The 142,867-nt window shown below is 47.6% G+C and overlaps 3 protein-coding genes and 1 long non-coding RNA gene across 6 annotated transcripts; 2 read left to right on the forward strand and 2 right to left on the reverse strand.

Moving 5' to 3' along the window:
* Positions 1-6,071: 6,071 nt before the first annotated feature.
* On the reverse strand, positions 6,072-22,333 carry Eif3d1 (eukaryotic translation initiation factor 3 subunit d1). The gene is made up of 13 exons (XM_077671260.1): positions 22,126-22,333; positions 21,953-21,998; positions 21,077-21,213; positions 19,237-19,325; positions 17,623-17,947; positions 16,323-16,430; positions 15,309-15,357; positions 14,585-14,715; positions 12,570-12,652; positions 10,829-11,101; positions 10,322-10,514; positions 7,288-7,442; positions 6,072-6,203 (listed from the first exon to the last, which is right to left on the reverse strand). Exons 1-12 carry the CDS (start codon positions 22,291-22,293, stop codon positions 7,296-7,298), a joined length of 1,749 nt encoding a protein of 582 aa, XP_077527386.1. The 5' UTR covers positions 22,294-22,333; the 3' UTR covers positions 6,072-6,203; positions 7,288-7,295.
* Positions 22,334-22,934: 601 nt separating this feature from the next.
* LOC144138789 (putative helicase with zinc finger domain) lies at positions 22,935-97,386 on the forward strand. Of its 3 annotated transcripts, none has more exons than XM_077671258.1 (20): positions 22,935-23,061; positions 24,642-24,715; positions 26,860-27,052; positions 33,472-33,607; positions 35,149-35,331; positions 40,088-40,249; positions 41,025-41,236; positions 44,323-44,490; positions 46,980-47,187; positions 49,584-49,694; positions 51,110-51,225; positions 52,602-52,814; positions 59,555-59,690; positions 62,219-62,351; positions 66,931-67,049; positions 70,422-70,784; positions 74,968-75,075; positions 75,905-75,980; positions 82,524-82,749; positions 92,577-97,386. In XM_077671258.1, exons 2-20 carry the CDS (start codon positions 24,676-24,678, stop codon positions 93,520-93,522), a joined length of 3,849 nt encoding a protein of 1,282 aa, XP_077527384.1. In that variant the 5' UTR covers positions 22,935-23,061; positions 24,642-24,675; the 3' UTR covers positions 93,523-97,386. The 3 variants fall into 3 exon arrangements, with proteins under 3 accessions (XP_077527384.1, XP_077527383.1, XP_077527385.1); XM_077671257.1 differs by having other exon boundaries at positions 22,960-23,188; XM_077671259.1 differs by lacking the exon at positions 22,935-23,061 and adding an exon at positions 23,254-23,299.
* A 6,600-nt stretch (positions 97,387-103,986) lies between these two features.
* Positions 103,987-105,321, forward strand: LOC144139481 (uncharacterized). The gene is made up of 2 exons (XR_013316223.1): positions 103,987-104,069; positions 105,169-105,321. It is a non-coding gene; the product is annotated as an uncharacterized LOC144139481 (long non-coding RNA).
* Positions 105,322-118,793: 13,472 nt separating this feature from the next.
* On the reverse strand, positions 118,794-134,567 carry LOC144139971 (uncharacterized). The gene is made up of 5 exons (XM_077672187.1): positions 133,977-134,567; positions 128,155-128,307; positions 122,936-122,988; positions 121,505-122,098; positions 118,794-119,416 (listed from the first exon to the last, which is right to left on the reverse strand). Exons 1-5 carry the CDS (start codon positions 134,565-134,567, stop codon positions 119,119-119,121), a joined length of 1,689 nt encoding a protein of 562 aa, XP_077528313.1. The 3' UTR covers positions 118,794-119,118.
* Positions 134,568-142,867: the final 8,300 nt, after the last annotated feature.

The raw sequence follows: 142,867 nt of genomic DNA on the forward strand, positions 1-142,867 counted from the left end.
TAGTGGGTATCGTGCCGGGAGCAGTTAGATATCCGCTCTGCTATAACTCAATCCCCTTTGTCTTTTTGCCCCGCTACCCCGCTACTACTGCGCCGCCCTAACAACAGCTGCAACCCATTTGGACCTTCTTACCCCACTTTCTTCTTATCCCATGTCGGCCACCCTCTGTTTAGTAAAGTTAAGTTCAACCTATACGCCTCGAGCGCGGCCTGTAGGGGCGCCACTGAAATCCCCCTAGCGGCCCGTTTCGAAAGCAGGCGCGGGAGTCGGCGTCCCGCTCCCCAGTGCCGCAGCTGCTTTTGCGGCACCTCCACGACTGAGATTTACCGTGTGCGGGCGTTTGAAATCCATGTTTATGTGGAGCAGTCACTCTGTTCGCAAATGAGGTGTGTTTTCGAGAGTGTAAATGTTTCTGACGCGATCTTGGTGTGGCATATTAGGTCTGTATAAGAGCCAGGTTTGTCACAGGCCAGCGTCGCGGAACCGGCGTGTGATGGAGCCGATTGTAGTTACACTGACCTGAATTTACTAGCAGTGTACTCTGTAACCACCGGTTCCTCAGATGTTCATGCTACGGCTATACGGTATATGATTTAAATTGGTTTTGTGAGCTTACATATAATCAGCGGGGCACTCATACCTGACACCACGCCAGTTACGTTTGCCAATATTATATTTCAGATATTGATCACCACCATTTAAAAGCCAGTCTGTGTTAATTTCTGGAATATTCAACAAAAGTACGATGGACAATGCATAATTATACTCGGGAATCAGCACACGGCAAAGTCTTGTTGTCGTGAGGTGAGCGCCCGCAAGCATTCATCTGCTCCTCTGCGAGCAGCGCGGAGACGGGCTTAGAATAGAATCCGCGTCCGCGACTAATGCTTCTTCGAAATATCGTCATATGGCACAGGGAGCCTGCAGAATAAAGCAGAAACTGAAATCAGAGGACCTTATCACATACCACTCTCTTCCAACGACACCTTTCATCACTTGTTGAACAGCCTACCCTGTATACTTCCAAAAATGCGGCCGCCGTATGATCAGCTGTTCGTTGAAGTAGAAAAACAAAAGAAGAGTAAACGCGAGATTTTTGTGTGCGTGTGTGTGTGTGCACATGTGCGTGTGCGTGTTCGTGATTACTAAAACGTTCATTGCTTGATTCCGCTCCGTATTTGTAGACGGCGTCCCCCTCCTCCTCCTCCCCCCCCCCCCCCCCCAACGATGTCTCGCGAAATAGCAGTGCATTTCGCGAATAGTTGGTCTATCGAACCCTACCTGACTTAATTTTCGATCAACGTCTTTAGCATGTCAGAAGCTGCACTGTTTTTTTTTTCTGTTAGAGAATTATGTTTCTTAATTCCGCACTTGCACAGCATTTATTTTTTTGTGGTTTCATTAACTTGCCTTGGTGTGTGGGCACATATTTAACGACGCACAGCTAGGCTTGGAATATACTTAAAATTTTCGCATGGTTTGTATGCTTATAAAACGCATAAGTTATTGTCCGGGATTGGGTAATCACATCCCCGAAACATATTTTTCTGCGACGTATATATTCGAAACGAAGCCGCATTCGTTGTCGACGCTGCAAAATGAAGCCAACCTTTCATTGTGCCAGTATCAGGTCTAAACGAGGCGACAGTAGAATTCATTTGTGCCTGATGTTTTGGGGGTGACAGGGGTGATATGTTGTCGCCGACGCCCGGAAGAGCGCCGACGAAGCGCGCAGCACCGCGTCCACCGCGTCTCCGGGTAGCTCTTGCAGGCGATCGCGTATTCTACGAAGACACAGCTGCTTTTTAAGTGACCTAAACGTACTCTTTGACTATAGACGTCACATAACAAGTTTTTTTCAGGGCGCGGAAAGGCGAAAAGCAGCGAAACAGAACCTAAACACTGCACGCGGCCCTATCAGCCACGCAGCGCAAATCCCGTCAACGCCGCGGAGAAGCGGCGGCAGGCGGCGCAGCGATCGCGAAGCTCGAGGCGTATACATGTAAACTCGCCAATACTACTTGCATTAGCAGGGACGTATACTTTGCTGTAAATAGCATGCTGGAATTACTCATCCAGTTCTCGGGACAAGTCTGCAACACAGGTTTCAAAGACGCATGCGTGCGTGCTGCAATTTATGAAATAAGCTGCAGACTGCAACACATTTTTCACACGGTTCATGTACTCGCTAGATCTGGCTGTGCATGCTAGGAATACTTGTTCGTCTCGCTTTAAGAATTCCTACCGAGACACGTGTACGGAATTTCCTTTGCAATTCAGTTTTGTCCTGTCGGACATTTAACATAACATTTCTTGTTTCCGCAGGACGCAGATCTTTGTCCTACTGCGTAAACTGATATTTTTTCATCAACAGCTAATTTGTTTGTAGTTTTGCGCATTCAGCTGCTGGTGCAGCACATCAGTCAAACATGCACAGAACACTTGATTTTGCCTGCACACCATTCTCAAGGAAAAAAAAAAAACAGCCTTTGTGATTAGCTTTCGCCTTTGAGGGCCACCAATCATCAAAACCGGCTTTCAAGGTGATACTGCGACACCTACGTGTAAACATGGCTGCTTTGTATCCAGCAAATCAAGGTGGAATTGAGCGCAGTGCAGCCATGCAACTCTGGTGTCACAATGGTGCAAAATAAGGTTGGGCCATACCTGTACTTTTAAATGCAGAGCATTTCTTTAACTCACATGTAGCGTCCGCCGTCCGTCCGCAACAGCTCAGCGCGCAGGTGCGCCCTCTCCCCCACGCCTCCTCTCCCGCATCACGCTACCCTCCTCGCTCTCAACAACAGGTCCGCACCCCTCCCCCTACACTATATAAAAAAATAATATTTACCAGCGCCTTCGATCCCACGACCCTGCGGGCGGAACGCAAGGTACACGGTGCTCTATCCACTGCGCCACAAAGCCGACACAGAATGGAAGGCTACGAACGCGCCTTATATCCTTGACTCATTCAAACTACGTCAAGAAGCCGCTGATACAACGCATTCACTACCTGTGGGCGGAACGCGAGGTACATGGTGCTCTTCCCACTGCGCCACAAAACCGACACGGAATGAAAGGCTACGAACGCGCCTTATATCCTTGACTCATTCAAACTACGTCAAGAAGCTGCTGATACAACGCATTCACTACCACCAACTCCCCAAACACTAAATGTTAACGCAATACACCCACCCCCTATGCGACGCATTTACTGGAGTCCCCCTCGCGGGGAGATGGGCCCAATTTTTCGTCTGCTTCTGTATTGGCAAATTCAAAACAACTGTGCGGGAGCACTCGCAGATTGGGGGCAAGTGCTGCACTGCCCGAATCGTTCTGAGCGTAGCAAAACCAGACACCTTCCACATGTATTCCATTTGGTTGTGGGCACGACCTCCTTGCACTCCAGCGCATAGTTTTTTACATATATATATACTAGAGAATAAGTTGGTGATAGCCTCAACATGGCTTGCTCAAGGCCCTCCACTTCAGAGGGAATCATTGGAATAAGTACACTGAGGGAATAGTAATATAGATTTGAACTAGCTTCATAATTGGCTTGAACATATTAGTGAGTTAGACAACATGTAGTAAGCGCATCAAAGAAGAAGGCAAGAAAAGGTGTTTATTTACATAGAGGAAATAAGGCACATTTTTTTGCCTCGCTATAACAGTACTCAGGAGGTATACACACCCTACAGCTATAAATGCAACACTCCTCTTTGAGTACAGGTGGCCCATACAAGCATGAAGGCAAGGTCTAAACAAGCTGTCATGTAAACTTTCGTTATTAGCGAGAGGGGAAGCAGTTCAGTCAGCCATCAGTGATGTCTAGTTGTCGTTTCTGCAGCACACGCCACAAAGCACCAGAGGTGGCATCCAGTTCAGAAGTACTGGGCACGAACGAATTTTCAATTTTCAGTTCAAATTAGTCTTGCATGAACCTTTCCGTGCGCTGTTTCTTTGCACTGTTCCATTGCCAGTCTTGCTGATTGTCCATTCAGGCTCAGATAACAGACGAAAATGTGAGAGAGTACTTTCCAATCGCAAGTGTTGTTCGTGCAAAGATGTACGTTCATCTGTTACCGTAAAAAGAGAAACAAGGGGCTCACGCATCGGGCCACTCATGGGTCACTGGGGGAAATGGAGACCAACCTACAACAAGCAGCCGACATTGTCTGCGAATACGCACGACAATGTGGCCTAGCGTGTGCGCCGCAAAAATCTGAGCTGCGTATCGTGTCGCCACGTAAAAAACTCCCTCCCGGGTCGCCAACCATCTCCCCAGAAGTGGATGGCCACCCTATGTTCCAACTCAGCAGGTGAGAATCTTAGGCATGCTTCTACAAGCGGATCGCTCCAATACCAAACTGCCGGACCGACTTAAGCACACCACGGAGCAAGTCTCCCACATGATCCGCAAGGTCAGCACAAAAACTAGAGGTATGCGAGAGGCGGATGTGGTAAGGCTAGCCGAAGCCTTTGTCATCTCTAGGATTACTTACGCCATCCCCTACACTGTGCTCTTGAAGGCTGAAAAGAACAAGGTAGAGACTATCATACGCAAGGCATACAAGCTGGCGTTGGGACTACCTGTCAGCACCTGTCAGCAAACTACTACACTTGGGAGTTTGTAATACCTTGGATGAACTCCTCGAAGCTCATCACATGAACCAATTATTACGTCTAAGTTCCACCTCCACCGGCAGAACAATTATGAACCAGCTATGCCTGCGCTCACCGATTCAACACCCACAGGCCGATGCGACTCAGCTTCTGCACGAGATTCGCCAATTCATTGATGTGGCCCCACTGCCCCGGAACATGCATCCAACACACCACCAGGATCGCAGAGATGCCAGAGCGAAAGCAATCTTCAAACGGTACGGCCAAAACTCCACCACAGTATACACGGACGCAGCATCCTATCCCGGGAGGAGAGCTATGACCGCTGTTGTGACTACAGCTCAAGCCCTCCTCACAAGTGCATCAATTCCTACCACCCATGCACTACAGGCAGAAGAAGTGGCCATAGCCCTAGCAATTGCCCAAATCCCTGCAGAGATCATCATTACAGACTGCCAACACGCTGCGCCACACAAATTCTACTGCAGCATCCTCCACAACACCGTGTAAGGATTATTTGGGCTCCCGCCCATGCCGACGCCCCCGGCAACGAAGCTGCCCACCAGCATGCCAGAGATTTGACGCACCGGGCTAGTCGGGAGTTCGGCGAGCAGTGGCGTGTCTGTCCCCTTTTGTCATACACAGAAATCACGCAGCACTACCGCCTGCAGCAAACAATGTACCCTCCTCCACACAAAAGAGCAAGAACACCACCTTCGATGCATCCAAACAAACACCTTTCCCCACCCAACTCGAGCACACATTCTGGCCCCCACCCTCTACTCCTCGGAATGCCGCTTCTGTGAGGCTCCGGGCACGCCTTACCACATTGTGTGGGGCTGGGAGAAGAACCCCAACCTACCCCCTCCCCCTGTCCTTCCCCTCCCCTGAGCACTGGGAGAGAGCACTGTCCAGCTCGGACCCTGATGACCAGCTTTGGCTGCTGAAGACGGCTCAAGAAGCCGGACGGACTCAAGGGGTCCTGGAATGAGGACTCTTCCCCAAGGCGAACTGCTTTACAGGGACGTTTATTCCTCCTCCTTCCGTCCCTCTTGTTTATGATTTTTTCCACACTGTGGATAAGACGGACAAAAACCAGCTAGCTGAGCTGCTTACAATGACAGCGTGAGGCCTCAATTTCAATCCGAGCAGAGGTTAACCGGACATGTCCCATCAGGCACGTTGGCTAGCATAACTTCATACTATGAGGTTTAACTAACACGAAAAAGCCACACCTCAGCTATGACGTGCGCTGCAGTGGAGGGCTCCGGATTAATTTTGACCACCTGGGGACCTTTAACTTGCACAAAAATCTCGGCACAGCGGTTTTTTCACTTTTCACCTCCATCTGAAACTGGCTAGCATCAAACTGTGTTTATCAGTCTGTCATTCCAACGAAGCAGTGTTTTCTTTCAAAGCAAAGGACCACACGCGCACACAACAGCAAACGTTCCCTGGCTGAAATTTTTTGACAGCCGTTTATTACCAAATCTTATCGCAGAAAAATTAATAACTCCATCCGGTGGTGGCCAGGCATTATGGGCTGCTGCTCTTCACAAAAGGAGTTTCCTCGTCACCTGTAGGTGGGAAAAGAAAAAGCAATGCAAAACAGAGGGTTACTACAGAGGCTGCTGCAACGTTAGCGACTATGGCTGGCTTATTTACTCCTAACGTTCCAAAGGGACACCTTGCACCAGACAATTCCAAATGACATTTTTAATCCTGCCAGACTTCCGTTCCCACAACAGTAGTGAGGGAATTATCGTCCGTTTACCAGAGTAAATAGGAGTTTTTAGATTTGCTTTATTTTGCTGCTCTCAACCATTAAAGGAAATCGCACACATTGTGCTCGATACCGCACAATGGCACCACCATTCCGAGGTGGTCATCTTGCCCAAAATGGTCGCTGGCTTTCCCACAGGCAAAGATAGTTTGTACTCAATTCCTAAATAAGCAGGCAAGCGCCGTCGCCATCTTTGACGTCAAACAAAATAAATGGCCGGATGTGACCTTGATATAACGTTTGAGCACATTTGGTGACGCGGTTTAATGGTGACATGGTTTAATTGTGGCCGCCCCCTAGTTACACCTACAACAAAATGCCCATTCACGTTACCGGATCTACGTACGGGACAATCGTCGAGTTTGAAACTCGGTTATAGTGAAGGGAGTTCTAGCGCCAGTGTTTAGGCAAGTTGCGCTTCAACACGCGTGCTGCCATGTACCCGGAAAAGTGTTCCACCATTACTTGGCTTAGTTCATGAACAGGCTCAAAACTTGCCTCTGGCTGCGAAAGGAACAGTAGTTTTGTAAGTGATCAATTCAAGTTGCTTAAATGTTTCTAACAAACGGAGCTCCAAGAGTTATTGTCAGGGATCACTTAAAAGCCTGAGACAGGAAAGAAGAAGAAGAAGAGAAGAAGAGAGAGAGAGAGAGAGAGAGAAAATTGCCATTTTTTGTTGATTTTTGGGTTCAGGAGGGAAAAGCCATGTGGTAAAAGCCAAGCGAAGTTGGACAGGAGTGCTTCTAAGCTGCTGAGCAGAGCCAACTATGGTTAAGACAAAACAATGACTGTTACAAACGATTCATGCCCCTTTGTCCAACCCTGCTCCAGCAATGCATTTCTTATTTAAGCAGCACTAGAAGGGGAGGCAGACTCACCGCACAGGTCACGTGGTGGACTTCTTGGTGTCCCCTTCGCCGTGGCCTCCAGCGGTGCCCTCCTCGTCATCCTCGTCGTCGTCCTCGTCGTCGTCCTCGGCCTCGTTCTCCGTCTCAAACGTGTTGTCCGGGATGTCGTACAGCCGGATCACGGGCTGCGTGCAACCACACGCGCCAGGCACAGGGGTGATCAGGGTGAACAGCGAGACAGTGGGGCTCTCCGATTGTCACTTTCAGACTCACCGAGGACTCTTAAAAGGCAATCCGGCATTCGCTTTTCATACATGTACAGTGAACGCTTGTTAACTGGAACCCCAAACAAAATTTCTGGATAATTCTGTATGATTTTGCCCGACTGGGCTCCATAGCAGTCTACGCATGACGCAACAAAACTTTATGACAGAAGGCGGACACATAGGTTGGCATGAGGAATAAACGAAGGTGCGGGGGAGTTGAAAGGTTGCATCCGGCGGTCGACGCCTGAGGAGAGCGCGAACTCCCATTGAGAGAGGAGTGTCTGCCGTGTAGTGGCAGGTTGCAGCAGCGTTGTCCAGTCCAGAAGCCCCTGGACTCCGGGGGGAGGGGGAGGGAGGAGACACTCTGAGTCACTTCACCAACACATCATTGGTTAGCGCGGCACCAGCCCGTGCCTTGTGCAGACGCACTTGTGCTCCTAGGGGCAGTCCAACGGGTAGGGGAATGGGGTCTGGTGGAACCAAATCCCGCAACGACTGCTTGGACGCATGCCTGGCTGCAGCCTCTCTGCTTCTGAGGGGTCGGGGTTGTATAGTGCGAATGGGAGAGGTAACGCCGGGTTGGAGCGGAGTTCAAAGTGCTCGCTTGCGCACGCATAAGCGGTCTCGCTGCCGATCCCACCTGCATGTCCCAGGACCCAGAGTCTACGCATAAAAAATCCTGTTACTTCAAACGTCACTAGGTTCCCCTACAGATAATTTGAACCACATGCAAGAGCGCACCAGCAGCTTGGCGCCTGACAAACGGCCAGAGAAACGAACCCGTTGTCTACACGAGGCAGCGTCACCCCTCGAACAGAGAGGAAAGGTAAAATAGGGTAAGACCAATCTGAAACCACCATGGAGGGCGTTTCGGAAGGTGTATTCTCTCCGGACAGCACCAATGTGGACGTGAGTGCAGTGGGTGGGGTGCCAGAACTTGTTGCTGCCCGTTACAGTGGAACCCCGCTACAACGAACTCCGCTTCAACGAAAGTTCCGCTTCAACGAAAATTTTAAATTTCCCGTCAGCTAGCCATAGAAGTCAATGCAACAAAGCCCTCGCCACAACGAACCATTTGTCAGGCTTGCTTTAGCCTCAACGAAATTTTCGATGATTTGGGCTGGGTTCGAACAATTATTTTACAATAAAATAAGCATAGCGCCAGCTATCTGTAACTTTTTATACATTCAGGACATTTAGTTTCAAGGAAAACATGCGCGGCGCGCCCACACCGCCACCCAAAACAAAACGAAACAAAACAAAAACACATAGGCGGACGCCATTGTTTGATGGTGATAACGATGTGCCTGGCCGTCTTTACATGAGGCGCAGGCCCGGTTCGCCAAGCCGGAGCTACAACCAATCCGTATCCAGTTGAAATCGCACAAATTTGCTCCGCTGCTGGCGCGGCGCCGTCATGTATGCGTTCCGAGCAGCTGTCCCTGCCGTTTTCGTTCTACCATTCTTCATAGCCAAGAGCAAAAATCATGTATGCGTGTTTGGTCTTGAACCAAGTCATCCTATCTTAGTCGCCAGCGCGCGTTCTTGTAAAATGCAAGCGCGCGCGTCTTGCCTGCCAAGGTCAGTAGCTGCCGTGCCGTCAGAGAATAAGATAACGGCACTGCTCCTGCCACAAGCGAGAGGGGGGCTTCTGACGGCCCAGCAGCTATCTGCAAGTAATCAGCTCGGTGGACATGCCTTGTTGTACAGCAATACGTTTTGCGCCTGCATTTCTTCACCTCCCTCCCTAACGCGATCTTTGCGTGCAGTGAAAAGACAGATAACCATTTGTATGTTTGTTATCAAAATAAACACGAGGTTACTGAGTGTCACTCCTTTTTCTAAACATTGTATTATGCTGCCAATGATGCTGAAACATACGGGGCTATTTTTCTGGCCTTTCCGTGGTGTGTTGGGGCAGATTTCACCTCAACGAATTTGCGCTTCAACGAAATTTTTCGCGCATCCGGTCAATTTCGTTGTAGCAGGATTCAACTGTACGACGAAGAAAGTGAAGGTCGAACCCCCCAGTGCGATTATCCACTCTGAAGCGATGGTCGGATGGATTGCTGCCTGTATCCTTGAGGTTTGAAGAAGGCAGCCTTCGGTTGCATTCCCTCGCTGCAGAAAAGAGTGCTGGCTCAGCTTTAAGGACAGAGGGCAGGCTGCATACAAGGTGTTTTCCAAGCAGCACAGTGCTTACACGCCCTACGGCTTCCCCTTGCAGTTTGAATTACGAAGCGTTTACTGTACTTCTATGGCATGCGGAATTCTCGGACTAAAGCATTTACTGTATTTCTATGGTGTGGGGAATTCTCGGGCTAACTGCAAATTATCTGCGATGGGTTGGTTTCGAGACCAAATCGAAGAGCTGCTGAGATCAGCTTGGCGAAAACATCTGGTAAAAGAAGCTTTTGAGGGAACATATTTTCAAATGACTCCCTTCCCAATTTCGTTGCAATCAGACAGGATCCTGAGGAAGTTGGAAACGACAGATTGGACAATTTTCTCTCGCAATCTCGATCAATAAGCGTTCCCTGGCCATTACAGCGGCATTTGTTACGAACACCCCTGAAGACGACGTGCAACTTTGCTTTACTAGAAAGAGTGAGCACTTCGTAACTCAACAGAACTCTCCACTCACTCTCCGGAGATTCCAAAAGAACTATGCGGAATGCAATTGGTGCTGTGCAGCCGGAAGCGGAAACCGGGCTTCTGTGACAAACTCCAAGCTCAGCTTTCCACTGGGACAGAAGTGAATGCGGCAAGACTCGCCGCTCCCCCTTTCTGGTGCCCACCTTGTTGGGGTCCTTGAGGATGAGGTACTTCCCCTCGGGCAGGCGCATGCAGCAGTCGATGATGCAGCGCAGGATGCCCCAGGCGTTGTCCATGTTCAGGTTGATCTGGTCGGCAAACTCCTTGGGCTTGAACTGCTGCGTGCCCAGGATGGCGTGCTTCGAAGAGTCCCGCACGTGCACCCGCGACACGTACCTGCCATCATCGTGGACGAGGAGGAGCTCTCACTTCCGCTCCCCGCACTCACTCACTTGCTCGGAAAGCTTCTTCCTCCCTCCTCTCATTTTGTACAAGTGCTTCCTTCCTATCCTACCAGTAAGCTGCTTCACCTGACACAGAACTGCGTAATGTAGAAACTCAAACACTATTTCTTACTAGAAAAGGATCCTCAACACAGGGAGAGGTTCTTTCAGATCCTGAAAGGAGTGCCTTCCAGTTGAAGTGCCATCACCCAATCACCCCACGCTTCCTCCCCCACTGCGCCCCAAGAGGAGGAGGCCCCTCCTTACCCGAACTTGATCTGGTCGGAGCCCGCGAGCAGGGCCTGCACGGTCCACTTGGCCAGCTTGCAGGAGTTGTTCTTGAGCTCGTTGGCCAGGACGGCCCCCCGCTGGGTGTCCAGCTTCTGGCGCCAGTCGATGCCGCCCGAGTAGCGCGGGTCCCACTCGTTCAGCGCCTTCACGCTCACAAACTGCAGCTCCCCGTTGGGGCCCACCATGGCGCCGTCGTGCTCGCACCGCACCACCAGGCCCACCCCGTCGCCCAGGTCGAACTTGCGGTACCTGCACATCACCGGTCACGAAATGATTCCATTTCCCCAAAAGGCACAGCAAGTGAGGAGAACTCTACTCTCTTCTGAACTGCTAAAGTGTTCAACCGTTCTTCCTCAGTAGCTTAGGGGCAGAGGCCCGGGTTTTGTGCTCATGTCTTTTCCACCTAAGACGCATGATTTTTTTGTTTACTGCAAAATGGTCGCTTAGCTAGAGGGCATTCTTTCCTTCATTAACTGTGGTTTGATACCTTTTGGAGCATTTTACAGGTGGGGCACAGCAACTCAACATGTTCGATTGATGTTGTGCAGCACAGCAGAAATGCGTAACTTAGGATACCTATCGTGGAAAAGAATAGCACCCCCACGTCACCCACAGTGCACCCGGGAGGATGTCATACGACGGTAATGGCGGGAGACCTCAAGCTATCTGTCGGCCTTGGAAAAGTGGTTACAACACACCTGCTATTTAGGTAGCAACGTTTATCAAAAAACAACACAGTACCCAGTCTTACTACAACTTGTCTGTCATGAAGCTGCAGTTTCGAAACCAACTTATGTTTCACTGTGTTTATTTCACACCATGAGTACCCCAGTGAACTGGTTTCATTTATATGCCCATCTATTTGCTGTCAGTCGTGCGTTGTATCGCCGCTCACTCCTGCCAAGGATCTACTCGCAAGGGTTGGCAGTATTACACAAATAAATAAATAAGTGTCTTCGATCAACTTGCATTTTCAAATTGCTGAATTCTGTGCACTTGAAATTTTGCACAAAAATCGCTCTCTGCACACACGCTCCTGGTGGACCTCAGCCTATCTTGGAGAAGAAGCAGGCTAACCGTTTTCTTATTGGTGAAGTGGCAGCATCCCTGCTGGAAAAGCAGCACTCCACTACACATCACTGTAGCCAAGGCACTCTTGGCATGCCCAGTTTGGCCCCATTTTCACTGCATTTCCTCTATATCTCTGTTCAAAAGGACGCAGAATGGGGCTAGTTGGTGATGTTTAATATCGAGTTGTGGTACGCATACAAAGACAAACGGGACACTAACAGGACTGGGATCAGGCCCAAACTTGCAATCGTTTATTACAAAAGGTGACAAAAACGGGGGATAATGTTTTTTATCGGCTTTTGCCGCAAAGCGCAAAGTCTCGCTCTTGTATATATACTTAGGCGTCCCCCGTTTTTGTTGTCTTTTGTAACAAACAGTTGCACGTTTGCGCCTCATCCCAGTCCCGTTAGCATCCCATTTGTCTTTGTACACGTAGCGCAACTCGACATGGAAGATATTTCTTTTCCATTCTTTTCTAAAGGCTGTCCAAGAAGATAGCACTCGGACAGTCTCAAAAGTTTGAACCCCAAAAATTTAGGCAGGAAAAAGAAAAATGGTGAGGCAGGATTGAGAATGGCGCCCAAGAAGTGAGAAAGGCTGCAGGGCATACGGGGGGCCAGAGAGTTTGCGAGAGCGCTGGACGCACCTGTAGGCCACCGAGGCCACTTCGCCCTCCTCGTCGTCTTGGATGAACGGGTTCACGTTCTCGAAGCTGTGCTTCTCTTCACCCTGACGAGAGAGGGGGAGGAGAGAGAAACAAAGAAAGGAAGATTTAGAAAGGACAGGCGGTGTCTACAGGAAAGGTAAACCCATACGCACACCCATTGAGGCACTTCACAGCAGAACAGGCGGCTCCACAAACAAAATTTGACACAAACATTCGCACGAACTGACCTAAAAGGTTAAAAGATACCGCATTTACTCGAATCTAACACGCACCTTTTTTTCCGGGAAAAATAGGTCCCACAATCACGTGCGCGTTACAATCGAGTACGACTCAAAACTGCGGCGCCGCATCGCCATCGACGTTTCAAGATGGCTGCTTGACTACTCAATGCGTAGCTTCGTAGTTGGCCTTTGTTTTCCGCGTAGTCTTTTTTTTCTGCCGTTCTTCTGTTCTTTCCACCATGGAATTTCCCACTGCGAAGACACGGCGGGCCCACCACGATGGTGCGTTTAAGAAGAAAGTAATCTTTTGCGTGGAAAGCGATAGAGATTGGGCCGCGTCAGGTGCATTCAGTGTTCCGGACACTTGCGTGCAGGACTGGTGGCGCAAGCCGAAAGAGAAAATTTTCGCCAGCAAGGCGACACGGAAAGGGTTCAGCGGACCAAAGAGGGGGCGATATCCCCAAATAGAAGATCCGCTGGTGAAGTACATGCAGCAGCAGCGAGCAGCTCAGAGACCCGAACGACAGAGCTGCCGGGGCAGCGATGGCACTGCCCCGGACCATTGTGTGACTGTCTTCTGGCAATAACAGGCACATTTCATTTCATGCCACCTTTGGAATAAACCTTGCTTGCTCCAAGAGAGAAAAAGTTCCATTTCTGTATTAAATAATGAAAGGCTAGTGCGCGTTACAATCGAGGACATAGCATTTTCTTCTTCTTCGGACCACGAAAAAAGGGTGCGCGTTGCAATCGAGGGCACGTTAGATTCGAGTAAATACTGTACTTCTTGGTGGCAGGAAGCCCTCCAACCTTGCAGTGCAAAGCTCAGCTGTGGCACAAAATTTAAGCTCTGACAAAAAAGCACGCACATGAAAGCAGCCATGTGCGAACAGTGCTTGTTTCGCAAATGCAACCAGTTCTGAGACCTGCAAGCTGACTTTCCTTTCCCCACAACATGTAACCGTCTCGACGTAATGACAGAATTCCCACCAGCTGTCAATACCTGTGGAGGCAGTATGATTGCATTAAGTGGCTGGAACTCCTGCTTTATTGAAACCACCATGAAATTAACTGCACGACAATGCATTTTAAAATAATTCTACGGGAGTTATGTGTAAGCGTCCTTGTTCAATCAATACAATAAGTCACCACCCATAACCCATAACACCAAACAGCGTTACTAGTCTCCCACCTTCGCACCAGTGCAAGGGTTTGAGTTTATTTATTTTTTTGTTGCACTCTGGAAGTTCTCAGTCTCTCAACCATGCACGTTTCAAGCGCACAAACTACAGAACAGGAGCTGCGGACCCTTCTCAGTCGCACCGGGCAGCCAGGTTGCGTGCACCTTTTTTATTTCTTCGTACTGCGCTATACTGCTCAGCGCTGAACTTTACACCACCGTCACGGTGAATGTAAACTGCTGCACTTCCACACATCTCAGCTGTCTCTCTGAACACTCCCAACGGTCACTGTAGGAGCCACCTCTCAGAAACAGCAACGTGCACAAAGTGAAACCTTGTCACACTGCACCTAAAACTAACCCCCAGGAGTTTCATTTCAACAAGAAAGGACCATTAACAAAAATAAAATTCCTGCCCAACACATCGCAGCAACAAAAGAGAGAGAGAGAAAGAGAAAAAAAAAAGTGTGCATGTGGCCTACAATTGGCCACTGAAGCGAACTGAGGTGCTGCAAGTGTGGACGGAAGCAGTCGCCCCACATACAATAGAGAGAGGGGTAGTGGTAGTACCCCCACCAGCAAGCACTACTCACCATGCGGAGCACCTGCTGCGAGAAGTTGTGGTTGATGAAGGTGGCCTCCAGGGCCAGGTTGCGGGGCGCATTGATGCTGTTGCCTTCCTCGTGCGGGGGCTCCGATGCAGTCTCGTTCACCGTCAGAAGGTCTGCACATCACAGGGAAGTCCCTAGGTTGTTGTCACCACAGACCTCCTTATGAATGCCAATCCCCCTTGCATCCCCCCATCTTTTAGTGGCACGCCCCAACGCTACCACTCGTGCATGCATCACGTAGCGTCACATAGATGGCCAATGTAACGTACGCTGCACAGGCTGCCGGCAAAGCATGTTGAAGAGCTTTTCTTCTACATACTTGCCAGATGTTGAATATTCCACATTACCCCAAATGACACGGCTGGCTTTCTCCACAATAGAATGGAACAGATTTCCTCGCTCCCAAAAAGCGCCCATAAATGGTGCTTTCGAGGTGGAGTGGCAACATTTCTGTCACTCACAACGGTCTCACATTAATCCCCTTCAAAGTGTGCTAGTAAGAGGTAGGGTTTGGCTCTCGCTCCCGTTTTTGCTCATCAGCGCCATCCACCAGCCAGCCCTGCTCACAAGCACTCCAAATAGAATTTGAGGCAAGTTGTTTTTGTTTCCACTACAAAAGTAGCTTTCAGCGAGAGGTAACTCTGCAAGCACGTAAGTGATGAGCTCGGAGAAGCTTTGACGCTACTAACGCAAGCAGGCCGCTTACCAAACTCGGAGTCATCCCGTTTGTCAAAGAACAGCTTGTCGTTGACGCGCTGCAAAAAAGGACGACAACATCTTTGAGAACGGGTGGAGGCAAAGCACTTAAAAAGCAGCTTTATGTCAGCACGCATTTCATTACCCACACTCGCTTCCCAACAATCACGAGACACACAGCCTCCGAGTACCCCTACTAACTTCCTGTAGACGGCTGCAAGACACTGCCCTGAAGGCTAGTACAAGCATCTTTTTCGTGGGATGGGCTCTGTCTGAACTAATGACTCCGGCCCCAGCAGCCAACAACAGCGTAGGCAAGAAAGGCAGATTGCATTGGTGAACAAAGATGTGCCAAATGTATCTTCGAAAGACTGTTTGGGAGGTTCAACATGCACCTTCTTCCCTCGCCCATATAACTTATTTTTGCGCGTGTAACCAGCCCCTGCATATAAACCGCACCCCCACTTTCCATTGGCGAATAAAAAAAAAAAAAATCCCTGCGTATTGCCTGCATATTTTATACACAAAAGGATGAACCAAAGCTGCTACTCAAGCAACATTACACATTTGTTTATGCAAAAGAGCTAACCTAGCTGACTACGCAACTAGATGAATTGTCGCATACGTTTTTTCAGGTTGGTATACTGTTGAGATGTGTGTGAAAAATAAGCACAGTCAATGGGATAACAGTGGCTTGGTCGTTATCACTGCTGTAGAAGGGCATCATGGCCCAATGCGCATTGCGGTGAAGCTGCACCAGAGGAAATACCTCGCTTATAATCCGCACCTCTACTTCTTCACCCCTGAAATTTTCGCATTTTTGGTGCGGGTTATAGACACGAAAATACGGTAGCCGGTGTGTACAAGAAACCACGAGTCACACTTACAATCAAAATTAGCTGGTTATGCACCTCAATCTTTGCGCATGCTAAGAATATGTCCCTAAATGGTAAGCTTTGTAACAGTGCAGTGAACAGCACCGTCGATTGCAACCCCCCCAGAGTGATGGAAGAAAGGAGCCCACCTGCACCACAATGTCCCAGGAGTAGACGGATCGGCCGGCGCACATGAGGCAGGCGATGATGGCGTCCGTGGCAAACACCTTGTTCGTCTGCCCCTCCGTCTTGGCCAGCTGCCAGGCGGGAAGGGAGGAGGAGGAGATGAGACGTGGGACGCTTCAATTTTTGTAGATGCAATGTAGACGTAGTGTAGACGTAAATTTCGTAGACACGCACATGGTCAGCTGTTACGGGCTGCCCGATTCCCGACCCACACCGTACCAGACGCACTTTGATTAAGTGAATGTCAGCACAATCATTTCAGTTCACAAATAAGTGCCCTGTGTTGATTTTTTCACTGGGACCTATCTGACAAGATGTCGGATTTCATGCACCACTGAGACTTCAAGGGTGCACGGGAAACATTTGGGAAACCGGTGCCATTCCGCCTCTCTCCTGCCTGCCGAGCGAACATGTAGTGGTCATTCCTGCCCTGAAAGTGATTTCAAAAAACAACCCCTCCCCCTCCCACTACCAAAGAAAAAGAAAGTTAGCAGAGAACAAGTTTTAACTGGTTGCAAAATACCAGAGGTGCCCAAAAAGCAGCCATTACGAACGACCCACTTCAGCAAAATAGAACTGCACAATACCAAAGAGTACCCTTTCGCAACAAGAAACCATTCGCCACAGAAATAAGTCGACGGCAGTGTTCAAATAGCTATCACTTCCTCTCTTACTGGATTTCAATCCTGTCAAATCCAGCGAAAAAGCTGCTCTCGTTTCATGGGTTGTCCGTGGCTACGCCACCAAGGCCATGCATATCCACGTAGCCCACGTCTCCGAGTTCCCCTTCAAGCAGTGGAGACCTGGGACATCACCTTCTGCGGGAACTTTCTGGCTACTCGATGGAGAAAAGTGGGCTAGCTGGTGACTGAACTTTGACCGGGCAAAAAGCGCACAAAAAAAGAACACTTACACAGAATGGTTGCTGGAAGACTTAAAAGTCATCATCTAGCATGAGACACACCCATCCTGTGTAAGTGTCCGCTCTTCTGTATTCTGTATGAAAACATTCTAGACGCTCTCGAAACATAATTTTGCAGTTCTTCGAGCTTGCTAATTGTCATTGCTATCACCGCTATCACTCTCAAATGACATTTGTTTCGCCGCGTAGACCCACACGGCCAAACCGGATGTCATTAACAGCTAATGTCATTCACTTTGAGTGGCCTTAGATTTGCCGTGTGACAGGGGTATGAGAAAGCTTCTGCTTTAAAACCTTCCCCCAAAGCGGAGCCTCCGACCCTGACCCTGAGCAACCCTTACCTGTCGGATGATGGGGTCGTCGGTGGTGGTGACCTTGTGGAAGATGCGGTTGATGCGCTGCAGGGGCCGCTCGTTCTTGCAGGTGACCAGGTTGTAGGCCTTGTCGTAGAACTCCACGGCCCCGCACTGGTACACGTCCCGGCCCTCGCCCACCGAGGGCAGCGAGAGCTTGAAGAGGCGCGGGAAGTCCATCTCCTCCAGCACCTTCCAGCTGGGCCGCACGGCCACCGAGGCCTCGCGGTGCTTCACGGGCACCTGGTTGCCCTTGTTGTCGAACTTCTGCCGCATCTGCTTCTGCCACTTGCGCACCTGCTGCATCCGTTCCCTGAAGGGGGGAGGGGGGACGATCGTTGACGCATCATCATTTCCACCCTGCTGCGGGCTTCGAGAGTCTACAGGTGACCGGTGAAAAGCACAAAGACTCATGGGCAGACTGTCTGCTCCCGCCATTTCCAGTTCGAGAGCTCTCCTGGCCTCGTGTGTGCGTAGTGTTTATCTTTTTCCACTGGGGATAAAAAACGTTCACGCATTGGGAATTCCATACGTAACGGTGAAACCTACTGGCGCTTCTCTGAAAGGTAAGCACCCTGTGACAAATAAAACAACACGCACACGTGCACCTGAAAGCCGCCGGCATACGGGGGGGCAAGAGAGGTCTCGAATTGGAAGTGGCGGGAGCAGACAATGTACCCGTGAACCTTTGCACTTTTTACCGGTCACCTAGTCCATGCCCCCTTATTTCAACAGCAGAGCTGCTGTTAAAATTGCCGTTAAAAAAGGCGAGCAATATCCGCCCGTCGCACCTGAAAACCTCGCGGAGCAACGCTGTCCCCCCGCGTTGCCTAGCAACCCCTGGCGCAGCTGTGCATAGCTTCCCGCTCTCTGCACCATGGCTCCACTCAGTTCAATGGATGCCTCATTGGTTGTTGGTCACTCACACCATAGCATGCAGCAAGAGGATGTTTCTTAACGAGCGTCTGTCTGTCAATCTGCCTGTCTCTGTGTGTGTGTGCGTGCGAACAGGGAAAAGGGATTTTAGTTTGTTCCCTTCTTCATGGTCAGACAACTTCCTGGTTGTACAATCTACTGGCTGGCTTTGACAAACTCACGCGACTCTTGTTTGAACAGAGCTCTACATCGTTGGTGCACCGGTTTTTACGCCGTTTAGTGTGCCAATGCAGATTGTGCTGCAATATCCCTTCCATTTTTTCCCCTCCTACTTTCATGCAATGCCTCTGCACGAAATAAGCTCGCACCAGTTGGCCATCGCCCCGGTAGGGTCGGGGAGTTCTCGTGGCCTCCGCTTCTCCAATCAATCAGTTCCTGCGGCTGCTTTATCCCAACTCAGTGTTCGCTCAACTCCGGTGGTCAAGAGTGTGACGACCAAAGTATGCACCAACTAGTTCGGCTTTGCACCCCAGAACACATCACAGGGGCATTCCTGCACTGATCGTATTACAGCAGGGGAGGGTTGGCGTACCGCCCCTAACCCTCCACATTATTACACCAATGTACATGCGTGCAAAGACTGACACATCAATAACCGTAACCACGCTTATTCATTTGCTCTCTACGCTATGTTCAAGAAAGGAAAAGAAAAAAATCCAGACTCACCGCTCGCGGCCCTTGGCGGACTTGGACAGCACCTGGAGCTGCTGCTGCTGGACCAACTTCTGGCGCTCACGGCTACGCAAGTTCCGTTGCTGTGGACAGGCACACACGCATCACAATAAACAACCAGGGACAGCTTCAAACAGGGGGCGGTAACATGTGGAATGGGAACGGACACTCCAGCATCGCTTGGACTACTGATCCAGGACTAGTGCGTGGAAGAAAAAAAGGAACGATTCTGAACCATGCAAAGTGTGTCTGCAGTCTTCTACAGCACGCCTACAATCACAAAGAGATCTGCTGGACGCATGGGAAAGCACCGTCACAGAGCTTACATTAATCCAAAAACTACAACCCTTCCAATTCATGTATGGGGGGAGGAAATACATCTCTGAATGCTCATGCGTACAAAGGACTTTTTCGAAGTTACAACTACCAGTGGCTGTGCAAATGTAGTATACACAGCAGCATTGCAATCTTCGAGGGCGCAAAGCCAAAATTGATGTTCATAATGTTTACAATGCACTACCACGGTTCTATCTGGAATCTTGTGCATTGATAGCCACAGTTCTCATAGGTAGTTTACAACATAGGACATACATGTAGGTGGTACACCCAAGGCAGCCTGACTGATGCACAGAGAATTAAAAATGCAGCCCTTGGAGTTGGCACCATTGCAGAGGTATTACAATGCTACGATAAGCTCTTAAAACAACGCCTTACCTCTGGCAATTCTCACTTGTGATATTCTTAGGGAATGAGAAAGGTCAACCCACTCAGTCACTTACGACCAAGCCGCATTCAATATTACCAAGTACCATATCAACATTCCACGGGTCCCTCGTAATGCTCTCAGACTCAAACCCACCACCCTGTGTGGTAGGGAATCCCGAACCCAGCCTGGAACTGGGTTGCAGACACCCCTAAAAAGAGAACTGCAATTTGAGCAGCCCATCTTTCAAAGTGGATCTTTTAAAAAAATTAAACTGCATGACATCTGACAGAAGATATAGCTCAATGACGGAACGGCACATTGAAAAATATAGTGGAGCCTTTGAATGGCAATCATCAGTGTAGTGAAGGTACCGACCCACTTTCAGTTGGCACACTTGTCCATCACTGAACTAAAAAATTTATTTCTTCCCTATACTGATTTTTTTCACTGATCTTTGGCATTTTTTGTGCCTGTCACCACTTTACGGCTTTAGAGTATCTCGCAACTTTGCACACCAGCTCACATAAGTGATGAACTGCTGACACGCACACACACACACACACAAAAGCTTGAATTGCAAAACTGCACTAAACATCAAACAGAGTGGAAGGTCAGGCCGTTGGTTGCTCAAGAGCGTCGAGGTCTGGGCGACAACGCCCGAGCCAAATAATGCCCAAACACCAATTGTTACAATGTCAACTTACAAGCAGCCCCCCACACAGTGCTGATGGTTTTTGTGTTTGTACTGGCCTGGCACAGCCACAGTCGGCTATGGCCACGAAAAATAAAAATATTTCGTTGTGGGCAAAGCGAATGGCTCAGACAGTACGGCTTTTGGCTTTGTTTCTTTCTGCTTTGCGGGCCTAATGGCCATCTACAGTCCATGGGAATCAATTGCCCGGTCATCCTGACTTTACCACCCGGCCATCTGGACTTATGTCGCCAATTTGGCATCTTCAACCATTCACACTGCACAACGCCAGACTCCGAAAACAGAACTTCGACCTACAACCAGCACGTTAAGAAATAGACACACAAGCCCCATCGGTAAGGTACCGCACTCAAGACGCGGGGGGGGGGGGGGGGGGGGGGGGGGGGGGGCGGCTACTGGTACCGGTGCCGACGTACCTGGTTCATGCGGAAGCGTCCGCGCTGGTGCATGGGCTTATGCATGCGGGTGGTGTCCACCAGCTGGAAGCTGCTCTCGTCCTCTTCATGGTAGTAGGCGTACTGGGTGCCCGACCCAAACTGGGAGCTGTACTTGTCTGCACAGAGATTAAGAGAGGAGGGGAGGGTCAACAAAGTAACCAAGATGATCTCAAAAACACGCCACTTTGTCTGAAACGTTGCCAAGTCGCTGGTTTCCACACTCAAAACTTTCTGAGGTGTCGGGTTTCAAAGCTCTCATGGGGTTTCTAAAAGCCAAGACTTTGAGGATGTTTTCTTTAACAAACGCACCTTTAGAAAGCAATCTTTGTGCAGGCGAACACTGCCGTGAGTTGTTGACCTTGTGGCATTTAGAGCTCCATCAGAATACGTCTACAATACAGAGGCTAGTAAAAGGTGCTTTTCTGTTTTGTGCCCTACATAAGCAGAGTGGTAATATTACGATCCTATAACAAAACATCTGGCCCATAACATTCAAATCCTAGAACGCAGGTGGGAAAAAAAGAAGTAGCTCCTCATCAACTACATATTCCTGTACACCGATTTAGTGCCCCATAAAGCAATGCTGTCGGGTTGCATACCAGTCTGTTTTGAAGCAATAACGATAGCACAAGCAGCGCTGGGCCAAATTGGAACATCACTACCACGTAGACAACAACACAGTCAAGTACACAACCGCATTCCGTCCTATCCGTGTACGCCATCACTTCCTACGACTTAAACTGCGCTATTGAGAATAAGCCCCGAACCATTACTTGTGCACACAGCCCGAAGTTTCTTGCGTGAGGGTGATCGAGTAACAAGCTGCTCATTCATAACAAAACCTGTCGCACTCACTTGCAGCCCTCCGGTCTTGGTACGTCGTGCCCGTCCAGTCGGCCACCTGCGCGAGAGGGGGAAACGCTTTTTGGTCGCAACAAATACGTGGCGGTACATCGCGATCAACGCACCGCCGTCAATCGCGGCAAGTGACGTGCGGTGGAAGTAAGCATGCCGGCGACTAGGCCTACCTTCCCGAGGCGATCGCTCTTGGCGAAGGGTTGGTAAGGCATGTCCTTGTATTGCTGCGGGATGGCGCAGGGCCCCCAACCCGAGGGGTTATCCTGGATCGCCGGCAGCACGAAGCGAGCCGTCATTGTGGGCGATGAGTTTCTGTTGGGCCCGGTGTCCACTACCATATGCCTCCGACGGACAATCCACCGAAAAAGCGGACCGGAAGCGGCTCCGCGCAGAACCGGAACTGTACGGCTGTCTACAGAATCTAGATAAATGGTTGTGACGTTAAGTGCATGGAAGCTTCAGCAGCCTGAAGGCATTTTCGTTCTGTTCTGTATTTTCATTTGCCCATTTAACTCCACTGCGAAAAACTGTCCATAAACCTATGCCATAAACTGGTCCTCGGCATGAAGTATTACATGCTATGCTCCTCGGAACGATTCCGGCACTGCAAAGAAAAGATTCAAGAGTACATGGCTAAAAACCTCTGCCTAAAAACTGCATTTAATAAACTAGTGTCCTAGGTTGGCAATCAATCATGTTTATCTCACACATTATCCCCAAAAAAACTCGGTTTTCCGGGATAGTTTTGTTCGAATTGTGCAACCGCATGAAAACGTACAAACAACAACCTTGCACCACAACGTAGAGATACTGTTCGCTATAAATTTTTTAAATGATTTATCGAGTAATTTCTGACCTCTCTCTCTCTCTCTCTCTCTCTTTTCATTACTCCGAATGAATGCCCACCTCCCAGATGGCGACACAGTCAAAACGAAACCATGCTTCGTGGAAAAAATACAAAATACAAACCAAGTGCAAAGTCGCCCCGTGTTTCAATCCTGTTCTGTGTTTCAATCTGCCAGTGATGCAAAATCCTCCCTGTTCTGTGGTGATGCTGTAGCTGTCAGGCCACTCCGTCGTCTGCGTCAGGGGTGCGTCAGGGCCAGGTACTGCTCATAGCAACTGGGCGGTGTCGGGTTAAAGACGTCGCAAACTAAAATTGCTGCAGCCGGCAGCTGTCAGCAGACGGTCAGCATGAGGCGACTGTAACCCCTGTAACCTCGACACCCCAAGGTACCCCTGCATGGAGTGCATTGTTGTGTGCACTTGGTTCCTTGCGTTCTTGCAGTTGCAACCGTTCCCGTATTTCTTCAGGTCGGCGCATTGTAGACTATATTCGCAATGGTTTGTTTCCAGAATGGCGATACGTTGTTTAGGTGCTTGCCGGCTAAAACCGGGTGCACGGCTTTTGTTGCCAAACCCGCGAGTGCTCCGTGGGGCAGCGCTGAAATTATAGCAAAAGCATGCTTTTAACACGCCCCCCTCGCGTTTTATTAATGAATGGTAACCTTTATTACCCAGCTGTCTGCTTCTACAAGTCCGAGTGGTCCAATTCTGTAGCACAGAGGCCGGCCGGTCGTACAGCGTGCGAGTAACCTTTTGACGGGCATTCGCACGTCTTCAAACATGCGTTTGCTTTGATATGTAGCCGCTTTGACGACACCAGAACGTTATAAATGGGTAGACATGAATTGGCACAGAGAAAGTGCAGTGGTGACGCGAAGCTGCTTCGTCGCGCTAGCTTGCAGCCAGACGTGGTAGTTGCAGTTGTTCAACACTTCGAATTCCCAAATATTTGACAACAAGAAAGGCTGGGGACTTTGTCGCCGTGAACAAGTTTTATACCTTGTGGCTGCTTATTTTCGAGGTGTGAGCTTTAGTTTGTCGCCGAAATTTTGTGAAATAAGCGGTCTCAAGAGTGTGCGTGGCTGACGCAAGTCCGACCATGGTCGGACTTGTTTTTTTATTATTATTATTGTTATTCCTTTACGAAAGGGTGGTGGGGGTGGAGCAGTTCATGACCTTTTGAAGGTGAAAAACCAGCGAAATAGACGGAAGACGTAGAAGAGACCAGACAACACACTCTTCTACGTCTTCCGTCTATTTCGCTGGTTTTTCACCTTCAAAATGTACCAACTGGCCCAGCAAGCTGCACTTCTTCAGTTCATGACCATTCCGAATTCCAAATCCACTATCTGCACACGGACCCAAAAGAACTCGTGGAGCAGCGATTAAAGTATTCTCATGTTGAAAGGCGACGTACTGAAAAATGGGAAACCTCGAAGTTGCACAGGTTTGGGTGGCAACTATTGAGTGTAGCTTCTCACAATGCAACCTTCTTTCCTTTGGAATACACAGCTAGGGGCATGCACAATGAAGATTTTTTTTGTAGTGCTTATTGTCACGTTCGTAATGCTCTCTGTAAACTGAACAAAATGGCTGAGACTGAAGTGCTGCAGTTATGCCGTCTGAGCCGCACTGTGAAGTGGAATGGAGAGAAAAAATTTGTCCCTTTTGGCTAAGGCCTCCTCATTCTAGGTGGCCACTTTTAAATTGCATTGTCAATAAGTTTTGAACGATTGATTTCATCGTGATTTTCATAGTTAACTGCTTTCTTGTGCGTTGTCCAGATTCTTTTATCATTCTTGTTATATTCAGGCATATCTTCCATGTGTTACTTTTTCAGCGTCATTGGAGGGGTCACCACATGACAGTTCGACATGACTGGTGGAAAAGAAGACAAAGCTGCTATGTCAGGAGGTGAGTGTTTGAGCAGCCGCAAAAGGATTTGAACAGAAACAGCGATTTCGAGTTCAGGTGGCAGGATCGTCTTGAAATTTTTGTAAATATCTTTTTTGCTGCCGCAAAAGCTGTTTTTATTCTTAAGCAGTGAACAAACACTGTTAACCCTTTCGCTGTCGCTGACGTACCGGTACATTTTTGCATTTCCCCCCCACAATGCCACTGACGTACCGGTACGTTCTCTGTTGTGTGTTCTAAAATTCGCACCATCTGTCGAATCTTTGTAAATCCTTGTAGTTGCTTGTATTTTCGCTCGCTAGCTCTCTTGACAGTATATTTAAGAGTACGGAGTGACTGCGCCCACCTTTTGTTGCTGTAGTGACTGCGCCCACCTTTTGTTGCTGTGGGGCTTGGTTGCACTCTGTGCTGTTCTTTCTCTGGATGAGTGACCATGTGGCACGCGTGCCATTAGGAGTGCAAGGGTTGTTGTGCCATCCGCAATGGGTTTGTAGGTTTTATTTTTTATTATTATTTTGTTCCAGCGTCTGATACGGCACCAGGTTAGCCCATTGCGCTGTTGCCTCAGTAGACCAAAACATGACTCAATCGCAGCTTTCGCTCGCTCGTTTCTGTGCGTCGTGTGGGCTGCTGAAAGTGATCCCTCCATGCGCGCGGTTACTCTCGGATGGTCGACCGTGTGGGCAGGGCCATAGCCAGAAATGTTTTTCGGAAGGGGGGGTAGTTTTGCTGAAAGCAACAGTAAGTATTGCTTACGTGCTGCCTGGAAAAAATTTCGGGAGGGGTTCAAGCCCCCCAAACCCCCCCTCTGGGTACGGCCCTGCGTGTTGGGGCCTTCAACTGCGGGCAGGGGCGATGGTTATTCAATTCCAATCTGAATGCGAGCCGAGCTCGGATTTGCATTCTGAGAGTTTCTCATCCAAGGAACGGGTGCAAGTTCCACAGAGTCAGATTCCGATTCTGAAACGGTGGGGTCGTTGTCCCGGAATAGTGCACGGCAAACTGGAAATACCTTGAAAAAAAAAGGCGATTCCTCACCCACACTCTTTCCTTTCGACACATTACGTCCCACGCGCCATCATAGTCAAATAAATCGCTATGTTCCCTTCCTCATATTTTGGAAACCAAGCCGACACTGGGGGTGCGTCATGGCCAGAAGCACCTGACAGGAAAAGGGTTAATCGTGGTGGGGATGCCCAGACCTGTCTTCTGCCATTCAGTCACTTTGGTATGTGCAACGGATTTGCAAGTGGGTATGCTGAATGGTGCTGAATTTGGAATTTATTTCTTTGTGCCTTTTGTATGGTGGGATGTTTGAATTAATTGAAAGACATAAAACTGAAATTGATGTTGTACGCTCCCGAGCTACGTTGCTATGAAGACGTGGGTTCGATTCTGGCTGCAGTGGCTGCTTTTAAAATGGGGGTGAAAAGCGAAAAATGTCTCGGTGCTGAGATTTCGGCATACCTTAAAGATTACCAGGTGGTCGAGATTAATCTGGAAAAGCCCTCCACTATGGTGTGCCTTATTGTCCAGGTGTATTTGCAGAACATGAAACCCCTCAAATATTTTTTTTCCTATGTGTGCAATGACCTGGCCAGTCTGCCAAAAATAGGGAGCAGTTTTGTAGCTGTTTATCATTGGCAGGCTGCCTGTGCCTGTGTTTATCTCGCAGGAAATCTGCCGGTTCCTACAGTGTGTGCCTTCATCTATACATTTAACGAGCGCGAACGGGGCAGGAAGTGGCGCCATCCGCCCGTATCTTTGATAACGTCCCACTGTAGTCATTTGTGTGCAAGCCAATGTTAGCATACAAGGCTTGCACAGTAGAGCATAATTGGTCACACGCACATTTCCTGGAATTGAATTTGCAACCTGCTATTCTGGCAGTTTCTTTTTAAAACTTATCAAGTAAAAGTGCACAGATTAAAAGAAAAGTTACAAATTGTACTGTCGAATGCGCTTTCTTTGGGAGAAAGAAGCCCTGTAACATCTCCAGATGCTCTAAAAACTACAGCGGTAAAGGAGTTGTGCTTTGCAGTTGTTGTACTTCAACATTGACCACTTGCACGTCGATGTGGCAAAGCCTTGTTGTCATTGAATGATTGCCCGAAATGCACTCTCGGCCTTCTTCTTCTGTACAGACCACAGTGAGCTGTCGGACATCTCTTGCGGGCTGTGCGGGGAGATCTTCGGCAGCTGTGAGGACCTGCGCCGCCACTGTGTCACGCCCCAGCACCATTTCGTGCTCCTGTCGGATGAAGAGCACCCGTGGAAGCGTCGTCCTCCGCCACCTCTTCACTGCACACCCAAGAAAGAGCTCTCAATCTGTCTGAGGTGAGTGGGTGGCTGGGGGAAGTCGGACCAAGAGCAATTCAAGATTTTACGACGGCAGCTGTTAGTGTTCTTGCCCGTCACAAGGGCTGGCTGACACTCAGGACGTAGATTTCTTGTGCTAGTTTGCCGCTGTGAGGCTGATTGACGGGTGTGCAAATATTCAAAACTTTGAATACTTGGCCAATAGTGTTTGCTTTTTGATTTCATTTGCTGCGCAGTTTCATTGTTTTCGAAATTGTCAGTATTGGAAATGTACGAGCAAAGCAGCTATAAAAGCTGGCGCTACCGCACGACAGGCAATCTTTCGAGCTTCACTGCTTGGCATGCCCCTTTGGGTGGGCTTTCTTGCACGATGCCGAAGCTGTGCGGAAATGTCTTGTACGCGAGCGTAGGCTAACCTTGGTGAACGTTAGCAGAGTCCTTCAATGTTTTACTGGTCACGAAACTTCGGCGCTCGCTTCATATAGGGACCGCGCGCGCCACTACAGGCACCACCGCCGCACGAAGGTCATCCAACCGCCGCGCGTGCCGCGTATTGGCCAGCTCTTGGCGTGCAATTGGTGTCTGCGCGCTGATTAAGTGTGTTTTTTAAATGCAGAGCATTTCAGTAACTCACGATGTCACCTGCGTTGACGTCCGTAGTCGTAGTCCGCACCCCTCCCCCTACACTATATTAAAAAAAATACTATCCGCGGTTAGTGTGACAAGCAGTAAAGGAGATGAGTTGTGCTCAGCAACGGTCAATACAGATGACACCGACTCTGCGGAGGAGACAGCTGTCGTGCTTGCCACCACCACAGTACCAGATACCCAAGGCCGGGTGACCGTCATCACCGACTCGCAAGCGGCCTGCTGTAATTTTCAAAAGGGCCGTATCTCAGCGATGGCAGTTGATCTACTACATAAGGCTTCAAAAGCACGGAAAACTCCACTGGACATTTATATCATTTGGACACCAGGTCACGAGTCCTTAGAGGGTAATGAAGCGGCAGATACCGCAGCCCGAGGCCACTCACACCGGGCTTCAACTCTCATAGGCACTCACCACTCTGCCGACATCCACCCGTCCATCCCCAAGCGCAGCAGAGACATATTAGAGCACTACCGGTTATCAAGAAGACGATACCCGCCACCCCACCCGAAGCTAACCAAAGAAGAAGCCACACAATTCCGGAGACTGCAGACAAATTCATTTCCGCACGCCACACAACTGTCCAAAATACACCCCACGCTCTTCAGCTACGACTGCAACTTCTGCTCTGGGACGCCCAACACCCTGTACCACATGGTGTGGGAGTGTAAAGGCATCACCGAACTACCTGAAGTCATCGCACCGACACAGGAGCAGTGGGAGGTCCTGCTCAGTAGCGATGTCCTGGAAAACCAGCGTGGCCTGGTGACCAGGGCCATTTGAGCTGCAGCTGGCCATGGCATCCCGGACTGGGGACGCCACGCACCATGTATGACCGACAACCATCCCGCGCTCCTTTCTTCCCGTTCAATGGAAGCAATAAACGTTTTTTCCTCCTCCTATCCGGCGCCTGGTTTCGATCCCTCGACCCTGCGGGCGGAACGCAATGTACATGGTGCTCTACCCACTGCGCCACAAAGCCGACACAGAATGGAAGGCTACGAACGCGCCTCATATCCTTGACTCATTCAAACTACGTCAAGAAGCTGCTGATACAACGCATTCACTACCACCAACTCCCCAAACACTAAACGTTAACGCAATACACCCACCCCCTATGCGACACATTTACTTGAGTCCCCCTCGCGGGGAGATGGGCCCAATTTTCCGAAACAGCTTCGCATGCACTTCCCAACTACAGACGCAACTATTTTCGTAGTAAGCGATGAATAGTCGAGTTGTTGTGTTTATTACCTGCCTTCAATGGGGTTTTATTTTTCGAAGTAAGTTACCGTAGACTTCGGCCACGAACGGCAATGGCTTCTGTGTGCTCTGGCACAAGCGCTGCGCCGTCGTATTTACGGATTTTTAAATCTATATTGCTTCTTTTCTTAAAGCAAAGTTCTAAATACCACACATACGGTATCTGTGTAGTCACGGACTGTTGCGGGCCTATCGATAATACAATAAAAAAACTGAAAGAAACCAAGTACGCGTCGTTCAGACTACGCTTAATGAATCCGTTGATTGCTCTGGAATGCACAGAACGCTAAAAGAGATAGCCCAATAGTATTGTCGTTTCGATGAGTGGGTACATACTTGAGAACATCTAAAAACGCCGCAGAAACGCGAAGGATCAAAACACGTAGAGATATATGTTGCACCATGTGTCTTTCTGCTTCCATGCTTTGCAATCCTTGCAAAAACAGGAAGCGAAAAAAAAGAACAATGAAACTGATTTTATCACACGCAACAAAAAATAATGTTACGAAGGGAGACGAAACAGCGTGGTCCAGCATACAAAAATTTATTTTTTCGCGCTGCGATGTGCAGCACACGGAGGAAACAGAATATTGCCACGTAGCCAAGAACGGCGCAAAGCTTTTCTGAACGCAGCGAGCTAGCGATCTCCTGCACTACAAAAGACTACAATGAAACACAAACGTCGAAGAAGCAGTCCGCAGTGTGATGTGCACAGATGAACGTCGATAAAGTGAGTTGCGCGGCGTTAGCTATGCATGAATTACTCTTGCAACGTTATTAATTTCAGATTCATGGAAATAGGATCGAGAACATTGTCGAAGAAACAAACAATCAAGTTAGCGACAAGGTGGCATCCTTTCCATATCAAACAATATTGCCCGACGGGACTGTACGACAAAAAGAGCAAACAGGCGCTCCGGTTGAAACGCCAGATAAGAAACCGGAATCGGCCACGCGCGGTTACAAAACAAACAAAACGAACCCTAAGGGATAATTCGCGGAAATATGAAAAGTAAAAGCACAAGGACGTCCCAAAGCTGTTTTACACCCGAGCCTGAGCGCAAGGTAATACAAGTTTGCAAACAGGTAATGAAGCACCGCTACAACCTGACTGATATGACAAAAATCCGGCTTTAAGTTAGCCTTGTACAATTCTAGGTCCACGATGCTTTCAAAAGGGTGCATTGCTTTTTCCATTCTCACACACAGTGCATTTCCACACACTGACGCACACTTGTAATCGAAGCTGCAATCTCCCGTTGCTTGCCTTGGAATGACGCCCCTCCTTTTCTCACAGCTGCCCGTCACTCGGTCAACAGAACAAGGAAACATTTTCTGTGGTATCGTTGTACAAGGAACGACATCCCGGGATGCAACACATGTTAGGCATCGTCGTTGCACTACTTAAGTCGCATCACAGGAGCGCCAGATGCACGTTACATTTTTTTCCCGCACAAAACAAACACAACTCGCCGCGGCTCCGCCGTTCGAGCCAGCGCAACGCCGCCCGAGGAGTGACCTCAGTGAGAGGGTGGCGCCGCCGCGCGGCGGCCAAACGCAGCATATGAAGCTCTCCCATTGAGTTACGGAGCAGTTTCGTGACCAGTAAAGCATTGAAGGACTCTGACGTTAGCCAAAGCATAATGCTGCTTGTTGTAAAAATAGTTTCCTAAAAATATAGTTGCATGAGTAAGGAATCAAGAGTTATTATTTGTTGGCGTGCACTCTTATCCCCCACTGGCATGCCTACCTCTTTTCAGTGACTAGAAGGGCCAGTGTCAGACTTATTTCTTGCATTCACAGCATGCTGAGGAACCCATTCACGACAATGTATTCCAAATCTCTCTTCACAGTGCTTTTGCCATCTTGTCTTCATCTTTCATTTTTGTTTCTGCCAGTTTTTATCCTGCTGTAGTACATGAACTGTTGGAAGTTAATGTCTGACTGCCTAACTTACTCTTTTTTTTTGTAGGTATGTTTTTAGCTCTATATACACTAAGGCAAATATACTTGTATTTGAAAATATATTAGATGGATAGTCAGTTTTTATGATTTGTATTTTTTGAAATAGTTTGATTTATGACCAGTGCTAAGAATGCTTGTGACCTGAAGCAAGCGTTGGTTGTTTGTGATTGTTTGGATTAGATAGCATGATTTCGAATTGAAAAGCTAGCTTGGGACGGAAAATTCCAATTTTTACCCCAATTTGGTTTTCATTTGCAGACCTCCGGGTCTGCGAATAAAATTGATTTTTTTTACTGAATAGGTTTTTGAGTGTGGACATACATACTTTTAATTTGCACAGGGTTTTTAAAACACACTACTAAAAACAAGGGCCCGAAAAATTGTGAAACTTTGGCTAAGAATGTTGCCGAATATTGTTTTAATTTAAATTGTGTGTTGCCTGCTATGCTCTTGCACCAATCCAATTTTGAAAAATCGCCAAGATGTGGCCAGGCACAATGGCGGCTAGTACCTTGAAACGAATGCTTGGACCGTGCTCTGACTGGCTTATGTGGCTTACAGAGTTTGTAAACGCTGCAAATTTGTTGATACCGAGTAATACGTGCTGAATAGGCAATAAGGGAATAAGGGAGAGACTCCACTTGTTATCCCCACTTTTCTTAGTGTGTGCCATCTTGGTGTTCTAGCCAGGGTGTCGGAACGAAACGAGAACCGGAAACGAAAAACAAAAAAAAAAACGATATCTTTGGCCGGAACGAAAACGAAACGTTTGTAATTTCGTTCCGGAGCGAAAACGAAGAAAAAAAAAAGTTTCGGTTTTTGGTGTGAGTAGATAGAAAGTGCGTTCGAGTACGTGCGCTCTTGTGCAGAGATGCTTTGAGGTTGATTGAATGGACCTTTTGCCAGTAGCGATCTGCGCATTCTTGGGCTGCCGGCCGCCATTCTTGGAAGTAGCTCCGGGCGAAACAAATAAAACGGCGCCCCCTCAGCTTGCTGTTTGGGGAGCGGCTATGCTTCCTAGGGCTGCACGTTTTTATTTCCTCTTTTCGCACAGTTCTCAGTGAGTTCGGTTCTGCACACAAAGGAAAGGGGCAAAAATGTTTGAGGCTGACCATGCCGCAAGCACTTATTGGGCCACCGGTGAGGGAGCAATGAAAATAAAAAAAAAAAAAGAAAAAAGGGTGATTCGGCCACTGTAGATTAGTAACGCGAGCGTGCGCCTTATACCGTGACATTCACGTGAAAGGAAGGGGTGACGGGAGGTAGGGGGTGCGTGTGGTACTGCAGGACCAGGATATTTCGTGAGCGGGTTTCCCGAAAGCCACGCATTTCTGGGGACATGCCTTAGGTTCGCTGTGGCGACCGCTAGGAGCACCGGTACTTCCATTGAACACACGCACTCGCGGTTCGGTGCAACAGCTTGATTTCCAGCACAACAGTAGTCGCACCTCATTACAATGGGGCGCGACAGAACAAATCACGCTCGAAGATTTTTCGTTTATGACAGCATCTTGAACAAATGTGCGAGCCAGATTAATGACTGCCAACATGTAGTTTCCGGCGATCACGGTGGAAACTTGGAGCGGCATTTGCAGCGGCGCCATCCAGAGGTCTACGACACGTTGCGTGCCGAGGAAGCCGTGTCCACAAAGCGTGTTGCATCCGGCGGGTATGAAGGCTGTTTTGCTGAAAAGCTCACGCAAGTGGACATATCAAGCATGCTTTAGCCGACTTCGTCAAGCAGTGTTTCACTTGAAATGACAGAGGATGGCCTGATGAAAAGCTGCGTCGAGCTTGTCACAAACAATGGACGGCCGTTTCGAGCGCAGGTAGCCCTTGGTGTTTCAGCCACCCAAGTCAGCGTGGAGCGGGCATTCTCGTTGCGAAAGTTTATTTTATCTGACCAGGGGTCTCACCTTTCCCCTAGCGCACTTGAGGACGTGCTCCTTATGAGGTCGTATTTAGTGCCACAAGATGTGTCTGGAGAAGTGCTTGAATTTTGGTGTGCAGTTGTGACACTTGAGGACGTTCAGCTTCTGAGGTAATGTTCAGGGCCGCAAGATGTGTCCGAAGAAGTGTTCAGTTTTTGTTCAGTTCAGTTCAGTTTCAGTTTTTGTTCAGTTTTTGTGTGCATTTATTTGTGAGTGCTCTTCATCCACTTCAATTTCTAGCAAAAATCAATGAACATCGCCTTTTGTTTTTATTTTTAATTTTTGCTCTCTCCCTCTCTCTCTCTCTCTCTCTCTCTCTCTCTCTCTCTCTCTCTCTCTCGCTCGCTCGCTCGCTCGCTCTCTCTCTCTCTCTCTCTCTCTCTCTCTCGCTCTCTCTCGCTGTCTTGTTGCGCAAACGCGAACCATTACGAACCGTTATATTTTTCGTTCCGGAACGAGAACGAAACGGAACTTTTTTCTATGGAACGAAACAAAATACGAAACGAAAAACATTTCGTTCCGACACCCTGGTTCTAGCACCCACGGCTTATCTTGGCTCGTGTTGTAAGGAAGCCAAGTCTAGCCGCATTCTAAGTCGTCGTCTTCTTTTTTTCTATGCTCCAATGCAGTCACCGTGAGCGAGGCAGGTGTGAGCTAGGAGAGCTCTGCTGCGAAGCCCACGGTGACGATGAACTCAGTGAATGGAGGGAACGGCTGGACTTCCGCAGGGCAAAGGTCAAGGAGGCACACAGCATGCCCCCGGAGGTTCGCAGTCAATTCTTCTCTGCCCTCTTGTCTTTTCTGCGTGGCACCTTCTGTAGCTTGTTGTTTTTGCAGAGTTTGGGCACTTTCTGTGGTTCGCATACTAAAATACTGCAGTCACTAGACCTGGAGAACTGTGTGTGGCAGTGGTGCAGTCTATGGCAAGCTTCAACGCAAGATTTCAGCTTAACTGCCAACCACAATCTTAGAAAAAATGAGAACAAAGGCACCTCTGTCCTGGCTCTTATTTTTCCTCAAGTGTTGGTTGGCGCCTAAATATAAATGTTGCAATGATACCATATCTACTCGCGTAATTTGCACACTTCTCCCGAATTTATAAGGCTTCAAAAAAGGGGTTGCGCAAATTGTGGGAATTTCTCGAAAAGTCCGAAATAACGAGTGAACGGTCTTGACGCAGAATATACATTAAAGGGAAAATTGGGTATGATAGCACAAGCGAACGATACTCGTTTATTTACGCAGCACTCGCATTTGACCGGTCTAATCCGGTTGTGGTCCAATCCGAACCGCTAGTCGACAAGTCAGATTCTGAGTTGTCATCACAGCTACAGTCACTGCCCTCCCAAAGTGCGTCGTTGTCCTCGGTTCTGTCGGATGCGTTTGACACAGCCCCTGTTTGAGTAGTGGCACTGTCCTTTTTTTTTTTTTTTTTCCCAATTGATGTGAGCACTCAGGGAGGATTCTGTCGCAGTGTGTGCTCAGGAAAGGAGAGGCGAGGTTGATGCAGCACTATCAACATCACGGCAGGGCAGATGCAACCCATAGTTTCATACTAATATATAGGGAGCGTGCAATGCCTAGAGAGGGCGCACTACTCTGCAGTGGGAGAGCGCAGCCGTCTTCTAGACCGCCGTTTGGCATGGCGAACAGTGTAATCTAACCGACTGTATTTTGTCGTATCGACCGTTCCGGATTTTTCAAGTGGCTCCACAGAAGAAAAGGACGCCAAACTTTACAACAGCAAACACGTTTTCGACATGTCCGAGGAACGTGACGGCGCACACTGCACCGTTGTCAAGGGTCCCTGCATAAGACAAACACGCGTAAACAAGCAGGCTTACGCCGTCCCAAGTCGTGTGTGCAACCATTATTATTTTGCTGTAGCGTTGTCTCCTCGTAAACTAGCAAAGGTGAATGCAACCGATCGATGCAAGCAGCCCATCCATCTTCGTCTAGAGAATACAAACAGTTCCAATCTGCACCTTTGTATGTGGGAAGGAGCACGGCTTTTTTTTTCATAAAGAGCGTTCTTTTGTTCTATTGAAGGTGGGTTAATAGACTGAGCATTCAGCTGAACGATATCACCTTCAGCGGTGGTGTGAACTTTTGGGAAATAATGCTCACTAAATCGTAGCGCATATGAATGTTTCGTGTGCTTGTGGGAGCTGTTTTCCTAACGTAGTAACTTTAAACCTTTGCAAGGAACCTATTTTGTCGCCATTTTTTTTTTTTTTTTTTTGAAAGAAACAAATCCTAGCGGATGGTGACATTGACACTGGGGTACGCTGGGTTTTGAACTGCAGGGCTACCAGGAGTATGCCTTGGACCTTCTGTGGCGCTACTCCAGTGCCACGGATGCGTCGGCCATGCAGCGCATAATGACAGAGGAGTTGCAAGGCCTGAGGCTGGTCTGCAGGCAGCCACTGCACTGCACTGTGAACTCCGAGGAGACCGAGCTGCTCTGGGACTTCGAGCTGTGCACCATCGTGAGTGGGTTGCCTTGTCCTCCACATTTTAGGGTCGCTAAAATGTTGTGACCAGCTTGCCTCCTGTCGTGTCGCTGGATCGACGACTCGTAGGTTTAACAGGCTATGCCACAGCACGCTCCATGACAGTAACAATTTCAACAATGTATTCAAGAGCGGAGTGGGCGAAATCCATTGAGTGTGCCGCAACTCACAGGCCAGGCCATTAGGTGTAAAGGCATTACACCAATACCTCCGTTAGTAGAAAGTGCCGCGAATGCGAATGTACCACTCGCGACTGCAGCTGTTGCTTATCAACGCAGCAAATGCCAGTAGTAGCGTGAAAACGTGGGTAGGGGGCAGCTTGGCCAAGTGTTTTTCTGGAACAAACACTTAGGCTGAGGCTGAATTTAAGTTTTGTTTGTTTCAGTTTCATTTCAACTGTTTGTTCCAGAAAAACGGTTAGCCCGCCGCACCGATCCTGCGTTGGAACATTTAAGGTTTAATGGCATCGCAAATCGTGGTGGGGGGGCAGTCAATGCCTGGGGGCGATACTTGTTTGGCCGCTTCTGGCATTTGCTGCTGCGTTGATAAGCAGCAGTTGTGGCCGAGAGTGGTACGTTTGCGTTCACCGCACTGTTTTCTACCATTGGAGAGGCAAAACAGCCGCTACACTTTAGCGTCTTTTTTTTTTAGGGAATGAGCCGAATGTGGGGCAGTTCCCTGTCATCATTGGCGGAAGGAGCGGTGGTTTCGCATCGGTGCTTAATTAACTTGTGCGTGCTGCTCTTCGAGCCTCTCTGTGGGTTTGAAATTGTGGCTTTGTCTAGGTTGAACCCTTTTGGAACTTTTCTTTATTGCCTTTGTATGGTCTTGTGCTACGTGAGCTGTTGGCACGCTAGTGCAGCTGTATTAAGGTGGCTAGAATGAGAAGGTGTGAAATGCGCGGAGCAGCGCCCTTGCCCGGCTGGGGCCCCATTTCGCGGGCCTGCCGCTAGGGGAGCATTGGGCGCCTCGGTGACAGGCGCGGTAAGACGAGGTGGCCGGCGGCCCAGTCGACGGGCTCGCGATTCATTTCGCACGTGATCATTGATAATTGGTGATCTTGGTTCTGGTGGACATTATTTGTGATACTTGTGAGCTACACGTGTGGAATGATGGCAGCCATGCCATCAACTGCGAAGAAAAAGACACAAAGGTGGTGTTTCGTACCGGGATGCGACGTGGGCGTCACGAAGTGTGTTGAGAAAGTATCACTTTTCCGCGCACCGGCTTTCTCAGAACAGTTCTCAAAGTGGGCTCGTGCCATTCCCAGGGCTGACAAGCCTCTGCAGGAAAATTGTGTAGGCATTTGTATGAAAATCCTGTCTGTATAGGCATTTGTATTTTGTTACTAGGGGAAAAAATGCATTGCGCGAGTTATTGAAGTGCGATGCAGATCTCAGGAATGTTTTTTTTCTTCTATTTAAAGCATTGGCTTGTACCTCCTGCAGGTTTATCATCCGGGATTTCACGCACACTGTGAACGGCACGCGCATGTTCACATACCCTGCAGTGTTCCTCGACAGAAAGACGAGGCGCTACCTACGATATTTCCGAACCTTCCGAAATACATTTCGAATTGACCCTGCCTAAAGAAAGGAAAAGGCGGCCGGATTTTTCACATGACTCTCCTAGCACCAAGAAGAGCCGCAAGAGTACGTGACATATCTGAAGCATGCCAGTCGGCAGAAATGGAAACCCAAATTCATGAACAAGGGACGGCAGTTAATGCTCCCACCAGGCATTTTATCTACGATCTTAGGTGCAACATGCATGATGTGTCTCATATCGGCTGCCCAGAGCACGCAATATCATTGACAAAATCAGTCACGGCTCACGCGATTTTTTGCATTACAAGAATTCATTTCTTACTAAAGGGCCTGAACCAAGAAGAAAATGCAAAGAAAGGCAACAGGCTAAAGCCCTGTGTCTTGTAAAGTAGCTTTGTTTTGTAAAAGTAGCTTTGTTTTGTTTTGTAAAAAAAAATATCTTGAGAGTTAAAAGAGTGCAAGTAAATATAATTCCTTCAGTTGTATGAGTAAATATTTTGCAAACGTGTAAATATTTGTAAACTTTGCAAATAAAATGGTTAACACGAACTTGTTTTACTTTCTTATTAGTGGTTGCAGCATATTGCTTGTAAAATACACGGATCGATAGGTAGAATTCGCATTATGCGCCCTGTATGCTAAACCGAGGATTACAGTAGTTCACACCTCGAAGCCTCCCTACCCAGACCGGTACCCACTACTTTCTCTAACGGGACCCTGTAATATCGCGTGGAATACAGGTGCACCTTACCAAACCTCGAAAATTTTTCTGTTTAAAGTGAAGGCCTCAACCTCCAGAAGCGTTATACTCCGCTTGGTTCGCAAAGATTGATGCAAAAATACGCAGTTCCTCCTCGTATAGTGCTGAGAAGCAAGCTCACTATAATGGCCGGTGACCATAACTGTGAAAGAGCACTTAGGTTACACATTAGGCGGCTTTAAGCGCATGGGAAAAGATTGCGGGCTCCGAAACACGGCAGCGGCGCGGCCAGGATCGCATGCGCACGGCGGCGCAGCAGACGCCGTTCTTACCGCGCCGATACCTACAGCGCCGCCACGCGGGAGGCACGCGCAAGTGAGCGAGCTTCGGGCGGCCGGTTTTCACACCTTCTCATTCTAGCCACCTTAGCTGTATCTAGAAGCCGGTTTGACTATTGCTCAGGGGGTGTTGTGGATCTGTCACACATCACTGCAACTAACACGCGGGTAATTTCGCGCTACATCCTTCATCAATTTGGTCGTGCAGTTCTCATTACATGGTTATGACGGTGCTTGGCTCTGTGTATCATTCGTACTGTTCTTCGGTTTATGCTGATGTTGGAAGCCTTGAAGATGGCAGTACATGACTAGTTTTTATCAGGGCTTCACTATACGGGTGCAAAGGGAAGTTGCACAACTTGAAGTCTACCTTGGTAACTTCTTGTAGGTGCTTAGCTTACACATGTCCATCCATCTTCTTTTATGCATTTGGCTGTTTAATCAAAAGAGGCGGCAACTGGCAAGTTTGCTTAGAATGGAAGTCCGGAAGGTGGAAGTCCGGAAAGGAAGGTGGCGTGGCTGCCGCACTTGACAGAAAAGGATGCAGATCGTGGTTAGGCTGCATTACTATATTTTTTTTTGTCATAAGGCTCCCAGCAAGTCAAGTACGAAATAATGTTGTCAGCTTTGTAATCCGACAGCGTTGAGAGGTGACAATTACTCGAAAATGACACCAGCTTTCAGTAGTGATCTTTGGATTGGAAAAAGGGCAGCTTTATTCTGATGTTCCCCCACATGTCTAGCAAGTGTGTGCCTGGCATTTTCAGCCAGTTTCCAGCAGTTTCGGTTTCATTTTTGTGTTGAGAAGTGCATATTTGGCGCTACTACGCAGTTACCCAACTACGAGCTTTGCCATGGCGCCTCCGTTGCCCGCTACTGCTCCTGGAAACAAGAATGCTGCTTGTGCTTCCACTTTATCCTTGCCTTGCTTCCGCGATAAGAGCTTCCGCTGAAAGTCAAACGATAACACCAAGTCGTCGGGTATCAGTTCAGATGAAAACGCTTCCAATTGGCCTTGAACACCGGCAGCTGTTCACCAATCAGTTTCAGTTTCATACGAGGGTATTTCTGGAAGTCTAGTGTTGCTGCATAGAACTGTGTATTCTGACAAATTCTCCAATAGCCTTGTATTTGTTTCTTTTCAAAATTGTTAGGTGGCGCTGCAATGTAGTAGGCTTGTAGTGCTGAACTCGCCCCATAGCACGACGGCGGCTTGGTGAAAACTTGCTGGGAACGATGCTAGCGCATCGTACCTTTTTCCTGCAAGCCCGGCTACCATAGCTAGTCAGAACATGATAATAAACCGCAAATGAAAGTTCAGACTCGTAAGTGATCATCAGAACGGCAACAAGCATCCACCACAGAGTTCGGTTTTCAACTCCAAGCAGATTTTTTCACATCGCTTGCTTGCCTTCAACATTGTGCTGTCATAATCACTGACAAGGTGTTTTTACATCACGTGGGGACTAATTGGGGCCTTTAATAATGTCAAACCACCGGATTTCTCTTAGGGAACCATCCAAAGTAGCAAAATTTGAAATAGAGGTTGGGCTTCACCACAAGGCACGGGCACCACGCGGGCTAGCATTTTCTTTTACATCTGACAAATTGTACCGCGCAATCAATTGTTTTTTTTTTTCTAGGACGGGCTTTTGGAATGTTTACCTACAAAATGTAAATCCTAAATTTTTTTTTCTACTACTGGTGGTTTATGATACACAACTTAATTTTTTTTTATTTTCTTCGACGCCCGGACAAATATTTCGAATTCGGTAATTTTTTTTGCAATCATTATTTATGAAAGCATTGTTAAAACTGGTGTTGTTGGAAAGCGCGTGGAATCATCCGCATTTTATGTCAGTGCAATATGTGCCGCCTAATCAATATGTATAGCACAGAAAAAAATGTTTTGTTAGACCCCTCAAAATTGGTCAATTTCCCCGCAATAACGAAAGAGTTAATTGCTGTGGAGTTGCAAATTGAGCGGCACGCTTTTCTAGCTTTTGCTGGTTCTCCTCAGGTGGAACAGCATTAGTCTGGCGAAGAATGGTGTAGGCCACACTCTAATTATATGGCAAGTGTGCGTGGTGCCCTCTTGTTGCGTGCCCTGTTGTCACGTGGTGTGGTCTGGTTGCGCAATCGTGCAGACTCGGCTCCAGAGGCTGGTGCTGCTGCGAGGCGCCCACCGAGGCCACTTTGAGCTGAGGCATCTGCGGGTGGGTGCTTTCAGCTACAACCTCCCGGAAGGGTGCCAGGAGTGGGTCAGCAGCCTGAACCCCTCTGGCGACAAGGTCGTCTACCGCATGCAGGTGAGGGGGCGCTGTTTGCGGACATCTGTGCTTGAAGACTAGGGGAAGGGCAAGGGGGGGGTGAGGATTAGGAAAGGTGGGGAGGGGTTTTTTAAAAGCATTCGCTTTTTTCTCCCAGCGAGAGAAAAGTTTGACTGCACCTGGTATACTTTTGTCGCAGAGTTGGATCGTGTTCTGTGATAAAACAAAAAAAAATGGACATATGATGGGCACTTGTGGTGGCACAGATATATTTCAGCTTCTGTCGGTTTTGCGTCCTGCTTAGTTTGACTGAATCGTAGTGGTCTTGCAAGGTTTGAATTAATAAGGGTAAACTAATACGGGTAAACTAGTAAGGGTAAATTAAGGGTAATAATGGGCTGGGGGTTGCCAGGTGGGGCGGAATGCAGAAGCAGTGCTCAGTATTGACAAAAGCACTTCAAAATAGAAAATCTGGGAAAACATAAACCGGCTTGGACATCGGGAGAGCCAGTACTGTGCTTTTTTGTCTTTTTATTTTGTAATTTTTCTTCATTTTTCTAGGACGGGAAGCCGCGATGTCTTTTCACGGTACCTGCCTTTGTTGCGAAGCAGCGCAGATTTCTTTCCTTCTAAACGTCGCACATGGCGTCATCCTCGCCTTTTCTGCGGCATTTATGGGAAGTTCTAGACACTTGTAAAAGCACCAGTGAAAGCTCAGTTCAGTGGCGACATTCTTTTTCAGAGTTCATTGCTAGTCCCGTCATCTGGCAAACGCGAGGAACAGCGAATCACTTTCCCTGTCTTCCATTGCCAGGTGGGGTTCCAGGCGTGCACGTACGGAACGTTCCGGCAGACTCTCGCCTTTGACTTTGGCGGCGAACCTGTTTTGACGCGCCACTTCACCGTCGACGTGCTGCCTCCAGACGTGGTGCATGCTGTGGAGAGCGGCCGCCGGCTCATCCTGCCGCGCAGGAGCCGGTGGAGCTCCACCACGGTGGACGTCGTGCACTTCGCGGAGAGCAGGAGGTCTGTTCCGTAGGGCGTAGGGTCGGACGGCTTAGTATTCCAGTGGTATTTCATTAATTCTCACCTGATAACATTCCTATGATACTCACTCGTTCATGACCCACTAGCCTAAAACCTATAGTGCACCAATACAGAAAGCTGTGCAGTTTCATGGGTATGTTCCTAATGGCTGAGTTTGCTTATTTTTATCTTCCGAGGTGCGTCAAGCAACGGCAGTTGTGGTTATCACGCGAGTACAAACGGAACACGCCAACTGAAAAGTGCCTATTTAGTAGTTCTTTTGTGAGTCCAAGTCACAGGAGAGCAGGGAGCGTGCACCGCATCAGATAGCTGAATCCATGCTCTTTCCTTCTGATTGCGACCCTAAAACAATGCCCCAGCTGCACCGGTAGATCAGCGGGCCCACTGAAAAAAACCACACTATAAACGGTATTTCGCTTCGGCCAGGTGCATTTTAAGCATTGAGTTTATGCATTGAGCAATGTTTATGCATTGAGTACTATGGGAGGCCTACTGGGGGCCAGAAAAACCCCCATTATATCAAATGCCGCACTTTAAGCGGTTACGTCATAAATGGTCTGCACTGTATCTGAAATGAGCCCTGTTTCTGAAATCTGCATCTGAAGCTGTATCTGAAACTAGGCTGTGAAGGACGTTGTCACAAATCTGTAAAACTTTTCATATCGGTGCACGATGGCTTTTAAGCTCGTGGGCAGTTCCCCCAGGAATGCAATCATGGGCGTCCCTTTAAAGGAGCCATGAAGAGACAATACAACTTGGTTTAATTTGAAAGAACTAGGATTCAGTATCTCACTCAGCTCCATTAGAGCCACAAAAGATGCCTTTTTTTAACGGAAAAAAAAGCAAGAAGTATTTAAAAACTTTCAAATTTTGCGCCACAGTGACGTGTAAGAATGACGTCACATAGGCCAACAATGAAACATAATTTTCAGTGCGTAAACTGCACGTTAGCATTCAAGTGATGCGGTCAAATGGAACTAGAGGTCCCATCACAGGCGTCCAGTCATGTGTCGTCGCGACAGGTCAGTTACGTGGCTGCCAATCGCGCAAACAAGGTTCTGTGGCGTCATAGAAAAGTTGCGGGAAATTGGCTTGGGGGTCGAGACTGCTTCACACGTTTTCTTTAATATCTCCGTTATTTGTTCGGAGATTGCGATGATATTGGTATCACTGTTATCGGGACTAAGCAATCTTTCGAATAAACCCAACTTGTATTTTGTCTTCATGGCTCCTTTAAGGACCCCACTGGGGGGGTATTACACGAGGTGGGGATGCACAGGGAAAAGAGCATTTGTACGCATCAGTTTTAGCATCAAAGGCGAGTTGCGAGATTTGCCTTGAAGGTCGATGGGCAGGTGGCCGAAACCATGAATCAGGGAAGGTTGTTCCCATGTTTGGCTGCAGGGCGAAAAAAGAGGCGCAAAAAAAATTCAGGAAGCTTGCACTCACGTTCAAGACTTTATGAACAGCGAAGCTGTTGTAGTAGGTGGTAATTAAGGGACACAAAGCGGAGTTTTAGTATCGTTGTGGTGCCATGGTTGACGTCGGCGGCATGGCGTTTCAGTGCCGTTATGTTAAGCAAGGCAGAGTGAGCTGGTCACTTTCGTCGACGTTTTCATTCGCCACTCTGCGAGCACGACCTATCACCTCTAGTGGATGCTTTGCACGCCGAGCCTTTCTAAGCGTGGCCTGCTCCTCAATCGTGCGAACTATGCACGGCCGGGCCGTGTGGAGTCGATGATGCCTTACAGCAGCTTCGACATATGCGCACGACGACACGAGGACGAACGAACGAACGAACGATGGCTGCTTTTCAGATGAAGGCAAAAAGTGAAAACGGCTGCGTGTTGATATTTTGGCTTGCATATAGTATTGCCAAGTGGTGGAAATTAATCCAGAGTTCCCCAGTACAGCAAGCCTCGTGGCCCAGGTGTTGCGTCTTGGTTATACAGTAGAATCCTGCTACAGCGAAATTGACGGGACGTGCGAAAAATTTCGTTGAAGCGAAAATTCGTTGAGGCGAAATCTGCCCCAACACACCACGCAAGGGCAAGAAAAATAGCCCCGTACATTTCTGCATCATTGGCAGCATAATACAATGTTTAGTAAAAGGAATGATGTGCAATGACGTTGTTTATTCAAATAACAAACATACAAATGGTTATGTTTTTACCTGCACGCAAAGAGTGCATTACGGAGGGGTGGGTAGGGGTGAAGAAATGCAGGCGCAAAACGTATTGCTGTACAACAAGGCGTGTCCACCGAGCTGATTACTTGCAGATAGCTGCCTTGGCCGTCGAAAGCCCCCCTGCTTACTTGTGGCAGCAGTGGTGCCGTTATCTTATCCTCTCACAGGGCACTGCAGCAACTGACCTTGGCAGGCAAGCCGCGCGCCGCGCTTGCATTTATCATGATTGCGTGCTCGCGACTAAGATAGAATGAGGCGGATTCAAGACTAAACACGAAAACATTGTTTTTGCTTTTGACTTCGAAGAATTGCAGAAGGAAAACTGCAAGGACAGCTGCTCACAACGCATAGTAGTGTTGCCAGCACCGGAGCACATTCGTGCGATTTTAACTAGATACAGATTGGCTGTAGCTCTGGCTTGGCGAACCGGGCTTAGTTTTGGTGAAACTAAGCGTCCTGAATGTATAAAAAGCTACAGATAGCTGGCGTTATCCTTATTTTATGGTAAAATAATCGTTCAAACCCAGCCCCACTGAGTGAAAATTTCGTTGAAGCGTAAGCAAGCCAGATAAATGGCTCATTGTGGCCAGGACTTTGTTGCATTGACTTCTATGGCTAACTGATGGGGAACTGGAAATATTTCGTTGATGTGGAAATTTTGTTGAAGCGGACTTCGTTGTAATGGGGTTCGACTGTAATTCCCAAAAATTAACAGTTTCAACACGCACAAAGTATGCATGGAAAAGCACATTTACTAATCATGGGGTGGATACAGTTGTAGACACCAGTTCCCACGCACGCCTATCACATGGCCAACGGCAGCACGAAAAAGCAAGCCACACTAGTGGTCTTGTGTGCCCTGTGGTTCCGCGTTCAGTGCGAGCGCTCGGAGCCTGTGCGACATGTTCCCCGCGCCGGACCCGGAGGGCTTCCAGCTCACCCAGTCCGTCGTCGGAGCAGCGGGCTTCAGCCGGGACAACTACAAGGCGCGGATGCACGAGCTGCTGTACGTCGAGGAGATGGCACGCGCCGACATCCTTGCTCGGTCAGTGAAACCACCTGTCATTGTGGGCTGGGCTTCGTTCTTTGAGGCACGTGTGTTAGTCTAAGTGTCAAAGCTCCCGGTTTTTCATTTTTGAAGAATGACTCCCTCAACACGTTGGTGTGCGATGCCTTTAACTTAAAGGAGCCATGAAGAAAAAATACAACTTTGTTTAATTTGAAGGAACTGGTATTCAGTATCTCACTCAGCTCCATTAGAGCCACAAAAGATGTTCTTTAGCGAAAAAAAAAAGGAAGAAGTATTTAAAAACATTCAAATTTTGCGCCACAGTGACGTGTTATGAGCAAGAAGGACGTCATACGGGCCAACAATAAAACATAATTTTGAGTGCGTTAACTGCGCGTTAGCCTTCAAGTGATGCGGTCAAATGGAACTAGAGGCCCCCATTACAGACGTCCAGTCATGTGTCGTCGCGACAGGTCAGTCAGGCGGCCGCCAATCGCACAAACAAGGTTCCGTGACGTCATAGAAAAGTTGCGGGAAGTTGGCTAGGGGGTCGCGACTGCTTCACACGTTTTCTTCAATATCTCTGTTATTTGTTCGAAGATTGCGATGATATTGGTATCATTGTTATCGGGGCTAAGCAGTCTTTCTAATAAACCCAACTTGTATTTTGTCTTCATGGCTCCTTTAAGGTTCTAGATGAAGGTTAAGATTAAGGTTCTAGAGTAAGGTTAAGGCTCCTTTAAGGTTTGTACCTCACTGATGATCAAAATTATGAAATGGCTGTGCTTCTCACACCAAATGCTGTCATTCTTTTAGCGCAGCATGTCTGGCTCCACTTGGCCATATTGCCACAGGCACTGCACCAAAGTAGCGTAGAAATTTGTGCTTGTTGCTTCATAGCTTTCAAACTGTAGAGCAGACGACCAGGAACAAGTACTGCTGTGTGTGTCGACTCGTTCTTTGTCCCTCGTCTTCTGTGCTACGGCTTGGAAGTGTACCAAAGGTGGGCCTTTTCTATCCTAGGGCAAGAGTCTCAAACGCCCCACTGCAGAAAAAACTGGCTTTGTTGTTTTCTGGTACACAGGAAACGGCTGCCGTTTTGAAGTCGAAGTAAAAAGCAGATTTGAGTGATTGGAACCCGGTTATCCAGAGTAAGAGCTGAGTGTGTTGCCACCACGCTATTTTAGCGTGTTGCCAAGGGAGATCTTGACAGCGCATGAGTAGAACAGAAGCAGCCCAGCCATGGAGAGCTTTGATTCTTGGACAGCTGTGGTTTTAAATGTTCAGTGTGCGTGCCAAAGCAATTCACATCAAAAGACGAAACGAAGGCCTTTCGCATTTCCAGTGGAAGCCGTAATGCATTTGCCTTCAAAGCACATAAGCACGCGGGAGACCCCTGAAATTTTTTTTCTGCTTGTGACTGCTTTGTGTTGTCGCGGTTATTTGTGAGGGAAGCCGGGAAAGTCATCCCCAACTTTTAGCGGCTCGTGTTACCCAGCTGTAGGTATTTTTCTTCCCTGTTTCAGTTGGGTCCTACCCCCTCTGTTTGTTTTTTGCTGGGAATTATTGTTTGTGGGGGTTTTGTGCTGAAGCAGCCTCATTTGGGTGGTATTTGATGTTGGTTGATGCTTTTTTCTTCGTGTTTTAGGGCCACACATTAGCAGGAACTGTATACCTGAGAAAAGAACATCCACAACTTTGTTGTTATCCAGAAGGAGGGGTTGGTGTTCAGTTCATTTCCAGTCCCAAAGTGCTTCATAAAATATCGGTCTAGCTGTATCTCTACAAAACCACAGCCCCATCTTGCCCAGTGGGGAACAGCCATTGCAGCGCTTCTTTGTCGAATCTCAACCTCCGCCTTAAAGTACTTCATGCCATCTAAATGCATGTCTTGCTGTGCAGTCAGGCATTGAATTGGATTTGCCCTACTTTTCAGGGAATTGAATTGGAAAGTTGGGCTGGTCGCTGATCTGGGGCGGTATTCTCGAGTTTTGTCCCTTTTGCGTCCCTTTCAAAAGTGTCCCTTTTGGCGAGTCCTGATTGGCTAAAAGCAAACAACCGGAACTGACGTAACGCAAGCGCGGCAAACCTACTGCCAATGCATTTCCCATTGCTTAACCAGAAATACGTCACGATAAAAGGGACGCAAAAGGGATGTTTTCAAAAGGGACAGTTACGAGAATACCGCCCCTGGCGCTAAAGATGTACCACCTAGCACCGGAAGACAAGAGAGGGTTGAAAAAGACCGGGCGTTTGTCCTGTACGCTCCTTTCCGTCGTCTCGTCTTTCAGCGGTAGTCTCGAATTTTGGGGACTCGCGTCGAAACAAGAAGCGAACGTGCCCCTCCCTGTGTTGAGTTTTCGGCACTCGTTGGATCCCCAAGGGGTCGAAACTAATCCGGAGCCCTCCGTTATGGGGGGTCTCACAGCCCAGGCGTGTGTATGGCGCATTAAAGAAGACCAAAAACTTTTGAATTTTGGGGACATTATGGTCTAGTCCCTCCTTCTTGTTTCCCCTACCAACAGGTACAACGGCCGGGTGACCCTGCAGATCACAGCCAACCCGACAGCGGACACGTACGCCCAGGGCGGGGAGCTGTTCGCTCGTGTGCCCCTCGCCGCACCAGTCACCGAGGACACAGAGGCGGGCCGGCTGATTCTCCGCAGCTGCAACCTGGTGTGGCTCTCCGTCGCGGTGGGGGTCGACGGAGGGGGCTGGAGTGGCGGCAGGAAGGTGCGTATCCATCCCATCATGCCACAGCTGGATCCCATTGCTCTGGTGTGGCGGTTCTTCAAAGACTCCGTGAAGACAGAATACAGGTTTGGTGCATTCTCAAGACTGCCTTGTCCCCGATAACAATATGCATTTTATCGCAGAGATCAGACCAATAGTGGAGGTATTGCCGGAGAAATATTAATAAGCAGTGGCAACTGAGCAGTCGCTTTCTGGGGGATGTTCCTGCGCCATCACAGAATGAAGTTTGTGTGATTGACTGCACACTGATTTCAGCGACCAGCAAGAAACATGGCTTTGCGATTGCAGTGGGGCCTCTAGTTCTGGTTGGTCGTATCGCTCGAACTCTAACGTGCAGTTAGCTATGTTTTTAGCGCTTGGCAACGATATGTCCTTCTTGACCATACTACGTCTCTACAGGGCTAAATTTGAAAGTTTTTCTATACTTATAGCGTTTTTTTTCTTGGTAAAAAAAAACATCTTTTGTGGCTGGAATGGAGCTGAAACAGCTACCAGAGTTTTTTTTTTTTTTTTTAAATAGAACGGTTTTATTTTGTCTTCATGACCGCTTTAGTAAGCTACTGAAGCAGAAACGCATCTTTCTTTTGGTTGATGAGGGGGTTTAACGCGGTGAAGCTACACATGGGGCTACAACGCCCACCATATTGTAGCGGTGTCTATTACAGTGGCGACGCGGTCAATCCCGCTAATGGTAGCGCGAGACTGGACTGAGCGAAGAGAAGGACGAAGCTCTCTTGCCGCTGCTCTTGCTCCAGCTGGGTCGCCATTTTCACTCTCCGTGTGCCGAGTAATTAAAACTGCCCCCTTGTTTTATCCACACGCTACAATATTGAAGGGCTCGCGATTAACTTGGACCACCCAAGGATCTTTAATGTGTGCCATAATCTCAACACAGTAGCCGGAATCGAACCCACGTCCTTGGCCTACTAAGCCACCACAGTGGATGCATCTTTCTTTTTCTTGAAAAATGATCGGTCTTTGATTGCTATAGCTAATAAGAAGCTCCGAAATCTTCAAATCGTGAAAAGTCTCTCCTCAACATGGTCTCAATAGAGCTGTTTGATATGTGGTTGGCTGAACCCTGAATGGGTCACTGATTCTGTGACGAGTGCCATATGCGCCTTTTAGTGTGAAGAAAAGTACAAATGCATTTTTGACAATTATTTTCTAACCTCTTTCCAGTTCCCACTTTCACCTGTCCCCTTCGGGGTCTCATGACCTCCTTCAATAATACACAGCCATTGATTCGGTGTCATTTTGGGCATAAGTGACATTTCTGCGCCAAGTGCATCCCAGCACTCAAGTGATATAATCGGAACAGAGATTCAAGGATCTTCTGTACTATTCGGTGAACTGAGTTCTGTTTTTCTATGCAGGAAGCGAGCAATTGCATGTATGAGTATTGGCAGTGTCATAGGTGCTTGGTCTAAGTGCTGATGGCATTGTTTGCTTGCCATCTCTCCTAATTATGGGAATCTTGCAATAGCGTTAGTCAAATAGGAATCAGTGTGCAAAGTGCTATGAAATGCCGCCTCCAATCGCTGTTTTTTAGAAAGCACATCAGTAGCCCTTTTAAAAGTGGCGTGTGCAAGGACTCTTTGGGAACCTCTGTTGCTACCGTCTCCCCATTTTCTATATCATTCGTTCCAAGGACAGGTAACGGTAGCTTTGCCACGAAGCGGGCAGTTTTTGTTAACAGGCCATGGAGACAGTGTAACAGCTTTGCGTGAGCCAAATAATAGCCTTGGCGAAGTAAGAGGTGCCAAGTTTACACGAACTGAGTTTGATTTGGTTGGATGATTAGGAAAGACTAATATATAGCTTCTCAAGGCACTTCCCACACTCCTCTATTTATGTCGCCAGGTGACACTGCCAAATTGCCAACAATCCTGTGCAGATCAACTAGTGCCGCCAAACAAACACACGTCCGATACGTTGCTCTAGGAACGTGGCACTGTGCAACTGATCACAGTGACACAAGTGCCACTCATTTAATTTTATTTGTCTGTTTTGTTCATTATCTTTTTGGAACATTGCAAATTCAGCTGGGCTAAAGTTGTGTAATTTTACCCACGTATAATTGACAGGTTAGTTAGAAGCGTGCGTAGAACTTTTGGCCATGCCATTACTCGGATGAAAATTGCGCTGCAATCATGTGGGTGTAGCCAGTGTCTGCTGACGGTGTTTTTTTTTGTCGTCTTCTCCGCTAAGTAAGTCGAAACAACTTTTGATATGTCACAAGCCTGTTTGGAAAACAGTTAAAAGGTTGGCTTTGACTGTATATGAGGAGTGTATGATGTGTTTGAGGATTGTATCTTTAAAGTGTCCGGTTCTTTTGCTAGGCTGCCTGTAATGGCTGTTTGAATGCACTGCAGGTGTTCGAGCTGCCTATCCACTTGATCCAGAAGCACTGCGTGTATATCCGACTGACCAAGGGGTGCGTGCAAGAGTTTGGGCTGAAGCCACGAACCAGCTTTGACGCAGAGGTGAGTTTTAAGTTATCGCAACACTTTGTTCTTTCTGGGCGTGCGGGAATATACGTTTTTTTTCCCCAAATATTTAGACTGATCGCCAATATTTTATATTTACTTTGATCAGTAAGATGCCATTTAGATGTATTTTTGTGGTTTGAAAAGGTGCTGCACTTGTTGCACAACAGTAAAAACTGGAAAGTTCGACAAGAAATATGAGAATTGCGTTTATTGTGCAAGCTTGCTGGGGATCAAATACTGTAAGGTCAACGCTGAGAATGGTTAGTCTTACTTGATAAAGAAAATCTCCATGGTGTAGTCTTTCTTATCAATTTTTTTCAGGTGTTTGTGAAAAAATGCATCTATTATGGCGTGTGGCTACTTTTTCTACGTCGTTGCTTTTTTCTTCATTTTGGAGCTTTTGGAAAGGCTAGAAAAATGAAAATGGATGATTGTGAGGCCTCTTCAACTTTGCTCGTGGAATTTAAAAAAAGAATGTAGTGGTGACACCTATCTGCATACACGGCTTCTTCTCATGAAAATAAAATTTACATGAATTTTTGATTCGCAACCAGATACAATGAGAGGGTTGGTTAAAATGAAGCATCGTTGTCTAAAGTAGATGCAATCTACAGACAACAAACAACAGAGTTTGCAAGTTGTAAAAGTGGGCAAAGATAAGTGCAAAAAATGCAGGCAGGGCATTCCATGTTGCAGTGTGGAAGGTCTAATCTTCATGTGTGCGCTGTCCTTGGACAAACACTGCAGTCTCTTTGCATGGCTTGCTGACAGTGAGGGTTTAGTTGTTGTTGGGTGGTGAGCAGTTTCCATCACCATTTTGTGTCGGCCGAGTCAAATCGTGACTTTCTGTAGGCGCTGTCGTATGAGAACTGACAGTGGGGGGAACTTGTATTGGGGAAAACGTTTCGCAAGGCCCCAGTCCTTTGTGTATCTGTGTTCACTGTCCCAAGTAAACTGAGCTTGACCTCGGGAACCCGTGATGTTTCTTTCCGTTGTGGGTGAGCGAGGGTGGAAGTGGAAAATGCTGCTCGGAATTCTCTGGGCCCTGCAGCTACACTGTTTTAGAACCATCACACTGTGTTCTAGTTGGGAAAGGAATGGCTCTCTGTGGGGCGATATTGCGAAGTTATGAGACAAACAGGGTGAGCTACGGAAGAACCATAATCTCGCTGTTCACAAGGTACAGCTCTGCAGACATGAAGTAATACTAAGCAAGCGGGTAATGCTCTAAATGCTCTTTGGAAAATGGTTTCTCTTTTGAGGCTGGTAGTTCTGTCACGTCCGTGCTCCTACCCACCAACTGACCTCCGTTCTCTTCTCATAACCCTGACATGCCTTGCGCACACTCCCTTCTTGCTGCCTCCATTCGTCCTGCAGTCATCCCCGCCACAATGATCCTGTGCGTGCAGGTCCAGTTCCAGCTAGACCGGCTGGCCCTGTGCCGGATGCACTATGCCGTCGAGAGGCTGCCCACGACCGGCCTAGTCCTCCCCGACTTCCGCATCCGGCCCTCTCCGTGCCCGCCGTGAGTGTACTTGGATGGTAGAAGGGGGCTGCAGTTCGGTTCGCGTGAATTGAGGTGTGCATGAGTTAACGAGGCATCAGTAGAGCTGGTGCTAGGCAGCTGGAACGGGAGGTGCCTAGACTCTAAACGAGGGAACAAGGACCAGAGAGACAGCGACGTGGGACAGAGCTTGGTCCTGTGCTGCTGCTCTTCCTGTCCCCATTCCCTTGTTCCACGTTTAGGCACCTCCCACTCGAGCTGTGCGCACGAGTGTCCGTACCCTGCCATAGCACGTGATACTTGTGCTATGATGGTCGGCTCTCCCTTATGTAGAGGGGTCCCGCTGTTGCCTGCTGGCAAGTTCATCTGAACAAGCCGGGACGGCATGTTGCTTGGTTTGCTGCCAGGATGAAGCACTGTAGTGTCAGGAGGTCCAGCTTTGAAAGCCAGCTAGAAGCAGGCCCAGGAAGTTGCTTGAAAAAAAAAAAAATTAATGAAAGCTTGCGTTGGATCAATGTGTGCGCTGCTGTGCTATACGCTGAGCCCATTTAGAGTTAGCTCTATTGCTCTGAAAAAATGACTCACTGGGGAGGCAGCTTATTGCAGGCAATAGAAGGGGTCTTATATCAATTTATAAAGGGCATGCTTTATTAAGAAGCCTGCATGATATTCTACATGTTCCTGTGGAGCACTATAGGGACCAGGCGGCCGTTGTATGGCACCACCATCGCTTCAGCGAACAGCGCCGCCCATGGCGAACCGCTCGTCAGTGGGTGGCAGTTGGTGCAGCTTGCAAAGTGAGATAACCACAAGGACTTTTTTCAAATCGGTAAATTTTGAGCGTGGAGGTGACCATTACGAGGCGGGCCATGTGTGGGATTTGTGCCCATACTCGGTAATTACAAATAGTAGACGACGCTCAAAGTGCCAAGCTGGAAGTCAAGCTGGAAGTGCAAGTCCGTTCGTTCGTGCAAATTTTTCATGCCAGCATGCAGTTTCACGTATCGAAGAATATATTGCAGCTAAATGTTCCTACAAAGCTAAAAAGTGCAGCCAATCCAGGAATGCTGGTCTTTGGCATCCTTTGGCCTTTGGCTGAAGTGTTGTGTGCAGGTTTGCTCCGACTGACCCGCCACCTATAGCCACTTGCTTGCCAGCTGCAACGTCACTTAAGCCTTGGCATAATGGCTGCGCTGTTCTCAATTTTGCTTTCAAAATGATCAATATCTGACAGTCGTTCACACCGTACATACGCGTATTTCAGCTCGTAGCTTGTGTCTCGCCGTCTTTTTGTGCAGACTGTATAGAAACAAGGTTTTCTAGAGCTCCAAATTTCGAGTTCATTTTCTCCTTAACTGATTGAGTTTAATGCCCGTGTCTTGTCTTGGCTTTGGCAGTGAGTGGGAGCAGAACTGGGACCCCCGCCTCAGCGAGCAGCAGCGGCTAGCCATGGCCGCCATAGTGTCCCCACACCCCGTGTTTGGGGTGCCTCCCATCCTGGTGCAAGGTCCCTGTGGCACGGGGAAGACCTTCGTCCTGGCTCAAGCACTCGTCGAGGTCATCGAGCGGCAGCCAGGCTCTCGGGTGCTGGTTTGCAGCCACTCCAACAGGTGGGCAGTGTCTTACGTGGACACAATCGCCGAGAGGGTACTCACGGTGAGGGTGCTGAGCAGTATTTTAGCGCCACACATCATTCCCCCCCTCGCCTGTCCCTTGTTTTGTGAGGCCTTTTTTTGCGGTACATGAATACAGTGGAACCCTGGTAATCGGACTTTCAAGGTACCACACCAAAGCGTCGTTAATTGGGGTGTCAAATTAAGGGTAAGGGTGAATGCTGGCCTAGTAGACGGTCTCCCGCAACTGGTGGGCTAAGAACTTATCTAAATTACTATATTCAGCGCATTCTCGCGTAATTTCTAAACCTCTGGCTAAAATACCGAGTTTATAAAAGAAAAAAACTCAATTTGTGCCCCTCCCCTCCATGGAATCCGTGCTAGCCTGCCAGCCCTGTGCTTTGAGCACCAGATAGCTGGGAAGGCCAATGCGACCTTAGAAATTTAAAGGGACACTGAAGTGAATTTGTCAAGCTCCCGTTTTTGCTTGCACTGTGTAGACTGGCTCAAATTAGCACACTTTTCATCGTTTATCCGGTTGACTAATCGGTAATTATTTTACAAAGCGCGAAAGAAGAAAAACTACCATGCGCGGTTTGCGGTGGCCGCACCAACTAAGCTGTGACGTTGGGAGGAGGGGGCACCGTGATTGGACGATGCCCAAGGTTAGCAATCAAACAAGTTTCGGTTTCGGTTCTGTAAAACACGTTTGACATCCGATGGCATTGTTGGATGGGCATTCTCAATATCACAGTAATCGTAGTACCGCGCTTCTGCCATGTTGTTGACTGTAAAATGCATAAGAAAAGCCTCCCTGGACGGCTTGGGATTGTAGCATTCATTAGCTGAGCCCTACGCAGTGCATGAACGCCCTCCGCGTCCCCGCAGACGCTCAAATGCATGCGCTTTTCCCCCATATTTGGAGCTTGCCTCACTCATGCCTGTATCGTAAAAAGCGTGTTCGCACCAGGCCAAGGGTCTGTTCATTCTGGCATGTGCCCACTGCCTGCAAGCAGTCGGTGCTTATGGCAACAGCACGCCAACGAGAACTCGCTAGCGTGCCAGTGCCAGCCTGCGCGAGTTCTGTGGACTAGTTCGTGGAGCATTGAACGTTGCGGCCCAAAAAAATGTGAACCCAGTATAGAAAACATCAGCGAAAAACGAAATAATAAAAAAAAAAGCACGTACCCGCGGGGATTCGAACTTGCGACTGGCAAAGCAATTCGGGTGACATACCTAGCGCACCAGACAACTAGGCTACGGGCGGGTGATGCCGATGATGGAAAAATAAGCTCTATAATGTATAACCAGTTTACACTTTTATTTAGTTTTAGTATTTCAAGCAGCTTCGGTGACTATTTGTTGTATTGCGCTCGTGCAGTAAGCGTCCCCCGAGTTTCCACAATAGCTTACATCTAGCAATTGCATTTCGTAGACGGAAAAGCGTTCGCAGATGCGTAGTCGTGCTGCTGACCGCTCTGCTTGTTCGCCCAGCGCAAAAAAGTGCTTCCCGCACCCTAGTTTTACGCTGTACGATAAAAATATCAGTTGATTTTATTTCCTTAGTACCTATATTGACTTCGCTGACTCTTCTCCCCCTTCAAGAGGCCTTATATTTTCCTACTGGCGTACCAGACAGGGAAGCGTCGCATGTGCGCTTGTGCAGCGCTTGTGTGAAGCGACCTTGACTTGGAGCTGGATACAGTGTACAAAGTAACGAAGTAAAGAAAGGCACATTCTTCCATTCCCAAACGCGTTGTGGCTTAGTTTCAACTGATCGAGCGAATTGCGACGACCCGTCGGCGGCCGGCGGACGAAACGCTGGGCCGACTGACTCGGTAGCGGAAGGTCGGCGAGCCGTGCAGTAGCGCAGCCAATTGCCAGCTCCTCTCCTGCTGACGTCACATGAAAACGCCACAGAAAATGGGTGAGCGTAAAGAGAGGAGGACAGCATTTTCGAATTGATTTTTCTACTAAATAAATTCGCGTAAACGCGCCCAGAGTGGTCGAAACAGGGCCTAGGGACTCCGGACTACAATTTGCGCTCGTAATCCCGCATTGTTTACAAATCACTTCAGTGTCCCTTTAAGGGGAAAATGTGAGAGAAAAACTGCCAAGGCCAAGCGAAGCGAATGATAGTACAAGACAGCGGTGGAAAAGAAGGCAGGGCAGAAAGGAACGGAGCGATAACGCAGCTTTCAGAGACACTTATAAGCGGAGACCGAGGGGTAAGTGGGGTAAAGGCTGGAAAGAAAGAATTGTGGAGCAATGTGGAGGTCGAAACAACGATCAGGGGGGAGAGAGCGCTGTGAAGAGATGAAACTTGGATCGATTGGGCGAGGAAAATGGCTGTTCGGTCATTGTCAGGGCCTGCGGCGTATGTGTTTTCACAATCATCGGCTTGATGGGAGCTTGAAATTCGCGGTCCGCCAGCCACCTCGTGCTTGACTTCTTGCAGTTGGCACATTCCCGTTCTGCTGCCGCTAGGAGCCGTCTCATCTTAACTCCCACCCATTAGCACCTGCCTGCTTGCTTGCATCTCTTCGGCAAGCAGTCGGGCCTGCCTACGGAGTTTTGCGCATCAAGCAGTGCCAAACGGGGGTTCAGAATAAAGAACTGTCGGGACGAGGCGGCAAAGCGGCGTAAAAGATGGGGAAAAACGCCGGTTCATCCCTGCCAGGGTCTGTCGTATGAAGTATACCACATGCCCCCCGAGTGTTGTATAATCAGGGTTTTCAATGTGCTGTTTCTATGGGGAGTTTGCCCGGACCACGGTGATGTGTTGTGAGAAGCGGGTTGTCGTAAAGCCGGGGTGTGTGTAGTCGGAGTTCCACTGTACCACGTCTTATGATGAGGAGGATGTACAGGAGCATAGAGACGCTCGCGAGCAAACAGCCGGGCAGATTTTTTTGCTTCGATCAAGGCTTTGCATCATATTCTGTGACTAAAAATGGAGGAAATGGTGTGACGGGGGTGTTTTTTGTTGATCGGAGTAATAAGCGCGCAATTCGAACTTCGAAAATTCAGACATATGGATACTTCAAACTGTGCAGTTTGTTCTGGCTGAGTCTCCATAGAAGCTTGTGTACTTGAACCAGACTAGGTTGTGGCACCGATAATTTGTACTACGAGCCGCCACACTTGTGCCTCTTTGTCGGGCTTACGGCCAGAGAAATGCACCCAGTGGTATTTCTCAGCCGTGTGCCGTAAAAATTGTGGCCTTTGCTATTGGGCACACACAAGGCTATGTAGAACGGAGAAGGCAGAATAGGGTAAAGTCGCACCTGGCCCTTGAAGATGCAAATATAGGTCGAGCTGGAATAAATGTCAACCCCCGCGGCCATGAAATTGAGAAACAATTACGTACGTATCACCGTTTTATTGAGGCTATGAGCACATATTTTGTCTAAGGTTACTCATCAGAGCTGGCTAAATCTTGTCAGGCGACTGCTTCTGTCCAGCACTCTTTCAACCAGCAATTCGTACAAAGTACAGTTCAGGGAAGTTCTCATGGGGCACTTCTTAAACACTCGCAAGATGATGTCTTCAGGAAGCGAGTGCCAGGCATGGGACACCCATGTGCAGAGCATCGCGGGATGTGGTCTTGCAGGCAGCCAGCAGGCGTCTTAGAGTTGTCGCCGGCTGTCCATTTGTTGAGACACATCGCATGATGTTCGCGGAAAAAAGTTGCCACCTTATCCTTCAGTTCTTGGGGCACAGCTTGTCATCCCCGAAACAAACTCTTCGGAGCGCTGCATACCGAGAGCTGCTCCTTTGCGCTTATGCCGGGAGTGTGCCCTCTTTTGTTGCCTGAGCTACACTGGCCGAAGTTGAGCAGTTTCACGTGGCCGTGCTGCGCATGCACGAGTAGTAGTGATGTCTCATGGTGCACAGCTGGCACGCCGCAGCCACCGAGGCCGCAATCGGATTGGATTGGATTGGATCGGATTGTAAATCGTTTTAACTGCAGTAAGCATGATAATCAACTAAGCCTAGGCAACCAGGAAAGCTAAGAATAACCAGCTGGACCTTAGTATATCCTGGCATAGCGGAACTAAGCCACTGCTAATTTTCAGTGACGCCGAAGTGCCGCTTGTCAGACATGTTGCCGTTGGCTTGGTCATACTTATAACGTGTCTTTTAAAGCCATGGGAAACTGGTGCCAAGTGCCTGAACTTCTCTTGAACCAAACATGCTTACTGACGAGTGCAGAAGCAAAACGATGGCGGTGCGTCTGATTGGTGTCGGTGGCAATGGTGCCTTTGCGGTTTGGATGGGCTCGATGGGCTTCCCTGTTGCTAGATTACAACTAATATTAAGCCAATGACCGGTATATACCGTCGAGGGGCGGCTTTTCGGCAAATATTTTGTTAATAAAGCTCGACCTACCGCATTTACACGATTGTAAGTCGACTCGAATGTAGGTCGACCCCCAAAAATTGCATCTCTCTCTCAAAAAAAAAAAAAAAAAAAAAAAAAGGGCACCGCCTGAGAAGCTCTTCCAAAGAGAAGAGCTCTTCCACAAAGAGAAGCTCTTCCCTCAACCCACACGGTGGCTCTCCACAAGAGCAGCGCGCTCGCGGTATGCACGGTAGATGTTAAAAAAGAAAAGCTTTTGTATAAGCACCCGAAATAACCATGCTCTGTGGGTTGAGTGGGAAGAATACATTCGCTGCGAGATGACAACCATCGAAGCAACCGGCAGCGGCCACTGCCGTGCGATACCAAAACAAACATGGCGGCTACGTTAGCGCCGTGCATTGAATCAAGGGATTCGCTAATGCTCATTTTGTTTATTAGAGACGAATAAAACGCTTCTTGACGCGTTTTTGCACGCGATTCGTGCGCGTCGGCGTTGCACGGGCGCCTTTTTGACGCCCGCGTCAACGATTTTGCGCGCGTGGCACCAGCTTCTACTGCTTACGGCCGCCGCCGATCGGGGAGCACGGAAGAAGAGTCGAGTCCGGCTGTGCTAAGTTCTGCCTCGGTATGACGCGGGACGAGCGCGGCAGTGGTAGGAGCCTGACTACTTGCCCCAATGGGGAGGCGCGCTCTTCATGCCGGCAGTTTGAAAGTGCTCGGGACAGCCGGCTGACGCCGCCGGAGATGTTTAGGTGTAACACGGTGGCGGGTATTTGATTGGCGCTTTCCCTAGCGGCGCGGATGATGCTTTATAGTGTCGTTTTCGACCACATTATCAGCTCCTTTCCTGCACAAACGCCTTCGTTTGTGCCTTCAGTGATATCTTAATTAAAGACCGGTTGGAAGCAGTCGCTGGAGCTATGCCCACCTCTTTGCGGCTGGTGACGCCGCCATGTTGCCGCCGCCGATCGCGTGCGCGGGTGGCATTCGCGGCAGCGTCAGCGCGGCGCATTTCCGGGAGCAGAAAACACCCCATGCGGTTCACACTTTAGACTATAACCATGGGAACGAGGGTGCAAAGCTGTCCCCACCTCGTAGCACCCCTGATTTCTCGTTTCTCTTTCCGTTACTAACGGTAGACGGTTCGATTTTGATTCTAAGTCGACACCCCAACATTGGATTGTCAAATTTGAAAAAAAGGGTCGACCTACAATCGTGTAAATACGGTATTTCCGACTTGTAGGTTACTTTAATCAGGACGCGAGTACAGTGTTGTGGGTGGTGTTCTGACCTGAGAAATGATGTCCTCGTGTGTTGGAAGTGCGGAACCTGTCGCTGCCAATCAAGGACGGCAGGGGTGAAGCACACTGCAGCTGCCACTCTAAAGTCATGGCTGTAAGGAATGCTGCGCATCTCTTCAGTTTTCAAGAAGGAAAAGAGGAGGCTTTCAGGTGGATTTGCGCCTTAGAGCAAGAAGTGCTAGCTGTCTCCTTTAAGGGCAACAGGCAGGCTCCAATCACAAACTTTTTCAAGCATCAAAGCGTTCACCATCAAAACACTTCACTGCATCCCTGTCACAGTGTGCTGTCGTTATTGCTCCCTTTCAATAGTTTGAACTTCCATTAATTGGAACCGAGTTGATGTTGCCTTGTGGTTTGAATTTACAAGCTTTTACCACATTGAGATTTGACATCTCCAATGAGCATGGGAGCTAGAGTGGCAGACAAGCTTTGGAACATTGTGCGGCATCCTTCGGCAATATCTCACATCGCTAGAATTATTCTTTACACCAGTTTTTGGGGAGAAAAGGGGTTGGGCTGCTTGTGCTATCTCTCTTGTGTTCCCGCTTTACCCGCCTTGGTGGCTCAGTGGCTGATACCCAAGGATGGATGGGGGATCGATCCCTGACAAGGTGGCCGCTTTTCAGGTGGAGGCAAGAAGTGAAAATGCCGGTGTGCTGACATTTGGGTGCCTGTTAAAGATGTCCAGTCGGTCGGAATTACTCCGTGGAGCCCTACTTTACTACAGCGGGCCTTGTAGCCGAATGTGTTGCTTCGGAGCGTTAACCTGGTTGTGAAAATTAGGCCTGACTTGGCAAGGTAGTTGGAGTGAAAATCCTGATCCTGTGAAGAGACTTTTTTACTTAGAATTTTTTTTACCCTTCTCTGCAGAAGTGTACCCTTTGTAACAGATTACCCTTGAAGGGCTTGAAAACCAACTTTGCAGATTACTTGAGTGCCTTGAGGAACGTGGTAGGTTCTTTTATCCTGCAGTAAACCTGAACGAGCTAAGGATGGTGGTGAAGATGATTTGAGTCGTTCAGCCTCATTGGCAGAGGTTGTAAATGCAAAAACGCACTTCTTGCTGTGCTGCAGTGCGGCGGATCTGTTTGTTCTTGACTACCTGGAGGAGGCAGCGTTTGACCGGCCGGCGCTCCGTCCCCTCCGACTGGTCGACAAGTTCCGGATGCCGGACCATGTGGACCTCCGGCTGCTCCCCTTCTGCCTCGAGGTGGGGGGCTCGTTTGAAAGGGGGCCAATGAGGAAGGGGGGAGGCTTGTAACGAACCTGGCGGTAACTAAATGGCGGCCAGTACAGAAAGGTTACGACTTAGTACGTTTCGAGTTGATAGTTATTTGTTAATTTCAAATTGTGCGTTGGTCAAGATAACCATATTAACGTGAAGACCTTGGGTGTTTCATCAAGCATGAAAAGTGACCGTAGTCGTCATTGGTGTCAACACGAACGCTGCCAAAATAGCCTAGCGGTTATCAAAGAATGTGAGTGCGCTTAAATTCTCGGAGAAATATTTTGTGCAGAAGAAACACATTTGCAAGGTGTTCCTAGGATCATGTATTCGGTAATTTAATTCCTGTGAGAACCAAACACACTTTTGTGTGTAGGCTGCTGTCGAGTTTAGACGTCGAAAGTGACTTTGGTACGGTGATGTGCAGTTGAGGTGGAATTCTCGTTCCTCGGAGTCCACAGTACCTGGATGTTGCCTAAATAGTTTGTAATATACAGTTACGATTTAGAGCCCCTAAAGGGGGATGTGAACACAAAATACAACTGTGCTCAATTTGAAAAACTAGCTTTCGGTGACTCTCTCACCTCCATTCCAGCCACAGAAGACGCTTGTTTAGTCGCAAAAATGCAGACATAGTATACAAAAACATTCAAATGCCGCACTGCAGTGACGTAATATACGTGGGAGGGATGTAATAGGAAGTACTAAAATTAAACACGTTTATTCATATGTTAACTGCACGTTATTAGTGTCAAACGAAACTTGAGGCCCCAGTGTCTTGTTTCGTGGGCATGGCGCCTGCCAATTGCACAAACAAGATTCTGTAATATCACACGGAGGCGTTGCTGAAAAGTAAGTGGAGGGTCACCGCTGCTCCATCGGTTTTCCTCAATGCCTCAATTACTTGCTTGAAGTTTGCGATGAAATTGGTATCACTGTTATCAGCACAAAAGACTTTTTAAAGAACCAAGTTTGCAATCTGCCTCCATGGCTTCTTCCATTGGTGTCCACTAAGGTTTACAACAAAAGAATGAGTGCCTGCGGTGAGCAGCTGTAGAGGTTGATGCATGTGCTTCACGTGGCATTGTACAGGACCTTCAATGCTCAAGATGCCTGTTTTTGGCCTTCACCTTTCGACCTTTCGATGAACCGTCGAGCATGAATTAAAAGAGAAAAAGGAAACGTGCTGTAAACAATCCAAACAGTACAGCATCCAACTGGCTCGCTTGTGTGTTATGTTGGCAAGAAGAAAGTCTGCCTACTTTGAAGAGCTGTTGCTTTGTCACTGCCCTTAGGAAAGCACCAAAATCGAGTGATTTGAAAGGCGAGACTCCCACTTTTCTGAGGCTGGCATAGTACCATGCTTGATAAAGTCTACCATGCCCATAGTTTTATAGTGGGGCTCTTCTCTCATGACTCTCCGACATTTATTTTTCTGTATGTGTTATTATAAATGTTGCATGATTTAAAAAGCAAACAAAAGCATCTTCACGACTAGTAAAGCATTCAAAATATTTAAATGAAAGAAAAAGTTAGTTTTTTACAACATTAGCATACAAAAAGGTGGTGCTGGTGTCGCTTTTTGGTTTAGACAGGAAGGTAGCCTGGCTTTGAGGCTGTCTGTGCAAAGCAATCGTCGTTGCCGGCTTCATTCAAATTGGAAAGGGGTTGTATGGCGGACAGTTCGATTTAAAGGAGCCATTAAGAGAAAATACAACTTCGTTTAATTTGAAAGAACTAGGATTCAGTATCTCACTCAGCTCCATTAGAGCCACAAAAGATGTTTTTTAACGGGGAAAAAAGCAAGAAGTATTTAAAAACTTGCAAATTTTGCGCCACAGTGACGTGTTATGAGCAAGAATGACGTCATACGGGCCAACAATAAAACATAAATTTCAGTGCGTCAACTGCACGTTAGCATTCCAGTGATGCGGTCATATGGAACTAGTGGCCCCATTACAGACGTCCAGTCATGTGTCGTCACGACAGGTCAGTTAGGCGGCCGCCAATCGCACAAACAAGGTTCCGTGACGTCATAGAAAAGTTGTGGGAAAGTGGCTAGGGGGTTGCGACTGCTTCACACGTTTTCTTTAATGTCTCCGTTATTTGTTCAAAGATTGCGATGATATTGGTATCATTGTTATCGGGGCTAAGCAGTCTTTCTAATAAACCCAACTTGTATTTTGTCTTTATGGCTGCTTTAAAGTGGAGACTGGAGCGCACTCTTAGAAGCTTCTTGTGAGACAAGCAAGAGAAAACCCGTTAACCATGTTTTGTTGACTTTGACTTCAGGAGAGAGAAAAAAAGTCACGTGAATAGCCAAGCCAAGCCAAGTAGGAGGGGAACATTGCTCATTGCCATGCCAGTGCCGAAGACAGTACGCCATTGCAGGGACATATTTCCTTCTAGTGTATATCAGTATGAACCTCCATGACTGTAGCTGTGGTCATTAGACCAGTTTGGACGGTACTGCTGCGACAGCAAGGGCGTTACCGGTGCACCGCTGTTTACAGATTCCCCAGGACCAGCAGTCCAAGGAGGGCCCCTGGTTCCGGCAGCCAACGAACCAGGAATTAGAGGAGTACCGGGTGGTGGTCACCACACTCTTGGCCTCCGAGATGCTGATTGCCAGCGGGCTCAGGCGAGGTCAGTCGGGGCATCTTCGCAGTAGGACGGGTCGAGGCCGTGTTTGGTGAGGGGCAGGGATTTCTTGGAAAATCTTTGAAAGCCCTTAAATTTGAAAAGCTTGTTTTCAAGACCTCAAAAAGTCCTGGAATCTTTACTGACTCTTGAAAATACTCCGATTTCTGGAATTGCTCTCTTTAATACGGAAAAAAAAAAAAAAAAGCAACTTGAGGTTATGTAAGGACGAAGTGTTTGTTGCTTTGTTGATCTTCTTTAGTGAATTAAAATTTGAATTTTGTACCACACATACAGTGCGTATCTGTGTAACTCAAACAAACAATTATGACAAATATTTGAAACAGAAAACGTCGCTGGAGTCATCATTTCAGCGAGGAGACTGGTCTGGAGGAAATTCTTGTTGCTGAAACATTGGCTCCAGCAACATCCTCATTTTCTGTTGATTTCAAATAATTTCAAGCGTCTGTTTATCTGTTTATGTTTATGTACATGTCTGTTTATGTCTGTTTATGTATAGCGCATAAATCCGCACTATAAGCGGTACCACACTATAAACATAACATGCACAACTCCGACCACACCACAATATACCTTTCAATCGTTGTTTGTTTATCATCGCTGTAATGCATGGCACTTAAAAACAGATGCACGGTCTTAATTTCATTTCTTTTCTTTTCTTTTTTCTTTTTTTACATCAGCTTACCGTATTTACCCGGTTCTAACGCGCACTTTTTTTCCGAAAAAAATAGGCCGAAAAATCGCATGCGCGTTAGAATCGGATACAAAACCGAAACTGCCGAAACAGCGGAAATTTTGTCCCACACATCGCCATCGCCATCTCAAGATGGCGCCACAGCTTTTAGCAACGATTTTTCGGACGCACCAAGTATTCTATGGCAGGAAGCCTAGGCGCCTAGGTTTTTCTATAAGCGTTCACACAAATCGTCAAATCGTTTCACTTGCGCGCTTGATAACAACAATGGCAGCAGCGGCACCCACGCGTTCAAAACGAGTGGTCGGCTGAAGCTTGTACTTCTGGAGATGCTCTCGGGATGGGCGTGCGAGGCGTGGGCCATGATACTATCGACCATGGTTGAACGTTCGTTCAGAAGTGTGGCATTGCGAACGCGCTTGAAGGCACCGATGCCGAGATGTTGTGGTCAGCGGAGAGCGACGAGGAGGGAAATAAGTGAGATTACTTCGGGTAATAAATCGCCCGTTTCTCTCGCATTCATTTGTCTGGGTCACAAAGTCCCGTGCGCGTTAAAATCGGAGGTGCAAGTTTTTTTGTTTTTTTTGCCTGGAAAATCGGGTGCGCGGTAGAATCGGGGGCGTGTTAGAATCGGGTAAATACGGTATGCTGCAGGGTTTTGCCAGCCGCGTGGTCTGATTTTGTGTGCGCGCATGTGTGTGCATGCTCATGCGCGTCTGCAGTGTCCACTGCATTGCATGGCGGATGCTTTTTTTTTTTTACCCTAAAATGATGCCCCATTCGTGCCGGTCGACTTGCAGACCTGCCAAAAGACCACACTATCAACGGTATTACGCTTCAACGGCCAACCGCATTTTAATTGGTATGTTTATGCATTGAGTTCTATGGGAGGCGGGCCGATGGTCACAAAAACCCACGTTATATCCGGTCCCACACTCTAAGCGGTTATGTTATAAAAATGGTCTACACTGTATGTAGATTTCTGAGAGGAAGTGTGGTCCTTGAAAAGCCAAACACAGGGCGTTGAAAACCCTGACATAGCAAACCAGGACGAAGAAATCTCTGCGTAGTTGCCTGTTGGCCAATTGTTTGTGCTGAGTGGTTTCTCAGTGAAGGAGCAGGGTGAAGACGCGGTGGAGACAAATTACAAACTTTTTGTTCACTTAGGAAGAACTAGCCTTTGGCACTCACTGAGTTAGTTCCATTGTATCTTCAAAGCAATTTTTTTTTTTTTCCACTGGGAAAAACGTAGTAAAAATTCAAAACTTCCAATTTAGCGGTACACAATGCAAGCAGTGACACAATAAGGGAAATACTAGAAGTGTGATGATCAGGGTGGGAACTCCATGTTACCATTCAAGAGGCACGATCAGGCCGAACCAGCAACACAGCTGTAATCGCGCGTCGTAGGTCAGTGGCCAATCGCACACGCACGACCCTGTGACTACACAGCTAAGCCTGGCCAGGAAGTGGGTGGGGGTCATGTCTTTTTTTCATTAGTATCTCGACAGGGTTCGCACAGGTCCTTGAAAACCTTGAAAACCCTTGAATTTAGAAGTGTCAATTTCAAGGCCTGGAAAGTCCTGGAATTTTTAAACGGTCCTTGAAAACCCTTGATTTTTCTTGAGAGAACCAATGGCCCTATCTTTTCACAGGAATTTAAAGTGTTTGCCGTGAATTTTAGGTGTTAAAAATGTAAAGAAACATTGTAACAATCAAGTTTCAGTGTATTGCGTGAAATTACGAGTTTGGTGGATTCTCATTATTATGAGGCAACATTGGGAGCAGCACTCCTCAATAGAATTCATGTCACGATACAATCCCATGAAAGCCGGCTTCTGTTCTCTAACTTGCATGTTCCATCTAGTCTGTGGGCGGCCTTTCATTGTGTGTTTGCTGTGCCTCATACGCTCCATCTGCGTTTGCTTTTACGTGCAAATGGTGGACGTGTACATAGTTCATCCTGCCTTGCAGCAACACTTGCTGAGCTAATTTCAGCTGATACTCTTGCTGTCAAAGCACGAGATGCAGTAACATTAATGAATGAAGTTTTGAAATCAAAAAGCCTCAGCAAAACACCAAGAAAATGCAAAAACCTCTAAATACCAACTCTTAAATAAAAAATAAAGCTAGGAGAGCATTCAAGAACCTGTTAGTGCCTATCTAAATGTGCACTAATGTGCTTAAGTATTGGGCAATAACGAAATTTTGGATTGTGTTGAAAAAGTTATAAATAATTCCAGATAAAACATAAGATGCGGACCTTGAAAATGTGTTTTCTGGTCCTTGAAAGTCCTTGAAAACCCTTGAATTTTTGCTTTTGAAGCTCGTACGAACCCTGCTCGATTATTTGTTTGGATTTTGCGGTGACATTGGACCAAGGTGTGACCACGGGTGTAACATCTTCATGGTGCCTTTAATGAATTTGGTCTGTGCACCATGAATGTGTGCACTTTCATGCCCTCCGTGCAGCCTTGCAGAGTCAGAAAACCTTTCTTGATCGGTGAGCATTCCTGCACAGAGGAGGGTGACCGAGTTTTTTTCCTGCACAAGTTGTGCTTGGCGTACTGCTGTGCAAACTGAGCTGCACAATGAACGCAGGTATGCAAGCGGAGAAATGTGAGCTTGAATTGAATTTGACTGGAAATATTGAATGGTGAAATTTGTTATTAAGTTTAGCTTGACTTCCTCAAAAAAAAACAATTGCGAAGCTAAGAAATTACTGCTATATGTGTGCGCTTGATCCAAATTCTATCTAAAAGGCAAAGTGTTATTTTATTTGAAACCTACCATGCATGTCTATGTAAAGGCTGCACTGTTTTTTTTTTTTTTTTTTTTTTTTGCGACTCGTCTCTCTCTCTCTCTCTCTCTCTCTCTCTCTCTCTCTCTCTCTCTCTCTCTCTCTCTCTCTCTCTCTCTCTCTCTCTCTCTCTCTCTCTCTCTCTCTCTCTCTCTCTCTCTCTCTCTCTCTCTCTCTCTCTCTCTCTCTCTCTCTCTCTCTCCATGCTATTAATGGAAGGGGAAAAAAATTTTTGTCAAAAAGGCCTTTGCCAAGCACTGCCCAGCCTAAAATGAAATGTACAAGTTTATATATTTTATTTATTTATTTATTTATTTATTTATTTATTTATATTCATTCATTCATTCATGAATGCATGCATGCGTGCATGCTGGCAGGGAAGAACAAAATCCTTCTTTTTGGTTTCGGCTGTCCGGCTTGTCGTCTGTTGTTCCCAGCAAGGCTCGCACGTCTTGCACATTTCTGGATGGCATTTTAACTCAAAGTAAAAATTGCCGCAGATGTATATATTTATTCGTGGGATTGCTTGGCCCAGTTGGTATTGGATACTTTGTAGACCTAGTGTTTTGTTTTCACTCTCCCCGTGGCCTCACTTTACAAGGACCATTGCCAAATGAAACGACCCCTCTAACATGGTAGTAACAGAAAAATCGGGGTCTATTTTTGGGCTGCATCGGTGCATGTGATGCATCTTTCTCATTTTTCTGTTTGTTTATGTGTATATGTGTGTTTTGTCGGAGAAGGTGATTTCTCCAAGTTACGTTTCTCCCACCCTTCTGAGACCTTGTACCAAGATCATCGCAGCATGAATAAATGAACAGGATAAATCCTTTTTTTTTTTGTGATACCCTCTTGTTCACGGGCTGTAATTGCCCGACGTTGAGCTTATTTCCCTCTCTGCTGTGAGGAGTACTTTCCTTTTCTTGCACCATATTTCTCATCTTGGTAGGAGAGGGTTATTGCTGGGAGTGATTTTAAATTTCAGGGCCTCGCGACCAAATGTGTGCGTTCCATTAGATGCGGGGAATTTGCTCTAACGAGCGTTTCCGTCCCTTCCTTCCTTCCTTCAGGCTTCTTCACGCACATCTTCATTGATGAGGCCACGCAGGCCATGGAAGCGGAGTTCGTCCTGCCTCTGGCCCTGGCCGACGAGACCACACGCATCGTGTTCGCTGGCGACTGCATGCAGGTCTGGAACCGATCCCAGTGCGCTCTGCTGTGGCCAAGGCGATAGATAGTAGTAGGGCAGTCAGCTTCTCTTAACTCTTTCGTTACGGCGGAAATACGGCCGATTTTGAGTGCTTCCACAAAACTATTTTTTTCTCTTGAGCTAGTGGACACATTTAGCATTTCTATGCATACAATTGTAGCTTATAGATTGCTTTTACAAGCACATACCAACATTTTTGTGAAAGGTACAATTACTTAGAGTTTATTAGTCAAATAATCAGAAAAAATGCACAAAAAAGTATACTCGTAACGTATATAGGCGATTGTAATGAGCCTAAAAATTATTTTAGGTATTTTAAGACATACAAATTGTTGCTACATTTCTTGGCTATGATTCAACATATATATCAACGCTGTACACCAAGTTTTGTATTTTTGTGGGCCCCTCCAACTATCGGAACTGACGGCTGTGCCACTCCTCGAAGCCACTCGAGTGTAAGTCGGTCATGCATCCAAGCACACTTTTTTGTGTTCTGACACAAAATCCTCACTTGAGTGGTAAAAAAACTAGAAAAAAAAAATCCAGGGAAGTGTCGCGCATCGCTCCGTAGTGGTAATCTGACACGAGTGCCAGGCTATCATGAAGGTAATAACGCGATATGACGCGGCGCATTTGGCAAAATATCCCTACCGTACGTTGTCCAGAACCTACACATCAATATAAAGCAGCAGTCAGATAGGAAGCCCGTTTTGTTTATAAATACAGTGGGACGCCGTTTTCACACAACTCGCCACTACTGCGGGTTCAAATTTCACTCTTGGCGTGGCCTCTGAACGCGAAATATCAACAAAACATGGTGAAAATGAAAAATGAGTTGTCAATAAATACGCCAGGTGGCGTTAGTTGTCCACCAGGCGCCGATTTTAGCTTTCGCGGGACGTTTGAAATCATCGGACACCGGCGTCCGATGGCCTATGGCGCCGTACTGAAAGAGTTAAGGGGGGACACTGATCTTGAGGATATTTTCGTTATTTTTTAACCCATGTGCTTGAGATTTACAGATGAAGTGTATTTCAACATCCTGAGCACAAATGTGCAGTCAGTTTTCGTCTATGGGGTGTAAGCTTAGAGTTGTGCAACATGTTATGTCACTCCATTCCGGGCAATTTTTTCATTATCTACCTACGAAATACTCGAGTAGCTTTGATCCCTTTGTGCTCTACAAGGTCCAGGGAGTGCAGCTATACCACAGCACTAATTTTAGCATGGTTTCTGCAAACGCTGTGAAATTCGTAAATGTCAGGTCAGAAATTTACAATGTTTTTTGTAAAACTAACTGCATACAATCTTGTGCCAGCAAAAAGAAATTCTGTACTTTTGTGGTTTTATTGCACTGTTCAGTTCATAAGCTTTCGAATGCAGCAAAAATGATGTAAATCGAACCAGTAAATCCCAAGATATTGTACCCTACAGCTGACCATGTGGGAAAAAAATTGGTTCTGAGAAGACAGGGCGCGAAGCTTGTAAACGTAGGCAAAAATGGTCATTTAGGAGACTTCAAAGGGCAACCGATTTGTGAATGCTTATGATACAGCTATGATATTTTGCAGGTACATTCTTTAGGACCTGTAGACTGCAAATAAAATTTATACAGAAAATTGATTTTTTGACAAATTTTCGGTCCTCAAGACCAGTGTCCCCCCTTAACTCTTCTCGCACTATACATACGGATGCCAAAGGTCAAATAGGGTGACCTAGGTCATGGTGGCTTTTATCCACGACACTGACTCAAAGATTGGGGCAACTCTGACATGTGGCTTCGTTGTGTAGCTCCATCCATGTTTTAGTCCTTATGAAAGTGTTGAGTTGCAGTCTGGTCTTATTTGTCCGGAAGGAGATGAAGGGTGTGTGTCACGTGCTTTGAGTGACCACCTATTACTGCAGTGATTGACACACTGGTGCCCCTATCCTAGGTCAGGTGTGTGCGATTGGGGAAATTTCTGCTCGTAGCTAATCGCAGTAGACTAGCTTCGAATAAAACCCAAAAATTCAAACGATGAAATCGGTATCAATTAAAGTTAAACCTCATTAAATTGAACGCGGATATCTTTAATTTAAGCTGATACCGAACTGTTGCTTCATTTGCGTGTAGCATTTTAAATTTATCAAAATGGCTATCGTATTCGATATGAGTATCATATCGCATCGAATTTATCATGTAATGGATGCAGTGAACTCAACAGCCACAAACTGGGCCCATTTGTGAGACAGGCAGCAAGCTTTACCGCAACACACTGCAGACAGCAGTGGTGCAGAAGATGTTAGCAATTCTCGCGTAAGACACTGTGAGTGGCATTTCAACTGAACAGCTTGTGGCACTCCGCTAACTCGTTGCAACCCCCGTAACCTTGCCACCTGGTTGTGGTTTAGTGTCACGGCATGGTGACAAACTCCAAGAAACTCGCATTGTTCACATTTCCAGTTAAACTTGCAATCGCCGTATTTGCGCGTAAATAGCGCGACCTCGAATGTAACATGAGGGGAGCACTCTTGGCCCTTCCAAAAATGAAAAAAAATATATATACATTACAATTATTACGCGAAGTAATGCGAAGATGTCACGAGGCCCACCGGCCTTAAGTGCTAGCTCTGTGGCTTTGAGTTGCACGAGCTCAGCGTGTGCGGGCAAAAACTGGCTGTGATGTTGGCGGACGAATTCTGCCAGGTCATTCTCGAGTTTATGGTAGCAGCCATTCTTGGGTCCACAGAACGCTCTACAAGAAAGGTATTTGACGAAAGAAAGGCGAGAAAAAAGCTCGCGCTATGTTTGAGACCGAATATAATGTGAGGGGCGTTTTGGAGGCACAAATCGCGAGGAAAAATTCACGTTCTACTCGTGCCAATCGTAGAGAAAGGAGACAAGTCTGGTGTCACTGACATGTGTTGCATACCGGGAGGCATCTTGAGGACATTGCTGCTCAAAATGAAAAGTGAGGTGTCAAAGCCAAGGCTACTACTCTGTGATGTGCGATGTGTTGAAACACCAGCATTTGAAGATGTAAAGAAAGCACCGCACAGGTGCAGCACTGTAACCCGCTTTATGGCAATGAAGCGGGTTACAGTGTTGCAGTTTTTTTTCCCATGTAAGTGAATAAGGTGTTTCTGTAAATGCCTCAAGTCGTGTAGATGCTTCAAGTGGGAGCACTTAATGGGTAATCTTACTTGGAAACATGATGCTGCAATAACGAAGTCTTTCATAAGTATTGCCAAGGGAAGCTTCAAAGCGCGCAGGCTGACTTAAGCGTCCTGGAGGATTTTCTTTTCGTCTTTTTGTTGAGTCGTTTTATTAACAACCCCCTCCTGTTGTTTCTCTATCATGCCCATGCACAGCTCAGCCCAGAGGTGTTCTCACCGTTCGCACGCGATCACCACCTCCACGTGCCTCTCCTGGAGCGCCTCCACAGCGCCCTCTGTCCACCTCCTCATCCTCTGCTCCGAGATGAGGATGAACCTCCTCCCTCTCCTCTTCCACATCCATGCTGGATCACACTGGTGGAGAACTTCCGGTCGCACGAGGCCCTTGTGCGCTTCGTGTCGGACGCCTTCTATGGGGGCAGGATGCGTGCGGCGGTGGCCTCGTCGGACTCTGCACCACAGCCCCACCCTCGGTTCCACCCGCTGAGCTTCTTTGCCGTCCGGGGGGTCGACCAGGACCAGGAGGGTACCAGCACCTCCTACTGCAACTCCAAAGAGGTGGGCACTGGTGGTACTCTCAGTGGTACTACTCGAGCACAACTAATATACCGTATAATGCAGAATATAGGTCGAGGCGGAATATAGGTCGACCCCTTACCTTGTAGCCGAAAATTGCAAAAAAAAGATAATTAGGTACCAACCATTGTTTTATTGAGACTATAACTTGTTTCGTCTCCGATTACTCATTTAAAACTGTCTGAAGTATCGTCGGACGACTGCTTCTGGCTCGCTGTCGCCCACACAGCAGGTCGTCCTCGATGTAGTCCAGGGAATTGCTTATGCAGCACTTCTTAAACACTCTCAATACGATGTCATCGTGAAGCGAGCGCAAAGCATGGGACACTCGTGTGCAGACCGGAGCGACAGCCAGTCTGTGCAGGCAGTCAGCAAACATCTTGGGGTATCCATTCTTAGAGACATCACACGATGCTAGCGGACAAAATTTGCCCTTTTGTACAGCAGCACAGGTGCACAGAGCAGCGCCCATGAAACAAGGCCTTCCGAGCGTTGCATACCAAGAGCTGCCCCTTCAGCTAACGCCGCTAGCAACACTTCTTTTGGTGAAACCGAACTGGCGCAAGGCGGACACGTCATTGGCCTTGGAAAACCCCCAACTTTTCTTTTAAATGCTGCTGTAAACTGGCACCAAATGCCTAAACTCATTTTGAGCAAGAAGAAAATTGCACGCACACATTCGCCGACAGCGAGAGAAGCAACAAAACAAAGATGGCGTCGCGTCCGATTGATGGTGGTGGCGATGGTGCCTTTGGGGTTTGGATGGGCTTGATGGGCTGCCCGGTCGCCAGATAACTGCCAGTGACTGCAATATAGGTCGAGGGGTGACTTTTCGGCAAATTTTTCTGTAAAAAATCTCGACCTATATTCCACATTATACGGTACTCTTGGTACCTGAAGAGTTTGGTTGTTCGTGTTGTGGCACCTTTATTCGCAAACGGGGAGGCTGTGGGCCGGGGTGGACAGGAGGTGAGGGGAGGTAGCGTAAGTTCATATTGTTGGGGACTGAAGTATTGGCCTTGACAGGGTTCATTGTAGAGCTGCGCCAATCCGCTGAGGAAAGTGTTTGGGTTGAAAGGCTTAGTAGGCCGTAACAAAGCAACGTCTCGTTGAGACAAGGACACACCACGGAAGGACAGGCTTCTTCCTCGAGAGTCTTTGTCCTTGTGTGAATCTCAGAGGTGCCAAATACTTGCTCCACGATGAGCTCAGTTTGACTGAGATGGGGCATTCTTGGCTCGCGCAGCTCGAACCTTTTGCAGAACTCGGGATTTCAATTATTTGAGAGAAAAAAAAAAGAAAAAAGAAAGACTCGGGAGGGTGAAAGTTTGTAATTGGTGTTCCCAAATCTGGATATCAAGGAGCTGAAGTTTGAACGAAATGATTGAATTTGTGGCTCAAGCAATTGCACATCCCTACTGAATGTTGCGGTCTACTGCATATAAAAACTACCACGCTGCGCCTGTCAGTGGGACCTTTGAGTTCCAGAGACTAGTTTTAAAGATGGACTTAATTTGCAACACAGTATAGCAAAGGGACAGCAGATGACAACTAGGTAGTAGTGGCGGGCAAGTATTTATTTTTGATTTTGAAGAGAATAATGCTGTCCTTTTAATAGTTGCAAATCGAAGCGAGTATTTTTGCTATTTTCACGAAGAAAACAAATATTCTACAGGCTAGTCCACTTGTAACAACATTCGAGTGCCAAGGAAAATTAAATCTGTATAACCAATTGTAATAAGCGAGTTGTGAAAAAAAAAAAAAAGGCGAAACAAAGACCAAAACATTTTATTCGCATGCGAGCAAGGTCGTGTGCTACTAGTTTGCAGAAAAGATGCCGTAGTCTGCAAGCTTTGTTTGTGCTTCACGCGAAACTGGCGGCCACCTTTTTCACTTAGCTGCTGAGCAAGGGGTCCTTGGCGAAACAGTTTTTGAGGGTCCGTATCGTGTGTTGGGCCTCTTGTGAACAAGACTCGACCTGAATAGGCTGCGCAACAACCGTGCTGTCAGAATGGTTACTGTCACCGCTGTCCGCAGCATGTGTCTGCACAACGATCGCCTCTTCATCACAGTCGACTTATTTTCTGAGGGGATGCAAGGTGCATTGCGGCTTTCGTTGCGGGTGTCTGTGCGGACTGCCGGCGGCCACTCGCATTTTCGGTGCGCGCTTTAACCGGATTCAGTCGATGTATCCAATATCGCTGAACTGGAGCTTTGTAATAAGTGGCTTATTTTACAGTAGAAAGCATACAAAAGTGGACGGCGCCATAGGTGTTCATCATTATATCCGCTGTATAGTTATAAACGGTATCGTTGTGAGTGGACTCGACTCTGTTGGTCTAGCATACCTCAGTAAATGCAGCCAGTAGAAAAGTGCAAGGCTTGTTTAGAAGACTTTTTAAAATCTTTTAAAGACGCAGAGGCTATCCTGCAGCCTTTAGCTTTATTTTTATATGGCCAGCCATGTTTTATCGCTCTTGGTGACTTCAACCACATTTAGGTGTTTTAGTGTGGAGGGTATATATTCCGAAAAGTTAAAATTAACACATTACTCTTTAAAAAACACATGAACAGCAGAAAAAGATTTGTGGTTCAATTCGAAGCTCATCTAATCCAATCGTGGTTTGCTTTGCATTCTTTTTGAAAACAAAGATCTCTTTTTGCATGGCCCTGCTTTACGTACATTTGGTGATGTTAAATGATTTGTGTTACTGTCGTCACTGAGTGGGGACAAGAAATGCCAAGCTCTGGCTGTTTGGGTGCATGCAGCCATGCTTTTCGTTTTTTCTTATTGCGGCATGTGTGGACGGTAGGTTGCAAAAAATACATATTTTTAGACCTTCCTCTTGTTTACAAAAAAAAAAAAATTGTTACCAATGCTGTTTATACACCCACAATAACCAACTGGGTTATTGCAGCTCCACTAATCACTGTGGGGGCAGAAATCTTTCGTTGCATTAACTGAAAGTGCTATTTTCACATTTCGTGGATAAAAAATTCTACTACAGTTGCTAGGTTTAAACAGAAATTTGGCTTTAAGTGATACTCATTTACCAAGGTCCCACTGTGTTTGTTCTGTGCGATACAGCAATCTGTCATTAGTGAAAGGTTGTAGCATTAATAAGGCCCGTTTTGAGTGCGTAAGAGAGCTGTAGAGTGTTTGAATTGAGACTGCATGAGTTGCTGAAAGCCATTCTGGTCCCGAAATTCCACCATTGTCACCGAGACCCGCGCGTTCAGTGAGAAGGCGTGGAAAAAGTGCAAAGGGGCGATAAAGACAAAATACTACAACTGTGCTCAATTTGAATAAACTATACTTTGGTGAGTCTCTAGCTCGCATCCTGGCCACAAAAGGCTCTTTTCAACAAAAGTAAATGAATGTTGAGAAACTCAACTTTTGTGCTGCAGTGACCTAATGCGGGGTGGCAATAAAAATATATTTATCAATGTGTTAAATGCACCTTACTGCTCAAGTGATGCGATCAGAGAGGACTTGACGCCCAGGTACAGTAGCCCACTCATATTGTTGGGCGGTTGCCTACGTCAGGGGCTGCCAATGGCACAAACAAGATTCCGTGAGATTGTGGAGAAATCACCGGAATGTGGTTGCGTAGTAGTCTTCACTGCTGTGTCTGTTCGAAGTTTGGGATAAAATTGATGCTGTTGTTGTTGGGACAAAGCAGTGTTATTAATGAAGCAACCTTGAAATTTGTCTTGGTGGCTTTCTTTAATTTTTAAGTAAACTCTGTGAAACTTGTCACTCTTGCTGCTTTTTTTTTTTCCACTAATTCCAAATGTGGCATTATTTTTTGAGTCAGTCAGTTGGTTCCCGAGTTAATTAGAGATAATTAGTCATTTTTGGAGGAACATTAGGCAAAACAGTGTTTGTTGGTCATAAAACTGCAATCTTTACATTTTCCAATACCATGAACCCTGTTGAGTGCAGTAAGAGAAGCGGTTTTTTTTATGCACCGCTTGGAACTAATTTCGCAGCTCATCAAACGTTGGTGGCACCAGTGGCAAGGAACCATTTTGGAATACAGATTTCGAACACCAAAGTTTAATGAGCTGTGAAGTTAGTTCGAAGCGGTTAGTTCGAAGTTAGTTCAACAACCATGGAAGCCCTGCATTTCAAACGCGCCTTCATTGTGGTGTGACCTTTCAGGCTGGCGAGGTATGCAACGTGGTCAAGCAGCTGGCGGAGAGTTGGCCCAAGGCCTGGGGTCCGTGCGACCTGGCGACGATTGCTGTCGTGACCCCGTACTATGACCAGGTGAGCGTTGCTTGCTCCCCCTGTAGAGGCATGTGGTTGGGGCCAGTTTTGGATGCCCCAGAGTCTGTTACCTCTTATTCTTATTCTTTCTGAAATGGAGCTTTATATGGAAAGGCAAAAGGAAAATATGTTGGTCCCGCGTATGTTTTATCTTCCCCGGCCACAGAAAAGCCCCTGTGCACGTGCAAAAAAAAAACAAAAAAAAAAGACAGGTTGGAGAGGAGTTTGAAGTAAGGGGAGAGAGGGACTGGCTGGGTTTATAGACAACGTAGCTACTCTTGCTTCTGACATTGGTACTGGGAACGGTGTATCAGAGGGAGTGAAAAAGTCTCTCCCGCAGCAGGGCATGCAAGCTGCGGGAAAGACTTTTTGCGTAATTGCAATTGTGAAGGTTTGGAGGTTCGTCATTTACACTTTGGGCGAATTTTCCACGCCTAGGTTTCACGTATTGTTCGTGTCTACGAACAAAAAATGCTGATGCTCAACGGGTCTTTTACAGCACGAGGCTTTCTACAGCGTGACGCATTAGGAAAACAAACGTTGCGAGGACACAGCCACCACTGAAGTTGCACACCATTGAAATCATGATTTGGACCCCGGGCTTATACATCTAATCACTTGGATATGGATCTTGAGTGGATTAGATATCAGTAGACACAATGTTTGAGATTAGTAAGGTCAAAATAACAGCACATATGTCTGTGTGCCATAAGGATGGCAGCAGTCAATGCTCAAGAGAAATAAAATTTTCTTTTATTTTTCACCGAAATTCTGCCATGTGCTGAAAAGTTTCGTTGGTCATTAATGACCTGTTACTTTTTTGTTGTAGGTGCAATACATTCGAACGGAACTAAGGGAACAGAAGCTCGCCCGTGTTCGAGTGGAAACTGTCGCCGGAGTTCAAGGTGGGTGCTCTATCTGTTCAGGGTTGTGTGTTCACTGTTCAGCGTACTGCTGTTCCCTGGTCGTAGCAAAATGATGTTCCTGTTTGGTTTTGTATGAGTAGGCTGTTCCTTGGTAAGTCTCCTTTGCTGATAAGTCCTCCCAAAGTTTCTGACTTTGAAAGTTTGGCACCACAAAAAAAAAATAACATAAAAAAAAAAAAAAGACGAAAGAGTGTGTTGTGCTGTGGTCAAATTGTTGTGTTCCGAGGCAGCGGCCATGAATGCATGTACTGTGTTTTCAAGCTCATAACCCACACAATAGACAAATCTCGAGAGTAGTTTGTGCCTGGGTAGTTCAAAAAGTTTGTTTGAAATGCAGCCTCACTGCAATGCACGCTGTTGTGACATTCTCCTCCTTCCCCTCCTCTCTTTTTCTATCTGCTTTAGTGTCAAAACCGGAAGTGAAACAAATTTTTACTGATCAGCGCTAAGCCAGGGCCGTCTTATCTGAAAGTTTGAGTTTCAAAATTTTCATCATCACGATTGAGGACCTTCTTGAGAAACACACAAAAAAAGTGGAAACCGCCAGCATTGACTCAAAGATTTGTGCACAGCTGCCGGCAAACTTTGATACTTCAAAGCCACTTGTTGTTCAGATTCCTTTTCATGTAACCAGATGGCGTGAGGTGCGGCCCGCTGCCACTGGTGTTGCTCTTGCGCAGTGGCTAGTTTTACTTCCTCAGATGTGCATTTAACATGGGTCAATGGGAGTGGGGGATTGTTTACCGAAGGCAGTGGGCTGTGAAGAAGAATAGTGGGCAGCATTTCTACTGCCATCTACCATGGGGAGAACCTGCCTCTTTTTTTGGACTTTGGCCTCACGGGGGGAAAAAAAAGCTTTGTGGCAAGCTAAGCCAAGTAGGAGAGGGATTCTGCTTTAGCTACAGCGGTGCCCACAAAGGCACGCGATTGCTGTACCACATTAATAAAACATTACTAATAAACTATATGGGTTCTTCCTTCCTGGGTATAAAGAGACAGCCAACCACATTTTGTGGAGTCCTCCCTCCCCCGTAGCTTGTATGAAAGCAGCATTTTATGCAGTGGCGTAACCACGAGGAATTTGAAAAATAAACTGGAGGGAATAATTTTGAATTGGCACTGCAAACTTTCTGAAATCGGAAAGGTGGCACCATGTGGTGTGTAAACATGACTCTACCATTAATCCGCAGCCCTTCTGTATGGCGCACATCATAGGGCAGGTGTACCGTATTTACTCGGATCTAATGCGCACCTTTTTTCCGGAAAAATAGCTCCCAAAATCACATGTGCGTTACAATCGAGTAGTATGACTCAAAATTGCAGCGCTGTATCGCCATCGACATTTCAAGATGGCCGTTTGACTAAACGCGTAGCCGGTGCATGTTTGCCTTTGTTGTCTGAGTAGTCTTTTTTTTTTTTTTTCGTTCCTCTGTTCTTTTCGCCATGGAATTTCCCACTGCGAAGACATGGCCGAAGACACGGCAGACACCACGATGCTACGTTTAAGAAGAAAGTAATCTTGTGCATGCTTTACAATTCGTCCCCCGAGTTACTCAGCAAGGCAACGTCATCAGCGAATTTGAGGTTACTGAGGTATTTACCATTAACCTGTTCCCAATCCAACGTTCTGAATAGTTCTTGTAAACATGCCGTGAATAACATTGGAGAGATTGTGTCTCGTTGTCTGACACCCTTCCTTATAGGTATTTTACTGCTCTCCTTATGGAGGATGATGCTAGCTGTGGACCCATTGTTGTTATTCTCTAGTATTTTTACATAATGCTCATCTACACCGTGGTTCCGTATTGCCTGAATGACTGCTAAGGTTTCGACCGAATCAAATGCTTTCTCACAATCTATGAAGGCTATATATAGGGGTTCAGTATACTCAGTGCACTTCTCTATCACCTGATTGATCGTGTGAATATAGTCCATTGTTGAATAACCTTTCTGAACTGGACAAACAGAGTGTAACCGTGGGCCTGAAGATTAATGTGCAGAAAACCAAAGTAATGATCAATAACCTCGGGACAGCACAGCGGTTTGAGATAGGTGTCGAGGCAGTGGAAGGGGTAAGCGAATACAGTTGAACCCCTTTATAAGAGACACGTACCGGGGAGCAGTTTCTGTCTCTTATATCAGATGTCTCTTATAAGCAGGGAACCATTTTTTCACTTACTAATCAGACCCTAGTTCAATGTGGGCACCATATGACTAAAATAAGCTCAAAAGAACGCTACAGCATGTTGCAAAAGATCCATTCTAATTTATGTTTGGCCCCCAGAATTTCTGAAACAGTTCCGAATCTTGTTTGCTTCATGACTGTATTTACACTGTATTTTACAACCGATTCTGCAAGCTTTTTTTTCTTTCCTCGTTTGTGGAAGATGAATCGTACATGTTGAGTTCACAAGCCTGATGAATAGGCAGAGCGCACAGCTTCTTCTGTTGTGGGCTCAAGCTATTCATTATGCTTGCAGGACTCAACATCTGCGATGCTTCTTGATTGGGAGCTATGCGAGTGGGAGAACCCGCATGTGCGATCGCACTCCATCCAATAGATGGCAGTAAGCTTCAACCACTTCTGTAAGTTGCATTTCCATTGGCAGGGCTTCTCATCGTCATCTCATAGCTGACTGAATGAACCACTGTGTGTTTGCTGAAGTTATAATAAATAGTGACTGCAGGCGTCTGTCATTCACCTGTGCTTCCAGGATGGAAGCAACTGCAATTAGTGACTGGTTGCAGTGCGTCTGAAGTTAAAATGTCTGTTACAAGCGAGATTATTGATTAAAGTTCAAGGATGACTTGTCCCTTATAACCAATCTTCTACATCCGATGTCTGTTATGAAAGAGGTCTATTTCATGGGAAAGATAGGGCAGCCAACCATGTGGGTCAATAGTGTCTCTTATACCCATTTGTCTCTTACATCAGTGTCTCTTATAACGAGGTTCAGCTGTATATCTACTTAGGCCAATTAGTGACCCCCGGATCCCGACCATGAGGCAGAGATATACCCCCGTAAAACGTGCCTATTTAAGTGCACTTAAGCCGAGTGCACTCGGGCCCCCCCAAATGATACTTTGGCTGCGCGCTGCTAAACAACAAAATAAAGTGCCCTTGGCTGTGATGTCAGTGACGATAGCCAGCATACATATTACGAACAATTACTTGAAATTCCCCCTCCTCTTCATATGAGAAACAACGTAAGCGTTTCTTTGAGTTTTCAGTGTTGAAAATCGCAATTGGTGCTTCACACAAGTCCACAAAAAACTGAGTCGGGACAACGACTGAACAGCAGCACTGATATCTTCACTTGTTATTCACTGCGCAGCGAATATCAGCAGCATTATCGTTTGAAGGAAATTATTTGAAAGCGTGGAATATAACAGAGAAGGCTGAAGCGGGAGAACAATCACAGGGCCACAAGAAACCACCTACGAGAACGCCGCAGAGAACGGCTGCCATGGAGAAAAACCCCACCAGGCGGTGCTAGCACGTTGTTGAGAGAGGTTATTTTCTTATTTTTCGTCGCTGCTTCTCTTTTTGTAAAAGTTAATCAACAATATAGCTAATTAACTTTTAACACTACTTATTATCATCTAAACGTTCTGGTTCGTGGTTTTATGTTATTTTTCCGATTTTCAGACTTCTGCTCACGAGATTACTGACTCGGCGAGCTGGCCTCGGTAAAGTGTGCTTGGGGAACACACTCGGCTTAAAGTGCGTTCTTTCTAAATTGTCATTCACGTTTGTCGTTTAGCTGCTCCCGAATGACATTTTAGCCGAGTGCACTCTGTGGAAGTGCACTTAAATAGGCACGTTTATCTCCCATCAAGGATAAGAATGGGGTGGAGTGCATTCGGCAGGCATTCTCAGATAATGAACAGCAGCCTAACATTGTCCCCTGAACAATAAAGTGTATGACAGCTGCATCTTACCGCTACTCACCTATGGGGGCAGAAACTTGAAGGCTCAGTAGAAGGGTTCAACTTAGATTAAAGACGACTCAGCGAGCAGTGGAACGGAAGATTACAGGTGTAACATTAAAGGACAAGAAGAGAGCGGAGTGGGTCAGGGAACAAACGCGTGCTAAGGACATATAAGTAGAGATTAAGAAGAAGAAATGGACTTGGGCAGGGCATGTAGTGCGAAGGCAAGATAACCGCTGGTCATTAAGGGTAACAGAGTGGATCCCTAGAGAAGGCAAGCGTGGGGCAGGGGGTGGCAGAAAGTTAGATGGGCTGATGAGATCCAGAAGTTTGCAGGGATAAATCTGTCGCAGTCAGCACAGGACCGGGGTAATTGGAGATTAATGGGAGAGGCATGGGCCCTGCACTGGGTGTAGATAGGATGGTGATGATGATGATGATGAATCTTGTGCGCGGAAAGCAATGGAAATCTGGCTGTGTCAGGTGCACTCAGTGTTGTGGAGACTTGTGCGTATGACTGGCGCAAACAGAAAGAGAAAATTTTTGCAAGCAAGGCAACACAGAAAGGGTTCAGTGGACCAAAAAAGGGGCGATACGCCCAAATAGAAGACTCGCTGGCAGAGTACGTGCAGCAGCAGCGAGCGGCTCGGAGACCGTAACGACAGGGCTGCCGGGGTGGCGCTGCCTCAGACCGTCGTCGGGGTGACTGTCTTGCTGGCAATAAACGGCACATTTCATTTCGAGCCACCTTTGGAATAAACCTTGCTTGTTCCACGTGAGAAAAAGTTGCATTTTTGTGTTGAATAATGAGTTGTGTGCACATTACAATTGAGGACAGCGTTTTTTCTTCTTCGGACTGTGAAAGACGGGTGTGCGTTATATTCGAGTAAATGCGGTAGGTTCAGCTCAATAAGCACCACATTCACAATCACTGTTTGTTTGCCAGGAGCTCCCTTTCCATTTCAATGTGCGATTTCAAAAATACGTAAAAGAATCTGTTAGGCTGCACTTAAGGGAAACCGTTTGGGGTCAGTGTTATGTGGTGGCCTTTTATTTAGGAAAAGAGAGCGTATACTCCACAAAAATCGGTTGGATGTCCCTATAAAAAAGAAATGAGGACAAAATACAAGTCTGTTAAGCTTGAGGCAACTACCCTCTGGTAACTTACTCGGGTCCATTTCAGCGACAAAAGACTTTTTTTCAACTGAGAAAAAAAAAAAATGCAAGAAATATTTCGAAACGTTCAAATTTCCTGCTGCAGCAATGTAAAATGGGCAGGAGTGATGGCGTATGGGACAGCTCTGGAAACGGTTATCGGGGTGTGAACTGCATGTTAGCGTCCAAGTGATACGAGCAAACGGAATTAGAGGGCCCAGTACGATCGCCCAGTCTTGTTTCTTGGCTGTGGCTTAGCTTTCGGCGGCCAGCCAGTCACACAAACACAAGTCGCCACGGCTTCATCATTTCTTCATAACTTGTTTGAAGCTGACAATAAAACTGGTGTCACTGTTGTCGGGACAAAGCAGCCTTATTTTAAGGGGGCACACTGGTCTTAGAAACTTTTTTTTTTTTTTTGCTTTCCAAATAATATTTTAAGCTGTTATCAGTTTTTTAGCTGATATCAGATATCTAATTAGTTTTGATGTGAAGTAGCTAGTTTAAGAGTTTATTAAGCATTTTTCTCGATTGTTCTTGAGAACAATAGAAAAAATTGTTCAACAAAAGATTACCTACAAGGTATGAATAGATACCAGAAGTTGTGAAGAATGAAATATGGGAAGCAGTTTTTTTTTTGTTTTGCAATCATGTACACGTTTACATCAATTCTAACTTCTAGGTTTTAAGTACTGCTAAACAATTAAAAATAATGCTAGTTAAACAACTACTGAAACTAAAATGCGAAATCTGCTTCCCGCATTGCATGAGCTTCACAGTGCAAAAGAAATGATCTTCCTAGCTGCACTACATGCTGGGGTGTACGTCTCGAGAATTCGCCATCACTGCAATACCACTAATGGCGTAAGAGTGGGGAATTATGGCAAAATTGTTATTCCTTTGTTGAAATTGGACCTCTACGGCTTTTATAAGTACGTGGTACTGTTCTACGTACGGAAATTTCGGAGGAAAGACCATGCAAATCAAGAGACAAGTGGTACTTAAAAGAATGCGTTTTTCGGTCCAGAAGACCCATGTACTGTTCTATACTCAGTGACAACTTAAGAACGGCACCGGAAGTTGCCGCTGTGCCTTATCACCGTAGCCGGATGTTTCTCCGCGCGGCGCAAGTAGGGCGTTACTGGGAATATTTTGAACATGGCATGAGCCGTTTCCGTGATTTTTTGGACCTAATATGCTTATAAACTACTCCAGTGACAACAAACTGCGTGAGACAAGGCAGACGATATCACGCATTCATAGCAAACCCCTTTCAAAATGCGCGCGCACTGACGGCACGGGTCCGGCGCTTTGGCGGAGTGATACATTACATGAGGTGGTGCCGTTCTTGAGTTGTAACCGAGTATAGTGAAGCAGAGCTCTCTTTTGACAGTGTGGCCCCCTGTAACGTTTGCCAACGATCCTGCTGTGCAGGCAAGCAGTTCCGCGCGGTGATCTTGAGCACCGTGCGGGTGCGGGCCACCTGCCTCGCCTTGGAGCAGGCGATGGCCAAGTGCTCCCCCGAGGGGGCCGTCCCCACCGCCCTCAACTTTGGCTTCCTGTCAGATGCGAAGGCCTTCAACACTGCCCTCGCTAGAGCCCAGTCTCTCGTCGCAGTCGTCGGGGACCCCATCGCCCTCTGCTCTGTCGGGGCCTGCAGGTGGGTTTGTGGTCAGGGTTTGTCGGCACACAGCAGTTGTCGAGCTCTGCTTCAGAACTCTGGCCGTGCGAACACTTCGTTGAGGCTGAGGGGCCAGTGCATTGGCAAAGGCCACCCGGAACCAAAGAACTGAACTTTGCTGAACATTTACTCAGTAAACACAACCTAATAAAAGAAAGCTTGCTCTTGGAATTAGGAAAGATTTAATTGGGTAACACTTAGTTGTGCTTCCACAGTTTTTCCTTGTGTGACTTAGGGCAACGGCCGCAAGCACTTGAGTGCCGCTTCATCTCTCTGTCGACCAACAGCAAGCCAGTCAACTTGCGGCATGGCTTGTCCCTGTTAGCCTGTCCAGTGCAGGGAGCCAACTGTGCACTGGTTTTAGGGGCGAAGCCCCTTAGGGGCTCGGGCTGTTCGCGTCTCATGTCGACATTGTCGTAACCGTTGTCTCGTGTAGTCACGGTACTAAAACATCAGGAAACTCGTTTACGCCTTGTGCTACAACACTTCGTGCTTCGAAGACGAGAGAGTTTTACAGCAGAGCTGTATACCTCTGCCCCCCCAGCGGTTTCCTCGTCATTGGCAAAAACGCCAAGGTGCCAAGAATGCACTTATACAGTGCATGCTTCACCCCTTCCCAGGTTTCACGTTAGGGAAGATAGGCTGGGATTTTTAAATGAGTATGCGTGGTTTTTGTCAATGGTGAATTCGAATAGCTCATGTAAAGGAGTGTGTTGTATTAGTGCGAGCCGAAGTTGCGAAGCTGGGCAGTACACACACTGCTACCATTCTCTTTTTGATAGGGAAGGGAATAAGCTACGCTTAAGAGTACCGCCACTTCGTGCACCTGGAAGTGCCTGGGGGCCATTTTGTTTCTGGCTTGCAGTGTTGCCATCTCTCCCAACGAAACCGCCGCCGGTTGTGACGGGCAGAGTGTGACCAACCGCTCTAGCGTCCGCGTAGCAGACAGAGAGAGGAGAGGCGCTCAGGAACAAAATGGCTGCGACCATATGTAAACAAATATCATGTGGTGCTGACCGACCAATGAAAATCCTGGCGGCACGTAACAATGAGGGAAAAGAGTGCCGATACTCTAAAAGCCTTCATTTAATGACTTTAGGGAGGCCTAGTTGGAGTTTCACAACTGGTGCATATTAACTGTGGCTTGTGATAGTCTCGTGTGTGGCATGGCAAGTTTGCGTAGTGCGAAGGGGTGTCGCTGTATAGGTTGTCTACCCTACACCTAGGAATGGGGATAAGGGAATTTGAAGGGCAAGGAAGGACAGTGGAATATGTTAACAGAGAATGGGAGGAAGAAAATCAGAAAACGAAGGGCATGGGAATGGCAAATACAAACAGCAGCGCAAACGAACGAAGACAAAATACCTAAAACTGAGCAGGTAAACCTACACTATCACTGTAAAATCCTGCGTGTGTAATGGGGGGAAATTTGTAAAAAAAAAAATTGCTGGACTGTATTACAGCAAAGCTGTGTATGTCTCTGTGTCCCCGTGTAGTGTGCATCAACAGAAGTTGTGTCGACAGCTTCATTTGCGTTTCGTAATAGCGTAGTTCAGTGAAGTTGTAGTGTTGAGAAAGTCCCACCTCGTCAACAAAAAAAAGCACACGCTCACTTCACAGCCTGTTTAGATCAAGTGGAAATCTAATGTGCGTATCCTCCTCCCAAAATTGACAGGGGACACTGGTTTTAAAACAACTTATTTTAATTTACAAGTAAACTGTGTGAAACTTGTCAGTCTTGCTGCTTTTTTTCCCACTGATTCCAAATATGCCATTATTTTGGTCAATTAGTTCCTAAGATGATCAGATAATTAGCAATTTTTGGAGGAACAATAGACAAAACAGTGTTGGAACATAGAACTGTGATCTTTGTATTTTCAAATGCTATGCACCCTGGTGAACGCAATAGAAGCAGTTCATGCATTGCTTGGAACTGATTTTACAGCTTCTTAAACTTTGGTGGCACCACTGGCAAGGGACCATTTCGAACGCCCATTTCAAACACCGATATTTAATGAGCCCTAGTCCTCCCAAGATTCAGTCAATTAATTAACTAGGAAATGTGCTTAATCGCATCACAAACGCGCGTGCTTTGTTTCGTGCACTCCTCGCACTGTGCCCAGCTTTGCTGGGCATCCTTCTACACAGAGTGGAAGGGGATTCATTTTTTTTGACACCATACGCATTGCACGATTTGCATGTATTTGCACGATTCTAACGCGCCCCCGATTGTAATGCGCAGTAGAATTCAACACCTGGAAATCAAAAAAGTAACTTGCCGCCGATTCTACCGCGCACACTGAATCATGCCATGAACAGACGCCTCAAAATTGCACAAAACATTTAATTGAACATAAATTGGCACACACAAACGCAATCACGCGATGTCTGCATTGTACGCTACTCTCTGTCCGAGTCGGAAAGCTCTCTCACTGTCCACTGACCACAGAAAGTCATCCCTTCGTTTTCGCCAATCGCGAAAGCATGACTGTGGAACGCCTAATGCCTGGGACACTGCCCGGTTTCCTTCCGTTTCCGCCAAGGTGATTGCTTTGCGTTTAAATGAAGCATTATAATGAAACCGTCGTTTCTTTTCCATCTTGACACGCCGAATTCACGCAGCCGGAGCGATTGCAAAAAGAAAAATGGCGAACAAACGACGACAGCGGGTGGAAGAAGTCTTCCTGGTACCGATGGCGATGTGGCTGGCCATCATTCGTTGAGCCTCTTCGTTTTGGTTTCGAGTTGGCGGTTCCGGTTTCGAGGTTTTTGAGATTTGAGTCCGATTGTAACGCGCAGGTATTTTTGAACCCCTATTTTTACAAAAAAGGGTGCGTGTTAGAATCGTGCAAATACGGTATTTAGAGGTCCACAATTGCATAGTCGACGTGTAAACTGCAGAGATATAGTCAGTTGCTTTTTAAGCCAGAAGTTTTGGGTGTCTCACCAAAAACACTAAAATTCCCCGTAGTCGGCAGCGGTGGCGGCTTACACACGAGTGGTACGAATGTGGCCACCAGTTTGAAGAGAAAATGAATTGGGTTTGTGTGGGATTTGAACCCGGATCGCCAGAGCAGCAACCAGGTGCTCTCGCCACAACGCTAAGCCTGGCAGGTTAGAACAAAGAATCGGCCTGATGCATGCACTGCGACAGGGGCAGGCAGAGGAGAGCTCTGGCTGTGGGAAGCTGCAGCATCAAGTGGTGCGGCCGGTCTGCCTGCCAGAGTAATTCATGTGAAAAATGAAGGCGAAGAGAGAGATGCAGCCATGATGCAGTAGTGAAGGAGTCTTTCATAATTAACCTTGTCATCTGCCCGGTTTTAGTGGCTCGGGCTGTTGGCGTCTGCTGTTGTCGTCTGCGTCGTCTCATGTAGTCACAGTACTCAAACACGGGGACACTCAGTTTCGCCTCGCGCTAGAGAGCTCAGTGCTTCAAAGACAAGAGACTTTTACAGCAAAGCTGTATGCCCCTACCCCCCAACGGTTTCATCTCCGTTGGCAGAAATGCCAAGCCTCCAATATTACACTTATACACTGCATGCTTCGCCACTCCGCAAGTTTCACGTTAGTGGAGATGGCCTCTCTTTTTTTTTGACTGGCTTGGCTGGTTTTTTAGACAGCGGGCCGGTTGCCAGTCCGTAACTAAAACCTTTTTTCCATGATTATTTTATTTTTTGTGTTTTACAAGCATCAATTCAGCGACTGTGGTGCGGCCAGGTGGTGCGATGTGTTTACTTGGACAATATTGTCTCTGTGCTTTGAAATGCCACTGCACGAACTTGGGTCTCGGAAGAACAGTACTGTACACAGCAATGCATTGCTTCGTGCAGATGTGTTCCCGATGTTGATTGCAAATGCAAAGAAGAGCTTTTAAAGGGACACTGAAGTGAATTTGTCAAGCTCCCGTTTTTGCTTGCACTGCGTATACTGGCTCAAATTAGCACACTTTTCATTGTTTATCCGGTTGACAAATCGGTAATTATTTTACAAAGCGCGAAAGAAGAAAAACTACCATGCGCGGTTTGCGGCGGCCGCATCAACTAAGGCTGTGACGTTGAGAGGAGGGGCGCCGTGATTGGACGATGCCCAAGGTTAGCAATCACACAAGTTTCGGTTTCGGTTTCGGTTCTGTAAAACATAACCAATGGCTTTGTTGGATGGGCATTCTCAATATCTCAGTAATCATCGTACGGCGCTTCTGCCATGTTGTCGGCTGTAAAATGCACAAGATAAGCCTCCCAGGACGGCTTGTAGTCGTAGCATTCACTAGCCGAGACCTACGCAGTGCATGAACGCCCTCCGCGTACCCGCAGACGCCCAAATGTCATGCGCTTTTCCCCCATATTTGGAGCTTGCCTCCCTCATGCCTGTATCATGCCTGTATCGTAAAAAGCGTGTTCGCACCAGGCCAAGGGTCTGTTCATTCTGGCCTGTGCCCACTGCCTGCAAGCAGTCGGTGCTTATGGCAACAGCACGCCAACGAGAACTCGCTAGCGCGCCAGTGCCAGCCTGCGCGCGTTTTGTGAACTAGTTCGTGTAGCCATGAACGTTGCGGCCCCAAAAAAGGTGAACTCAATATAGAAAACATCGGCGGAAAACAAAAAAGTTAACTTACAAAAAAAAAAAGCACGTACCCGCGGGGATTCGAACTCGTGACTCGCAAAATATTTGTAATGAACTCCTAGCGCCTCAGACTGCTAGGCTACGGAGCGGGACGCGGAGGTCTTGCTAATATAGGGTATATATTGTACAACCGGTTTACACTTTTATTTAGTTTTGCCATTTCAAGCCGCTTAGGTGACTATTTGTTGTACTGCGATCGTGCAGTAAGCGTCGCCCGAGTTTCCACAGTAGCTCACGTCTAGCAATTGCATTTCGTAGACGGAAAAGCGTTCGCAGATGCGTAGTCGTGCTGCTGACCGCTGTGCTTGTTCGCCCAGCGCAAAAAAGTGCTTCCCGCGCCCTAGTTTTACGCTGTACGGTAAAAATATCAGTTGATTTTATTTGCTTAGTACCTATATTGACTTCGCTGACTCTTCTCCCGCCTTCAAGAGGCCTTATATTTTCCTACTGGCGTACCAGTCAGCGAAGCGTCGCATGTGCAGCGCTTGTGTGAAGCGACCTTGACTTGGAGCTAGATACAGTGTACAAACAAACCAAGTAAAGAAAGGCACATTCTTCCATTCACAAACGTGTCCTGGCTTCGTTTCAACTAAGCGAACGAATTGCGACCAAGCAATTTTTTTTAACCTCCTTGATTGCGACGACCCGCCGGCGGCCGGCGGACGAAACGCTGGGCCGACTGACTCTGTCGGCCGGGGAGCCGTGCAGTAGCGCAGCCGTGGCGCAGCCAATTGCCAGCTCATCCCCTCCTGACGTCACACGAAAACGCCACAGAAAATGGGCGAGCGTAAAGAGAGGAGGACAGCGTTTTCGAATTAGTTTTTCTACTAAATAAAATCGCGTAAACGCGCCTAGAGTGGTCGAAACATGGCCTGGGGACTCCGGACTACAATTTGCGCTAGTAATCCCGCAATGTTTACATATCACTTCAGTGTCCCTTTAAGGGGGGACGCGGGTCTTAGAATGTTCCAAAATCGCGAAAATACGCATTTTGGGAAAAACACATTTTTGCAGTCTTTATACCTTCAAGCACCTACTCTAAAAGTTTCACCGCTGAATTTGATCGGGAATAATCTCAAAAACGACTTTGAAAACGCAGCGGGAGCCGCAAAACGCCAAAAACCGGGCTAAAAAAGCTTGAACTTCGCGCGCGCGCCACACTTGAAGCAGACTGCCGGCGGCGGCCATTTTGGGCTCGCTTTGTAGCTGATTTCTTTGTGCGTATTTTGCGCCATCTCAAAATGGCGTCGCATGGGGAGAACGAGCGTTACCGCCGATTTACTGAAGGTCGTTTCGGAGCCGCTGATTGGCAGGAGCACGAGCGCTCGAGTCGAGCCCCCCTACTACTACTACTAAGTGGTTCGAGTGAAAAGGAAAAGGAGATGCACTGGGGATATTATTGAGCCCAGCTGGGGGCTCACCTGCATACAACCCAGTGCGGGGGGGAGGGGGAGGAGGGGTATATAAAGATTAGAGGAGAAAGGGAGTGATAAAAGGATAGGTAGGAGAAAGGGAGAGATAAAAGGATAGGTAGGCGAGCAACAAGAGCGAGGAGCCTCGACGTGAATATCCGTGAAGCAGCAGCAATGGCGCGTCCAGCAGCAAGTCCTGTAGCCTCCAAGTAGGCCAGCAGGAGGCGGAAGACGTCACGGCGGGTGGAGTCGGGGCCTGCTGGGTGTAGCAGGTTCTCCAGGCGCAGCCCCCCGTTCCGCGTCTCTGATTGGCCGGCGCCGTTGAGCCGCCATTTTTTTTTTTTTTTTTGCAGGCGCGCGTTTGCTTTCGCAGTATTTTCAATTCGGGTGCGTTTTCTCTGCCGTTAGTGACTGCGATTCTGTCACAACGTCTTTGTCTTGTGCCGCAATGCCTGGAGACCTTTACCTCAAGGAACTACGCGCTGCAAGCATACGAAAACACGATGGAAGACGCCGTAGACGGCGGTGCCGAGATCGCCTGTCACGTACGAACCTGGTCCGAGAAGCGCTGCGTGGAAACGTCCAGATTTAGTTAGCTGTTGTGCTTTGGTTATATTTGTGGGAAAAAAAAAGTCCGCAGCACAATATGTTTGTGCTTTTCTGTAGTTTGCATCGACGTTGAAGGAAGTGCAAAGAAGGAACTACCGTACGTGAAGGTTCAGCAAAAAGTGCAGTTTTCCAGCGCTGTTTACAAAAGTTTTTCATTACTTGCATAGAGCCTTCCTGGTTATTTTTGGGGTACGGTCGCATACTTTGTTTTTTTTTTCTTTAGGAACAGAGTGACATGGCGATTTTTATATTGGGCCATGCTGTAGCAAGAGTTAGAAACTAGATTTACCTTTCTTAGTTTGCAACGTCATGCTCTGCCTTACTGAGTGTTTCACTATCAGGCTTTTGACCTAGGATGATAAGACTGGTATCATTTAATTTGCAATAAATAGATCTAGCAGGTGATGCTGTTTGTATCACTCTGGTATCCATCGCCAAATCGAAGTCCACCTGCAGCTCTACAGTTTATTTTGTGAGGTCACGCTCTTCCTTGCGTGGTGTTTCCTTATCTTACTCTTTAGCCAGGATAACAAGACTGGTATAATTTAATTTGTATTGAATTGGTCTAGCAGCTGATGCTATTTGTATCACTGAAGCATTGGTCACCAAAGTGCATTTCACCTACAGCCTTGCTGTAGGTTTGAGATGCATAGCAGGACAATCTCTAGTTCTGGGTGGCTGCTGTGCTTTAGTCTCATTGGTAGCACAAAAATAACAGCAGCACATGGTATTTGTGCCTTTCTGTATTCTGTAAAGACACTGAAAGAAAAGGTGAATGAGGATATACAGTTTCTGAAGCGTAACAGTAGAAAATTTAATTTTCCTTCGCAATTTGTACGGTATTCGTGCGAATTTATGCCAATCTTTCCAGAGGTATTTTTGTGTTACAGTCACATACCGTATTTACACGATTGTAGGTCGACCCTTTTTTTCAAATATGACAATCCAATGTTGGGGGGTCGACTTAGAATCGAAATGGAACCGTTTACCGCTAGTAACGTCAAGAGAAACGAGAAATCGGGGGCGCTACGAGTTGGGGACAGCTTTGCACCCTCTTTCCCATGGTTATGGTCTAAAGCGTGAACCGCATGGGGCGTTTTGTGCTCGCGAAAATGCGCCGCGCTGGCACTGCCGCGAATGCCACCCGCGCGCGCTACGCGATCGGCGGCGGCAACATGGCGGCGTCACCAGCCGCGAAGAGGTGCGCGTAGCTTCAGCGACCGCTTCTAACCGCACTTTAAGATATCACTGAAGGCACAAACAAAGGCGTTTGAGCAGGAAAGGAGAAATGTGGTCGAAAACGACACTAGCATCATCCGCGCCGCCACCGTGGTAAGCCTAAACATCTCCGGCGGCGCCAGCCAGCTGTCCCGACTCCCGAGCGCTTTCAAACTGCCGGCATGAAGAGGGCGCAGGCGCGCTCTTCGTCAGGCTTCTCCCACTGCCGCGCTCGTCACGCGTAATACCGAGGTAAAACCAGTAGAAGCTGCCGCGCCCGCGAGGAATCGTTGGCGCGGGCGTCGCCGCGCACGAATCGCGTGCAAAAACGCGTCAAGAAGCGTTTTATTCGTCTCTAATAAACAAAATGAGTATTAGCAAATCCCTTGATTCAATGCGCGGCGCTAACGTAGCCCAAATCATATCAGATTGTTCAGTACACTTCCGAACGCGATGGTTGTCATCTCGCAGCGAATGTTTTTTTCCCGCTCAACCCACGGCGCATGGTTATTCCGGGTGCCTATACAAAAGCTTTTCTTTTTTAACAAATACCGCGCATACCGCGAGCGCACCACTCTTGTGGAGCCGCCGTGTGGGTCGACGGAAAAGCTTCTCTTTTGTGATACGATTTTCTAAGCGGCGCTGGCATTTTTTTTTTTTTTTTGAGGTGCCATTTTTTGGGGGTCGACCTACATTCGAGTCGACTTACAATCGTGTAAATACGGTAGTTGGTATGCTTTTCTTCGTGAAGAATAGAGCTACAAAATGATGCTATTTATATTGTTGTAGCTATGCTGTAGCAAAAGTTACCGTGATCTAAAACTTCAAATGCATTTTTCTCAGTTTCTTTTTTTGCAAGACCAAGCTCTGCCTTACGGAGGTTTTTGTAATGTTGCTCTTAGGCTAGGATGACAAGACTGGTACCATTGTATTCGTACTGAATTGATCTAGGGGGTGATGCTATTTTTATTGCTCTGTCATTGTTTACCTATTTGCAAAAATTAATAAAAATGAGGCAATTTTATACGAATTGTTGATATCAAATGTTCACCTCTTTCATGCTTTGCAAAAGTCTTCGAAATGAATAAAAATAGCATAGCCCCCTAGAGTAGACCTTTGGCATTAAGTCCGTATAAATCATCATTGAGTTTGCTAAAGCGAAATTGCTCTAAACCCCCGTAAGAAATGCCTCAAAAAATAAATTTCAAAGTGTTGTATTTCCTGAACAAATGAATTGTTAAAACTAATTACATATTTGAAATCAGTGTAAAAAACTGCTTAAGACTGCCAATTTTCATCTAGCTGGCACTAATAATAAAAAGAAATTTCTAAAGACCCACCTCCCCCCTTAATAAAAGAAGTATGTGCACTTTTCAGTGGAGCACATTCAGAGCAGTAACCGAAATCCCAATCACTTCGATTATAAACGTTATATTGGTTTCTCCCTAGGAGAACGCTACAGTTATAACACTGTTGAAAAAAACGACACCATACCCGCCGCGGTGGCTCAGTGGCTAAGGCGTTGCGCTGCTGAGCACGAGGTCGCGGGTTCGATTCCCGGCCGCGGCGGTCGCTTTTCTGATGGAGGCGAAAAGCAGAAACGCCCGTGTGTACGAGATTTCGGCGCACGATAAAGATCCCCAGGTGGTCAAAATTAATCCGGAGCCCTCCACTACGGCGCGCCTCATCGCCTGCGTTGCGTCGGCGCGTTAAACCCTACAATCAATCAATCAAAAACGACACCATGTTTTTTGACATGCACATTCAACAGTCTATAAACCACAACCTCCCCAACCCTTCTTAAGGGCCGGGTTATTTTTTCTTTTTGCTAAACTTTCGCCTCCAAACTGCTAAACTTTCGCCTTCAAACACCAGAAACAGATACAAGTGCCGGAGGAATTTTTGACTAAGTTTTGCTTCATTCTCTTTTGTGCATGTGTCCAGGACCATGTGGGAGAAGTTCATCACCACGTGTGCCCAGAACAGCAGCCTCCACCACATGGGCTGGAAGGAGATCAAGTCTGTGCTGGACACTCTGGAGCAGCAGAGGGAGCACAGCCTTCAGCTGCAAGAGAAGATCTCACTCAGGCACCCGCTGCTCACCCGGGACTTCAGCCCTGTTCTAGCTCCATCGGCGAGGCATGCGGGCGGGCCAACAGGGAGCAGATCGATGGCCTCCTCCTTCCAAAGCATGCTGCTTGACGACGACGACGATGATGATAGTAATGATCGGGGTGACTCTGTGGGCAGGCGAGCTATTGTTCCACACCAGGAATCCACAGTGCCGGCCTCTCAGCCACAACCTAGCCGGCCGTCAAGCCAATCGGCTAGTCAGTTGTTGTCTAGTCAGCCGAAGAAGCAATTCCACGGGGACAGTGGCCGTGTGGCGTCAGTGGGTAGGAGTTCAAATTCCTTGGGCAATGGGACGCCATGTACGAAGCAGACGGACACGGTAGCCAATAGCCGGCCACAGCCGCGTGGCCGGCCATCTAGCCAACAATTCCCTTCGAGTCAGCCACCGAAACAGTTTCGCGAGGGCAGTGGCCGTGCGGCGTCAGAGGGTAGAACTTCAAACCCTTCAGGGAATGGGATGCCACGTACGACGCAGACGGACTCGCTAGCCGGTAGCCGGGCACGTAGCCAGCTGTCTAGCCGCCGGGGTCCTTCTAGTCGGCCAGCGAGCCAGGTCGAAAGAGGGGCTATGTCGTCGCGAGAATTCCGGTCTCGGGGAAACCGCGCTGGGGGTTGTGGCCGGCCCGATCACACGGCAGCGTGTCAGGGAGGGCCTCGGCCACCGGATGACCGGCCGACCGTAGCGTACGTGTCGGCCGGCGGGGAGGGTGTGACGTGGGAGAAACGGCGCCTGTCGCAAGACGACGGGGGCTCGTGATTTCTCGAGGCATCTGTGATCTGTAACTACAGCAGTGATTCTTGTTGCGAGTACCCTCGGGTTTGGGTTTGCGTAGGATGACGTATTTAGTGGCGATGCCAGGATGGCGTGCTATTGTGCTATGTGAACAGGTGAATCGGTGTACTCATTGAAAGGGTTGGGACTATCGAGCTTATGAATGTCTCCTTTCTGGCACGTGATCTGTCTATTGGCTAGGCGCAAAAGACGAAGTTTTCTAGAGCAGGGGAAGTCCACTATCCTTTTTCTGCATTTGTTTTTGTATGGCAGGATCGAATGGACTGACCTGGCTTTGATGTCGCATCTCATTTTTCAATCTCACTCAGTCCTGATGGACAACTCTTACACTCCCTCTCTCTTTTTTAAGGAAACACGGTGGTCTGTATGAGATATGTCTGTTGCTTTTCAACTTGCGTTTGGGTAATTTTTACCCAGAGTATGTTTTTGAGCGGTTAGTACTAGTATGTCAGTTCTGCCTTAATTCTTGATCAGCTATGGATCATGCCTGCCTTATTTATGTGTTTGCATCCACAAAAACCAGCGAGGGCAGCTATTTATTTTAAATTTATTTTAAAAAGTCCCATTATTTTAACCAAATAAAGTGCTAAATCAGTTATACTTGTTCTGCCAAGTTACATTTTTATAACATTATTGGACTATTTATATTGTAAGGTTTAAATGATTATGGGGTTTAATGCGCCGTAGGTACACCTAGGCTATGTGTTGCAGTGTACTGGAGGGCTCTGGATTAATTTTGACCACCTGGGGAACTTTAGTGTGCGCTGTAATCTCGCACACAGGGGACGTTTTCGCTTCTCGCCTCCATCAGAAAAGCGGCCGCTGCGGCTAACAATGGAACCCGCATCCCTGGGCTTAGCAGCAGAACTCCTTAGCCACTGAGCCACGGCAGCGGGTGTATTGTAAGTTTTCAAATGCATCAAGCATGTCGCGACTCTTAACCCTGATCAGTGCATTTTAAAATAGAGTATAAGCAACAGTACGTCCCATCATGAAAAAAAAAGTTGGTTTTGAGAAGATACGGAAATAAATTTAGGAAGGCGATGAAAAATCGCCAATTGGAGTACGATAGCTCAGTGAATATCAGTGGTAGATCTGTACTACATATTTTCGAACCCTTAAGGAATTACAGACTTGTAGGTTTTCAACAAAAAGCATGTGAAATTAAGTTTTGGAATGCTTTTTTTTTTTTTTTTTTTCCTTAAAGATCTGGGTCTCCTCCTAAGGCATCCAAGGCTGTTATCTCTCCACAGTTAATCTTTGGTGCTCTACCAGTCACCAACTAGGTGTAGGCCTTGGCTGCCAACTTACTCACTTTCGACATTCTCATTCTTGCACAAATTGTCTGCGCAGTTTATGTTGGGGATTCAGAATGGTCGCCGTAATGTTTGTTGTTTCACTACAGTCCCCATGCGTCCTTACTTATTTTCATTGTCTGTCTTTGTCAGAAGCCGATAATTCTGGTTGAGACATATGCCTGATATGTGAGGAGTTGATGTGCGTCTCGCTGTTTGGTTTGTGTGGGCATCCTACACGGTTTAGTACAAACCAGGAAGTTTGTAATCGGTTCCCCCCTGCCTATCCCTTTTCCCTGTGCCTTTGATCATGCGTTGTTGTCGTGCTTTATTGCAATGTCGCTGATTCCAAGCACCGTAATAGCAGCAAGAGCTTGTCACTGTTATTTATCAAATCGGATCAAATTCTTTCGTTGCTGTAAGCATCTATGGGAAGATAGTCTTTGGCCCTTGATTATGGCAGGATAAGGAGTTAAGGAAGGGGCCTTGCTTTCGGAGAGTTGCAAGCTGGCCAAGGTGGAGCTTGGGAAGTTAGTGTGACCTTCTATCTATATGGGGCTGCCTTGTAGACAGATCCAGCTGTCATGCAACGATTTCTACTTAGGCCATGTTGCACTTCACGAAGTCTCAGAGAGGCTCTAAGTTGATTGGGTTGCTGTGCTGTAAGCCAGTAAACACATTCATGCGTGCTATCAATGGGTATTCATTCTGTGCTGATATTCACAGTCTCGGGTGGTGATCCTTTGTGTGATGATGAACGGGTTAGTGTGCATTGCCTAGCATAAAAGCAGAGCCAAAGTTAATTTAATGCTACTGCAGTTGTGTAATGCTGTTGAAAGGGGCCTTTCAGCAGTGTGCAATGGCAGAATGAAAGCAGTTGCCAGACAGAAGCATTGTGGGGTTCCAAATAATTGGCCACCTTGTTGCCAGAAGTCCTCGCTTGGTCCGGAATACATCGTTAGGGTGATGGGCACGTGAGTGTTAACGGTAGTGCGACAAAACTTCCTGATGTCGTAGGCGAGTGTGTTGGTGCAGTGTGGTGCTGTGCACTTTGCGGGGGATAGTGGGCAGTTCATCTATGCACGGAGGTGATCGTACAGAAGCGTTATCGCCGAGCCAGTCTTCAAGTGAAAATGGCCACAAGTTTGGCTTCCGCGAAGTATGCACTTGTCTCAAGTGCGCAACTCATACTTGGAGTGAAATGGTAGATTTAAATGCGAACCTAATGCACTGGGGGTGATGTGGTTTTGTTTACTGTTGGTGCAGTGCAATACACTAAGCCGCATTTTATTAAGGGCACCTGGATTTTGTGTTGGAATGTCTTTGTTCTAAAAACTGCCATGCTGCCCCAGGCTGTAACTAAGATAAGGAACATTTACCTATTAAATTAGAAAATTGTACTTTTATGTTGTGTACAGAAGACATTGTTTGTTTTGTCACAATGTATCTATAGTTTCTCTAATTTGTGCACCAGATGTGCGATTACAATTGAAAAGCAATAGAGAAAGTACCAAGCCCTGTGGTACTCTGATTTGTGATTGTGCGTCGGCTGGCCTTAGTATTATGTCAGTAGCCAGCGAGAGCTATTTTCCCACTGTGCCATTTACTGTGCTGTGAATGGCCACGTCAAGTGCCGGTTTCCAGGCTACTAGGTTGAGTATTCTCGTACGCCTTGTGTCGTGACTAAGTCCTACTTTTGAAACTAGGCTTTAGCGTTCATGTGGATCAATGCTTTGCCGAAAAACTACGGGAAGCCTACATTTTGATTTTTTATGTTCCCCAAACAAATTTTGTTCTTTAGTGCCAAATACTGTTTTGTTAACTATGCCTTGCAGCCAGCAGTGACCTGTGATAGTGGTTTCAAACGGCTGCGGTGTTGTTTTCTCATTTTTTGGCCATGGTATACTTCAGAGAGTGAACTTGCCAGTTGTTTTAGTGGCAGTCAAGTGAACTCTGTTACGTGCAGTAAAAGGCTGTACACTTTAATTGTATGGTGTAGTTTTAGTACTCACGTTAGCCTGCCGCTTTTTAGACTACTTTCCACTTGACTGCTACCAAGTTCACCAGAGGATGAGTTCTTCCTCTCCCTTCCTTTTTTTTTTTGCCATGTGATACAAGTTTTGGGTCGGAAGGACTATTGCCGATGCTCTGTAACGAGGCAGTGGGTAGACAGCTTAGGAAGCTGTCTGTTAGAATGTCTAAGTGGGTGAGTAAACAACTGTGACCACTATGACTAAAGCTTTATTGTATATGTAAATGTAAACCAATGTAAGCCACAATCTTGCAGTAAACTCCGTTTCTTTGTTGCTACCAATTTGTAGCTTTAGCTATTTATTGTATAAACTTGTTAGGCAAACTACTTGCTGCGCTTTCATTGCGTGCCGTATACTTCAAAGACCTGTACCTTGAGATTATCTTAGATGTCGACTGGTGGAAGTTTGGAGGGTGTTATTTTCTCGCAATTTATCAGTGCAAGAGAATCCTACTTCAAGTGAGATGTGCGGAATAAAGACAGCTACTATTTATTCTCTCACGAGTTGCCTCTTTTTCTGCCTACAAAGAGACATAATGTGCATGCTGTTAAAATGCACTTCTTCAGAAGGGATAGCAGCACAGATGTCATTTTGACATCACAGGTAACATGTACACTTTCTGGCATCAGTCAGTAGGTACTGTGTATGCTAAAACACACCCAATGTTTCTTGCTGGAAATGCTGCAAAAAATGTTCCTTTGTGCAAAAACTTTCACTGGTGAACATGTGCTTGCATTGATGGTAGTAAAGAAATATTGTGGGAGCACTCAAAGAAGCAACTTTAGGAGTGGGGAAGACTTTTTGCAGCCCATACTGGATTTACTAGATATACTGATTTGCTGGCTTCATTCAATCTCATGATTAGGGGTGTGCGAATATCAATTTTTTAATTTCGAAGCGAATTCGAAAAATAAAAACAAAGTTCGAATCGAATCGAATATTTTTCGAATAGGAATACTTATTGTTTTTTGTAAAATCAAAGTTTTGACCATCTAGGTACACAAAAACTGCAACTTTATTGCACAACAAATCACAAAGAAAAATTAGGAATTACACAATACCATTGCACTCAACAGGTTAAGGTCTGCACTCACTTAAATGTTAACATGGAGAAAGGTTAACTGCTCGACATGTTCGGGGAGCAGTGACAACCTCCTGCTCGTCACGACTCCACCAGATACCGCAAACAGCCGCTCATTTGACACACTAGTGGCTAGCATGCCCGAGCCCGTGCACATTGCCGCGCGCTGATACAGTAAAATCTCGATGATACAAATCTCGCGGGACCGCGAAAAATATTCGTATCATCCGAAATTCGTATGAGCCAACACAGACCAAAAAATTGGGCGCTGAAAAAAGTTTTCGTTTATTTCTTTTCTTGCATTCGCGTGAAGAGATTCGTGATTTTTTCTGCTTTTTTTAACCCCCATGTTGCAAAGCAGCCCTTTCTGGAGCACGTAAAGCTTCGCGCTCGTCTCCTCACTCGCTGTGGCTGTGCCCAAGCTCGCTACACGCCGCAACAGTCAAGCGTGAACCGCGTGGTGCGTTTTTGCACGCGATTCGCTCGCCTCGGCTCTGCGAGCGCTGTATTTTCACGCCCGCATCGACGATTTCGCGCCGGCGGTAGCGCCTACCTCGGTCAGAAAATGACGCACGACACGCGCGGCAGAATGGAGGAGCCCGACTACTTGCGATGAGGCTGTCCCCGCCGGAGATGGTTAGGCTTAGCACCCCGGCAAATATTTTATGGGCGCTTTCACTAGCGGCGCGGATGATGTTTTATAGTACCGTTTTCGCATGCATTATCAGCTCCTTTACCGCACAATCAACGTCGTGTCTCCCTTGAGCCGCATTTTAAAGAACGGTTAGAAGCGGTCGCTCGAGCGCCCGCGCCACTTCGCGGCTGGAGCCGACGCCATGTTGACGCCGCCGGCCGCGCCGCGCGCAGCGTGGGGCTGGTTTCGCGGCGGTGTCAGCGCGCGTTGGGCGCGCGCAGAGCGTTTTCGCGAGCAGAAAACAACAGCCCGGCCGTTTCTGGAGAAAGAGTGACAAACAGGGGAGCGAGGGCCGTCACTTGCTCGTTCGGCAGTCGGGTGCCTCGCCGGCTCGTTCGTATCTTCCGCCGGGCCGCGCAGGTCCGTTCGTAACAGCCGAAATTTTTCCCATTGCAAACAATGCTATTTCGCCGGGACTTTTCGGAAATTCGTATCATCCCGAAATTCGCACCCCCAGAATCGTATCATCGAGAGTCCACTGTAACTACGAATAAACACCGATACAGTCTGCGAAAGCACGTGCCGTTCGCCGTGTATATGCTTCGCGACTTTGCTGCTGAGACACGCTCTGATTTTTTTTTAGTTTTGGGTGGTTCGAATATTTCGAACAATAAAAGTGTCGGTCGAATCGAATCGAATACTAAAAAATTGGAATCGAATATTCGAAGTTTCGAATATTCGCACACCCCTACTTATGATTTTACATTGGGGGCAATAGGGAATCGAGGGGAGGGGGGACAGTAGCGTCTTCTGAGAGCCCCTGAAAGAACTACCATTGAGTTCAGTGCGTACCAACCTTCCTGGCTGTGCTTTGTGGCACCCATTGCTCCTCCCCCCATCTGTCTGGAGAGTTTCAGTGCCTTCAAAAGCAAACATTGCCTCTCCACTCCGTATGTGCGGTGATAGTAGTATGCAATAAGCAAAAAAAATCAAGGCCCCCTTAACTCTTTCGTAACCGCGGGAAAATTGATTGATTTTTAGGGGACCGATAAAACATTTTTCTCTGCTAAAAAAATTGGTCAGGCACTAAATACAGGAGCACAATATGCAGATTATTTGCTGGCCTTTCCAATAACATCAGTTTTTTTTAAGGCTTTTTATGGCTTATGGCACACTCCTTGCTGCAAATATGTTCTTTTAACTCGAATTCCCCAACCATAATCTGTACTGATTCCATATGTGTTCGGCAGAAATTGTCATCTCAAAAATCTTCTAACGAGCATGTCAATCTTCTCACTAATACCGTTATGTCTTTACATGCGTTAAACCTCGATGTGACCGTGTACTTTGAGCCAGGCCACTCTGAGGTAGCAGGGAACGAGACCGTAGATGGCTGCTGCTGCTGCACACACAAATACGGCTGACATAACAACAGTACCATCAGAGTACACCTTTGCAAAACATGGCGAGCACACTGGAATGAAGAGACGGACAACAAACCACACGTAGTAAAATCACTCTTGGGGCCATACACCACCGACACACTCAACAAACACTGAATTACCTTGGCTAGATTACAGATAGGGCACACATGTAACACACTCCCACCTGCTCACGGGATCTCCATGACCCCTGTGTAGTGGACGTGGGCCTATTCGTGATCCACAAGCTACTTCTATGCAAAGCACTCCACACAACAAGACACAAACACTTCGCCGAACTGTACAGACAACACATCCCACCACATCCCTGTAACAGCCCGCAAGGGCTAACAGTATTGGAAATACATAAACATCCAGCTTTCTTCATGTCTGACGACCCCGTCGTCTGTCAAGCGCATTTTTAACTATCTAGTAGAAGCAAAAATTTTAGTCCTAATTTTATAGCACTCATAATCACAACCTGCCCTTCTTCACCAGCCATTATCTTTGCTTGATTTTACTTTTGCTCCTGCTTAGCGGTTTTAGTATTTGCACCTTCACACTTTTTTGGCGCTCTTTGCACCAGTTGGCCTTGTGCCGTTAGCACTTAAAGGGGCACTGACACAAAAATTTTGCATCTTGTTTTTTTTGTTGCGATAAGTAGCTAGTGACCTACTTATAACCTGTAGAAACCTCATTTGCTTCAGCGTGCGACGGTTGTTTAATTAGAGGCATTTTCAATGCGGCCAGTCGCAGTTTCGGTTTCAGCGAGTGCCGCGAAACGATGGATTTTGTGGATTTTGTGTGAACAAAGCTGACCACGTGACCGTCGGAGGGATATCACAGAGCAGAGCCGCCGTAGCACTGTCGAATCCGCATCGACGGCAGTTTCTGCGAATGGCCCCACGTACTGATCTCGTGAGGCGCTTAATTAAAAAGCGACCGTGGATGTGACGCAGGCGCTGCGAGTGCAAATGCTACCGCGGCTAAAGTACGACGCGCGACGCTCGAGACGGTGGGCGGCAAGACGCGCGCTGGGAGCAGCCGGCCGGTCTGCCTACAGGACCGCCTACAGATGTGTTCAGCTTTGCACTGCGGCGGATATTCGAGTGCCGCTCTCGTAGGCGGTGCAGATGACAATTTTTAATGCAACCCGCCATCGCATCATTAACTCCTTTCTCATGTAAGCCACCATGGTCGGGACTTGGGGACAATTTTGTGCAGCGGTAACAAGCTATCACTCGAGCTACCTGCGCCGGCCTGGGCCACTTCGCGGCCGTGGCCGCCGCCTGCACAGCGACCGTGCGGCTAGCTCAGTGGGCTTTTCGTGCCTCCGGCGCGTTTTCGCATCCAATGGTAATAAACAGTAAAAGAAACAGAGTGCCTGGAATCGCTGTAGAACTTTGGCCGCGGCCAGCTGCCCGATGAGCTGCCGAAATCACGGCTCCTCCGCCGCCAACGATCGGGTCGTTCGTTCTCGAAAGCAGAAGCTCCGCCCTCCGGCCCCCCGATTGGAGCGGCGAGCCGGGCGAGCCGGCAAAAAACGCCGGCAGTGCGGAAGCTGCAAACACAAACTCGTGACGTGTTTAGGTGTTGTTTATTTACACAATAACCTCGGGATGTCGATTGCGCGTGGTCCTCTGCTGGCTGCTCGGTTGCGTTTCGCACACTTTAAAATTGATTTTAAATGTGTTCTAGGCTGTATTCGCCGCTGATATTTTGCAGATGATGCAAATGTGTTCCCACCAATCTATCTCCGAAGTTATCTCGCCTTGAAAATTTTGTGTCAGTGCCCCTTTAACCATTATCATTATTGATAGCACTTCTGCTGTGGCACGTGCACGTGACGCCGTAACTCCTCCAATGATTTCCCCTGCGCCAGGCCCTGAAGCTTCCCCTTTTCAAAAGATCTGAATCCACGTTTTAAATGCAGAGCATTTCAGTAACTCACGATGTCACCCGCGTTGACGTCCGTAGGCGTCCGTAGTCATAGTCCGCACCCCTCCCCCTAATATAAAAAAAATACTATCTGGCTCCTGGTTTCGATCCCTTGACCGTGCTGGCGGAACGCAATGTACATGGTGCTCTACCCACTGCGCCACAAAGCCGACACAGAATGGGAGGCTACGAACGCGCCTTATATCCTTGACTCATTCAAATTACCGCTGACGAGCGCTCTCTCGTCAGCAGTTGCCACAAGTGCAACAACATTAACGTAACGCAAACTTAACGTCGTGCGCCCCTGGAAATGCTCTGCATTTGATCGTGCCCCTCGCGAGGGGGATGTTTCACTGCGTCGCCATGCGAACAGTTCGCCATTATAGTTTCCGCCCGCTCCGGTCGGTGTCGCCACGGTTCAAACCACGGCAGGGGAGCTGCGCGGGCGTTCGTTGATTTTTTTTTTTTAGATGCAGAGCATCTGATTCACTGGCCTTGTCCCTCCGGCGTCGTCGTCGCCGTCGGCGTTGTCCACCCCTCCCCCATTCTTCTCGCCGCGCCAGCTGCGCTCTCCACCGCTCGCCCCCTCTCCTCTCCGATAGCGAACACTCTCTGGCCACTGTACTCTGGCGAGGGGCATTGGATTGGATTGGCTTGGATTTGGATTGGATTAAAGTGGATTGTGTTGCGTCATAGCCGCGGCACATTGCGTCATGGCCGCGGCAGACGCGCTGGGGCCGGCGCGTGTGCAGTGCTCTATCTTCCGCGGTTTCCTCTCCTTCGGGCGCGCTGCGCATGTAACCGGTGTGCCGTTCTCCGGCGAAGCAACATCCACGCTTGGCTCAAACACCTAGAGTCCACGCCGCTTTACAAGTACGCCAACGTCGTCATCAACTAGGACCGGCTTACGCAGTCCCCTCAACGTTATGCGCGCTATAAAACGCGGTCCCTTCGCCGCTCCGCCTATGCGTCGCATCTACACAGGGGTTCCCGTGAGGGGAGGTGGGAGTTTTTCTTCTTCTCAGCTCCTGTATCTTTCCCAACCATCGTTTCCCTACCTCACTGTCTTTTTTCCCCTTCTCCTGTTACTCGACGGTGTCAACAACTGGATTGACCAGCGCTTGGCGTGCCCTGACAACTGAAGCGAAGCAGAGCCCCGGAATGTGTTCGCTTGGTGGCACACCAACCGAAATCGTCACCCTGCCCCCCGTACGACGATTCTTGACAGAGCAAACCGATCCCTGAAAATGAACTTCGGAGGTGATATCTGTAACACTCGCCAGAAAGACCTTTTAAATGGAGAGCATTTGTTTAACTCACGATGTCACCCGTTCTTGGCGTCCGTAGTTGTCCGCATCGCTCGCCTCGACGTGCCCGGCTCAGACGTTTCGCTATCGGCGCGATCAACATTCGATAGCGCGCCCAGGCGCGTTTCAAGGACACTCTCTCCCCTCTCTCGGACTCAACGTGCGCCAAGGCTGCCAATTTTACTGCTGACGAGCGCTCTCTCGTCAGCACTTGCCACAAGTGCAACAACATTAACGTAACGCAAACTACTTAACGTCGTGCGCCCCCGGAAATGCTCTGCATTTGATCGTGCCCCTCGCGAGGGGGATGTTTCACTGCGTCGCCATGCGAACAGTTTGCCACGCTTTAGTTTCAGTTCCGTATCTCCCCGCCGCGGCCGTGGAGAGAAGGCGGCCGGCCGCGACTCGCCACCGCGGCGCTGCGGTTGCGAGTTGCGCTAGGAAAGCGAGCGTCGTCTGCTAGCGGGGAGCGGAACGCGTTCCGCTCGGCATCTCCGGTCTTCGCCACTTCTGGCTGCGCACTGCAAAAGAAATAACTTTTTCAAGCAGACCACGGGCGGCGCTGCGAAACGCGCCTCCTTAGGGTGCCTGGAACGAGAGCTTCGCCGCTGCGACATTCCGCAATAAAACACAATAAAAACAACGTAGTCTACTCTCGGTACCAGACCACTGCTCGGTCGTGATCTCTGCGCCCTCAAGCGTACTTTTTTTTTTCTTCTTTTTTTTTTTGTCTCTCGTGTGATGGCGTCGTCGTTTTTCAGCAGCGGCCGGTTAACCAACGGATCGCCAGCGATGCGACATGGTGAGTGTGGTGAATACATACGACCAGTCTGTTACGGTTCAATGCTTTTAATACCTCTACGCTTCCTTCTTTGCTGTCCCGCCCCGAGACTGTTGTCGCGAGGTTTCACACTCGATCCGCGAGGACAAATTAAACGAACGATCCTTGGACTAATACGAGGAAGCGTCTACAGACTATGCACAATCGAAGAGCCCCAATAATATTCCATGTCCTGCTTCTTCCGCACAGTGCATCACATTCGTTGTGGTGTTGCAATGCATTCAGAGGCTGTTAAATATTACTGTTTATGCCTCTGCCAAATATAAACACGTGACAAATTTGTTGTCAAGGTGCGTGCGTATGACCAGCGTACCAAGCAGGTCCAATAATCACACCAGCAAACGAAGAAAACCAATTATTTATTTATGCATCAAAACATAGAAGCTGCGAATTGTTCAGGAATTTTTGCAGTATTAAATAGCGGCTGAACATCTCATCATGATACAAGCATGTATATTTTTCGAAGGTAATGGTGGAAGCGAGCGCCTGAATGAAAAATGTGCCGGCAATTTTTTCCTCCCTAAATCCTCCAGAGAGAAAAAAAACATCAGTAAAATAATGGCTGTGCCTTCCTAAAATATCGTTTTTCTGTTCACTATTTATCTACCTGACAATTAATATGTTCTTACACATATAATTCAGTTCCTCCTTCGTCGGTTATCTTTGCGAAAATGCAGCAAGTGTAAAGCGAGCGATACGTTGAACAAGATCCCCAGCGCGCCCCAGAACTATCGCCCCGTCCGGCCTAAGATGTGAGCGAAACGGCTCTTAAAACCCCAACAGGCAAGCTGACAAACACACGTCATAGAAGTGGGTGCAGCGTTCGCGACTCCAGAGCAGTGACGTAAGGCGAAATGTCCGCCGGCGCGCACCACATAGCGGATGAGTGGCTGAACTAAGCGTCCCTACCCTTCCTATTGAAAAGCACGAGACGTGTCAGGCAATGTTTATACAGGCGGCGTTGGGTGGTACTACTACAAATTGATAAATCTGGCCGAGCTGAAGTGTGAGTACCGTTGGCCTTTAATGAGTAACCCTGACCATTCCTTGATTTTTACAGGTGCCATTCTGTCACGGGGCATGGTGGACGAAAATTCCCATGGCTGACCATTGATGACAATGACGAGGGAGAAGCTGTGTGGGGGCGAAGCCAGCACTGACTCTCTCATGGCCATTTTGTAAATGATGTAAATAGATCGCTCGTAACCTTCAACCATGGTTCGTCTTATCTGCTGTGCCACAACATTACAGTTCTTTGCTAAGTTTCACAGTTGCTACAAATCCTGTTGTAGAGCAAACCTTTTATTCGCCTTAAAGGGGCCATTAGGACAAAATGCCAGTTTCACTCACAACATTGGGTGTCTTATAGTGCCCCTACTGCTTGCCAAGCAGCGAATGATGCCTTATTCATTGAGAGATTACACAATTTAAGCCAAAGTTTCAATCCTCTCGCTAAATAGTGTCTTGTGATGTCAGCGATGATATATCCAGGGCAGGTATTTGAAATGAATGTTGAGCACGTTAACTAGGGCTGCAGCGGATAGGGAAACCTTGCCTTGCATCCAACAAGGATGCAACATCTTGCGGTGACAGGCCTCCGCGTAGGCGACGCAACTGCATACACTACATGGATACATGGGGCTCATCATCATTCCCTCTTGGACTTCATCTGCGAAGTGAACATTTTCATGTTCAATTAACTTTGGTCATCAACTCCTACTCCCTCATCTATGCCCTGTGGCAAAATAAATGCCTTATAATTTCATTTCTTCGTTTACCGCCCATCCTCTAGATGGCGCATGAATAGCACTCAGGCCCACTGTCCATACTCACTTTGTTTTTGAGCGTATTTGCACCTCGCTTGTATTTCTGGCTTGTCTTTGTTACAGCATGTAGCAATCGTTTCGTGAAATATAGGGCATGCTCAAGAAATAGGGTCATGTAAGACGGTGTTGTTTACGCCAATCGGCCAGTGTTGTGAGAAAACTCCAAAGCGGCAAACTGCTGAGCAGCTCTAACAAGCATAGTGTGCACAGTACAACAGTGCACATGGGTACTTTTGTTTAGTTTACATAAGTTTTTCAAGTTTCATTGTTCACCCGATTCTTACTATTATAAAATGAAAAAAAAAAAAAACCTTGTTTTTCAAGCTCATAAGCCCTGCCTAACAACTTGCCTTTGCTTTTGCTGGCCTCAGCCAGTTGCACTGCGTCCCATAATGCGTGCCAGTGTCATACTAATGAGGCAGTCATTCCAATGAACCAAACATTCATTTTTTTCTTCATGAAAAAATGAAGAGTAAGCCCCTTTGAGTAACAGGGATTTACTTTTTCGTGGCATTTACAGTGAAACCTCATAAGAACTGAAAAGGTAGCTTTGTTATGGTAGTCTACTAATAGTAACGTGATGAAAACAAATAACTTGCAACTCCTGTTGTATCCCTTACTCCATTATGGCTCATTTTGTCGCCTCGCATGACCTTGTCACACTTGCTGAGGAAGTGACACGGCAACACCAAAATGGTCAGAAATGGAAAAACATTTATTCTGCACTTCAGCCAGACAAATGATGACTAGCCGGGGATCACGGCATGTGTAACTTTGCCTATGTAATGTGCTTGTGTGCAACTGCTCATCCGTTATACTGCTCCTTGCGTGTCGTTTTAAATTGTAACCGGACAATGGTGGCGGTGGTCAATCCCACGGGATATGTCCCAGGGGAAGACAAAGATGTGGCACGACATGGCCTGGATTAGAACATGGCCAACAGTGCTGGACGAGGTGTGCACAGCGTGACCTGCTGATGATCGGACCTTGGGGGAATGGGACTTCCAGTAAAGGTGTGGTTTTCCAGGGACTCCGTGTCTTTCTTGGGAACCACGGTCGGGTGAAAGGACCCTGGTACTAGAAAATAATGCCCTGCAATTACCTCTGTGTGATGAATTTTGATTGGCCCATAAATCTCAAAGAAAAGTTTTCTGGTAGCACAGGTAACCATTCAACAGAAGTATTTCGTTATTAAAGTGTACAAATTTATTGCTCCATTTTTCTGCACATCCAAAGATGGCCCAGTGTGTCGCAGTCACCGTGGCCATGGTCAGCTGCAAAAGAAGCAAAGTTTCACTTTAGATGATGGTCAGCTGAACTCTGAATTACATGCAGTAGCTACAGGGCCGTACCCAGAGGGGGGGGGGGGTTTGGACCCCTCCTGAAACCTTTTCCAGGCAGCATGTAAACAATACTTACTATTGCCTACGGGAAAACTACCCCCCCCCCCCCCCAAAAAAAAAAAATCTGGCTATGGTCCTGAGTAGCTCTAAGGGGACGCACAAATTGGGTGCCACATGAAGACAGCACCAAAGAATGGTTGATAAACCGGAAGGATAAGCAGTCTAATTTCGGGTTTAACACACCAAATAACACTTTCACCTGCCTGCCTAACTGATTTGCATGACTAGCACACACACACTACTTCTCAAGCAGCTCTTAGGTAGACAACAGGGGCCTTAGCAGTTGGCCAACAATAACTGAGCAGAAGGCTGTACAAGATGTTCTCCAAGCTGCGGGTGGGTCTGGTGGCCAGCACACAGCATTTGATCACACGTACTAAAGGGAGCACTAGTACCAGAGGCCTTCATACCAAAAAACTGAACCCTGAAATTTCTGTTACGACCAGCAGCATGTTTAATTTATTTGCATGAACGGAAAACAATGCGAACTTATTTACCTTTTTGCATTATTTTTTCTTCACCTGGTACAATGCTTGAATAATTGTTTGTGGGGTTTGTGCCAAAGCTACACCTTCGCTAAAGGCACACTGTAGTGGAGGGCTCGGGATTACTTTTGACCACCTGGGGATCTTTAGCGTGCACCGAATCTCGACCACACGGGCGTTTTTGCTTTCCGCCTCCATCAGAAAAGCAGCCGCCATGGCCGGGAATCGAACCTGCGTCCTTGGTCTCAGCAGCACAACACCATAGCCACTGCAGTGGGTCCCAGGTACATTGCAATGATGCCTGAATGGTTTACCCAATCTCAGCTCCACCCGCTGCAGTCGATCGAGCGATCGGCACAGTAGGGAGGTCGTTTTTATGCCGATTAGCAAACTTCAACAATTAAAAAATAAAAAGTAGAAGCAGCAAATACTCAAGACTGCATAAGACAGGTGTATTGGCGTGTATCACTTGCACCATCAGGCAGAGAAATTGAACTGAAATTCAATTTTGCAATGGCGCATGGGTTGATGGGTGTCTGAGCGTGCAGAATTAATCACACGTGATTACCCCTTTATTTGTTCTTTTTCTTTCTGCACAGTTTTATTTGTCCTTAGCTTGTTTTTAAAAAAGAGTGTCTGTATAATAAACTGCAGTTGTAGTAGCGCACTTGTGTTGTCCTTTCAGAGTCCCTGTCCATTTTATTGCCCTCCACTGTTCGAGCAATGGAATATCAACTAGGCCAACCCGTCACGTTACTAAATCATGCAGGGTTCTCAGTTTTGGTGAGACTGCCCTTGTACTTTCAAAAATGTTGCGGGTACCTTAAAGTCACTTGTCAAAAATGATAGCTAACTTAAACAGTTTTCCTTTCCCTCTTTGTCACTCCTTTATCCCTAGCTCCTTAACCACCGGTGATATAGTATGTACAGAGAGCAACACACTTATCTATAACACAACTGTCGTACTTCTAGCCTCATCCTTCCTCGCCCGAAAAGGATATAAAGAAAACTACTATGGCATGGCGTTCTTAAATCTTACCCACCACTTTTGGCCTTACAGTTTTTGTAAAAGCTTGTTTCCGCCGTTTTCAGAGGGAGTTCAATGAAGACGAACTCGCTGTTATAGACAAGTGTGTGGCACGTGCACTGTACTCTGTTTTATTGTGTGCTGGGTATAGCAACGCCCCAACATTATTTCCGAGTAAGAGCCAAAGGGGTTGCGAAGTCTTTCATCGCGTGAAAATCCGTAGGCTTGATTTTAGCCGTACGAGTGCATACTAAACTAATGCCGCGACAATATGCCCTGCGAAGGACTGAAAAAAGCTGCGAGAGAAAGTGAGACGAAACAGCGTCGCGAACAATGTACAAAGCAACGTTTGTACCTTTCAGTTAAGGAACACAGATTGCGAGAATGTGGTTTTAACGTGATGGATGGCGATCGCTATAGCTCATCAATTTTCTTGGTGCAAACATTTTGCTGTAATTAAATGCCAAGGCAGCCAGTTGTCTCATCCGCGTCGCTGGCTTCCTACCTACATAACGTGTGCTGCGTTTTCATTCGTTTGCATTCAGGTTGAGCAACCAGCTTGTCTGCGAAACACCAAAGACTGGCACTATTAACAGCTAATGCCAACGGATTCCAACAGTCATTAGATGCTGCGGTAAATTTACAATGATCGTCCGTTTAATTTGCCCTCGCGGATCGAGTGTGAAACCTCGCGACAACAGTTTAGGGCGGGACAGCAAAGAAGGAAGCGTATAGGTATTAAAAGCATTGAATCGTAACAAACTGGTCGTATGTACTCACCACACTCACCATGTCGCATCGCTGGCGATCCGTTGGTTAACCCGCCGCTGCTGAAAAGCGACGACCGCACATACGCTACAACAAATCCGCCATCACGGGAAAGACAAAAAAAAAAAAGAAAAAAAAAATACGCTTGAGGGCGCAGAGATCACCACTGAGCAGTGGTCTGGTAGCGAGAGTAGAGTACGTTGTTTTTATTGTGTTTTATTGTGGAATGTCGCAGCGGCGAAGCTCTCGTGTGCCTGGATGTTCCTCCTCGCCCGCCCCTCCGTGAAGGGTGGAGACATTCTTTGCAGGGTCCCTCGCCGCCTCGACCGGTTTTCGGAGCCACCTGCCGCCATTACGTTCCCCCCGCTACTGCGGCGGAACCTCCGAATTGTGCAGCGGCCGACGTGCTGTAACTGTCTGGCCGCGATTAGCGGCTCAAAATGCCTGGTTGCTGCGTGCCTCTGTGCACAAACCACTGCAGGAATGGTTGGCGAATGTTTCTGTGGTGGTATCTTGTGCAATATTTTTAATTGATCAAGTGAAGGTGCTGAACCAGACACGTACTTTTGGGATTTCATTGCATCATTTTGAGTATTATAACGAGATGTGGCTGTGTGTAGCAAACTGGGAGACTTTCTGTTGTAATCAGTAACCCTTGAACTATATTTCATGCCTTCTCGCTTTGTTTGGTTGTGTTTGTTTGTTTTCAACTTTTTACCAAATGATCCCCAATTCTTTTACTTTTAATTATGAATCGATTGTGAATCGATTTTTCTTTTTTCTCATAGTTTTCATACAAGTTCCCCTCCTCCATTTTTGGAGGTAGGTCCAGTAGAGCTGTGCACGGGCCCGGGACGGCCCGAAAGCCCGAGCTCGGCCCGACCCGCGGGCCCGGCTCGGGCCGGGTAGCATGCAATATTTCGGGCCCGGGCCGGACTCGGGCTTGAATCAAAAATTTTGTCGGGCCGGGCCGGTCCGATCCGGCCCGGGCAGTTCCTGAGGCACGGCTATCATGTGCAGCAAATTCTAAATTGTTGGCAAGAGAAAGTTTTTTTTTGTTGATATTTTCTGTGAAGTGAAAAAAAAAAAAGAAGTGCTGATTCACTACCGCGCCGTTAAAAGATATGATAAAAAAAACGATTGCACTTAGAAAGCCTTCACATCAATAAAAGAAGTAGTAGTAGCTTAGTTCGTGCTGCTGAGCACGAGGTCGCGGGTTCGATTCCCGGCCGCGGCGGCCGCTTTTCTGATGGAAGCGAAAAGCAGAAACGCCCGTGTGTACGAGATTTCGGCGCGCGTTAGATCCCCAGGTGGTCAAAATTAATCCGGAGCCCTCCACTACGGCGCACCTCATCGCCTGCGTTGCGTCGGCGCGTTAAACCCTACAATCAATCAAACCATCAGCTTAGTGGGAGAGAGCGGGCCAGGAAACGAGGACACTCCAGCCACCGACTACAACATGATTGTATTGGCTCTCTCCTTTTCAAACTAGAACAAACGTGGCCTGGATTTCGCAGTGTGTGCAGAGTTTGAAGAACCAATTTTCTAAGCAGAGCCCATAATTATTTCGCGCAAGAATTTCTTTAGAGCCATGACTAAAGGCAAAAAAGAACTGAAGCGCAGATAAAATCATGCTGCCAACGTAACTAGAGGGAAAGACAAAAATTAAACTGTGAAACCGGACGCATCGTCTGATCAAATTTCAGCAAGGAATGGAAGAACGCAAGGTGCAATATCTGTTGAAGAATTACAATAATAATAAAAAAATCACCTTACTCGGAATCATTTAAGGTATCCTCGGGCGTGCCGTTGATTTCGAAGGCTAGCAAATGAAGTTACACGGCTACCGAAAAAAAAAAGCTTCTAAATGAGGATAAGTTGTACAAAGTTCGGTCCAAGTTTAAAGGAAATTTAAATCTTAGACAGTCGTATTCGCTTTGTGCTTAGGTTAACAACAAACATCTTCAAGTTCATGATAATATCCTGTCGTACTAGGGATGATATTTAACAACACTCTGGCGGGCTCGGGCCGGGCTCGCGCTCAGATTTTAAATATTCGTCGGGCTCGGGCCGGGCTCAATTTTTATAAATTTCTCGGGCCCGGACCGGGCCCGGGCCGTGTCTTTATCGGGGCGGGTCGGGCCGGGCCTAGAAATTTCGGCCCGTGCACAGATCTAAGGTCCACCCCCTCACCCAAAATTAACTTCTCCATGCTGCGCCACTATTTGCTGTACCTATTAAATGGCTTCGCCGATTAGGCATTTTTGTTCATTTACAAAGCGTTTACATTTGGTGCTTCTTGGCAGATTTTTCTTTTTTTTCTTTGTGTGTTAACCGCGGTGCTTTAGATAAGCCTCTGCTATTTCGTCCATTCACTTTTAGCTTTTGTTTTCCCCTTGGAGAAACAACTACATACACTACTACAACAACTGAGTCCTCGCTTCGCCATTTGCGCATTATCTTGCATATACAAGGTATGCTTTTTGCGGCTATGATTTTCGGCAAAGAAGGCTCATGATTAATATCAGTTAACTGCGAAATCAGACAGACTTAGTGGAAGAACAGGGCGATTCATGTAACATACCTCTCCCGCGAAGTCTTTTCACATTGCCGGTCGAACGCACTTATATAAGACGCAACTTTTTCGCAGATGAGATTTAACACCAAAACTAACGATCAAGAAGCGAGCCTCATTGATGCATTATTATGCGTGTTACATTTAAAAGTGTAGAGACATTGCGCTGACTTAAGTTTACAAAACTAAAAAGTAGGAGACGCACGTATAGGCGGTAGGCACGGATGCGCCTCTGTGTGCCGTGTTTCTCCCGCTATTTCGTCTTGTCGACTTAGCTAGCGCAGTGTTTTCACTGTTAAGACGTACAAACAAGCCCACAAATAAGTTATCCTTCCCTCTGGAAGCGGTTTGTGGCCACGGAATGCGTGTGCATATAAGAATCCGATAGGACATCCCCGTGCTTGCAGCGCGCTGCCCCAGTGGCGGGATTCAACATGGCGGCTTCCGTAGCAGACGACGCAGTTGTCTCCACCCGTCACGGAGGGGCGGCGAGGAGGAACATCCAGGCACCCTACGCCTCCTTAGGGTGCCTGGATGCGCGCGCCTAGGGAGGCGGGCTCGCGCATCCAGGCACCCTACGCCTTCTTGACGTCGGCCTAATGATATATTCTCGCATTTCTCGTCTGCTTCTTCTCCCATGCTGTTTTTTAGTGCGAGGTTGATGTCTCATGCTTGTCTGCACCAGATTTTGCGTGTGCGCAGCGCTTTATCATACTAATACACTTAAAATCGCATACACTAAGCTCATGGTGTCAGTTAAAGTATAGTTTTGGATACCGCTACGGAAGAAACATTGCCGGCGTCGCCCGCGTCGCCCCATTCCTTGCGAAGCCGGTCCTGTGCGGAGTGCGAAGAGTCGGAGCTAGGCGTCAGCTTCTCTTTCGAACAAAGGGAACAGCCAGCTGCAAGTAACCCACAACAGTGAAGATACAAGTATTAATATTAAAATATATTCCAGGCCTTCGGGGCCGTCGGCTTTGGCAGACGGCATTACGATTCCTGGTAAGGTAAAACAGTTTTTGCAACTTGCCGAACGCTCGAAAGTACTGTATCACATCACTTTACGTTGTCATGGCATTAAAGTATGCCGACATGTACTACGAGCCGCGAAAACTGTAGGTTGAGTTCCAAAAAAACCAACTGTGTGTCAGGCTAGCTTCTAACCAGTAAGGAGGTTTACTGAGCAAAACGAGCCACGTCTACAGTAAAGATGCAGTAACACTATGTTTGTTCAGACTTGGAGGGATATTTCGGTACATTTCCCGCAGCGATATCTTCCCAATATTCAGATATGCGTTATAGGAAGACTGCACTCAAGAAGAGGAGGAGGAAGACGAGAAAATTTATTTAACAGGGAAAAATTCCCCCACTAAATTTTTATCTTTATAAATCTCGTCTGGCTCCATCTCGGCAATGCCCTTTAATTCTGCGACGAACTGGAAAATATAAAACATTTCCTATTTAATCGCCGCAGCTTCTCCCCAATGCGACGCACGCATCTGGAGTCAACCTTTAGACGCCTTCACCTTCCGCTATCTAGGTCCGAGGTCCTGTCACTAGGCGCTTCCGCCCTAGGAGTCTGCTACAGGGATGTTGTGTCTGCCGTAGTGTTGCGGCGACAGGCCGGTTTTCCTGCTAGCCAGCTAAACGTTCACACGTGTCTCATTTTTCTTCCTGAATCTACTTTCATATTATACATATTTAAAAAATTTTTCCTTTTCTAAATTTTGGGATATAAAATCATATAGGTCACATCCTCATTAGGTACAAAACTTCTTGGCCAATCCCCCGCGTGGGTATGTGCCATGGTCTGAGGCAACCAACCAACCTACCAACCAAATCGAGCTGATTAGAGGTCCGGGTGCTAAGTTAAGGACATGTGAGTAAGAGTAATTTTCTTTAATTCATACAACGCCATCCCGCGGGTAGACCAGGACTTGTTCTTTACGCCTGGAAGGGTTGGAAAACAGTAAAGAGCTGCTTGGAAGTATTCAGCGGTTTCGATTCTTCTAATATATGCACGTGTACTATTTATTACGTTGGTTAGCGAGTATATCAAGCCTTCAACACCGTAGCCATAATGGCTCGGGTTGAGAGTCAGTTCGTTATGATATTGATGGTTACGATAAAAATTCGGAGCACAAAAGCCGCCTTCGAGTACTCTGGACAACGTTGTCTGGGGCGCGATCACGGTGGCTTAGCACAAACCTTCTCATTGTATTTGCATGTGCATAAACAACGCACGCTGCGGATATGCATCTTCTTGCACGCAGCCATAACGAAAGCCAATCAGTCAAGACAGGAATATATTATGCCATACAGCCTGAAGAAAATATCCACATGATCTTTGTGAGCCTCCCAAACATTGGCGGAGACTACGCGGGAGGGGGGGGGGGGGGGGGCGAGCCCCCTTCAATGTTTTCCAAGGGGGCTCTGCCCCCCCCCCCCCCCCAGCGATGCTGATCCCTTTACCCCCTCTACTACCCCAAGTGTTATTACCAGAGCTTTAACCAGTTGACATTTCTTTAGAGTGGCCTCTACCGTTTCACTTATTATTTGGACTAAATGTTTAATGCATCACTGAAGTGGCGCAGACGTGGGCGGCATACTTTTATACTTTACATTATGCCGTCGAATTCTTATCATAGGAAGACAAGCGCACTAGAAGTATGTATGTATGTATGTATGTATGTATGTATCCGGAAGTTCGTTTACAACACATCACGCTATAGCCGGTATGCACTGAAAAGTTTAGCTGTCAACACGGGCCTGCGTCGTTGCTCCATTGCAACCCGGTTCTCAACGGTGGTGTCAACAGGTAGGTTATTAGTCACACTTGCATTGGAGTCTAAAGGCATCACTTTGCGTTCGGTGGGGTAAAGTTTGGAACGTCCAACACGCGTCATGTGCTCAGTACGGACAAGTACCGCTATCCCGCCGAGCCCGACGTAACCAGTGGTGGCGCACTCACACGGTTGCCTGCATGCGTGCCTCGCCAGTGAATACAACCTTTATGGTTCCTGCGCTCGAGTTTTGGCGACAGAAGCACCCCCTCGTGCCAGACGTGTATGGGTAGTACAAGAGCAGACGACCCGCGCCGCCGGATATGTGTCTTCACGTACAACCCGTAGCGAAACTTGGTTGTACCACGGCCGCTGGATGGGAGCGCACACAAGGTGTGCCTTTTATCCAGCAGCCGTGGTTGTACTTAATTTAATCGCGTTTCGATGTGTCTAAATAGGAGCATACTAAATAAAATAGACCTGAACGTAGTTGCAGAGGCTAAACAAAATAATATCCGTGCGTCAGTATCGCAAGGTCGGGTGGTCTAACTTCCTGACGATAATTATCGTTCTTACTTCGTGCGTACGGTCGACAAAAGAACAGTTCACAAGTAGCATAGAACACTTCAAAGGGTTGCTTCAGTGGGAGCATGCTAGCGGACGGAGCAGCGCAGCCGGCTCAGCTCACACCAGCGGCACGGCGCCACCCTGAAAACGAGTGGAAATTTTGTTTTTTATTCACACACACGAACCAGTTTTTCACGCGACATTTTACGCCCCACGATTTACGAACGGCAGGGTACGTGCGAGTAGAACGTGATGCAGTAGTGTCACATAAACGACTTTAACGCAATTAGAGGACGCGAAACGAGCACTAAATCGTGCGTCCGCTGCCTGTTTAGATGTGTACATCTGTATTTACATAACACAAAACAGCCGCCCACGCGGTTCGTGGCGCAAATACTTACTTACGATCGTCGCTGAATGTACTCGGTACCTTCTAGTAAAGGTGTCGGCAACCTGCGGCCCGCGGTGCAGTATTATGCGGCTCCCAGCACATCGTCAAAACTCCCTGTCTCCCTGGCACTTCCTGTGTCAGTTTTGGCCTCAAATGTGGTTAGACGGGAGACAAGGACAGAGTACTGATCGCTTGCAGTTGGCATTGACCCTCGTCTTCACACTTAGCCAGATTGTTGTCAAATATCAAATATAATTGTCCATTTGCTGAATTTTTTCTCGTTGCGTGCAAAGCCCCCCGCCCAACCCGATTGGCCGTCCGGCCCTCCGCCGTGTCGGCTTCGTAGAACTCGGCCCTCCACCTCAAAGCGTTGCCTACCCCTGTTTTCGTCTGTTAAGTGTAAACTGGGTATAGATGAGGCAAGAGCCTAATTAAAGTTAGAGCAAGCAAGGGAACAAACAATTCGGCCACTCAGTTAGCCCTACCGCTTTGTTCAATAGGTCCCTAGTTTCGGAATCACAACACAGATTTCACGATGATGCTCGCTGCAATTTGTCACTGAGCTACGGTAACATAAAAATCCAGGCTAGCGCTGCCCCACGCATTCGTAACAAAGATGCAAACGCGTAGTGTTTTATAAATTATTGCAGGCATATGTGCACAGGTGCGCAAATGCGCGGCGCACTGCAGCAGGCGAGCCTGTGGTCCGCCAGGGGAATCGCTTGCTTTTACACACGTTCACTGCCGATTGCGTTACTCTCCTTTTTCTGGCCGTAATGTGCGCGGCGTCATCAAAATTCCCGTGTCATAGTTAGTCCCGCCGTTTACCGCGCTCGTGAGCACGCGCCTTAGACGGAGTCCCAGGTGTCGTCCAGGCTTCCGCGTGGCGCTCTCAAATGATACCAAGAAAACAGTTCACATGAGTCTGCGCCTCAAGGGGGAACACAAGACAACTGGCACTACAGGCGCCCAGTTCGCGAAGCCGGTTGCCCCCGGTTCTAGAGAATGCTGACGCGCTCCACTTTGGGAGAAGTGTGAAAGCCTGCTGAAAAAAAAAAAAAAAAGAAAAAAAAAAGCGATCCGGACCCGCTAGTCTTGCATGAGGAAGACGACGATATAGATAGATATGACGATGACTACCACTACACTTACACCTGGATGTAATGAATTCGTGGATTTAACGAAGTTTTTGGATTCCCCATTGCCAACCTTAGTGAACACCTAGTGTGTTCGACCTCTATGTCACGCAGGCGTTGCGACAGTTAACCTTGATGTAACGAAGCCGATAAGCTTAACATTGTTCTTTTGCACGTATGCAAAAAAATAGGCCGGAGAAATGAACAAATTAAGCAATTACACCACTACTTTACGGAGCCAGCAGCAACGAAAACGTCTAGAATCGCCTAGAAACGCATTTCGCCATGATGATGATGATGAACGGAGCGGCTAGCGCCATCCCGTGGCTAACGAAGCCTCCGCTTCTGGTTTGCTTTTGTACCGTTACACCACACCAGGCAACAGGAGTAACTACACTTCCCTTCTTTTATTGCCCGCACCACAAACTAGGGCTGTGTTTCGGTTCACGTCTGAGTGCGGTGTCGTTTCGAGACTTAAAGGAGCCATGAAGAGAAAATACAACTTCGTGTAATTCGAAAGAACTAGAATTGAGTATCTCACTCAGCTCCATTACAGCCACAAAAGATGTTTTTTAACGAAAAAAAAGCAAGAAGTATTTAAAAACTTTCAAATTTTGCGCCACAGTGACGTGTTACGAGCAAGAATGACGTCATACGGGTCAACAATAAAACAATTTTCAGTGCGTTAACTGCACGTTAGCATTCAAGCGATGCGGTCAAATGTAACTAGAGGCCCCATTACAGACGTCCAGTCATGTGTCGTCGCGACAGGTCAGTTAGGCGGCCGCCAATCGCACAAACAAGGTTCCGCGACGTCATAGAAAAGTTGCGGGAAGTTGGCTAGGGGGTCGCGACTGCTTCACACGTTTTCTTCAATATCTCCGTTATTTTTTCGAAGATTGCGATGATATTGGTATCATTGTTATTGGGGCTAAGCAGTCTTTCTAATAAACCCAACTTGTATTTTGTCTTCATGGCTACTTTAAGTTACGCTTGTGAATGCAGGGGTAAGTGATCTTGCCTCTATGGAGCGATGCGCAGTGCCTAAGCTCGTGCGTGAGCAGCAGGCTCAAATCACGCAGTTTTTCCCCGTGAAATAAATCCTTGAAGCATAGGTCACCTTTATTGATGTCTGGCATTTTTGCTCGCTTTCTACTTGATTCCCGCCAACTTTAACTCGAAACCTGCATGTAACGAAAAATTGTGAACTTTGGTCAACTTCGTTACATCCTGGTTTAGCTGTGGTATAGTGAAAAGCGACGACGGCGCGTGTAAATAAACAATAAACAATTTGAAATCTAATGCAATGCGTGGTGGTGTGTCTTTCAGTGCTAACATAGACAGAAAACCTCAAGCTTCGCTATGAATCAAGCCTTGCGCGGATTTGTGCTATCTGCGCCAAGTTTTTCCTCCATATTTTGTACTCTCTACGGTGTCTAAACATGCAGTGAGTCTCAGCGAGCGGTACCAGAACGATAACTTCTCAGCTCCGGTATTTTTTTTGAAAAAATAGGTCAGGCCTCTCGTTTTAAATTCACCGCCATGGCACGCAGTTTATTTCAACTGCCCCCCCACCCCCCTAGAAAAAGGACGATGAAGACAAAAACAAAGGAAGAAAAAGAGAAAAAAAAAGAAATACATATTAAAGTAAATAAACAAATAAAAGAACAGAGAGAAAGAAAGAAAGAAAGAACGAAAGAAACAAACACATAATAAAGTAAATAAACAAATAAAAGAACAGAGAGAAAGAAAAAACAAAAGAAATACATAATAAAGTAAATAAACAAATAAAAGAACAGAGAGAAAGAAAGGAAAGAAGAAAGAGAAAAAAAGAAAGAAAGAAAGAAAGAAAGAAAGAAAGAAAGAAAGAAAGTAAAGAAGGAAGGAAGGAGTAAAGGAAAGAAGGAAGGAAAAAGCACCGCTTCGGTCCCCTAGACCAGATGGTTTTCACATGCAGAGTTCCTTGGGTTATTCATGGAGATGCCCCACCACGTGAACGAATCAGTCCAAATACGAGAGGTGCGTCTGGCCGCCACACCTCCGTGCCACCTACAGACTCGGCCAGCCTGAGTAGCGCACGTGCTCGACCAACAGGTACTGGCGCACCCTTGCCCAGCAGTGCTCGTTCAGGTCGTCCAACTGGGTCCGACCATCGTGTCTGGGCAGGCAGACCACCCGCTCCCTCACCACGCCGCTGAGAACCATGAAGGCGTGCAGGTCTTCGATGCTTCGCAGCGCTCGTCGAATCATAGAGGCTGCCTCGTCACTGTCGACGGAGGCCACTTGCATGATCTCCTCCTGGAGAGCGGGGTTATCGTGAACACGTTCCAACGCCTGCGCACCGTACCTGCCAAAACAAAATCACCTTAAATCTGACAAGCCGGCAATATCATCAAAGTAGAAGAACTAGCTTAACTGACAAAGTAGGAGAACAAACATTCCCTGTCCAGTCACTCGCAGTCTAATCGAACCAGTAGGGACGCCCAGCTCGGCCGCTCATCCGCGGTGCGGCGCGACTAATACAGCATTCACCAAGCCTGTATAAATTGTTTCTTGTTGTATCCTCGAAATGGCGCTGGTCGGTGGTCACTGGACAGGACGAGAGCACGCATTAAAGGAGCCATGAAGACAAATTACAAGTTGGGTTTATTAGAAAGAGTGCTTAGTCCCGATAACAATGATACCGATATCATCGCAATCTTTTAAAAATAACGGAGATATTAAAGAAAACGTGTGAAGCAGTCGCGACCCCCTAGCCAGTTTCCCGCAACTTTTCTATGACGTCACGGAACCTTGTTTGTGCGATTGGCGGCCGCCTAACTGACCTGTCACGACGACACATGACTGGACGTCTGTAATGGGGCCTCTAGTTCCATTTGACCGCATCACTTGAATACTAACGGGCAGTTAACGCACTGAAAATTATGTTTTATTGTTGGCCCGTACGACGTCATTCTTGCTCATAACACGTCACTGTGGCGCAAAATTTGAAATTTTTTTAAGTAGTTCTCGCTTATTTTCGTTAAAAAACATCTTTGTAGCTGTAATGGAGCTGTGTGAGATACTGAATCCTAGTTCTTTCAAATTAAACGAAGTTCTATTTTCTCTTCATGGCTCCTCTCCTTTAGGGCTAGCGAGCGGAAAAGAGCACGGGAAAACACCAAAAAAATGACTGCATCGCCATTTTCAGCTCTTGCGACAGGCAATGTTAATACAGGCGGCGTTGGCTGTACACAGGGGTCCCACTGTGAGAGGAATTTCATTCTGCCCATACTACCGGTGCCTGACTCTCTAATTCCGGATTTATTTCTATTTTTATCACATTTTATAGGGCTCAAAATCTGCCAAGCATAATGTATGTTCGAAGTTTAAAATGCTGGCTTAAAAAAATGTTAAAACCCTGAACGTAAGCTCAAGCTCCTACCTGTTTTTCTGGGTCCTTTTTAAAGATGTCTTTGTTACTTTAAACTATACTTCACTTCAAATTTCCTCAAAAGGCGTACAGTATACCTGAGCAAACGACTCCGAACCAGTGACATGCCATGTGGGTAATCAAAATATGGGAGACCAAAGATACGAATGTGGATAGCTTGAAAGAAGTTTCGTTAGAAAAGTATTGTATAGGGATGGGCCCTTGACACGGCGGGGCTCCATTTAACCACCTATAACCCTAACAAAAGGGGACACGGTCTGAGGGCTATACTTCTACCCCCCGCTCCTTCTATTCGGCCACCACAATGATGTCTGAGTCGTTCTAGAGAAACTCGTACGAAAAACTGACATGTATATTAGCACGTTCGGCAACCAAAGCACAATTGTTTGTCGCAACAGCGAGTTAGTTTCATCAGTAGACCAGGAACGAAGCATTCTGGTTTCTATTATTGTGGAGGATTCAATTACAGATATATTCTATATGAAAATCGGGTTACAATGGGTAAGCTGTAATCTGCTTGTGTCCTGTCTTGCATCATAAATGCACTGGTGTTCCACCGTTGACAGTGATGCTCCTTTTACTCGTAACTGGTTATATGATGCAGGAGGTATTAGGCATTAAATGTTATGTAGCCATATAGCGCAAAATTCACACAGACACAGCTCAGAAGTACCAGAACCACAAGGAAAGCCGCCATGAAGAGAGATAACAGTCAACGGCCTTCCCACCTCGTAATAAAAACGTTCTTTTGTATGAGACCTCCCAAATAGGTGCATTTAGCTTATCTATTTTATCATAATTTAAGTAGGTTTTTTGACTGACGGAAGCCACTCCGGTTAATTGGACTAACCTGGCTGAAGAAAATTTCCAATACAAAAAGTACAATTTTGGGAAAGGGGCTAAATTTACACACACTGGGGTCAGATATCTCAGCCACAGTAACTTCGAGAGTGTTCGGTTAAACAGGCCATTTTTTCTATCAACAGGTTTAAATGCGCGTACCTGTCACGAAGGACACCAGTCACGAACTGGGCAGCTCTTGTGAGCAGGCCGGAGTTTCTTCTGACTACCTCATCCACCACGAGCCAGTCTCCCACGAATTCTGTCGGAACGGTTCCATGCAAGGTGACATTCAGCAAGGTGAAGTTGTCTGTGATGCCCTCGGACAAACGTCGAATGAAGGCGCCAGGGGGCTTAGCTCCGTTGTGGAACTCCACCCTCCATGTGTCTTTCCTGGACTTCACCGCGTCCGCCAGGAGCTCGCTGACTTCGTCGTACAAGCCCAATCTGTGTATGCCTACATTTCGTATGCTCTTATTACGAGAGAGAGAGTCACTGAAGATGGTCCAGCAGCTGACATCTTCTTCTCGAGAATCTGCGTCGCACAACATTTGCAAATACAGCTCCTTGAGCGTCACTGTAGCCTCCACGTAGTGGGCAATAGCAGTGAAGAGTGGCTCGCTGTTTCTCCATGTCGCCGATAGACGCACAGATGTTATGTGGCTGCATAATGATAGCTGCTGCAAGACAGGCCAGGACTCAACATTCTCCCAAGTCCCTTCCGTAAACACAAACACAGACGAAAGGGCTTTGCAGCTGAGAAGCGCAAGGTTGCGCGCGCTAACTCCCCTTGAAAAAGAGACTCTTTCGTCCATGCAACCTTCGACAAGTGGCTCACAAAACTGCTCCACATAATCAGAAGTAGCAGAGTCTGCTTCAATTATGACCTTCATGGAGTTCACATTTGTTGATAATGCCGCCACAAACAACCTCCATGTGTTCGCATTGAATAAGCGCACGGACAGTGTGACTTCTTGGAGAGCATTACTTCGTGCCACTGTGAAAATCCAGCCGCTGTGCTCGTCACAGCAGTGCACTGCGTTGCATGGTATCAGTTTAAAAGAACGCAGAGATTCAGTTCTTTCGAGAAGCCTTGTTATAAGGCGGATGCTTTCACAGTTCAGGTCGACATATGTCAGGTTGAGGTTACGGACAGTCCTGTTGCTCAGCAAACCACGAAGAACAGTGATCAAGGCGGATTCCCCAGGATGTATTGGCGGTGGTCCAAAAAAGCCTAATGTCGTTAACGTCAGGCTTTTCTCCAGGTAATTTTCGAAGGCAGAACGGTATTCCGCACCAGAATTGCTTAGCAGGTGTTCGTTGAAGGAGAGCTCGGTAAGGGTACAGTTCGCAAGCAGCCCACGCAATAACACCACTGCATTTCGACCCAAGTGCAGTTGCTGTATCCTGAGAACCCTTAGCGACATGGTCGATTGCAGAAGCGTCGACAGGACCGCATCAAGCTGCGAATTACTGTGTCCATGTCCGAAGTCAAGTTCTTCTAGAAGCTTCATAGATGGGATAACCTCGGACAAACTCGCAATGGACCTTGCGCTTGAGCTGTAATTATTGATTCTCAAGTACCTCACTGACGAAGCTCTCTCCAAGTCTTTGAAGAGCAGCTGCTGTTCCTTGCCTCTGTAGCGCTGTAAGGAGACGTCGAGAGTTGAGATGCAGGGATGTGAATTCAGCAGCAAATGAGCACACTTCAAAGCTTTCTGCACGTTTTCTAACTTGGGGTGTTCACAACATGGTGTGGTCGAGCTGGCAAGAGACAGTTCTGGACGTACACCCGGCACCTCCCTAAGATGCACTCGAGCAGGGAGCAAGATCTTGTTCCATGTGTGCAGGTTCATGAAAAGTTCACACCTTTTGTATTCACTAGCGGTGCACGATGTCGTGCAGTCGGTGGGAACGTCATCCGAGTTTGCCGTAATTCCATGGAGGTCTTCCAGAGGGTGGTGTGATACGTCCGCTAGTTCACGTGAAGCTAGTGAAGCGTCTGTGGAACAATAGACAAAGAGAGATCCCTTAAGGCATTAAATGCCTGATATGGCCTGCTGCATACATTGCCATATGACACATATGTTTGCGGCATCAAAAAATTGAAAGTGCGTTGAAAAAATCACACTCATTCGAATGAAGTTTAACCAGCTTCTCATATACGTGAGCTTAACTATAGTTTCATGCGCTACCCAGAAGTAGAAATCCTTGTCTGTCGATTCGATGGTACCCAAATCATGAAATAAAGTTAGTCGTGAGCGGGCTCACTAGCTGGTCTACTGACCCAATGTGGTTCAATAACCAGCGATACTTAATCTACATATTACTGCTAACCCACCGTTTACTGAAATAGCCACCTTCGAAATCAATCATGTGCCACGGATGAATGAGTGTTCTCTAGGTAGGGTTAGGCAATGATAGGGAAGATAGCAAAAAAGGTGAAATATGACGGAGCGAAGCAGCGGAGGACAGAGAGGAAGGAAAATGTGCAAGAGGGAGGGAGTAGGAAGAAGAAAAAGATCCATAGGAGGTGATGAAAGTGGAGGGTGTAGACTGGATAAAAATATCGCAGTGATGATGGAGAGGGAAAATAGGATGGGAAGGGTTGTGGCGGAAAGTAAGAAGTCGAAGAGAAATGGCCATGTCGGGGAGGCCTAGAGGAGGACGATGAAGGACCACGTGAGATGTGGAGGTGAATATGAGGATACGGCAATAAAACTAGGCCAGAAGAAAGAGACGGTGACGGTAGATTAGGAGAGGCCAAGGGGAATGAATGGACGTAGGAAAACAACAGAGAAGGAAACCGCGGATCGCGAGGGGTGGAGAGAGTAAACGTAAGGGGATGATCAGGGAAGGGAGGGAAACTTACGATTTAGATAATGGTGGGAATGAATGTGAAAAAGGAGGGTAATGGGAGTGGCAGAGAGTAACGGGAGAAGCGAAAGAACTTCACGAGATAGAATGGGGAGGGAGGAGACGTTGATGGGGTGAAGAACAAACGGTACCACTTTTCGGTGTCATTTGCGGCCAAGTAAGCGGTTATTTGGCGTTTTCTCTTGCTTAAACTAGAAATTGCAGCTCGCTTTCTTTGTTTCCTGGAAAATTTTCTTGTTCGTCTTGTTAAGTCCCAGTCCATTCACGGGCTCTTTTATCAAAAAGGGAGACAAGACACTGGAAGCTGAAACAGGGGCTTCAAATACATTCGCGTACCCCATGCAACTAGCCCTTATAGAACGCAACGAAGTAGGCCACACAACAAGCCCCTACAAAGTTGTGACTGAATCACGGTCACAGGATATGGTGCAGTTATATAGAGGCCCTACTCTCTACTCGGAAACTCGGAAATTCCACAGAAATAGGTTTTCTTTAAGGGCTTTAGATGGTGGGGAAAATCTGTAATATCCACTTGGATCCACAACCACCTCGTGAAATGAAGCAGTTTTTTGCTGGGTGTGCGAAAACTTGGAAAAGCCAGCATTTAGACACCGACACCCCGTAACTAAACCTGCCTGGTAGAAGACATGTTTGCTGCCCTTGGACTTATATCCGACCTCCGCGTAGCAATTTTTCAGCCAAGCTGCTAATGTGTCCGTCCTCGGGATTCCTTGTTTCGACGCGCAAATACTCTTTCCCGCAAAACGAACTTTACCGAGAATGCTCAGTGCCCATATATCCAATGTAGATGTCAAGAAATGCCTCAGTCAGACTGTGTTTCACCGTTGAGATGGTACTATCACTAGGAGAAATTTGATTTACTTTTCATAATCAGTTCTTTGTAGAGTTGTACATTATTTGGAATTCCCGTCCACTGTAAATAAACGGGCTTGTACGGGAGACAATGGTTACATAAAGTGGCTGTAACTCGCGTTTCTATTAACTATCACAAGAAAATTTTGTGACGTTGGGCTGCTGAACTGCGGATATTAGCGTAGAAAGTTTTATCTTAGCAGGTATTACTGTATTTCTCAGGAAGTTTTCGTTGAAACGTCTCTTTTTGGAGAATCATATCTCGCGTGAACACATTCAAATTTCGATGCTTGAGTACCGCTTTGCTCGTATAGATCACGAACGTAAAGTATCAATAACAAAATATCGCACGATTTCCTTCTTTAATTCCTTTCTTCCAAATACGTCCAACGACTGCAATCGTCTATCGAACTTTTCTCTTTCGTCAGAAATTACGGTTTTCCTTCTGGGCGATGGTGCGGCATGATTGATATTAAGGTTGTTAAATGTGTGCGGGTATGCGTGGCTTATGCTAATACTATAGAGGCTACACTGTCGGTTTGATTTTGAATGCTGCTGTTTTGCAAATTTCTGTGTTATCAGTGTTACATGTCAGCCACCCGGCTTTTTTTGTGGGTGTTTGTTTTGTGCCGCAGTTATGCAACCTGCTTTTCCTCGCTTTCTACGTACCCCACTCTCCTCTACACTGATTGATTGATTGATTGATTGATTGTAGGGTTTAACGTGCCGACGCAACGCAGGCGATGAGGGGCGCCGTAGTGGAGGGCTCCGGATTAATTTTGAACACCTGGGGATCTTTAACGTGTACCGAAATCTCGTACACACGGGAGTTTTTGCTTTTCGCCTCCATCAGAAAAGCGGCCGCCGCGGCCGGGAATCGAACCCGCGACCTCGTGCTCAGCAGCGCAACGCCTTAGCCACTGAGCCACCGCGGCGGGTCCCTCTACACTGTTTTAAGTTCTTGAGGGCATGTGAAATAAACAAATAAAGCCGCCAATCGTAAGCTATTTCTGTAATATCACAGACACACCCTGTGTCCGCATAATCAAGGTCCTTGCAGGGTTCTTACAGCTGACTCACACCTATGCTAAATCGCGAATTATAAACAATGGTATTTTGTTCGGTGCATTTGTTTGGATGCCGCATCGTCAATATTGTTTAATGTATTCTGTCAGTTTGGCATCGTGGCCACACCGCCTTTACAGCGCAGATACGGGGAAATGTTTTCTTCGTGCCTTATATTGCTACCCTCTGGTGTCTAATGGCGAGCACGAATGCGTGTGTTGTTGGAGAAAGGGCTGAAGCCTGCATGCGAATCTTCCATGTCCCTGGCTTTCTCGTGCCATTTTTCTTTCAGTGAAAGATGGCTCGAGGGGACCGGAGAGTAAGCGTGTTATCATAGACGCAGCCAAGAGAGGCAACACATGTGCGTTTGCCTACGTGACCACCAAGCGCGAAGAAGACGCTTATCTCCGCATTCGCCGCAGCGGAAAAATTTCAAACTTTTGCTTAGCCCTCACAGTACCTTGTCCACCCACCCCTACTAGAACCAGCAATATTTACACCGAATCGAAAAAAAGCAAGCACATTACCCTTTTTTCTGATAACAAAGGACCGGTTAGGGTGCACTGAAATTCTGGGAACATTGGTATGTCGTAGAAAAATGGAGCTGACCTGCACCCTCGCGAAACACTTCTCCAGCTGCCCGACATCACTGATCACACGCAGAACTATAATCCTCCTACCCTCACACTCAAGACCTGTTTATCCGATAAGCGGCTTTCACCGTCTCCTCAACCTGGACTGACAGGGCGATAGCAGGTAGCCCTTCGAGGAGCACAAACAACCACGGTAATCATACAAGCTCAACTTAACTTTGCCCCCCAGAGAAATAAAAAAAACAAATCTCTCACAAACTCTGAACGCTCAGCAATTCCGCAGGATCCAACCCACAACCCCTGGGACCGGCCAAACACAAAACTATTTATAGCGCACTACCGTCGGTAGCAACCGACTACCGTAATCCAGTCGGACAAGCATAGGAGCACGGCGGGCTTCATCATGAAGGACAGCCTTGTATAAAGCGGCTCTCAGCCTTTTCCTCCACCCCCTTTTCCGCATTCCTTTCTGATGTATTTCCCTGTCTCTTTCCCCGCGCCATCCACGGTCCCCGAAAAGCTGCACCAAGGCTTAGCCAGGGGAAACTCCGCGTTACCAATTCTGAAGTCTTTTACACTGGCGAGGTCGGCTTAACTTCACGCGCTTCCATCATCATGCATGAAATTGTAAGCATTCCTGGTAACAGACGAAGGCACCTACCTATAATTCGAAGTAGTCTTGGTTGACTCGCTCCTTCACCCTCCTGTCCTGTCGCCATGTTGTCACTGTACCTCCTGAATCGGCTACCTAGGCTGGTTGGTTCACACGTTCGCCACAACAATGAACATACCCTCCGGAAATTGGCCAAGACTACATGAATTGTCGTTGGTGGCTGATTGGTGGCTCCCCAGTAGGGAACACAAAAAGGAAAGCCAGAGAAAAAAAAGCTCCATAAGGCACTCAAATCTACTCCCTTGCTTTGAAAACGAAAGCTTCGCAATACATATGAACTCTTATCCGCTACACTGTGTCCGTGTGTTCCCCCGGTTTTGTTTTTACGTCTTCTTGCGTTATTTAAGTCAGACAGCAGACTGGCACACTGTCGTATCGGACGCACGCCGATTCATCGACGTAATAGAGAGTGACGCCGACGCTACCTCGTGACCACGGAACAGAGAGCCTTTACTCGTGTGACTCATGATATCTTCTTGTGACTCATGATATCTAACCAGGCTGCGGTTACTAATGATGATGGTAGAAAGTAAGTTGCCTTAACGTTGTGGGGACCCGTGGTATGATCATAAACTAAACTACATATCATAACATCCTCTCCTCCCAAAAGGGTACAGGATAGCTTTAGTGCGATGTCTGATAATGGGCAAACCACGCAGGTGACGCAGGATGGCGTTGCTTTCAGGTGAACTGCTGCGGAGCGTCATTTTTAGCACTTGATTCAGTCTCACCAGCACGTCCCCTGGTACACTCACATCTGTGGCATCGCCACTCGACTCACCAGCACTTGCAGTTGGACCTGCTATCCTGTTGGCCCTGGAAGGGGTAGCAGGAGGCTGGAGCATCTGGTCCCTCGTGGCATTGCTTCCGTCTAGCCGGTAGTCCTTAGGGAGCCGGATGTTGTACGGAATCAGCCACTCGCGATTCCAACGCGACCGTCGCTCAGCTCATGCGTGTCCTCATGCTGGCACCGGACAACGGTGCAAGCATATGAACGTGTTAGGGAACCCTTAGGTAGATGTCGCGGTAGATTATCCTTAATTTCTTGTCCTGCACTTATTGACAATGTTTGGATGCTCGACGTCAACCCGTATAGGGCTTGCGTGCTAGCTGTTTCCGAGTTACGCTTTGCCTGATGGCTTCAGGCTCGACGCCTGCCATCTCGGGAATACTTGAATTCGATCCCGCAGTCAGATCGAGCCTGGTCCTTGGGTGACGGCCGTGTAGGAGATGATCAGGTTTTTAGCCTGTACTTGCCTGTGGGCTGCAGCGGTAGATCCCGCGGCATCCCTTGATAGCTTCCTTCAGTGCGCGGTTTTTCTCCGCGCACACCTGAATGTAGCACTTGGAAACACTTGTCCACACCACTTGTCCATTTGATTGTGTATGGTAGACACAGAGAATGTGTGGTGGATACCTCGATTGTGCAAGAATTTTTTGAATTCGACAGAAGTAAACTGTGGGCCATTCTCCCTATCTCCCTCGCATCTAGCCACTTGATGAAGTAGTCTATATACTAAACAAATGTGAAAACGACAGTCCTGAAGAGGACTTACGAAAGGACCAACGATTTCGATGCGTATATTGCCACGAACCATGGATTGGGTTTGTTTATTTATGTTTTGTTTTTGCCGACCGGCTGCGCCGGGTTCTGTTATCTGTGTTAACTGTGTGCCAAGGGAAGCGCGCGTTCCATTCTTTATTTCTATGCCGCACGTGTTATCTCTTTTAATAGGCAGAGCGTTTTGAACTAACGTCAACAGCCTAGAATAATCTTCTTTGATATACAGTCTTCTGGATGTACTTCGACGGTTCGAGAAACACTCGTGCCTACGAAGCAGACGCCGCGGCATTCGTATCGTCGACGCTAGCCTTCGCACAGCACTCTGTTTACTGCTGCTTCGCCGCCTGTGTATTCTTTGACTTGTTAGGGGCGCACAAGTTCGCTCCAATAAACTTATTTTCTTGAAAACAACTTTGTCGTCTTTTGCTTCGTGACAATATTGTACGTATGGGCTGAAGGAATTTCTACCGGCCACATTGGCGGCACAACTGGCTTTGCTGACTTGTTAACAGATTGAGTGTTCGACATGCTTGCTGATGCCAGGCCATCAGTATTGTTCTCCGAGCCGTTGCAGCGTACGCGTGTTGCGTGGGTGTGATTCATGGGCGATCTCCAGAAGTCGTCCGGCGTGAAAAACCAAGCAATGACACCGGCGTTGGCTTGAACGGTGGTGGAGGTTTCAGTTTGCTGTACGTGTCAGTACCAAACATTAAAACAGCCGAACCCGTGTCCACAAGAAATTCGCCAGGCCATTCTTGTACTTGTACGCGCACTCCGGCTCTTTGTTGACCGTTAAACTGCAGTACCCCGACGGCTGTTCGATCGTGGAAGCTTCTTGAACAACGAGGCACTTCTTGCTAGGAATACGACAGACACTCTCGAAGTGGCCTGCATTGTAACAATGAAAACGTTCGTACTTGCTGCGTAAAAAGCCTCGATCGTCTGCAGAGCAGGTTTGTATTCGTTTTCCCTCTGTGTAGCTTGCTTTCCTGGAAGCTTGCATTAGAATCATCGTCCGTCGATGCCACCCCCCTTCGCAACGCGAGCGCCTTGCGGCGCACTGGCGAGTTCCCGTCGCTTGACTGCGCTACAACGTAGTTTTTGAAGAACCGACGCCACGGCGTCCATGGTGTGGCGGGCTTTCCTGATGTTGGTAGAAACGTCAGTGCACGGTCAGTGCGATTGAAGATTGTAGTATGCCGCCTCTATACCTGAGGGCTCAATTGGCGTTCTTCCCGTAGCCTAAAGTGTGACCTCGTCGCCTCATGTTGTATGCGACGCATGCTGAATCACACACGTAAGAGAGGAGGACGCAGATGCTGCCTTATACCCACGAAAAAGAAGCTTTTATCAGTCTCACACACTTTATATATAATTGCGGTTACCAATGACGATGGTGAAAACTAAGCCACTTCAATACTGTTCGCCACCTGTGGCCCGAACACCACCTGAATTATACATCACAACACACACGCTAGTTTTCTTTGTACAAGGGTCCCACGTGCCTAAAGCGCGCACTTGTCCTACCGACGTGCCATCACGCTTAGGTTACGTGCGGCACGCCGTGTTCTGCAACTTTCGAGTTTCCAATTCATAGTTTTGTAAATTGTGGGGACCCAGCACATAAGCCTACAAATTTCCTGATTCGTGGGCAATCCTCGAAGGGAAACGAAGAAGAGACCAGCAACCGCCAGCTCAACAACCTGTGCAGGGCGTGTTTACAAACACTTCACTGCACAGCGCCCCCACGTGACACGTGTGATGTCACTGCGCGGCATTGTATTGTGCTCCTGCTAAGAGCAACCCGCTGTTCAGGATATCTTCCACCGACGCCATACGAAGGCCACACTGTTTTAGTCCCGAAAAGTAATGATCCTGCCAAACTGCATAAAGTAGAAGGATATCGCCGAAATTCTGTATGTAATGTAGACTACAAACTTTTGGCTAGAATTTTGACCAACCGTCTTCAAAATATAATTGAGCTTCCAGTTGGTGGCACTAAGACATGTGGTATCCGTGGGCGATCTATTCAAACTAATATTCACATAGCGAGGTCTATACTTGAGTGTGTTTCGGGTACATCAGACCAAGTAGCCCTAGTACAACTAGATTTGGCAAAGGCATTCGGTCATGTCGGTCACCGATTCCTGTTTCGTGCTCTGCAGCATGTGAACAGAGGATCTTGGCTTGCCGAAGTCATTCAAATGTGTTATGCTAACGGCTCGACAACAGTGATAGTCAACTATCTACTAACCCAACCAATTCACCTTTTTTCATCGGTTAGCCCCTTCATCACCACTCCTGTTTCGCTTATACCTGGAACAATTCGGATAATAGAGGAAAAAACGTTAGAGGGTTTACGTTATGGTTCTTCGAAGTGAAAATCTTAGCTTATGCCGATGATGTCGCGTTCTTTTGTACTGACAAGGCAAGCGTGGAGAATGCTCTTGCCACCACACAAGAATTTTGTGGTGTTTCAGGTGCGGCGTTGAAAAGCTGTGGATTTGTGTTGGGAGAATGGGGAACGACACCAGATTGCTTCGCCGGAATCAACTGGAATAGTGATCTTACGTATTTAGGAGTACCCCTCTCGTAGTACCGCAATACACTTACTCGCATTGGTTGGAGCAGGCGGTGAAGGTACAGTGCCAAGTGAATAACTGGCGTGTACGGCAGCCGTCCCTCATTTCTCGGGCTCGGGTGTGTAACACGTTTCTTGTGGCCCGTGTTCACAATGTCCTACAGGTGTTACATTGCTCTCGACTAAGAATACAGGCTTTTCACCGAATTTTTGCAACCTTCATTTGGTGTTCACACAGTGAGCCAATGCGTCGCGATAACATTTTTATTCTGGTTGTGCCAGGAGGTCTTGGGCTTGTTCATCTTTTTGTTTGGCAGCTTGCTTCTAGTTTATTCTACTTTGGAGATGTTCAACATTTTTTTAAAGCTGTACTGAAAAGACGTCTTGCACATTTTATCCGTGATATTGTGGTGTCTTCAGTGTCTGTGGAAGCAGTCCGAAGTCCGCAAGGTTTCCCCAAAGAATTGGTTGACACGTTTCGCTTCTTACGGGCTGGGCTGAGTACATATTCATGAGTACTTGAGTACGGGTACATGAGTACGTGTACATGAGCACGGTCTGAGTACATTATTAGTGCTTCCCGCGAGTCTGGTTCCGATACCCCGGTTTCTAGGCTTTTCGCCATGCCCTATTTTGGGTTCCGTACCTCCAGTTTCCGTATACCGGGATTTTCTCAACAGAGCTTATAAAACGTGTGTTCCCCCAGGAGTTAAATCATTTTTCCTTAAATTACACACTGGTACGCTCCCTGTTAAAACTTGGGTGAAAGAACGGAGTCTGTTTATTCTTTGGTTGACAGTCTGCCGCCTGTGTTCTTGACCAACGACAATTACCCAGTGTTTTGTAGATTACAGGGATGCTATCTTTTTCTGGGATTTTTTGCAGCGAATGCTCAGAAAAGACATGGATATCACGCCTTTCTCAATCCGATTTTTGACATTCGGCTATCCTGGTGAGTCACCCTATATGACATGTTCGTGTTGATTGGTATACACAGTCTGTAGCGCTCTCGCTTATGTGGTAGGCATGGTGAGCCACCATTTTTACATCATTTTTTCGCTGATTTTTTCACTTGTATCGCTGACTTTATCAATGAGTATCAGCGCGGAAGTGAGAAGGGAGCATTTTAAACTGTTCACATGTTTTTCTGCAATATGTCGATTAAAATACGCACTTTCTGTGCATGTGACTACAAATCATGACATTTCCATTGGTTGCGTTGCGCCATTCCCCCTCCTGATGTCAGCATTTTGGACCACGCCCCGCCCCAACGTGGGCAGCTGGATCTGCCCCTGGCACCACGCCGCAAACCACGTTTAGCGTTGGGAAACGGGCTTCCCGCGCGTTTCCCGACTCTTAAGCGTACATAAATTAGTGGCGCTGGGGAACATGCAAACTCAGCGTACTTTTTTCTTCAAGGGGCGTCAATACCTCACAACCGGTCTGTGAACATTTGTGGTATGTAACTATTTGGTAGGATTGCTTTCACAGGATTCGAAGGGCGGGCACAGATTTTCCGTGATGTTCTCGCCTATAGTGTTTGCGTTGAAATTGTTGCATTAACTCATTCACTCATTGCTTGGTGCATGCAATAGCAAGAACCCAGTGCATGAAGCGTTGTTCACTACACCACCTCGGTTATGCCCTCCTTTGATGTACGCATCACTGTGCAACAAGAGGAGAAACTGTCTGGTATGGGACGCCTAGTCCTAAAGTTTTACTTAGAGTTCTTACGACGCCAACCGATACCCGAACTTAGATGCAGAGAGAGCACTTTTTCCGATGACTGCTGGTGGATGTTTAACCTAAAAGTGTGCCGTCAGGCTGAATGTACTATGCTTTTGCTTAACCGCAGGTAACATTTAGCTTGAGCTCTGCGATGTCTCGGACAACGTCATAATCATTGTACCTGTGGGTAAAATCGCGCAACGTGAAGGGTAGCAGTGGGACATGAACCCTGACGTCGCCCTATGAAATGCCAGCGTCTCCGGAACCGAAAAACAAAGAGCAATAAGGAAACATGACTCACAAGTTTATCGTCACAATCTTTGTATTTTAAAATATTGGCAGAGGTTTCCTTAACACAGGAGGAAGATACGAAAACGCGCATCACCGCCGCTTCCGTATTCGTAATGGATGGTGGTGATTGCGTCGTCTTGGGCTTTTCCATCTCACAAGCGGCCACCGCAGAGCCTCCCTTGTTTTTGCTCTTTGTCCCTCTCTCTTTTCCTGCGTAACGACGCGGAGTTGCTCTTGCAGTTGCTGCAGCCTCCTCTGTTCTTCCTCTTCCGCGGCCTCCTAGTCACAAGACGGGTTCCCACCCGAGGAGGACTCCAGGGTTCAGCCACTGTCCGAGTCAGCGTCTTCCGCCCGTAGCGACGGCCGCCGTTTTTTCGACTGGGGCTCACCGGGCAACTTGGCGTACCGCAACTCAAAGTCTGCAGCTCTTGGACCATGGCAACCACCTCGTGTTCTGGTGGGTTACATCTGTCGCAAATGGTGAAAATCAAGCGCATGTCCCTTGCAAACTCCTCGGCGCTGTCGTACTCCCGATTGTCCTTGTTTTCCTTGACCATCTTCATGTCCATGGGGTGCTTTATGATCTCGTGGTAGTCACGCAGCCCAAGAAGCTCCGGATCGGCTGGATCGCGAAAGAGCCACGCGCGTTTTATGACGGAATGTTCCTTCAGGATGGAGTCATAGTAGTTGATTTGATCGGTCAGCTTTCCCCTCGGATTGTGGATGCGCTGGTGGGTGGCACGCAGCTGCTTGCTCGCGTTCTCGTCAGGTCTCTGGCTCTCGAGGCAAGTCGAAGTTTCAGCCAACCTGGGCTCTCCAGGCCACACTGAGGCGACGTCGAAAAACTTCTCGGGGCTCAGTGGCAGCGTAGTCGGCTCCGCGTTCCTCGTCACAGCACCTTTCACTTTTGAGGCCTCCGGCTTTGGAAGCTTGGCCCTTTGCTGGAGTGGCGGGTGGGCGTTGGAATCGCGTGGAGCCATTGCTGCCACCGTGCACAGCAAATGAGCTTCGTCTTCTTCTCCTTCAGGGTGATGGCGCAAATGAGCTTCTGGATTGCCACCGAGAGGTGGTGGCGCTGACCTAAATGTCAGCGATACCCGCGGGAGGTGATCGCTTCACTGCGGCGTTTGGAAGGCTACAGTCGGAGGTGGTCAAGCGTTTGCGCTTCGTGCAACTTTTCTGGCCGAATGCAGGGACTCGCCTACGACCTGTTGAGTCTTCGCTGGCCGCCCACGTATGTATAAAATTTCGGCGCACGCCTTAGATTCGCAGGTGGTCTAAATCACTTCGAATCGTCCACTCGGCGCAGCTATAAGGGCAGGCCAAGGCGACAGTAATTTCATAACCGTGCACTTACTTGCAGGTGGAGTTTCAACCCCTGCAACTCTAATTTGACAGTAAAAAAAGATGTGTTTACTGTAACTGGCGTATTACCATATCAGCATTAAAGGGGCCATGCATACAAAATACAAGGTTGTGTTATTCCAAAAATTTCAGGGTTTTATGGGGCCCTAACCGCTTGTTCGACCAAAAAGGATGCATTATTTACTAAGAAATTAAATATTTCAAGTCAAAACTTCAAATCTCCCGCTAAATCGTGCGTTTTCGTGACGTCGACAACAGCGTGTTAAGTGTAAGCTTTAAAACTAAATATAGCCTGTTGACCAGGCATGCTACCATCTCACAGGCGCCCGTTTGATTATATTGTTTTGCGCCGAATTTCATACATGCCGCTGCAATACTGCTGAAATGCAGTGTTCGCACTGCTTCTGGCCGGACTTAAACACGTGTCGTATTTTTATTACGGTTCATACAAATCGTTTCCTGAAACTTAACCTATCACTCTACAAACGCGACGGCTGTGTAACCGGTGCCACCCGGCAAAGTGCCGTGTTCGTTCGTAACTTTAATTGTTCACTCCACAATTCTTGCTGCTATAAAAAGAATGCGGTCTACATTTAAGCGCAAATAGCTCGTTCGGAAAACTAATAAGCGCTTCTTAATTTGCGTTTCCTTTTGCCAGTCTCAGCCAATCGCACAGCAGGGCTTACGGCATCATAGGTTCTGTGGCGTGAAATGAGCTGTTCGGTCGCATGGACATTCCTCTTTTTCCTGATTATGTAGTTTATTTGAGCGAAATTTCTGTTAAAAGTGGTGTCAGTATGATTTTAAGGAGGCAATTTTTCGAATGAACCAAACTTGTGTTTTGACTGCATGGCCCCTTTAATTGTATCTTGTGGACCACTTGATATTTTAGAGAATCTGATGGTCATGACTATTCTATTTTAGGGCATAATTATCATTATCATCTTCCACATTTTTAAATGTCGTCTGTCTCCATCGTCTTCTAACATTTGCTGGAACCCCAGTCACTTTGCTTTCTCCCCCTTGGGCCGTAGTCTCGACTTCGTGAATTTTCCTTCAATTCTTATTCTAGTGGTAGGCCTTTTATCCATAAATTGTCTCATGAATTTCCCTCTCTTGATTTCGAAGTGGAAACGGACCCATATGCCAGTGACTGATATGCATAGAAAGTTACTGGCACCACCTGTTTTGTTTTAAATAAACGTTCCCTCTCAGCTGCGGAAACCTAAGTGGTTGGCACCAACATCTCTGAAAATGGCCAGCGTGCTATGCCTCATCATTCTGTTGCATTCTCAAACATCTGCACACATCAAGTCATAACAATGTGTGAAAAGTGGATGATCAATGTAGGAACTCAATGTAAAAACCAACGCAAAATGTAGCCAGAACATTTCGCTCATTCAGGCACCAAAGCGGTTTCAACCGAGATGAAGCGTGGTCGCAATGAAAAGCAGCGTCCGAACATTTCTACCCAGGATGCGAATACAGCACAAATCCAGCCCAAAATAGTGGGGCATTGCTTGTTCACACACATAGGCTTAACAGGTCGGAAGATGGGTGCAGACATTTGTCTTTCTAGCTCCAGCCGTAGGTCAGCAGATCGGAGACACGGTCGCCACTATTACATCAAAGTACTATATACTTCCCTTATAAGAACGTCACGCAAGGCACCACTGTTTTCAAGCGCATATATCAAAAAGGGAGGAAGCCTACTGGCGATTTTACCGCGGAGCTCCAGCACCAAGTCGAGAACTGATACTTCGGCGACAAGCGTGACAGGCTCCCTGGCGACAGATTTAATGGTATTATCATCGGCATTCACGACGCTGCAATACGAGAAAGATTGTTCCAGGAAGGAAGCTTTACACTAGAAAAAATTCGCGCGCTTGCAGAGCAGCTGAAATTTCAAGCTTCATGTGTGATCGCTAGCGGCCGCACCGGATGTACAAGGAGGTGTGACAGTAGACAACCAGAATCGCTACTGTGTCAAGCAGACGCGTCGACAACCGAGCACCAATCAACAACCGACAAGTTATCTTTCAGGGGAGCTGAGAAGCCGTGAGAACAAAGAAAATTTCCCGAAAACACGTGGCATGTGTGGAACCATGCAGCTACGACGACAGTGTGCTGGTTGTGGGTCAAGCTGTTGTGCCTGTGGCAAGTTTTGACACTCCATCAGTGTGTATCTATACAAATAACAGCGTTCAAGGCTAATCCGATCGTTGGATAAGGAGCAATAAAGTGAGGAGGACCCTTTCGAGTAACCCTTTCTGTGGAGCCTAACCATCGACATTGCAGAGAGCACGCTGCCTGAGTGGCTCGAAAACATCAACGTTAACGGCCACAGTGTGAACTTCCGATGTGGCTCCAGTGCCGAAGTGAAGCTCCTACCAGAGGCACTTGTCATAAAATGAAAGTCACAGACAACTGTAAAATAAACAAAAGCGAAAAAAATGAAGCACGCTCACACTAACGCATAAGACTTGAAGGTAGCGAACTGTGCGCAACATTTACCGCAACCACGACTGTTTAAGTCCAGGATTGCAGCTGATTTGCTTTTTCGCTGCTCCCGCAACGTCCTTTACTCCATCATTGTTGCTCTAAGTGTGAGCGTCCTTCATTTTTTTGGAAGCGGTAATCATTGAGCATCACTTTGGAGGGACGTACGCTATTAGCGGGCGGACGAGAAGAAAACAATCGACGCCGCCATCCGTAGGGCATACAAGAGCGCCCTCGGATTATATCACCACACGAGCACAGAACACATGCTCGCTTTGGGCGTACACAATACGCTCGAAGAAATCATGGAAGCACAACGAACAGCGCAATACCAACGCCTGGCTCGAACCAGAACGGGGCGAGCCATCCTGAAGCGGATCGGCATGGAAATTCCACACACCTCGCCAAGAGAAGCGGCCGCTCTACCCCGAGACGTACTGCGCAAGATCTGGATACCTCCTGTACCGAGACACATGCATCCACAGAACGATCAAGAGCGAAGAACAGCAAGGGCTGTGGCTCTAACCAAAAGCCACGCCAACGACCCACATGCTTACTATGTGGATGTGGCCAAATATCACAATATACGGAACGCTTACGCGGCGGTGGTCATCAACGCAAGCACCGGAGAACTCGTCACCTCAGGCAGCATACGGTGCAGGACGCCAGCGCAGGCAGAAGAATACGCCATCGTGCTGGCGCTGCACGCACCGGATTGTCGCACGATAATAAGCGACTCGAAAACGGCGGTCTCCAACTTTTCGCAGAATAACGTGTACCCCACTACGGCAAGAGCACTAGCCCCAATCACACAGAACAGAAGACTGGCAACCAACGTCACCATCAAGTGGTTCCCGGCGCATGCTGGCGAGCTGGACGAGTCGGCTGGCCCGAATCGCAACGAGGAAGCAGACAGGGAGGCGCACGCGCTAACAAGACGCGGGCTCCCGTCATCGCTCCCCGCAATACGCGAGGCAAACCCGACAGAAGCCGCTGCCGAGAACGAGAACAGCGAAGAGTATGCCATCACAACGTACGGGGAAGTTCTGCAATGGTACAGAGCGAACCGTAACAGATACCCACCGCCTCATCGGGACCTAACACGCAAAGAAGCGACCACCCTACGACAACTACAGGCAAGAGCGATATGGACTCCGGTATGGGCGAAACACGTCTGTCCGGAGATATATCACACAGACACGTGCCAACGGTGCAAGAAGGCGCGAGCCACCCAGAGCCACATACTCTGGGAATGCTCGCCCCCTGCACCCAACACCCAAGACAACGAGTTGCCAGACGAGATCTGCAGCAAGCTCATCAGCACAGAACTCGGTAATCAACGGGCCGTCGTCCAGCACGCCCTCGAGCTCCTGGACCGGCAGAAACCCGGGACGTCGTCTCGCTTGCGAGACAACGGATAGGGTGAACGCGGGGCTAGGACGAAGACATGGAACACCACAACGAAGAAGCAGCAAGACTACCCACAGAGACAAGGTCCAGCACGTGCCACGTTCCCCTAGGAGCGTGAGACGACCGGTGCTCGCCTTCGGGCTCGCAGCCCGGCCGCCGCCTCCGTGGGGCAAGCGGGCACGCAAGAGTCCCCCCTCCCACACCTCCCCCTCAACTGCCGGATCGATTCAATAAAGTTGTTTCTCTCTCTCTCTCTCGTCCCGTGAAAGTGTTGCTAAGATAATAGCGAACGCCCGCTTTTTTAGTTTTTTTTTTGCCAGTCTTGGCCAATCTCCCAAGTCGGTATGCTTGGCTTGCAAACTTGCGGAGATGACGCTGGGTGGTGACCGCGAGGCACGCACACACGTGCTCCTGGCATTGTCCTGGTTTTTTAAACCGCCAACCGGCCACCGCAATCTTGGCCAATTCCAAAGTGGGGTTGTTTGGCTTGACAAACGTCCGCTGGGGATGCTTGGCGGTCGCCGCGAAGCCCGCGCTTGCGTTCGTGCTCTCGTCAATTTCGCGGTATTTCTAACTGCCGACACAGCAAATTACGATTTGCTAAAGAGCTTCGCTGTTAAAATAACTACTTCCCTCGGCGAGCGCCAGGACATTTAGAATGAGTGTAAAATCGCTTGCTTTGTAAATACCAACCAAAGCAACCTTAAGTTAATGATAGTGAAGGGAGACTTGAAAAGTATCCTGGGGGCATCGGTGTGCGCGGCACTGAAGCTGCTCTAAACAGTGAAGAACATAATCGCGACAGAGGAGTCCGGACGATCTGCTTAACAGCATTTTGAAGCATCCATGAGTGAAACTTAAGTGCAAACAGACACAGGGACGAGAAAAGGAAACGACACCAGCGCTTACTATCAACTGAAAGATTTATTAAAATCGAAAACACATTTATACCACACCAAGACCTAACAATCAAGCACGTGTGACCGTCGCACATGCGTACGACGGTACATGAGGACAACCACCCCATCTCCTTCTCTTTTTCTTTCTTTCATCTTCTACCCCCTCTCCTTAAGAAGTCGCACTTCTTTATCTAAAATACTCAGCGACGGGTGACTTATACAATCAGAACCCTTATTCCGGATATGGAAGGCTTCAGCAATTTCCCTGGTGGCACGGTCTCTGTGCTTAAAAACAACTTGCGTGTCTGTGAAGCATGGCTGACACCCGCATTTAGAACAGTGCAGCGCCAGGTGTGTGTAGTGCCTTCCTTTCAAGGAGGAATGATGCTCCCTCAAGCGTACATTGAGACAGCGGCCGGTCTGGCCGACGTACACCCGGCCACAGGACATGGGAATGCAGTACACAACATTGGTCATACACCGAACAAATTGGAGTCTGTGTTTTATCAAACAGCCATGGGGAATATTGTCACGGGAATTGAGCCCCCCGACATGGCTGTTTGATAAAACACAGACTCCAACACAGAGACATTTAGATGACTTCGGCCTAATGTATATTTCGTGGCCCAAGCTCAAACAAAAGCAAAGGCGTGGAAGTGCGCCAGCACGCCAAGCGCACACCAGTTTTACTCCCCCCCCCCCGCAACCCAAGCTCCCTCTTTGGTCTTTTGTGCCTCTATACGCAATCCTCAACAGAGAAGTGCGTAGGTGATTTTAAATTCCGAAAAACCTCTCTTAGCTTTCAAGAACGAGCCTTCTCTCTCTCTCTCTCTAACTCTGGCAGAGAATTTTGCTGAACCAACTGCGGAATACACGTGAAGGCGGCGTACTTTCATGCTCAAGGGTTGCCTAATATCTTACAGCCTGTACGTAAATATCTGTTGTATGTGACCCACGTTTGTTGTCAAACAAAAGAGGGAAAGAAGGCCCCTTGACATGACGCGAGGCCTCGGTCAAGAGTCAAAAATGGAGTAGGAAGTAAGGAGTGGGGAGAACAGGGAAAGAAAGGGTGGTAGAAGCCCTCCTCAATGTCAGCTTCTCTGATAAAAATCAGCAGTGTCCAGCAGGTGCCTCCGGTGAGGTTGGACTCCAAGCAGATTAACGCAAAGTTCAGTAGTCTGCCAGTCGATTCTCCTAAAGGGTTTGCGTTGAAAGAAAAAAACGTCTAATACTCATTGTAAAATTGTTATTCGCTCAGATTTGTACACCAAAAAACTACTATTAATTACTAGTTATTGGATATACGCGTCCCTGTGCTAAACGAACAGTAGAAACTGTCTCCTACGCGCCGGCTTACGCCGAAATGTTCACATAGAGGTGTCACGACGTTAACCGGTACCCGAAAGTGGTCGCACAATGAGCGCTTCTTCTAATGGCTACTCTTTGAAGTTAAACGTTTTAGTGGGGCGTAAGGTCTAAATCACTATATTTGGACTGAGCAGCAAGTAACCTTTAAGAAGGCAATATGCTTTGCTGAATAATGTAATAGTCTTTGTATCACGCTTAAGCAACGTTAGCGCTCTAAGAGCGACGTTAGACGTAACGTCGGCCCGTCGAATGCGTTCGTATCTGCAAACGGAAAACACGGAGGCGTCACAAAAAACGCATCCCGAATTACTCGTCACAATCGTTTTATTTTAAAAACCGTAGTGATAAAATTGGCCTATGAATCTTCGGAGTTCTGTGTATCCTCTTTGTTTTTTAATGGGTGGCTTGGTCATCTTTTACAAAAAACGATCCTAAAATGCGCGCCCACGCTTCCGGTTAGAACGATGGTGGTTTCTTCTGCTCGGGCTTCTCTAGCTCACAAGCGTCCGCCGCAGAGCCACTCTCATTTTTGCGCCTGCTCCCTTTTAGCCAGACAGGGTATATGTTGAGTAACAACGTGGAGTCTCTCGCGCATTTGCTGCAGCTTCCTCCGCGGTTCCTCTTGCGCGTCCTCCGAGTCAAAAGACGGGCTCGCACGCGAGGACGACTCCGAGATCCAGCTGCTGTCCGAGTCAGCGTCCTAGGCTTGTGGCGAAAGCTGCCGTTTCTTCGACTGGGGCTGGTCGGGTGGCTTGGCGTACCGCAACTCATACTCCGCAGCCCGTGGGTTATAGCAACCACCTCTTGCTTCGGAGGTTGGTATCTGTAGCAGTTGGTGAATATTAGCCGCATGTCCTTCGTAAGCTCCTCTTCACTGTCGTACTCCCTGTTGTCCTTCTTTTTCTTGACCATCTCCATGTCCACAGGGTGCTTTATGATCTCGTGGTAGTCGCGCAGCCCAAGAAGCTCCGCATCGGCTGGATCGCGGAAGAGCCACGCGCGTTTGACGACGAAGAGGACCTCGAGGATGGAGTTACAGTAGTTGATTTGCTCGGTGAGCATTCCCCTCGGATTGTGGATGCGCTGCTGGGTGGCACGCAGCTGCTTGCTCGCTTTCTCAGTAGGTCTGTGGCTCTCGAGGCGAGTCGAAGTTTCAGCCAACCTGGGCTCTCCTGGCCGCACTGAGGCGATGCCGAAAAATGTGGATGGCTTCAGTGGCAGTGCAGTCGGCTCAGCTTTCCTCGTCACAGCATCATTCACCTTTGAGGCCACCGGCTCCGGAAGGAGGGTCATTTTAACCAGTGACGGGCGGGCGTTGCAATCCGGTGGAGTCATTGCTGATGACGTGAACAGCAAACGAGCTTCCTCTTCTTCTCCTTCAGGGTGATGGCGCAAAGGAGCCGCTGGATTACCACCCAGGGATGATGACGCTGCCCTAGATGCCAGCGATCCCTGCGGAGCGTAATCGCCTAACTGCGGCGTTTGGAAGGGGCCGGTCGGATGCGGTCGAAAATTTGCTCTTCCAGCGACATTTCTAATCGCAGGCAGACACTCGCCTGCGACCTGCGGAATCTCCGCTGTGTGCACCGCGTTTGTACAAAATTTCGGCGCGCGCCTAAGTCCGGAGATGGTAACTTGTGGGTCGGGCGTTGGGGTGGTGGACGACCGCGGGTGCGGAATTTTAATACAAAATATGGGTTATTTCAGGTTTCGCAAGCCCACGCTCTGGACTGGACGTG

The sequence above is a fragment of the Haemaphysalis longicornis genome, unplaced genomic scaffold (genome assembly GCF_048455015.1).
Source record: "Haemaphysalis longicornis isolate Haplotype H1 unplaced genomic scaffold, Haemaphysalis longicornis Haplotype H1 scaffold_5, whole genome shotgun sequence".
NCBI classification, from domain to species: Eukaryota; Metazoa; Arthropoda; class Arachnida; order Ixodida; family Ixodidae; genus Haemaphysalis; species Haemaphysalis longicornis.

Excerpts from the sequence above, each read along its gene's own strand:
- Eif3d1 (XM_077671260.1), bottom strand. The coding sequence starts at position 22,293 with ATGGTAGTGGACACCGGGCCCAACAGAAACTCATCGCCCACAATGACG. Across the intron at positions 17,948-19,236 it reads TCCGCCAAGGGCCGCGAGCG|GGAACGGATGCAGCAGGTGC; the intron begins GTGAGTCTGGAT and ends TCCCCCCTTCAG. Across the intron at positions 16,431-17,622 it reads ACGACCCCATCATCCGACAG|CTGGCCAAGACGGAGGGGCA; the intron begins GTAAGGGTTGCT and ends CCCGCCTGGCAG.
- LOC144138789 (XM_077671258.1), top strand. The coding sequence starts at position 24,676 with ATGACTGGTGGAAAAGAAGACAAAGCTGCTATGTCAGGAG. Across the intron at positions 27,053-33,471 it reads GAGCTCTCAATCTGTCTGAG|TCACCGTGAGCGAGGCAGGT; the intron begins GTGAGTGGGTGG and ends GCTCCAATGCAG. Across the intron at positions 40,250-41,024 it reads AGGTCGTCTACCGCATGCAG|GTGGGGTTCCAGGCGTGCAC; the intron begins GTGAGGGGGCGC and ends TTCCATTGCCAG.
- LOC144139971 (XM_077672187.1), bottom strand. The coding sequence starts at position 134,567 with ATGGCTCCACGCGATTCCAACGCCCACCCGCCACTCCAGCAAAGGGCC. Across the intron at positions 128,308-133,976 it reads GCGGTACGCCAAGTTGCCCG|GACTACCGGCTAGACGGAAG; the intron begins GTGAGCCCCAGT and ends CGGCTCCCTAAG. Across the intron at positions 122,989-128,154 it reads GTGTACCAGGGGACGTGCTG|CGCTACAGAGGCAAGGAACA; the intron begins GTGAGACTGAAT and ends GTCTCCTTACAG.